This window comes from Panicum hallii, chromosome 4 (genome assembly GCF_002211085.1).
Source record: "Panicum hallii strain FIL2 chromosome 4, PHallii_v3.1, whole genome shotgun sequence".
Lineage (NCBI taxonomy): Eukaryota > Viridiplantae > Streptophyta > Magnoliopsida > Poales > Poaceae > Panicum > Panicum hallii.
Genome location: NC_038045.1, coordinates 12,866,132 through 13,010,310, shown reverse-complemented (window position 1 = coordinate 13,010,310; position 144,179 = coordinate 12,866,132). Strand labels below are relative to the sequence as shown.

Below are 144,179 nucleotides of genomic sequence, written 5' to 3'. Positions count from 1 at the left end.
GATTCGTTCCTAAATATGTCCGGTGATGGCTTTGGAGAAGAAGATGATGATGACTTTGCACTAAGGCATGAGCAGCCTGTTCCCAGCGAGAATCCTATCGGGGCACGTATCTTATGCATATATATACTTACGGAAACTTTATATAAATTTTATATTAGTATTATTTTTGTTATTAATATATCTTTTTTCAGTCCTCCGGACCGAAGAGTAGCAAGTCCAAATGGAAACGATCGGCAGACCAAGAAGATGGAGGGAAGACAGGTCGTCACACAAGTGGAACCAGAGGGCTGCCCATGTGCTCCTGAGGAGGCTGGTAAAAGGTTTACTAGCTAGTGTGGGGTTGTTGTTCGGGCACATATGCCAATCACCACAAGACTGTTAAACAAAGAATCCAGACAAAGAACGCTACGCCGTGCCTCCAAACCAAAACCAAAAGGAGATGCTATGCAGAGAACTCAAGGATATGTTTACTCTTCCAGAAGGAGTAGATGAAGAACTTGTGAAGAAATGTGCCCTGAAAAAGATGGCCGTTGCATTTTCAACATTTAAGAAGAAATTATTTGGAAACTACTTCAAGCAGGACATGGATACCGAACTAGGACAGTTTCCCCTAGGTCAAATCTTACTGGGAGGAGTTCAACAAATACAAGTTGTCCGAGGAAGCTTAGGAGTTATCTAAAAAGAACAAGATCAATGCGGCCGCCAAGAAATACAACCACCGCCTCAGGCCGGGTGGATATAAGGAGATTAAAAAATGGCAGAATATGGAGCAGGACCTCATGGATAGAGGTATCCAGCTGGTGACTTGGGACTGGCTAGAAGATCGAAGCAACGGTTGTTTGCTAATGGTGTCACACTTAACCAAGAGGATAGTACTTTGGTGGTGCCCCCGGCAATGGAAGAAGTGGCCCGAAATTTGGCAGAAGCAATACAAGAGGCCAAAGAAGGAACATTCGAGCCTCACAGGGAGAACGATGAGCTAACCAGAGCCTTACAGAACCCCGAACACCCTGGACGAGCTTGCGGCATCAGCGTGGTCCCATGGAAAGTTGCTTGGGCCGGAGATAGCACGTACAAGACTCATCGCAAAAGGAAGGCAGAATAGGAGGACAAACTTTGTGCCTTAAAAGATGACATGACCAGAAAAGTGCAACAGCTAGAAAATGAGATAGACGCAAGGGTCCAACAGGCAGTGGCGGTTGCTCTAAGTCAGCAACAGGGCACTGGGACGCAGCCGGATGTTGTGATTAGCCCGGCTTCTCAGCGATGTACTAGCTGCGCATCCATGGCTGCCCCTGGGGATGAGCCCCAAGAGAATGTGCCAGCGGTTGAGACCCAAAGATACCCAGTGGATGATATCACCATGCATACACCATGTGAGCTACATGTGAAAGCCAAAAATATCATTGCTCTGGTAGCCTACGGGTCAGCCTTAAGGGTGATTCCTGGTGGTACGATTCATGGTAGGTAGGTACCGACTGGTTACTCCGTTGTCACCGTGGAGCAGATCGTCAAAGCTGGCGGACAAAATGAAAAGCTCGAGCTTGATTTTATTGGAGGGGATGGAGAACAGATGTTGGGAGAGGCACTCCACGGTTGCATTCTATGGCGCAAGGTCCACATCAAACTTATTGGGAATATAGTGGCTCCCGTGGATCCTCCTACATCTCAAGGCCTGGATAATGATGATGATAGCGACTTTGGTGGTCTTTCGTCTCCGCCACCACGGGCTCCTTCACCATCATCTCTGCCAAGGGCTAGGTGTACTCCAACTCCTCCAACACCAGCCAAAGGAAAAAAATAGACATCATCCCTCCCACCGGCTGGAACCCCCAAGAAACGGAGGATTTTCGTAAAGAAAATAGGCTCTAAGAAAAAATTAGCTTACAAAATGACCCATGAGGAACTGGCGGAGCACACGTGCCCTGAGCTAACAGAACATTTCAAACCTAAAGTACCAGAGAAGAGGGTGCCATTTGATCCAGTCGAGGCAGAAAAGTTCTACACTTGTTTGAGCGACATCGCCAAGAGACTAGTAAAACTACCCTCGGACTACGACCGCACGCTGATAAAGGTCCACCAGAGAATGAGGCAAAGTGGCAAGGGCGTTCCTCAGCTAGGCACACAACAAAAAAAATTGAGCCCCTCTGGGTGACGACGTAGAAAGAGCAATACATGACGGAGTTTTTGGAAGAAACGGGTTTTACCATTGAGCAGGCAACCGGGCAAGATGATGAAATCCCAATTGCCTTCATTGCTGCTCATCCATATGAGCATGGAAGACCCTTTGTCACTGATGAGGAATTCATCAACCTACCCACGCAGATACACGCGTTCCATAAATTGTACATGGAATGTTTGAAGGCTGGCCAGTACAAGTTTGGAGTGAAGTATCGCCATCATGATTTCTTCCATGTGGACGATGACTTCTGGATTGACTTTGAAGATGTGCATGCAATATACTATCGAGACACCCTCCACATCTCTCTCGTGTCTTGCTGGATTCTGTAGTGTCGACCAATCTCTACATTGTTATGTTTTATTAATCAACACTCTATTCTTTGTGTACAATCTAATTTATATTGTATAATGTAGAATGGGGCTTCAAAAGTGCCGAAAAGAAGGATGGGAACATCGGGTGGGTTTCATGCTTCCCATGCTTATCAATCAAAAAAATTTACTGGATGACTATAAGCAAACGTGTACAAACATGTACCAAGCCCTAATGCAACAATATTACAAACCCTATATATTCATACCCTACAACTATGAGTAAGTTTTGATCGTCTAGTAATTCTTTTTTGTTCCTAAATAAATATTAACTTTAATGATGTGTGTATATATATATATAGATGCTTGTATATCTTTATGTGCAGCTTTCATTGGATTTTGCTCATATTTTGCATGGAGACTAGTAAAGTTATATTGTACGACTCCAAGCAGTAAAAAAAGGACAAAATCAAACACTTCTTAGACCTATTGAATAGGTAAATTTATTTTGCATAAAACACAACTATTTTGGGATCAATTAAGCTTTGAACGTTTACCTTTTATTCTTATGCACAGGGTGTGGAGAGCTTTTGTGAAAAAGCAAAATGGTAATTTTAACAAAGAATTGGATGTTATAATGTACTTCCCGGTATGTGGGTCCTCTACTCTTTGCATATCTCATTTACTATTCTGTATACGCATACAATTATAACTAATTTGTTTCTTTTTTAGTGTTCGAGACAAAAAGGAGGAAATAATTGGTGTAGGTACTACGTATGTGATTACATGCACACTCTAACCTATTTTGGGAGGGCTATGATGGAGGACCTAAGAGTACGTACAAACCATTCATAAATATGTTTCTAATTATACTGTCGTGAAGAATTGATATACCGAGCTTTATTTTTAAAAAATGATAGATGATGTGAATCAAGAATGAAGTTCTCCATGTGGATAGGATCATGGCTGTGTCGGAGCAGCTCATAGGATTCATTTTGAAGGAGATCATTGATCCTAAAGGTGAGTTCTACCACGATGGCCATCCGGTCCCTATATCATCCGCATCGACGCCATGAGGGGCTTAGAACTTGTCGTGAGGGGCTTAGAACTTGTAGTCGAGACAAAAATGATTGCTCATTACAATAATTTCTAGTGCTTGTAATCTTGACATTTTGTATATTTGTAAATATTATTATGTCTAGATAACTTAATTACATGATTGTCAACGACAGTTAGTTATTTTCATACATTATTTTCACACGAACATGACTAAAGGACGTATAGTATTGTATAGCTCGGGTACGCATAGCAATTCTTCAAGCATAAACAATAATAAATGTTGGGGTTTTACCGCCACGCCCACCGAGGGATACCCCCGAGGTGGTGAGTTTGTAGGTAGGGTGTCGCCGAGATTAAGAACACAAGGTTTAGACAGGTTCGGACCGCTGAGAGCGTAATACCCTACGTTCTGTATGGTTTGTATTGCCTTTGATGGTGATTGGGTGATTCCCTAGATGATCGTTGGGTTGTCCCCTAGAGGGGGTCCTTTCCGCCCTTATATAGACTGGGGGGATAGGTTTACATGGAAGTCCTAGGCGGATACATGCCCTAGAGTCCTACCCTGAGTGGTTTTCTGGTAGTTCCCTACTGTATTCGACTAGTTTGACTACCATAGGAGCAGTTCTACTAGGCTACGAGTAGTTACATAGATATAGAGCGTGGGCCATGTCCCAACCCTTATCCTAAGAAAAGTATACCACGTGTACAGTCCCGTGTACCTGGGTCTGACAAGCCCCCAAGCTCTTCGTAGCCAAGTACTGCAGGCATCTGAGTACTTCTGAAGGTGTCTTCGAGTTCTTCCGAACTTCATCTTGAAGATGTCCTCCGAGTACTTCCATGGCTGCGTCGAGGCTATGAGGTGCTCATGCCCCGAGTAGTTGTCTTCTTTTATGTGGGGTGCAATTAAACTCGCACTCCATATGGAGTAGCCCCTGAGCCTTAGGTTAACTCACAGAATCAGGCTGAGGGTCAATTCAATCTTGAGTCTTCTATCCATATCTTCGAGCAGATTTAAAAATAAGTTGCTGATGGCACGTGTTCCGCAACCCCCGAGCCTTGAATCCAAATCCCCAATTATTGGAATAAAGGGTCCAAAGAATCATGGCATGCAATCTTCATTGCTGAGATGAGTTGCATAGGATATGCCTAGTAATCGGTGGTGCCAACCCCTGAGCCTAGGTATTGGCCAAGTGGCTGCTGAATCTTGAACTGTTGAAGAAGCAGGCTAGTCAGAGTCAATTCCGACTAGTTTTGAAGCAGTCGCCTGCGTGTCACCGAGCAGAGTTGATTCCGACTAGTTTGTAGGCGAAACGAATAGTCGAAGTAGTCGCTAGTGGGTCACCGTGCATTCTTCACGAAGTCCAGTAGTCGCCGACGGTTGTTGATGAACCCAACTAGTCTGAGTCGAATCCGATGAGTAGTCGTTGTAACCAGCGACATGTAGTCGAGCGTTCTCGCGAAGTCGGAGTAGTCGTTGGCAAATGTTGATGAAGCCAACTAATCGAAGTTGGATCCGACTCACCCAGCAGCTCAGTACAAATCAGGTCCCCTGCAAGCCAATTGATAGACATGAAACCGTGTTGGGAGCGTTGCCCTTGCAATAAACTCCATGTATAACTAGTTGAAAACTAGTAAACGGAAAAATATTAAAAGTATGGGAGCGAGGCCCCGTCAATAACATAGAGCACTAGTCGGAGACTAGTAGTCTTAATGTTAGTGGAAGTATGGGAACAAAACCCCTTCAGTAACATAGAATACTAGTCGGTAGCTAGTAATCAAAGCAGACTGGAAGTATGGGAGCGAGGCCCTTCGGTACACTACGCGTAGTACTAGTCGAGAACTAGTAAAATGGAGCATTACTGGAAATATGGGAGCGAGACCCCTTCAGTACACTACACGTAGTACTAGTCGAGAACTAGTAAAATGGAACGTTACTGGAAATATGGGAGCGAGGCCTCTTCAGTATACTACGTATAGTACTAGTCGAGAACTAGTAAAATGGAGCGATACTAGAAATATGGGAGCGAGGCCCCTTCAGTACACTATATATAGTACTAGTCGAGAACTAGTAAAACGGAGCGTTACTGAAAATATGGGAGCGAGGCTCCTTCAGTACACTATGCGTAGTACTAGTCGAGAACTAGTAAAATGGAACGTTTCTGAAAATATGGGAGCGAGGCACCTTCAGTACACTATGCGTAGTACTAGTTGAGAACTAGTAAACGGAGCGTTACTGGAAATATGGGAGCGAGGCCTCTTCAGTAGACTATGCGTAGTACTAGTCGAGGACTAGTAAAATGGAGTATTACTGGAAGTATGTAAAGGTGACTGGAAGTCAATTAGCAAGGGAGAGAAGAATCTTGCCAGTAGCTTCAGTCATATCCTTGGGCGGACCATGAGAATTCACATGTTGACTTGCAAAAACGTCACGGTTGGCCCAAAGGGGTTGATGACGAGGTCCTGCACTTGATTTTGATCAATTAATTGGGCGGGCCAAGACAAGCCTTTTGTTGCTATGCAAAGATGTCTCGGTTGGCCCAAAGGAAGGGACAATGCGATCCTGTACGTGCGTTGTTACAGAAGTAGTCGTTGAGTAAGGATGTCTCGGCTAGCCCAAAGGGAGTCCTTGGGTGGGCCAAGACAAGTCGTTAGTTACCATGCGAAGATGTCTTGGTTAGCCTGAAGGAATGCCTTGGGCGGGCCAAAACAAATCGTACGGCGCTGAAGTAAGGATGAACGAACATTCCCTGTTTTGGATAAACTCCTTGATCCCCTAACCGAGTGATTGAATGAATCCTTTGGGAAAAAACCCCTTGTGTCGAGATAAAACTTGAGACAATGGTTAATCAAATTCCCTAAAGATCTTCATAAAACCTCCTTGAATCAGGTCTCAGTCTTCTCATGTGTGATTGGCGATCTTGATTCGTTGGTGATTGCCGATGAAGTCATGTCGCTTGTTGATGAAGCTGTGCTGGTTTGTTGATGATCCCGACTAGTCGGAATCAATTCCAACTAGTCATTGGTGGTGTGAGTCCCGCTCCGGCTAGTTGTGTAGTCGAAGTGGGTCACCGAGTGCCCTGGTGATGGTGAAGTAATTGTCGAGAAGTTGAGGGTCGTGCCTGCTTGGAGCGGTGCTAGGCCCGACAAGTTGTCGGGGTTGGTGGCGCAAAAAGGTGGGCTAAGCCGGGTAGCTTGGAGGGCTCCATGCCCTTCCGATACCCTGGCCTGCCCTACCAAGATTGTGGCGAAAAAAGTGGGCTGAGCCGGTACCTTGGAGGACTCGTGCCCATCTAATGCCTTGGCCTGCCCAACCAAGTTGTAGTCGAAAAAAGGTGCGCTGAGCTCGGTAGCTTGGAGGACTCGTGCCCTTCCGATACCCAGGCCCACCCAACCAAGTTGTAGGTGAACAAAGGTGGGCTGAGCCGGGTAGCTTGGAGGACTCGTGCCCTTCCTATGCCCAGTACCGCCCTACCAAGATGGAGGTGCAAAAGGGTTGGGCTGAGCTGGGTAGCTTGGAGGACTCGTGCCCTTCCAATACCCAGTCCCGCCCAACCAAGTCTTAGGTGAAGAAAGGTGGGCTGAACCAGGTAGCTTGGAGGACTCGTGCCTTTCCAATGCCCTGGCCCACCCTACCAAGTTGGAGGCGCAAAAGGGTTGGGCTGAGCTGGGTAGCTTGGAGGACTCGTGCCCTTCCGATACCCAGGCCCGCCCAACCAAGTCGTAGGTGAAGAAAGGTGGGCTGAGCTGGCTAGCTTGGAGGACTCTTGCCCTTCCAATGCCCTGGCCCGCCCTACCAAGGTGGAGGCGCAAAGGGGGTGGGCTCTGCCAGGTAGCTTGGAGGACACGTGCCCTTTCGATGCCCTGGCCCGCCCTACCAAGATTGAAACGCAAAAAGGTGGGCTGAGCCGGTAGTTTGGAGGACTCATGCCCTTCCAATGCCCTGGCTAGCCCTACAAGGATGGAGGCAAAAAAAGGGTGGGCTGAGCCGGGTAGCTTGGAGGACTCATGCCATTCCGATGCCCTAGCCCGCCCTACCAAGATTGAGGCGCCATCAGGCTGTGATGGCCGTTTGGTAAAGGTATGGCGTTGTTGATGAAGGCCAAGTAGTCGGCAGGGACGGGAGCCATTCGATAGATGCTGGCTGGTCCTTCTCTGACTTGAAGTAGACGACCCAAATCCTCCTCCGACTTATAGTAGGCGATCCAAATTCTCCTCCGACTTGTAGTAGACGATAACATCCTGCTCTGGCTTGTCGTGGAGGAGCTCCGACCCAGGGGGATTCGGTTCAAGGGGTTCCGAGTCGTCGATTGCACGGTTGATTTCCATGCTGGTGGTACGGTTGCTTCATGCTGCTTCTAGTCAGGAAAAATAGAGTTCCATTGAAACCGTTGGCAAAGTTGTGCGGGAGCAAGACCCCTTCAGTAAACTACGTGTAATACTAGTCGGGAACTAGTAAACGGAGTGTTACCGGAAGTTTGGGTGCAGGGCCCCTTCAGTAACATAGAAAACTAGTTGGGGACTAGTAATCTGGGGGTTACTGGTAGTTTTTGATAGGCAATAGCGTAGGTATTTTGTTTGACTAATTAACGGGTTCCACTAGTCATTGCCAAACAAGGCAACCACTCTTGGCAGTCGCATGGTTCGGTTGTGACAGGGTTCCCTAAGTTTAGTGAGGGACTCATGATTAACCCGAGTAAATAAACATAAATAGAGACCTGACTAAGTGGTAAAAAGGGGTGCTTTTAGGTGTACGTAACCTCTTGTTTCGAGATAAGGTCCCAAAACAATGGTTTAAACAAACGAAACACCAAAAAGACCCTCAGGAAACCTTCTTGAATTGGGTATGAAGTTTATGAGTAAATCACTGGTTGGGTAGTCCCGTCACCTTTCTTCGTAGACTTGGCAGAGCTCCAAGGGCCCTCCGAAGGGCTTGACATTCAAAAGTAGAATACTTGCTCTTCGGGTGGTATAGGCATTGCCCGTGGAGCACTTGAGTCATTTCTTTGAACTGGGAGTCTTTTTTTTTGCGGGTGGATTGTTCCATGGCTTCAGGCTTGCGCTTCGGAGTAGTCTTCAAGTACTCAAGAGGGTGTTGGTAGTGGGTGGTGCTATGGGCTTCCACTTCTTTGCGCTCCTGCTGCCTGGCAATGATGATATCGCGGGTGTCTCGACCAGCGTTGATGATGGCTCAAAGGTCACCCATGGAGAAGTTGTGGAGGTTACAGCTTCCCTGCTGGTTCATCTTGACGGCACGGTGCCTTCATTGGGCGCGCTTCGCATTGATGAGCCTGCGGCGTTCCGTCTGGGTGTCATCTGCGTCGTCCACCTTGATGTTGGATGAGGATTCCCTATCCATTGTCACGTCCACATCTTTGTCGAGCGCATCAAGGAGGTAGTCATCGTAGTCATCTAGCTGGACCCGCTCTAGGCCTTCACAGTCCTTGTCAGCGTGAATCATGAGTACTTCTCAATTGGGGGTGAAGCGTTTGGCACTCCGCACTGCCTGGCCCTCGTCTTTGTCATCAGATGGGGGGAGGGATCTGCCTTCTTGAAAAGGGAGTTCCCTGGGTGTGGCAATGAATCATGGGGGACTTGATTTGAGGAACCTGGAGGGTTTCATGCCCTTCTGATGCCCAAACCTGCCCAACCAATCTAATCCCCTTACCAGACCACGAGTCACATGAGTAGCTGAATCTGAGTAGTTGTCGGAAATGGTAGCCTCCCAACAGGAGGTGGCTTCCCCTTCTCGAGTGGTGGAGGATGATCAAGATCCTCTTCCAATGTGGAGAGGGTCCTGGGTTGAACCGTCTCAAACCAATCTTGATCTGTGAGCAATTTGTAGATGGAGTCAACTAGTTGGAGTTGATTCTGACTAGTTGTTGACCGAGCGGAGCTAGTCGCCGAGTAGTTTGCGGCTCGGTCCCGACTAGTTTCTAATCGAGACGAGCTGTCGAAGATGTCGTTGGCGCTGCCGATTTGTCGAGGCAGTCGTGACTGCGGCGCGAGTTGAGTAGTCGAGGTTGTCGTGGCAGCGCGTCGATGTTGAGCAGAGTAGTAAAAAATTTCCAGCTCCCTGGAATCAATTCACCGAAGGGTGTATTGTGCCACAAGGTGGGAGTTGGATTTGAGTACCTCAGAGGGCTCTAGACCCTTCTAATACAGGAAATAGCCTTACGGTGTGGATGTTATAGTTAAACCCGGATGATTACCCGAGAACAACTCGGAGTAATCATCGGATTGTGTGTGGATAACGAGAACTGGGGCCTCCCGACAAGCAGTGGCTCCCCCGTCCTTGAGCCCTCCTCGGTCTGGAATTATAGTTGACGGGTACTCTTTGTTTGAGTCAGAGTCGTAGTAGAGAACGGGGGGCCCCTGACGCACGGTGGCTCCCTTGTCTCGAATCTTGAAGAGGCGATCCAAGTCCTTCTCCGAGTCGGGGAGGGACTTGGATCACGAAGCTTCCTCAGATCAGTTTGAATCCAATCCGAGTCCTGGTGCAGCACGACTTGAAGTCGCGTTGAAAACGGACGTGATTTTGATCTGCTTGGGCAGATCGGGGAGCAGCAACTCGTCGAGATCGTCGATGAAGGAGTCGAGGTTGCTGCAGAGGCCTCCGGCTTCCTAGAGTCGATTAGGTGGCTGTTGAAGCCACCCAAATTTTTGGCAGATCTAGGAGCCGAAGATGAAGGTTGTGCTCTCGTCGAGCACGTTGCTGGTGCAACTGAGAGATGCCATCGAGTTCTACAGTGGATGCTCAATGAACCCCCCTACCTGGCGCGCCAGCAGTTGGTGTTTTACCGCCACGCCCACTGAGGGATACCACTGAGGTGGTGAGTTTGTAGGTAGGGTGTCACCGAGATCAGGAACTCGAAGGTTCAAAGAACACAAGGTTTAGACAAGTTCGGGCCGCCGAGAGCGTATTACCCTACGTCCTGTGTGGTTTGTATTGCCTTTGATGGTGATTGGGTGATCTCCTGGGTGATTCCCTGGATGATCGTTGGGTTGTCCCCTGGAGGGGGTCCTGTCTGCCCTTATATAGTCTGGAGGGACATGTTTATATGGAAGTTCTAGTCGGATACATGCCCTAGAGTCCTACCCCGAGTGGTTTTCTGATAGTTCCCTACTGTATCCGACTAGTTTGACTACTGTAGGACTAGTTTGACTACTGTAGGAGCAGTTCTATTAGGCTACGACTAGTTACACAGATGTAGGGCATGGGCCATGTCCAAACCCTTATCCCAGGAAAAATATGCCACGTGTACAGTTTCGAGTACCCAGAACTGATTATAAATAATTGAAATAAAATAGGATTCGGAAAAAAGAGGAAAAACCATTTGGTACCGGTTGGATTCCAAAGGGGTCGCCAGCTTGCGTCAGCATGGTGGTCACCAGCTTGCGTTAGCGTGGTGGTGTGTTTGGTACCGATTGGTCTTTCCAACCGGTACCAAAGGTGACCTTAGGCACTGGGTACAATACCCAGTTTCGTTCTTTAGTACCACCGGTTGATGAACTGGGATCAAATCCAGTTTCAACCGGTACTAAGCGCCTATTTTCTAGTAGTGAAAGCATCCGCTAGAGACAAAATATGACGAAGATGCACAAATGAAGCACCAATAGGAATAGTTGACGATTGTGGCGACCTCCCATAGTCAAATCCGCCAAACAAGAAGCCTTGACGGCCGGCACCGAAAGTCAGCTGCCCCTACCGGAGGTGGCGGCTGGAGCTGCACACCAGCCGGGAGAAGGCAGCCGGAGTAGCTGCAGCCCGCGCGGCGAGTACCGTCGAGGATGAGGCCGCCGCGGCACCGGCTGGTGTGTGGCTCATCTCGATACAGTAAAACAGCTACGTCTTCAACAATGGAGTATCATCAGTCAAGAGACTATTGCAGGGTTAATGAGGAGGAAGGGAAGCGACTACGGTGCCTTGCTGGATCTGAGGACTTTGGAGCTTTAGTAGCTGCTATAGGATAGCTCAGGTAGCCTGATTGTATATCCTAATTATAAAAGGGATGAATGTAACTCAACCTGCAAAGGGTGCGGTTCGGAGCGCTCCTGAACGTGACCCGCCGCTCCTACTACGTGCTAGTACTATGCTTGCGTAGTTGCGTCGCTGGTGAAATGCTACATAATGATCTGATGCGTGAGAGGGTCTACTGCGCGCTGCACTGCATGTACATTGCAGGCTGGCTGCTGGCCTGCTGCCCACGACGGGAAGTCAGCTGGGAGCCAGATCTGCCAGGCGGTGGCGAGTTGGATTTGCAGGTGGAGGCAGCGATGATGGGAAGCACAAAGAGGATCGGGTTGAACCTGGGGTCGATGGCGTCACGGTCTGTATCGCACCTGTTTTATTCCGGGTTGGTCCGCTTCGATCCATTGCTCAAATTGAGGGGCGGGGCGAATTCACAAAGGGGTCGACTCGAACCCCTTGCAGGCCGAAATGTAACCATTGAAAATGTTTGCGATAACATGACAAATAGTTTTCCTGCATGCTCAAGGAAAAAAAAAGACACCAACACCCACCCACCCACCCACCACAACCACCACCAAACTTAGCAGGATAGTTGAAGAGATTAATGTTGATGGAGCTTTCAGTACAAAAACATCAGGAGCTGGGGTGTGTGTGTGTGGGTGGGGGGGGCATTATGTGTTTAGAAGTTAAGTAGCCGCGGTACAATTTACAAGTTATAGGCTTATAACATGATGTACGTTAGACATGTGTCACTATACATTTACATGGCACACGCTCTATGGGTATGAGCAGCCGTACGGAGGCAGCTGATGAAGATGATAAGCCACCTCCATCATCATGCAGTTTTCTAGTATATATGCTAATATGTCAACTCTTGTACGGAAGCCATCTCCCATCACCATGCTGCTCAAGCAATTTTTTCTTCTTCTATTCTATCTGGTTTTATCTAAGTAAGTTGAACCTTTCATCAAAAATAAGTTGATTAATTAGAACAGACGACGTTACCACACATGCATTATTCTCATTGACAGAAACCATTCGATGGTTTAGCTATGACATATATGAATATATATAGTAGCAGCAATAAGGCCAGAGGCCTCAAGACATTAGTAAAGAATAGGTCTTTCATTTTTGACAATAGTTCCGGCCGTTTTTGGACCCGAGAGTAATGTGAGCATTAGTCCCAGATTAAATGGCTAGGAGGCAACAAAGGTCTTGTCCCGGGTGGTGGCTCCATTTGGAACTAAAGGTCCCCCGTTAATTCCAGATGGTGGCTCCACCCGGAACTAAAGGTCCCCATTAATCCCAGGTGGAGCCAGCATCCGGGAGTAAAAGGCAGGTTCCCTTTTAGTCTCGGGTGGTAGCTCCATCTGGAACTAATAGGAAAGCTTTAGTCCGGGTGGAAACCATGCACCGGGCTCAAATGTTCCCTTGGCTCGGATGATTTTTCGAAGTCTTGAGAAGTTCTCCCTCTCTTATATCCTCAGGTCAGCACTCACCACCGGTGCCTTATCCAATCACTCACCACCGGTGCCTTATCCAATCCTTTTCTCTGAGCCCTCTCTTATCTCTCCCTCAACTTCTCTCTCTCATCTCATGCCGGGAGCACGAGAAGCACTCAGGGGACCGGTGCTGGCGGGAGGAGGCCAGGGGCCGCCGCCGGCCGCCGCACGTCCATGCTGGCGCGCGCGGGCGGGAGCTGCTCGGCCAGGCCTCGGCGGGCGGTGGCGCGGCCTACCCCGACATGCGGCGGGTGGCTCGGCCAGGCCTCGACGGGCGGCGGCGCAGCCAACCCCAAAGCCCAGCTCGGACAGCTCGGCCAGACCCGGCGCGGGTTGCGGCGCATGGGGCCGGCGTGGCGGCTCAGCCGGTGAGCGGGCAGCCTGACGTGGGACTAGGGATGGCAACGGGTACGAACCTATCGGGTTTTACCATCCCAAATCCAAACCCATGTAAAATATCTAAACCTATTAAGAAACCCATAACTGTGACGGGTTTAAAATTTTGCCCAAACCCGTACCCATCGGGTTAACGGGTACCCACGGATCACCCATGGGTCTACATTGTACTATACTAGTTTTTATCACAATCATCAAGTTTAATATAATAAGCATCAAATTTATAGCGTATAAAAATTCGTTATGAGCAAGAAGTTCATTGTTCACTAAAAATTACTATAGAAAATAAAAATATAAATATAAATAAAAGTTATATATTAAATGATCATAATGTCATAAAAAATCACCAATCCATCATATGCATATACAAACACTAAAACTTTAAAGCAACAACAACTTTACATGCCACCAAAAGATTAAGGATTCACCATATAAGAGGTGAAGGAGAAGGGATGTTAAGTTTGTTATAAATTCTTAAAATAAAAATAATAATTGCACTAGGTTGGATCGGGTTTAAAAAATCCATAGGTTTACGGGTTCGGGTATTGTAGAAATAAACCCGTGCCCATAAACCCAACAGGTAGGACTTTGTGATACAAACACACGGGTCTAAAAGGTTGACCCAAACCCGTGCCCTAATGGAGTAAAAACCCATTGAATTTCGGGTACCCATTGCCATCCCTAGGCGGGTCTGGTGTGCGGCGGCTCGACCGCGAGCGCATGGGGCCGGCCTTTGATTTTTTTTTTATGATTGGAGGTGGAGATCCATAGTTTTTTTGTTGATTTTTCTGTTGATAGAATTGTTCTGAGTTGCCGTTGTTTGGAGGAATTCGGGGAAGATTGAATACGGTAAATTTGAGAATTGATGCTAGCTTAATTGTTGTAATTGAATGGGGAATTTGCTGGTGTTGTGATTGATTTGGGAATTTGAGAAAGGAGACTCCTTGTGTAGGATGAGGACGAGATAGAAGGAGAGCACGCAAGCCAGCGGCGGCCGCCGGCCGACCAAGCCGGCGAGTAGTCGGGGTCCCATGCTATTTTATATTTGTTAAAATTTTATTGGTCCCGTTCGGTACCTAGACTCGGGACTAAAAGTACTCTTTAATTCTGGTTGCATGACCCATGACTAAAAACACTCTTTAGTCCCAGTTATCTGATCCGAGACTAAATTCGGATTGGTGGTCCTGATTGGAAAACCGGGACAACAGAGGTTTCGCAACCGAGACTACTGAGCCGTTCTGTACTAGTTAGAATTAGCTAGTGCTAATTAAATATACAGCATAAACCTGCTGGTTGTATAATAAAATGTAGCTGCTTATCTGTATATGTATGCAGGACGCACATACATATTTGTTCTTTGATACTTTTAATTTGCATGTCTTCGCCAATTAGTTTTCCTTATGCTCATCAGTGTTTTCCCAGCCTTTGTACGTGCATTGAGTTATATATATATATACTTGATAGAGGTAGTGCTGCCAGTGTTCAATATGGACTAACTAATAAGATGAAACTCAATTTGTCTGGATCTTTTGATTATTTTCGTTTTCTTATATTATGATGGATTAGCCAGAGATCGAATTGGTTATAAAAGGTGCATAGGTTCTGTCTATTTAATAAATTTATCCAAGTATGAGAGCAGTTGTTGACTACTATACTTCTTAAAAGCAAATTAGCTGGATCCTTGTGGAAGTACAGCGGCTAATAGGAGTACGGTTTCTTATAATTTAAGAACCATTTTCAAAAGAAGATCGAGGAATATTTTAAGATGCATGTCTACTTAGTTCTTGCTTGATTGTGAGGTCGCATGCATGTAACCGTTTCAAATGAATAGAGGGTGCTGAGCTTCCCATTGCCTCCATCATTATCACACACACACACACATATATATACACTAGCTTAGCTGATGCCGTCCATGATGACCGTGCAGATGTTGTTGATCAGTTAATTATTATTATTATTAAACGGTGGCTCTAGCTGTCAAGGTACAGGCGTGTGCCGTACATTATGGTCCACTGGATCAATTTATAGAGTCGATTCCATCGGCTGGTGAGGTCGTACGTACACTTAGTACGGCGAGCTAGTGACCTAGGCAAGATAGTTTTCAAAGGAGCTCACACTTCATTTTTACTAAGATGTCGACATTGAATTTAATTTCTTAATCCAAGTGTCGGTCAGTTCAACGTAACTACCGCCGCGATGGATGTAGCTTCGCACTACACCAAAGCAGCTTAATTTCGTGGGCCACGTCTAATTTCATCGGCCAAACACAAGCTGATGAAAATAACAAGCTAATTTCATCGGCCTACATAAGCTGACAAAATTTAATCTTGTTTTCGTTGGACTGGCGCCGGCTGACGAAACAAAGGACAGATATGGGTACCCTAATTACCGGCCTTGTCTTCTACGCCCGCAGCAGATCGAGCCAGTCTCTAGATCGAGCCCGCCCCCGCGCCCCGCCGCCACCGCCCCCGACCTAGCGCCCCGCCGCCACCGCCGCCGCCGCGGCCCCTGCCGCCCCCTTGCCGCCGCCCCGTGCGGGCCCCCCGCCGCCGGCCCCACGGCCCCCGCCGCCACCGGCTCGTGGCCCCGCGGCCGCCCCTTTGCCCCCGCCACTCGCGCGGCTCCCCGCCGCCCCGCGCGGCTGTGCCCCTCTGCCCCGCGGCCCTCCGCCACGCCGCAGCCCATCGGCGCCGGCCCCGCGGGCCCCCGCCGCTGAGAAGAAACTGCCATCTATTTCAGTGGATGAAACATCTGTATGTGTAACATCATCGTTATCTATGACGTCCTCTGAGTCAAATAGCATCATTTGTTCTTCTGGCACGAGCACTAATAAAATACCAAATGTAAACTTGTAGGTGCAAAAGATTCAAGCGTTGACTCCAAATATTGGAGTTGTTTACAGGTACTTTCCTATGCTATTTGTACCTTTTGGTTGCTTTACTGCTCACATCATTTATGGATGCTGAAAGTCTTGCTCTATATGTTTACCTCACATTTCTGAACTTAACAATGTACGAGTTCACATACCATAATATGTTGACATGGCTGATCTAGGGTTTTAGTGTTAAGCTTCTTAGCTGTCACATCCACTTTGCACTTTTCTTACTAATGAGATGGTGTAAGATAAACTAGAAAGGAAAAGGACTATAATTCAAGAAGTGAATTACATGTTGAAAGGACCCTTCCTGTATGCATATGGGGCATTTATTTCTCTTCAAGTTGCCATACTTTATTTCTCTTCAAGTTAAACCAAGCTAAGCCATAGTTTACGTCTCTTCAAGTTGCCTCTTCTTTCAGCTTGCCACCATCAATATAAGGTGTAACAGTTCAACCAAATGTTATGTACATTACTGACTACTTACAACCCATGATCACAAGCTCTCACCGTTTTTTGTTGCATTTCCATGCACTTACCTTGTATTTTTTTTCAGTGGGATGGGTCCATATTTCTGCGTTCTTGTGAGGAAAAGCCGGAAGCAAGCCCAGCAGTATTACCGATTGTATAAGGTATTTGTGACAGTTCATTTGGTGTACATTATCTTTCTATTTAAATATCTTGACGCAAAAATGTCCTTATGAAAGTGATATGCAGTATATCTACTCGGTGATTCTTTTAAAACGACCTATCACTATACTTAAGTATTGTACCTCATGTCCGTTTTTTCTGTCCATATGGCAAGTAAATATCTTTGAATCTGTAGGAGGTCAAGACAACTGAGGTTAATGTAAATATAGAAGGCTCATATGGTATATCAAGTTTGTAAAAGTTAAAAATCATCGTTGTTGTTTTTTCTAGTTGGTGAGGCCCACTAATATGAGCAAATTACCCATCAAACAACACTTAAGGTTGACACAATTCATATACATGGATCAATGTCACACAGAAGACCGCAAGTAACTGTGTTGTCCTATCGCGGCACCATGTTCTTACTTTGAATGTGTTATGTAATTACCTTTTCTTTTGCAAATGATTTTTGGTACACAATAGCTTGCTGCTAATTTTCTTGGAGTTGTTCTTACTTTGTCTGTGCTTAAAGTAACTGTGTTTGATTTAAAAAACATTTAATAAATGTACTTTTTGTTATTGCTATAACTATATTTTGCTACTTTGAGTTTCTACTAGGGCAATGATTGAATTGAGAACACTGAAGATAATTTAACTATCACGCGTATTATTTTCTTTGAACATCGGATTTAAAAGACAAATTTTTAGCATAAATTAGCTCTTCTAATAATTTGTTTTTGTTACTTTCCTGTTGCAAGAAGATTTTAATAATCTTAATTATGTATGTATCTTCTACTCATTCTTAATAAAATATACTACTTTGCAATTAACACATGGTTTTGTGCCAGCTGAGAGTTTACTCTATTATTTGGTTCTTCCATGCATGTGCATATTCTTGGTTCTGAAACTTCCTTGCTTTGTTTTTTGTTGCATCTTCTAGGAGCAACACCAAAGTCAGCATTGGAACTGATGAACGTGAAGGATCTTACACTAGCCCATGTCAAGAGCCACCTGCAGGCAAGGCTTTTCTCCTCTTTTACCAGCATGCATGTGTAACATGTCTATCCACGCAAACACTTTCACTGACAGTAATCTGATCACCCAACTAACTAAAAATAGAAAGGAAAAAAATACGTGTTGACATACATACCCTGTTTCGTACCTTAGATTCTTGTTGCTAGCTGATACAAAGTACCTGTTGTCCTTCTTGTCCTCCAACTCATTTAAATATACACGCATCACACGGCTAACTACCTTTATTACACATGCTCCAAGACTAAACCATATGGCACACAAGGAATAAGTATGACAGTCTTGACTCTTGACACATATATCTTTCTTTTCCTGCAGATGTACAGAACAGTGAAGGGCACAGACAGATCATGCGTTGCAGGTAAAAAATAACACATACACATATTGCCTAGATCCTAATGTCCTGGCACTGCCCATGGCCGAGTAGTTGTTGATCGATTCATGGTCATGTCACAAACAGTGCTGAATTATTGGCATGCATGGGATGTTCAACTATAGATCTCAGCTTGTACCATAGCACTGTATGTGATCCATATGTGTGTTTGTTTGTAGTTTGCAATGTGATGAGACATATGCATGTATCATGTGTTGCAGGCCTTGGGCAGCAGGCCAGAGGCATGGCCTTTCTGAGAAGAGGTGCTGGTGAAGTGGATGGCTTTGATGTTTTCAACAGCAGCAGCTCGGTCAACACCACCACTACGTGTGTTCATTTTCATTCCTTTGTTGAGATTTCTGGATATTCTGGATTATTTGATGATCATGTTCATGTATTTCATAATTCTGCTTATGGATATGTTAAGTAACTGCTTATGGATGCTTATGGATGATTGCGTTTCATAATTGCTATTATATGCAGTTTTTTTTAGCAGGAATCTAGTATTTTCGTCGGCCATCTGGCCGATGAAAATACTGCATCCAGGTCATTTTTGTCGGCCTGGCAAGCCGACGAAAATATTACCATCATTTTCATCGGCTGGACTGGCCGACGAAAATAGGTTCACATTTTCGTCGGCCGTCGAAAATAGTTTTATTTTCGTCGGTTGCCGACGAAAAAACGCTTATTTTCGTCGATTTTATTCCGTCGGTCTAATTTCGTCGGCCGACCGACGAAAATAGCTATTTTTGATGGCTTTCGGACTATTTTCGTCGGTTTCTTGTCAATGAAATTACACTATTTTCTTGTAGTGTCGGTGGCGGAGCCAGGATTTGAAAGTTGGGTATTCCCATTTCTTAGGCTAACTTTTTTCACCCAAAACATGAAAAAAAACCATTATACCATAAATTAAAGTACAAGTTGTTCAAACTAAACACATCTCAATAGAAAAACTGCAATTTTCTTAAAGAAAAATACATTCTCTCTTTGTATTCCTTCATCGCTCGGAAGCATGCAGTTGATGGTATTGTTGTCCTTTGAAAGAAAAAAAAATTCACGCTCAAAACAAATATAGTTAAGGTTAACTGGATGTGGAAAACTAGTATACGTGCTTCACTTTCTTCATCTTTCTTCTTGAATTAGCCGCTGCACACAAAATCGCCGGAGCCTGGGTGGAACCACCCCGCCAGCGGTGGTGGCGCCTAGCAGACGTGCTGGGTTGAGTTGTAGGGCAGAAAATAGACAATAGCTCTACATAGCATATACATAATTAATGTACGAAATAGCGGGCTGTAGCGCCGATTTAGCGGGGCTATAGCGTTTTTGACAGGCTAACACTAGGATATTGCATATTTTACCGCTATTTACGCTACCAGCGCTATTGCAGGCAATATCCATGCTAAATGCTTTAGCGCAAGCAGTGTTTTGGCGCGCTAAATAACCAACAGGCCGACTGATCATAAGAGCCCTATTATATTCCTGCCCAATCCAATCCGTTTACACGTGTATGTGAAGTCTTCAACGTTCCTCGGTCCCCACGGTCTCATCTCACCTCACCTCTGCACGCAGCGGTGCACCGGTTGTGTGCGGCAACGCGGCGACTACGTGCCCCCTGTCGCAGCAAATGCACTGCGACGACTAACTGCGGCGGCGCGGCAACTGCATGCAATGGCTGGCGGCTGGTACGCTGTACGCCCCTTCGCTTGTGGTACCTGTGTGCACGTGCGACGACGGCAACGGCAGCACTGCACCATCAGACAGTCAAGCCAGGAAGTATGTAGTGGTCGCCAACAGACAAATACAGATCAGACAGTCGCATATGCTACTCCTCTGTTGCATCCTCCCCACAGCCGTTCATGTCAAATTTCTTAATTTGTAAGTAAACTTAAGTGAGTACAAGTGCCGGATGTTTGGATGTCAAATTCCTTCCCTCTCACTACACCAAAGCCACTTAATTTCGTCGGCCAAATCTAATTTCGTCGGCCAAAAAGAAGCCGATGAAAATAACTAGCTTATTTCGTCGACCAACATAAGCCGACAAAATTAGAACTTGTTTTCGTCGGCCCAGCGCAGGCCGACGAAAAAATATTCATATTTTCGTCGGCTAGGCTCTGGCTGTGACATCCAAGTAATTAGTATTGTCATACCTTCAATTTTAGTATGATGTCGTGTGCAAAAAGTGGTGAAAGTATGATTAAAAATTTAAATGCTAAGAAAAAGGGATGATTTTATAAAATTATAAGTTAATAAAGGTCCTTCAGTGTGAAATAGATGAGAAAGAGAAGTGGAATTTAAATACATAAAGGTTATTTTGGCAAAAGTCAAAAACTTGTGTTTAAATCGCAAATATAGGTGAAACTACACATAGGATGTATTTGTAGTGTAGTTTTTAAATAGGATTTGTATAAAGTTTAGAAACTTTGTTAAGTTTTATATTAACTCCAAATACTTAGCTCTTCTATAGATGAACCTTAAAGCAAAGTTGTACATTTTGAAAAACCATACATTTTTGCTTTTGGGTCCATCTTCATTTGAGCTCTGATTTGAAAGTTATCTAAGCATTACGGTAGGGTCCCTGTCCTTTCTGGAAATTGCAATCTAGTCCCCCTTTGTCTACCTCTCTCCCTCCTCCTCTGTTTCTCTGCGTGCCGCCGCCGCCGCTCTGCCGGCCATGTGCCGTGCATCTCCCCGCTCCAGAGCCGCCCTGAGGCAGTCCACATGCCGCCCCAGTGCCTACCCTGCCGCTTCCCGGCCTCGCTCTGGCTCCTCCTCGCCTCGCCACGCCGCCTGCTGTCTGCCCGAGCCGCGCTTCACCGCCGCTCGCCGTCGCTGCACCCAGCACCACCTCCTGCTTCCTGGCGACCCCACGTGTTGCTCCCCGACCGGCTGCCGCCGCAGCTCTCCCCGCTGTCCTCTTCTTTGCGTGCCGCGCCACCCCCGCCTCTGCCCGAACCACGCCGTGGCCGCCATGCACGCCGCCGGCTGCCAGCTCTGGCTCCCACGCGACCCATCTTAATCTAGACTCCGAACACCTCCTGGAGCTTCTTGCATGCCTGCTCTTGCATTTGCACACCCTATTCCCATTCAATTTCTCCTGCTCCGACCCCCACACTTCACCGGACATCGTCCGCGGCTCTGTCTCACCGTCGGCAGCCCCCACCGCCGCTTCCCATCCCCGATCCAAAGCACCAACAGCACTACTGTGACCCACCGCAGCTCACCGAGCGAACCAATCTCAGTTCCCTCCACCAGAACTGCTGGACCACATCGCTGACGAGCCCCTTCCTCCGCCGCCGCTCGGCCTCCCGTCGACCCGCCGGTACAGGACCTCTCCACCTCGACCAAAGGCACCAACAGCACCACATCATCCCCCTGAAGCGATCCCGCTCCTCCTTCACCGCCCTCCATCACCCTAGCCCACAGAACGCCGGCTGCCATCGCCGCCGGTAAGAGCCCGAGGTTCACCCCGCCGTCGATCACCACTCTCCCACTCTCTGACCCGTTTCCGACCAAATTGAGCACGGGGAAAGCATCCCCGTACTCTCACGGTGCTCATGTGCGCCTTGTCCCTCCATGTTCGCCGGCCCCTCGCCGGGATCACGAGCACCCCGACACGGCCGCTGCCATTCTTCGTCGCCGGCCATGCTCCGCCACGACTTCTCGAGCACATCACCCACCACTGTGACCAGTAGCCTTTGTAGGCCACGTTGCACCGGTTCTTCCCCGGCCAAACCTTCACCGCCGGCGAGAACACCGTGGACAGAGACGCCGGACGCCGTCGAGAGCCGGCGAGGGCGTATTTGTGATTTCTTTTTCTGTTCTAGGGTTCTCTGTGCAAGTAACCGAGGACCCCAGTGTAAAACCCTTTGTTATTTCATGTGTGCAAAGCAGCCGGTTTGTAAAATTCATAGAAAATTGTAGAAAAATCCAAAAATTGCCAAACCAGTTTTATTGGAAACTAGATTTTAAAATCTACAACTTTTATTAATGAAGTTTGGTTTGAAACTAAATACTTTTGAATATATTGTAAACTTAAGGTAAAAGGGTATAGTATGCATAACTTCTTGTGATTTTTGGTATGTAGCTTCTTCAGGTCATGTATGAGCTAGTGTAAAAATTTCATACTCAGTACTATTTTGTAGTTTAAGTTCTTTTGAACTTGTGCAAATCAAATTTAAAAAGGGTTTGAATTTAGTTAAGAATATTCCTAAAGCTTATTTATTTAGATCTTTTACCATAATCTAATATATTGATAATTAGTTCATAATTAGATTTTCAAGACTTTATAACTCTATTTACCTAAGATTTGAATTTAAACTTGAAGTTTGAATTCAAATTCAAATGTTTTAGTTTCTATTTTCAGTAATTCCAGTATTATAACCATAACTTAAGTGTAAACGGTAACTTAAGATTAAAACCCCCCCTGTTTCATGAGTTCATGTGTGTTAATTATTGGATTGCAACTTTATCATGAAATAAAACCTTTAACTCAAGCACCATCTCACTTAAATCATTGCATACCATATAGAATCGATGACGCTCGACAACGGGGACTACGAGCTAGTCCTGGAGCAAGACAAGGGTTTTTGGAAGACTCGACAAACGTCGCCAAGACCAAGGGTTTTTGGAAGACTCGACAAACGTCGCCAAGAATCTAACTGAAGCCCCGAACCAAAGTTCGGAATTCTCTAACACTCCTGCCCCCAACCCCACTCAAGAAGGCAAGCCCCGATTCATACCCCAATATTTCAATTTATTACCATTTTACTTATATATTATATATATCTTGCATTACGTCTAGGAGTTGAAATGAAACCCTAGATGCATAAATCTTAGGAATCCAATGTATTGTACCCGAGTCCTTTTCGCTTAGACGCTCTGCTAAATAGGACCGGTAAAAGTTGAGTGATTTCCTGTCACTTGCGCGATATAGGAGTTGCATGTTTACTATTCTGCAATCACTATAAGGATAATGGACAGGGTCATGTGCAGTATCATGACCTGAAGGTTTACCCTGTCTATTTTGATAAAAGTGTTAAGGTTGCAGTATGTGGTAGTGGTGGCTAAGCGTTTGAAAGTACTAGCCACATGCCGCGAAATATGGTAAAGTGGCAAGCCTAGTAACCAGTCGGCCCGGCAAGTGGACATACCTTCCACTACTCATAATTTGGTTTTTCTCACGCACTGACGTGCGGGAGTACGTTCCGCACAGCGGACAGGAGTACGGTCATGTAGTCGCGCTACAGACGTATGTCCTGCATAATTGGTGTGCGTACGGTCCTACAGTCGCTTGTGGTGGCCCTGTTCCACAACCCGGAATGAAAGGCAAATGGTTGCTTTGGAATGACATTTTGGTGTTCCAAGCGTGTGAGTTAGGTTTGCCTTGCAAGGTTTGAAATTCGATTCAGAATCTTGAGTAAGAGGTGTAATTATTAATGGAATTATCTTGATGAAAGTTAATCTCAACCTTACTTGCTTAGTGCAGGTGCTTACCTAGAATGGATAATCAACTAGAATTTGAAAGCTAAAATTTAAAAATAGATCATACTCTTTGTTGCTTTTCAGCTGAAAATAAACCCAGAACCTTTGCAATGCCTTCATGAGTCTAGTTATCTAGCTAAGTATACCACGAAGCGGGTAAGTCTTGCTGAGTATTAGTATACTCAGTCTTGCTAGTAAACTTTTCAGGTATGACTTTCGAGAACCCCACGGACAACCCTACATGGCCAATTTCTGTTCCTTTTGGCTGGTCCGTGGAGTGGGATCCGTCCCCGGCTGGCAGTGACCCTCCTGAGTGACACCAAGCTTTGGGCTAAGTATAGTGTCAACCTTCGCGACGTGCGTAGTCGCGTGTTTATTTTTCTTCCGCTGTGAACTTGGACAAGCTATGTAGCTTTGTCGTGTTAAACACTGTTTGTATAAATTTACATTAAACTTGAACAGGGTTTGTAATAATATTTGCGTTTTTGTAAATTAAAAGTTGATGAGCTGTACTGTGATTGTAAACTCGCCTTCGTGCGAGGTAAAACTGCTTCGATCCTGTTGAACCGTGGTTGTATCGGGCGGTAACCCGACAGACCAATGGATTGTTCCGTTTGAAGTGCGTTGAGTTAGTATCGGTTGGACAGCGATGACTAGCGCACTTGAGCCGGAATTAGGCGGTTCTGCCACACTGGCCGACGAAACAAAGATCATATTTTCGTCGGCCTGCCCTAGGCCGACGAAAATATAGGTACCTTAATAGCACGATTTGGATGTCATTCTAGGCCCGCACGCACACTTCGTTCTCCGCCCCACGTCTGCCCCGCGGCCTCGCGGCCCCTAAGTCGCGCCGCGCTGAGATCCCACGCCGCGGCACCGTGGCCCGCCGACGCCGCGCCGCCCGCGGCCGCCCCACGGGTCCCCGCAGCCGCCCCGAGGCCCACCGCCACCCCCGAGCGAGGTCCCACGCCGCGGCAACCGACGAAAAAGCGCTTATTTTCATCTATTTTATTTTGTCGGTCTAATTTCGTCGGTCGGCCCACGAAAATAGCTATTTTCGACGGCTTTAGGCCTATTTTCATCGGTTTCTGGTCGACGAAATTACACTATTTTTCTGTAGTGTCTACTTATCATTTATTACTATATCAATTACCATAAATATGTTAATATCTGCTGAAATATATTGAAAGTTTTTTGAAAACGCTAAATGTAGCAGCCGCTATAACTTGTTTAGCTTTTTGATGAGATCTCCGCTAAATGCTTTAACCCGCGATTTCGTACATTGATGCATATATACTTCATATATATTTGATTTGTTGCCTCAAAAGTTGGGTATTCCTGGAATACCGATGCATCACTGTAGCTCCGCCCCTATGTCAGCTTGTCTCACGCCCACCTCTTCAGCCATATTATTTCACCTAAAATATGTGTGCTTGCCTGTTACCTGCTAATAGTTAACACTGTATTCACCGCAGCAATGTATTTAAAAATATTCAATGCAAACCACCTTCTTATTGGAAACGTGAAAACCTCTCAAAAAACTATACTTGCAAGTATTAAAAAATTAAAATGATGCATGTTCATAGTGCATCTATAGATGTAATGTTGGAATGCAATTTTCATTGTGTAAAAATTAGTACGAAAATGGCAAATTTCAAGTGCATCTACACTAGAAGACCAATTTCCAGGAATTTTTTCACCTAGTGCAAATGCACATGAAATTTGTCATTTTCATTGGATTTTTTCTAGTTTGAGTTTGCATCCAAATTTTTATCCCAAAGTACATATATTTATGCACTATGGAAGTGCATCATTTCAAATTTTTTGAATAATTGCAAGTATGTTTTCTTGAGAAGTTTTCAACAAGTTTCCATGGAGAGAAGGCTTGGTTTGCACCGAATATTTCCCCTATATTCATATAGCCTAACTTTATTACTTGGATATCTTAGACTCCTAGTATAAAAAGTTGTAGAGCCCCCGTCTCGATTTGTTTAATCTAGAGAAAAAAATTGTTGTTTTTAGATCCAACAGTGCCCTTTCGGCAAGACAAAAGTTATATAGGAGGAGATGGCTTCCTCGATCATAAGCCAAATTTGAGACGAGACCAATGTTAGAGAAACACAACAGTTTAAATATTGAAACGACCTTGGGTGTTGGCCAAGCTTTTTTAAACTAAATTTTTCTGCTAAACTCTAATATGTGTCGCTCTCGGTTTTTCGTTTGACTAATATGAGCCCAGTGTTATCGGTTTGAGAGAGCCCGGAGGTAGGAACGAAGCTTCGTTGTTTGGTGTTTTGTGTGACACCAAGCTGCTGACGCTAGGGAAATTATTCATTATGGTGAACACTATATCTAAGTCAAGATCTACTAACTTCTTTTTGGGAGGATTAGTTAAAATATTTTTATAGTTATCTGCTGGGTGCTTCGTCTCATCAGGGCCGAGCTGCTAGCAGTTCGCTATTGACGTACGGTGAGAAGTACGGTCCCTTATCTTGTCAGAGTGGTACTGCTCTGTAGTTAGACCGCAACTCATTTTGAAAGATAAAGGTGGTCGTGACTCGTAATCTTTAGAGGAGAAACTAGGCAATGTAGGCATAATGTTAGTAACGAATAGGTAGCGTTATTTGCTATACCGAATAGTACGTCTCTTTCTTTTTAGACCGCAACTCATTTTGAAAAATAAAGGTGGTCGTGCCACGTAATCTTTAGAGGAGAAACTAGGCAATGTAGGCATAATATTAGTAACGAATAGGTAGCGTTATTTGCTATACCGAATAGTACGTCTCTTTCTTTTTATTTCACACACACATTTTTCTTGTAAATATAACCACTAACCAGTAGCATAGAAATCCTTTTTAACACATCTATAACACTCTACCTCGACTAATGCAAGTACACTTTTGTGTGTGCGCGCGCGCGTGTTCCTGAGGAAAATGTGGAGAGGGAAAACTAGGCGTGTGTAATAAGAAAGAAACCTCTATTTGTTACTCCCTTCAAAAAGAATGCAATTCTCATTTTCTAAGAATCAAATAATTTTAAATTTATACAAAATAGTACTAATACTTATGTTGCAAAATCATGTAATATATTTTCATACTAAATCTATTTAGAGATATAAATGTTAGTATTTTTTTGTATGAATTTGATTAAACTTAAAATTATTTGACTTCTGAGAAAACGAGAGCATTCTTTTTGGAAGGGAGGAAGTACCAAGACTTCTCACCCCTTGGACATTTTCAGCAAAAGTTAAGTGACCATGCTACCCCCACCCTTAAGTCACCGAGAGGCTGTCAACCAAACCAAAAGCAGGCAAGCCGCCACCGTGTTGATCCTTTTTAATAATTTTCTTCCGCCGGTTCTCATCCCGTCCTAACCAGCAGGCTACCATTCTTAGGGGTGGGCACAATTTTCTGAACACAAACCCCGAACCCAAATTATCCAAACCCAATCCCAAATTACCCGAACCCAATATACCCGATCACTATCTCGGGTAGGAAGTTGAGAAACCCGAATTTAATTCGGAAAATTCGGATATTCACTGCCGGTACCTGAATTACCCGAACTTTATTGAAATCTTATTAGATCATGGCTCAATCCACTCACCTGACCCCAAAACCCAATAAGAAATTCATTAGGTTAACTTGTTGATTGCTTGTTTGTTTGATTTGTTCAATAATAGTGATATGTTGATCTTACTTTTTTATTTATTTGATCCCCTTTTCTACTTGTTGCCTGATGGGAGGGATAAAGGCTTAGCAGTTGATCGGGTATTTTAGGAAAACCCAAACCCGATATTTCAGGTACCGAAAATTCAGATTTTCCTTTCTTTTTGGCAGTTTTGAAAACCTGAATTATACAAACTACTACAAAAAGCATTTTTAGGGGCGGGTAAAAACGCATTTTGAGAGGCGGTAGCGCACCCGTTGCTAGTTTTTGCAGCTAAAAATAGCTGTTTGCAGGGGTGGGTGCGTTACCCGCCCCTGTAAATCCATTTCCAGGGGCAGGTCACCCCCTCGCCCGCCCTCAGGGGCGGGTGAGCACCCGGCCGCCCCTGCAAATAGGTACAATTTGCATTCCTGCCAATTTTGATTGCTCAATCTAGTTCGCGATCGTGATTGCGATTTCCATTCCCGCCAATTTTGATCTCTCAATCTAGTTCGTGATCGTGACGCGGAATATGTTCGGTAACTAAAAATACTTATGCATATAAAATTAAATTATATGAAAATTAAATATTATTAGAGTACATCATTAAAGTGCATATTGAATACATGTTTTTCCTCTATTCCTCCCTAGCAATGCTACTAGAGGCGGCACAGTGCCGTTGATTGTCCCTCTCATGAAGTCCAATGTATTTATCTTCCATTGCCAGATCTTGTGCTTCGTGAAAAAATTTGCCCCTCACGTTGACCACTTCATGCATAATGAAACGACGCAAATTGTCGACTACATCTAGAAGTTGTTTCTCGTGGAGCCGGACACGGTGTTGCTCCATGTGAATCTGCAATTATTGAATCCATGGTAAAATTAATTAACCGTGCTAGTACAGTAAAAAAATGTACACATATGCATCTTTCCCTAATAAAGAGTAGCGCCTTACACGTTCGGGATCAGTAGTATATCTCCCTTGCACCCTTAGATACTTGCACATGTAGTACCCACGGTATACGGAACCCGCGGGTTGCTTGTGGCATGGGAACCTTATGCATATAGTCATTTTCTCTGGTTTGCCAGCGGGATGAATTGATCCTTTATGAATGTAGAACTGGTAAGCTCTGTTTTAAAATGAAAGAAATGGAAAGTTAATTTATATATGTATACTTCTGTAGAGAAATAAGCATGATGTGCATAGGGAAGATAAGAAATTCACTCACAATTGTAGAATTTCTATGAATTCTTGGTATCTCTGGGTTGACCAATCCAAGGAGTCCAATACGAGTAATCTTCCAAGCTTTGGCTGTAATTCGAAAGCAATGCAGTGATTTCCGAAAAAATATTATATACGATTTGTTAGCAATCCACTGGTTTATTATATCAAATGGTTGATATTAGACTTACTGGATGTGGTATGGCACAAATATAACATCCATATCTTTCCATCGTGTCATCATATGCGATATGTAGGCCGCAACCCTCTTCACAGTCTCTCGGTGAAATTTATGTCATTCCTTTTGTTTTTCCTTCTTTGTTGCAAATGGCTTTAGGAAGTCATCGTCGTCCTTCATCCATTTTGGCCCGGCGTGCCTGGCCTCGCAAATCGCTACGGGGTCAAGGTATCGGACCTTTTTCTGTAAAATAATAGCATCCATTGTTTGATCCTGTAGAATATAATGTATGACAATTAAATATTTGTGCATATTCAGTACTTTAGGTCATAATATAAATCAAATTAGTATCAATGAGGCACTTAGATGCACCAGAGTCGAACCATTTAAATACCAAGTTGTTGGAGGAGGGACATGTGTTGGATGTCTTCAAAATCGAACATGATATCAAAGAAAATTGCCCCTTAAATCCGAATACATCCGGATGGTGTGGAGCATATATAGTTTTTAGCCCAAGTATACATGCCCTCTTATACCAATTATGAAACCTTCGCATTAAACTAGGACAATCCCTTAGTGCCCAGTCCGGTAGCAAGAATTTTCCGTACTAAAACTTTAAAGGAGCATCATCTAAGTCTGGAAGTTCATCAACCCCAATGTCCTTTTTGTGCTCCGTGTCAGTGCGGGTGTAGAAAAGCCCGACCGTGTGCTGGCACTACAGTCTGCTGGATTATCCTTTGACTTAGCCTTCTTAGCCTTTTCATTAGACTTCTTGTTTGTGGTGTTCCATCTATTCACAATTTCTGACCCTTCCTTGTCATTTTGGTAAGACTGCAACACTCGAGGCAACTGTGATCAGGCCGGTGGTGGAGCCAATGGTGATACCAAGGCCTGTGGGGATGGCTCTCATGGTGGTGGTGATACCTGGGCCTATGGGGATGGCTCTCGTGGTGGTGGTTGAAAGAGAATGAGGATGCATGGAAAATAGTGGATTAGATTGATTGAGACCCTGGGTTACATACATATAGGGATGAGGGGATCTTGGGTTTATAGAAACAGCACCAATCAAGATCTCCTCATATCTCTCTAACCATACAAGCCTGGCCGGCTGCTATACGCCTGGCACAAGGCCCACACATGTACAAGTCAATGTCTAACACCCCCCCGCAGTCAAATCATCGGTAGACCGAATGTTTAGACTGGATCTAAACTCCGTGAAGACTGACGAAGGAAGCCCCTTGGTGAAGATGTCGGCGAACTGGAATGTTGTGGGGACGTGAAGGACGCGCACATCACCAAGGGCGACACGCTCCCGAACAAAGTGAAGATTGATCTCCACATGCTTGGTGTGCTGATGCTGAATGGGGTTAGAAGACATGTAGATGGCGCTGATGTTATCGCAATACACCAATGTTGTCTTGCACAAAGGAGAGTGCAGCTCAGACAAAAGTTGGCGAAACCAGGAGGCCTCTGCAATGGCATTGGCAACAGCACGGTACTCGGCCTCAGCACTGGAACGAGAGACGGTGTTCTGACGCTTCAAAGACCAAGAGACCAGATTGTCACTAAGGAAGACCGCATAGCCCGAGGTGGACTTGCGAGTGTCAGGACAGCCAGCCCAGTCAGCATCAGAGTAAACCACCAAATCTAGAGCAGTAGAGGGGCACACCAGCAGGCCCATGTGAAGAGTGCCACGGACATAGCGCAGGATGCGCTTCAGAGCAGCAAGGTGAGGCTCACGGGGATCATGCATATGTAAACAGACTTGCTGAACTGCAAGACTCCGAAAATCAGTAGGATCTGACACAGGAGGACCATCTGCAGAGAGTTTCGGATTCACATCCACTGGAGTAGTGCAAGGTTTGCAGTCTGTCATCCCAGCACGATCAAGAATCTCAAGCATGTACTGTCTTTGTGAGAGAAAAAGACCAGAACCTGTGTGCTGCACCTGCATGCCAAGGAAATGGTGAAGAGGGCCAAGATCCTTCATGGAGAACTCCTGCTGAAGAGCATCAATGGTGCGCCTGAGCAGACCATCTGAGGAGGCAGTCAGAACAATGTCATCAACATAGAGCAGGAGGTAAATGGTGTCAGATTCGCGATGATAGACGAACAGGGATGTATCTGACTTGGCTTCAACAAACCCAAGGTGTAGGAGATGTGAGGCAAATCTGCTGTACCAACCTCGAGGCGCCTGCTTGAGGCCATAGAGAGAACGGTTGAGTTTGCACACGAAGTCTGGATGAGTGGAATCCTCAAAACCCGATGGCTGAGCGCAATAAACCATCTCTGAGAGAGTGCCATGAAGAAAGGCGTTGTTGACATCAAGCTGGTGAACAGGCCATGAGCGGGAGAGAGCCAAAGAAAGCACCATCCTAACCATGGCAGGCTTGATGACAGGGCTGAATGTCTCTGAATAATCCATGCCTGGCCGATGTGTGAAGCCGCGAAGAACCCAGCGAGCCTTGTAGCGCTCAAGGGACCCATCAGCCTTGAACTTGTGCTTGAATACCCATTTTCCGGTGACCACATTGGAGCTAGGGGGGCGAGGAAGAAGATCCCACGTGTGGTTGGAGAGCAAGGCGGAGTACTTAGCTTCCATGGCAGCACGCCAGTTCAGATCAGCAAGTGCGGCGCGGTAGGTCCGTGGCACCAGAGAGAGGGGCTCGGCCTGGTAGAGTGCCGGTTGCCGAAACCCGCGCTTCCCACGTGTGACCATGCTATGCTCATTGGTCACGGGAGGAATAGCAACAGCATGAGCAGGGAGCTGGGGAGCAGCAGGGACAGGCGCAGGCGCAGCTGACTCGGAGACGGGCGACGCCGAGGGCAGCGTGGGGAGCGCAGGTGCTTGCGCCAAGGCCTGCAGGCGCAACAAGGCCGGCGTAGGCGGCGTCGAGGCCTGCGTCGAGACCAGCACCGAAGCCAGCGGGGACACAGGGGCCGGGGCGGGCGTCGAGGAGGGCAGGCGACGTGGGCTGAACGCGCTGCTGAGGCGGGGTCCCAGCAGGAGACGTCGGCGTGCCGGAAGCCGCACATGGTTGTGCGGGCGATCGGCCAGTAGTACCTGCAGGCAACAGAGGTGATGATGGTGGAAAAGGCACCGGCACCGAGTTAGTCTGTTCTCCCAGGAAATCGAAGGCCGCTCGAGAGGGAGGTGCAGGGTCTTCAGAGAAGGGAAAAGAAGACTCCTCAAAAACCACATGGCGAGAGATGATCACACGATTAGTGTGTCGATCAAGGCAGATGTAACCCTTGTGGTGAAGGGAGTAGCCAAGGAAGACACACAGAGCGGAACGAGGGGCGAGTTTTGTGACAGTTCTTATAAGCTAGACATATAATTTGTTAGTGTGAAGTATGTGTTTGTTAGTGTAAAGCTTGTGTATGTTTATGTGAAGCTTTTGAAAATTTAAAGTGCAAGTAAAAAGGGTATTTTTGTAATTATAGAAAAACCTAGGGTTGTTTTTGCAAAATATATTTGGATAAGGGGTAACTTCAAAATAAGTGAAGGGTGATTTTGCAGACATGTTCTTCTTACTTTATCCTCTATAAAAAAATGTATATATATTTATCCAAAAGTTTTATTTGGAATATATGTGTTGAATTGTATAAAAATTTAGGTAAAGTTGTGAAAATAAGGGTGTTTATGTAATTTTATAAAAGTACAAGTCCTTTTGTGCAAGTAGTTGAATTACAAAAGTAATTCTCAAAGTTACTCAGGGCTAAAGTGTAAAAGGTGCAAGTCATCATGACGTGTCTATCCAATCATTATGACGTGTCTATCCCGTCATCATGACATGTCATAAATGCTTGCATTTAGGTCCTGAATTTTATGAAGTTACACTCTTTAGGACAAAAGTAATTCAAAACCAACCTTTGTTCAAAATTTCACGTGTAAAGATATAAGTTTTGAGTTTTTGAACTTGAGCCCTAAAGCAATGTTGTAGAGTTTGAAAAACTCTCCAACTTTCATTTTGGGCATTTCTTCATTAGGGTTTTAGATTAATGAGAAATTTGACATTACAAAAGGTCCCTGCAATTTTTTGAATTTATGCATGAGTCCTTGGGAAGTCTCTTTTCTCTTTCTCCTCTGTTTCTCTTCTCCCTGGCACCCTTTCTTTTTCTCCCCACCGGCGGCATCTCTCTCTGGCTCCATCCTTATCCTCACCCCAGCCGCTCCTCTCTTTCTCTCTCTCTCTCTCTCTCTCTCTCTTCTCCACGTGGCTCGGGTGGAGCGGAGGCTGAGCAGGCGCTGGTGCGGGCGCACGCGGCTCGGGGTGGCCCCGAGCGAGTGGTGGCACGGCAGGCGCTGGGTCCGGCGCGGGAGCGAGCGGCGCACAGCACACTGGAGCAGGCGCGGTGCTGGCGCGGCGGCAGAGCCGAGCGGCTCGCGGGCGCAGGCGCGAGCAGGCGCGCGGGCGGCGCAGACGCGGGAGGCTCGTGGCGCAGGCGCACGAGCGGTGGCGGCACACAGGAGGCGCTGGCGGCGTGTGCGGGCGCTCGGGCGGTGCAGGAGCGGAGCACGGGCGCGCAGGCGACGCAGGCAGCGGGGCGCGCGGGCGGCTGTGGCTCGGGCCGCAGGAGCTGGAGCACGCAGGCGCGCGCGCAGGAAGAGTTGCGGTGGAGGGCTTCTACGCGAGATGCGAGAACACGGTGGCATCGACCCTGACAAGTACACCTACGCCACGGTGATCTCTGGGTTGTGCAAGATTGGCCGTATCGAGGACGCAGCTAAGGTGTTCGACGAAATGCTGGCCGCAGGAGAAGTGAAGCCAATTGCAGTGATGTACAATGCATTGATCGGAGGCCATCGAGGAGAAGGCAGTGGAAAGCACAGCCCTGATGCAGACAGACCACGGCCCTCGTGGAGGCAGAGGGGCGGTTATGGTGCGGCAAGCCGGAAGGAGAGGCGGCAAAGCGAAGGCGGCGACCGGGTGCGACGAGCTCGGAGGAGCTAGGTGCAGCCAGGCACGGCGAGCTCCCCTCATCCATGCGAAGGTCGAGGCAAGAGTAGCGCGGCACGGGTTCGACACGCAGCGCAAGACCGGTGGCGGTGGTAAGCCGGCCCTAATGGCGTCGCAACAGGTGGAGAGGACGGCGGAGTTGCAGGACCCAGAGGTCCGGGCAGAATTGGATTGGCGCGTCCGCGGGTGCAAGCGGGAGTGTTCTACCGGTGGCCAGCTCGGCTCGATTCCGCAGGCATGTGCGCGTGCAAGGCAACAGGCCACGCACGAGCAGGTTGAGGGCCAGGGATGCGGGAGCAAAACAGGAGTGGCGCGCAGAAGATGCGACCAGGCACGGCGGTCCTGCAGGAGGCTACGCGGGTGTGCCGACCGTGTTTCTGCCGCACACGTGCGTGAGCAAAGGAGGCTTAGCCCGTGAGTAGGAAAACCCTGAGGTTCGCGGAGAAGTTGGCATAGCGAACCAATCCGGCCCTATCGGTTCTCCCATGGTCCACGACATCCAGCAGCTCCTATTCCTCGCCGATCGCCCGAGCAAGAGCACAACACCTCAAGAAAGCTCCTGGACCCTCTTATCGAGCCTCTTCGGATCCCTTCGCTGAAACATCGTCGCCGTGGCAAAGCCGACTATCGTCGCCATGGATCATCATGAGAAATACCTCTCCGGTTATCCTCCACCCATTACAATCCCTTGGCAAGCTTCTTCGTCTTTCCCGTACCGGAACCTCATCACTGTCGAGCACTTCTCATCGCCGATCCTGTTCATCGCGGGAATTCACTTTCACCCGTGCTCCTCCACAACCAAGGCTACCCCAAGGTTTGCCCTGACCCACTGAATCTTCCTAATGCCGGCAACCCCTTTGCCAGAACATCGTCGTTATCTTCCTATTCTCTGTTTTCCCCGACTAGGGACTTAATTGCTTTGATTTAGAAAGTTCTAGGGTGTTCTCTGTAAAATTTCCAGGACCTTCTTTATTTCAAATCAGTGAATTTTTACATTCCATAGAAATTTGTAAGAAATTCATAAAAATACAAAACCAGTTTTGTATGAATCCTTAGGTCAAAATCTACAGTTTTGTGTTGTGATCTTGAACTGAAAGTCTTTGATTTGTGGTCTAGGTTAAATATTAGGAAATGAATGCTTTATTTGTACCTTATGTGATATGCATGTGTTGTAGCTGAAAGGTAAATCATAGGATGTATGTCTCAAGTAGAGATGTGTGATATTTAGTTAATCCTTTCACACGAGTGCTCATATCCCTGCCATCAAGACTTTGTCCTTGTTTTACTTGCCATTTCCTTAGGGTCCTTTTCATATAAGGATCCTTATTAGTTCTTGTGTATCTGTTGCTTAGCTAATACATCTCTGTAGCTATGCTTCAGCATCGGCTATCAGCTCAGCCGCTAAGCATCCGTTTCAATTGAGTCTATGATGTTTCTGTGTAACAGCTGTCAGCCGATACATTTCTCTTGATATGCTTCTACCATCGGCTGATTAACCAATACGGTTGTTACCTTTCTAATATCGGTTACTGCCGATACAATTCTTTTGTTCCGTCCTACATCGGCTGCACATAGTCAATGTATCAGAGATGCACACACGATCTTAAGATTCTTGCTATCGGCCGATCCAAGCCGATTCTAGTTGTTTTCCATATCGGTCAAATATGGCCGATCAATTCTTAGTTTTTCCCATCCTTATCCACACACTTCTATCAGCCGATTTATCGGCTGAGAGATCGGCTATATATCTATTGTCACATACCCTTAATCCCACTCCAATCGGCTGCACATCTGTAGAACATATTCCCATCGGCACAAACCCATCAGCCACATCCTCTTCAATCTAGTTCCGCACTTGTGGTCTCATCAACCCAATCCGATATTAGTGTTCTGTTCCACCTAGTTTTTGTAACAAGTCTGGCTTAGGTAACCCCATCGGCTGTACGTCACTCAATTGTTGTGCTGATGTAAACAAGTCGATGCAACCACACCTAGTTACCTAGGATAGCACTTAAGCACATCTCAATTAAGATATAGCTGCTTTAGTTGTCACCCCTCTGCTAAAGTAATTGATGCTTTCATCGATCAATTAGGGAACCCTATCAATCGGCTATGCAGGCCAAAGTATATATCCCTAGATCAGTAAGATAGCACAGTAGACATGCCTCTGTTAGGCACGACCAAAGCACATCAATCAGCTAAACCTGATGCATCCTCATCGGTTAAGGCCAAGACCAATGCACCAACCAATTAGATAGACAAAAACATGCTGATAATCCCACCGGCAAGATCCTTCCTTTTTCTATCCTTGAAGCACTGTACCTTTAACATTCCTAGCCATATCAGCCGATTTGACCCCAGGTGAACTCAAATCGGCTAATCTCTTCTGCTTATGTACAGAGACCGTTTCTACCGTTTTCTTTTCCAAATAGAAATCAGAAGATTTCCTAATACTGTGTAGATGGTTCCCTCTTTTGCCAATTCTATCAGCTAAAACCCTGTTGTTTTCCATCGGCTCTGTTGGAACCTTCAACCAATAGCCGATTTTAACTAGTTAACCACCTAAAGCTCTACCCAAGTTAGTTTCAGATCTTTTTGGGTTGTTATATGAGTAATATGTTAAATGAGTGTTGAATTGCAACTTTATCATGAATTAAGATAGTTTTATATGCACACTTTGAATATAATATTGCATTGCATGTAGATACGACTACTTCCGTAGACGGTACCTACGAGATCTCCCAGAAGTCTGCAGAAGATATTTCTGAAAACCAAGTGAACATCACCAAGGGATTATTAGAAGCTCTGAACCAAAGTTTGGAAGATAATAATACTAACATCCTTGACTTCAGCCCCACCAGTAAAGGCAAGCCCCAGACATAACCCACTATTTTAATTACACTGCAATCTATATCTATTTATGTAATTCTATGCATTAAGTTCTTAGGAATTGCTTGGAACCCTAGTTGCATAATTTCAGGAACCGATATACTGAACACTAGAACTTGAGTCCGACTAGCTGCTATGCTAATAGGACCGGTAGAAGTCGGGTGATTTTCTGTCACTCGCACGATATAGGAGTTGTAATGGTTACATTCCTGTTATCACTATAAGGATGACGGACGGGAGTTTGTGAGGTATCATGGTTGAGATGATACCTCGTCTGTGTTGTTGAATTTGATAAGGTCGCAGTGTGTGGTGATCGGGGTTAAGCGTTTGAAAGTACTAACCACGTGTTGTCGGTCAAAACCCACCGGCGGGCAGCGACAGGCAACACGAGGAGCCGGGAGGCTTCCGGGACGGCTGGTGGGCCCCGGTCCCTCGGTCAACGGCCCAGTGATCTGGCGCGCGCCCTGGCTGAGAGTCGCTAGGCGTGCCACCTGATCCTACACCCGATCAGGAAGGTGTGACGTGTCGAACTCCTGCATACACAGACATGTGTAAAAGTTAATCCGAGCCGTGATCGGCTCATTACCTCCTCCCCGGTATCGGCTATGAAGAGCCGATTGCGTCAATACCGGATCGGATCTTTGGAATAGGCAATATAGAAACTGGAACGTACATATATATTTAAATAAAACTTGCCTCATAAATAACAATCTAATCCAATCCACAACAACTAAGCCCTCACTACACGATCGGAACATCCTACACGTAATTGAGCCTAATAGACACACAAAAGCATCGACAAGATGATCTAAACAGAGAGCAAGAGAACAACTAAAAGCCGATTCCCGAACAACCTCTATTCAGGCAAAAAGCCGATACAGAGCATTCTATCGGATCATTCAACTCGTTTGCAAGGCCTAATCGTGCACATATTGAACCAAGCTTCTAAATACATAGAAACCAGCCATAACAGATTGGATCTACTGACAACTACAAAACGAGATAAAACCATCATACCCACGAACGGGTACGATGATCAAACATGCGAGAGCAACGCATAAAGCACAATGAAAGCACCAAAAGAAAAGATTACTCAACGCATGCCAGGATAAATAACGCTACTCGCCATCTACAAGGCTTCAGCACGAGCAACGTATAAGCGAACGAGCAAGGGTGACGCTACCCCCGATCACGCAAGACATGATCGGGGTCGCGTGGCACTTACCCGATGAAAAACCCTAAAACAGAGGAGGCGATACGCCGAGAGTTGATGATGATTGATTCTGTTTCTTGTTTATTCATGGTACATATTTATAGTCCGTAGACTTGTTCTCTTTAACTAACCCTAACCTAACACGACACGAATCTTAACTGTTTATTCCTAATTTACACGGCCTTATGGCCTCCATCTTCCACACGGGCCCGATTTGCAAGCTTTGTCACGACCGCCTTCCAAGCCCATCTTGCTCCATGGCCCACTTCTGACCTGGTCAAAATACGGTGATAACACATGCCCCCCTGGTTTCGGTAATGGAAATTCCGAAATCATCACTACCTTGACCCTTCGTCTTCCGATCCGTACGACCGTGCCCTTTCGGCTCCCGATGGACGTGACTGCTCTGCATCGGCCTCCTGGGGAACCGTTACGGTGCCGATTCATTTCATCCACTCGTTGGCTTTATAAACTTGTTTCCAGCACCTTTTTTACCCACTTTCTCTCACAACCATCGCCGACTCCCTTTCTTCCTTCGCCATGGCCTCTTCTTCCTCTGCTTCCTCTGTTATCTCTTACGAGTCCGGAACAACACGAGAACCTACTCCAGAATATGACCCAATCGCTGCTTATGAGGTCCGTGCCCCCCTGCATTGGGACGCAGTGGGGTGGGACTTCGACTACCAGTCTGAAGACGACGACTCTCTGACTGACGGCGAGGATCTCACTCTCCTCCTCGGAGCCGAGCTGGAGGAAGAGGAAGATGATGTCCTTTGGGGAGAAGACCTTTCTTTCTCAGAGGAAGAATCCAACTCCTTCTCCTCCGAAGAAGATCCGATGGCAGGTAACTTTCTCTTTGACAGGTCATCGGACGACACTTCCGATAGCCGCGGAGGAACCGACGATGATGACGGCTTCACTAGTGGCAGCGATGGGAACGATGCTGACGATGATGGCCGCGACGGTAGCAGCAGCAGCGGCGCCAGCATTGCTCCACCGTCCAAGCGCCGCAAAGCCTCTGATGTGCACTGGTGGTAGATTGTAGTCCCCCCGTTAGGTTATCTCCAGGAGTAGTTAGCTCCTCTTTTGTTCTTACTGCCTTGCTATGAATACACTCTGCTTTGTATTAATCCCTCTTATTATGCACAACAATTTATTCAAGAGCCGATGGCATCGCATCGGCTTTAGAGTATACCACCCCGGATCTGAAACCGCTCTTCAATTTACTTTACCTTCTGCCAATCAATCCAGCGCAAACCTCTATAGGTCGATTCCGATCCCCTTTTCGCTCGCAAACCCTAGCCGCAAGATCTCCCCTAGTCCTTGAGACACACACCGATCTTGCGCCACCAACCCTAGATTCATTCTCCAAGGTTTTGATCCAAATTTTCCGATGGCAGGATCTTCGCGTACCGCCGCCGCCGCCTTTGGTCTGAGGTAAACTCCGACCCCCATTAATCTAACACTGCATCCGCACATTTCTTACTGCGCAGTTAAATGACTTTTCCCCCGGCGATCTTGATTTTTTTTTCTTTTTGGGTTTTTTTTCAGGCTTCCGATATCTTCCTGCCACATCCTTCTTCCCCCGATTCCTTTTGCCTTGGACCTCGCTCCTATGAGAAACCCGTAGATCTGATCTCGTGTGAGGCCAACCGGATCCCCTTTGTGAGCCAGGATGTAGACCTAGAATCTTGGTCGGATAGCCTCCGCGCCTGGCCAAACCCTCCTGAAGGCTGGATGGCTTGGTATAATAGGGGTAGCGAACACCTATCAGCCCTTATGGGAATCAATTGGAATAGCCGATGCCTTGTCTTTGTCACTCTCCCCTCTTGAGAAAGATGAAACCTTCTGAAGACCATCGCTATTTCTGGTCTGATGCCTTGAATTGTTTCCTCTTTGGGCATAGCCCATTAGCACCAACACTGTTAGATGTTGTGATGATTACTGGCCTGAACATATCTTCAGCCTGTCCTTCTGCTTACAGTCTCCATGTGGTCCCTTACAAATTGTCTTCAAAAACTGAATGCACTAACTGGAGCACATACCTGAGCCAACACCAGAAAAGCAAAGGCCCTGTGTCGGAAAAGGAGCATACGGCCTTCCTGAACTTATGGCTTGAACACTTCCTCTTCTGTGGCCCTTCCCTTGCCCCGACCAAAAACTATCTTTCCTTGGCTTATGAATTGGTCAAGGGTCAACCCATTGGCCTCGGCAGACTATTTCTGGGGGAACTCTACCGTTATCTTCATCTGATGACTTCCAGCCTCCTTACCCAGAAGAAGATTAGAACTGGTGGCCCATGGTGGTTCATTCAGTTGTGGGCTCGTCTTTACTTCCACAATTCTGATCCTGATTTCCCTTCTTTGGTCGGTAATTCCTTCCCTGATCTGAGCGGGAGACAAATTAGATGTACTAACTTTGGGCAGGCCCTATACAGTCTCCCTGGCGGGAAACTGAATCCCCCGGATGCTTCCCGTTGGTTCAAGATTTTTTACAAAGGCCTCGATAACCCAGACTTCCTTCCTTATTGCCGACTCTGAGCTCTTTGAGAACCCAGCTACCTTCCGTTTGGCTGATATTGCCGATGATGCTGACACCAGGCATCTTTATTCCATCATGGTTCGGCCTTGCCTTCTCCCAGTCGGCATGAGCACCTCTAACCGGATTCTTAAACCCGGTTATGAGTTTTACCAGCCGGTCGTAGCAGCCCGGCAATTTGGCCTTGCGCAGGTGCCTCCCCACTTCCTTCTCCATCTGCTAACATCCAGCAGGGTGGACCTCCCCGATGCTCTGACCGCCCAGAGGTGCTACAGTCTGTTCGCAGACCTTCCCCTGTCTGTTCCTGCCAACTTCACCTTCACCTCCTCGGCTGTTGACTTCGATGAATGGTGGACGATGTGGAAAACTCATGTTTTCCGAGGAGCCCTGGGTCCGATGCTTCAACAGATCGACCCTAAATATGACATCCCCAATGGAGAGGTACCCCCTTTCTGGACTAGCATTCTTTCTTTAAATTGTATTGGATCCCTCCTGAGTCCACCTTACGGCTGCAGCAAGAAGATGGCCCAGAGCCAATAAACGAGGATGGATCCCCTTTTTGCTTCCGGGCGGTCGCTCCCGTGGTTCTTTTTGGCAGGAACGCACCCCCTCCCTCGAAGAGTGTAATGCAGATCCAGCCGAGTACCGCCAAGTTGACCCCCAAGCGGAAACGGCTTTCTGAGGCTGCTGCCCCCCGTGTCTGTGCTAAGACGAGGAAGACCCTTGTCAGAAAGGTCCGGAAGGAAACTGCGCCGTCTTCTCCTAATCCACCACCTCCAGTCGCCGACCAGGTTTGGCCCCTCTTCCCGCTTCGCAATCGGGTTTTGTTCATCCCCCTTCTAGTGACACTCTCTTTTCCTGCAGCCTGCTGTTGTAGAAGTCTCCAGCGGGGAGGAGCCCCCATGTCAGAAAGGTTCGTCTGTGGAGACGCCGGAGGGCGTGGACGTACCCATCAGGGCCCTGATCACCCTTTGCAATCCTGGTGTGACAGACTCGGGGAGCCCTTCTGCATCGGCTGCTGCCTCAACTGCTCCGCTAGGTCTGCAGGTCATTGACTCCTGTCTGGAAGGGCCCTTCCCCGCCTTGGCTATTGCTGATTCCCCTGTACGAGAGGTACGCCCAACGGAGCCGATCGCCGTTTCATCGGCTGTTGCTGATTCCCCTGTACGAGAAGTACACCCAACGGAGCCGCTCGCCGTTTCATCGGCTGTTGCTGATTCCCCTGTACGAGAAGTACGCCCAACGGAGCCGATCGCCGTTTCATCGGCTGCTGCTTCTGTAAAGCCGACTGCTGCTCCATCGGCTGCCGCTCCTCCCTCTGGAGGTGCAATCCATGCGGCCTCTACCGCCACCGCTCATTCCTCGGGAGAGACACCTTCCCGGAAGCCGATCACCCCTTCATTGGCCATCGCTGCTTCCTCCTCGAGACAGGTATATCTTCTCTTTGTAACTATTTTGGTCTTTTTCGTAATGCCTGTCTCACTCTCTTCTCCTTCAGAACCTGGATCTTTCAGAGCTCCTTGCGTTTGACCCTGCCACGATCGGGTCAACCATACTGGAGGCCGATGATTCTTCCTCAGGCCCAACCAGCGCTGCTGATCAACTTCTCCGTGTGAAGGATCTTCTGTCGGGCCCTATCTCTGCTTTGATCCAGGATTCTAGTGCGATCAAGCAGATCCTCGACGAGGTTAGCTCCCAGCTCCCTGTCAGCCTCCAGGTCAAGCTTTTGCCAGCAGGGTACCTTTCTTCCTTTCAAGCGAAAGTAGCAGAGGCTCGCCGCAGGATCGAGACCCGGCGTTCCCAATCGCTCTTGAGGACCATTATCGCCGAAATGTGTCAGTCGATCAACAAGAAGAAAGCCGCACTCGATGCCAAGATCGATACATCTGCTTCCGCCCATCGGCTCTACCTCTTGGAGAAAGAATTGGAAGACCTTGAAGCTAGGGTCCAGGCCACCAAATAGCGCATCCAAGAGGAGAAGAATCTCATCGCGGGTTCCAAGCAGGAGGCAGAAATCCTAACCACTGAACTGAAGACGGACTTGGCCCAGCTGAACAGCTTGAACAAACAGGTGGTGCCGGGGGCAGACGAAGAGGACGAAGCAGTGCTTGATGAGGTTGACCGCATCCGTCTTGATGCTATCGCCGCTATCGACGCCTTCCTTCTGCAGCCCTGTCCGAGATAAACTTTGTGTTTATGTGGTAAACCTATGGTGTTTTTATGTAGCGAATCTAAAGTCGATGGTGGCACATCGGCTGTTTGGTAACCTGTGACGCCTGATTACCATAAGCACAATTCTAGAGCCGGTGGCACCGCATCGGCTGTTCTAATCTGATCGGGTCGATCAATACTTGTTGTTCTTTCTTCGTCTCCTATACTTGGCTTACTGGTCGCATCGGCTTGTGGCCTGATGGGTATCATCGGCTTCATTGTTCATTAGCCCACATACTTGGGAAGTACCTCTTAAGGTGTTGGCCATTGACTGCTACTGGGAACTTAACGCCGTCCAATTCTTCAAGCATGTACGCATTCCCTGGTAGGACCTGGTCGACCTTGTACGGCCCATGCCAATTTGGAGACCATTTGCCATAAGCCGCGTCTTTAGTTCCCAATGGCAATACTGCTTCCCAAACCAAATCTCCCACCTGAAACTCCTTCGGCTTAACCTTTTTATTATATGCACGGGCCACTTTAGTCTTATTTTCCTTGATTTTCTCTAGGGACCATAGTATGAGTTCCGTGAGATCTTCCACATTGTCGCTCATCAGGGTAGCATACTCTTCAGCGGACAAATCATTCTGGAATTCTACACGCCTTGATCCGGCCGTAACCTCCCACGGCAACACGGCCTCCTGCCCGTAGACCAAGTGGTAAGGAGAAGTTTTTATCGCTCCGTGACATGATATGCGGTACGCCCAAAGTGCTTCTGATAGGACCTCGTGCCAATGTCTAGGGTACTCATCAATCTTCCTTTTGATCAACTTGATAAGACTCTGGTTAGACGCTTCGGCCTGTCCATTTGCCTGAGCATAATATGGAGATGATCTAATCAGCTTGATTCCCATATCAGCAGCAAACTTCTTGAATTCTTCTGAAATGAAAACCGAGCCACCATCCGTTGTAATAGTCTGTGGAATTCCGAATCTGTGAATGACGTGCTCCTTGACAAACTGAATAATGTCCCTGGACGTCACTGACTTCATCGGAACCGCTTCCACCCATTTGGTAAAATAATCTGTGATAGCTAGGATGAACTGATGACCCTTGCTAGATGGGGGATTAATTTTGCCGATCATGTCCATACCCCAGCCTCTGAACGGCCATGGTTTAATGATGGGGTTCATAACGGACGCTGGTACCATCTGGATTTTTCCAAACCTCTGACATGCCTGACACCCTTTATAGTATTTAAAACAATCTTCAAGCATGGTGGGCCAGTAATATCCTGATCGCCTAATTAGCCATTTCATTTTGTGTGCCGATTGATGGGTCCCACACGTTCCTTCATGAACTTCATGCAGGAGCCGATTGGACTCCACTGGCCCCAAACACTTAAGCAGTAACCCCTCTAAGGTCCTGTAGAACACATCATCCCCTATGAGAACATACTTCATAGCTTTGTATCGTATCCTCTTGGGTGCCCCCCGAGCCGAATCCTTCAAGTAATTGAAGATATCGGCTCTCCAATCTCCCTGGTCCAGAAAGTATACCTGATGAACTGACCCATCGGCTTTGTACCCTGAAGCCAACTGTGCTAGATCATTGGCTTCGGCATTCCGAGCCCTGGGTATCCAATAAAAATTAATGTACCTGAACTGGGCTAGCAGCTCCTGGCATTGGACCCACATTGGGAACAGCAGCTCGCTTTCGCACCTGTATTCTTCTGTAAGCTGGGAAACTACCAATTTTGAATCCCCAAAAACTTCCACTGCTTCAGCTCCGGCCTCTAAAAGCAATTCCATACCTTTTCGTACCGCCTCATATTCTGCAAGATTGTTGGTACAGGCGACAGGTAATCTGATCGAAAAAGAATACGTTGCCCCCCGAGGCGATACCAGTAAGACGCCGATGCTGCATCCATCCCCACAAACTGATCCGTCGAAGTACATGGCCCAGGCTCGTATAGACAGTGCTGCGATATTGGTGTTAACCCTCTCGGCGATAAGATCCGCTAACGCCTGCCCTTTAACTGCTTTTGCAGGTTGATATCGGATATCAAATTCTGATAACGCGAACATCCACTTCCCCAATCGGCCTTTCAAAACAGGAGCCGATAACATATGTTTTATGACATCCGATTTGCAGATGACGACCACTTCAGCCGATAGCAGGATATGGCGAAGCTTGGTGCATGTAAAGAATAAACATAAACAAAGTTTTTCCATGTCGGGGTACCTTGTTTCCGCATCCAACAATCTTCTGCTGAGATAAAAGACCACCTTTTCTTTGCCATCATACAATTGTACCACCACTGAAGCAATAGAAGTGTTGCCCATTGATAGATATATATAAAACGGTCTATCCTGTTGTGGTGGCACCAGCACAGACGGATTCGACAAATATTCTTTGATTTCTTCAAATGCCCGCTGTTGGTCTGCCCCCCAGCGGAACTCGTCAGTCGTTCTAGTCTTGACTAACTCCATAAAAGGCTCGATCCGTCCAGACAAATTAGAAATAAATCTCCTGACAAAGTTAATCTTACCAATGAGCTGCTGGAGCTCTTTCTTGGTGGTGGGTGGCACCATGGTGCGTACGGCTTCCTGACTTTTTAGGCCAATCTCTATCCCTCTTTCATGAACTAGAAATCCCAGGAACTGCCCAGCCGACACACCAAAAGCACACTTCTTTGGGTTCATCCGGAGCCCGAACTTTCTAGTTCGTTCCAGAACCCGCCGCAGGTCGTCTAAATGTCCCTCGACCGATGCTGACTTTACCACAACGTCGTCGATATAAATTTCTACTAGATTACCGATCAGATCATGGAAAATATGGTTCATAGCCCGCTGATATGTAGCACCAGCATTCTTCAAGCCGAAAGTCATAACCACGTACTCGAACAAGCCCACTGCTCCAGGCACTCTGAACACAGTTTTGTGTATATCTTCAGAGGCCATGAAGATTTGATTATATCCTGCATTACCATCCATAAAACTCAAAATCTTGTGGCCGGCGGCAGCGTTGATTAGTGTCTCTGCAATGGGCATCGGGTATTCGTCTTTTGGAGTGGCCCTATTAAGATCCCTGAAGTCCACGCACACCCTCCATCGGCCATCTTTCTTCTGTACGGGCACGACGCTCGAAATCCATTCGGCGTACCTGCAAGTCCTGATAAATCCGGCTTCCAGCATCTTTTCTATTTCTTTCTTCACCTCGACCAGAACTTCGGCTTTCATCTGTCGTGCTCGTTGCTGGAACGGTCGAAACCCACTCTTGAGGGGAAGCCGATGCTCTACTATTTTCCTATCTAGTCCAGGCATCTCTGTGTAATCCCATGCGAAGCAATCGGCATATCCCTTTAGCAATGCTATCATCGGCTCTCGTAGTGCTGGGTGTAACTTCCTACTTATGAATGTTGGTCGTGGCTTATCCCCCGGACCGATGTCTATCTCCTCAAGTTCATCAGCCGATGTGAAACCATATCCTAACTTCCCTTCTTCTTCCATTAGATCAACATTGCAAATGGAGAAAGGACACAGCATAAAAAAACTCGGCCGATCGTTAAGATCGGCCGTTCCACACATCCCCTTACTTTCCAAGTTTTTATAAGAAGAACAGGGCCGGCTGTTAATGCTGGCCATTTTATAACGCCTACGAAACACATTTATATTTACAACTTCGTTCCTTCGGGGCCGATTGCAAGAACCGGCCTTTATGACTCCGCTACCACATGTTGCCTCCTGTTCCTCTACTCTGTGAGGCCGGTGGATAAGACCAGCCTTACTCCGTTTTTTGTAGCTTCGATGCGATCACACCCTTCCAGGCTCATTCCTGAAATCGGCTCTTGATCTTCCGCATCCCAAATGCTCATGGCCGCATGTGAAATTTCGATCGAGTCGTCTACCTGGACTACTTCCACCTCGTCTCCGTCCCATTGGATCAAACATTGATGCATCGTGGAAGGGATGCAACAGTTGGTGTGGATCCAATCCCTGCCAAGTAAAACATTGTAGGTGCTCTTGCTGTTGACGACGAAGAACGAGGTCGGGACAGTTTTGTTTCCGACGGTGAGATCCACACTAAGGACACCTTGGGCTTCTGAAGTCTGGCCGTTAAAATCACTTAGGGTGACATTGGTCTTGATCAAATCTGCGGTGGATCGCCCCAAACGGCGCAGGACTGAGTATGGCATAATGTTGACCGCCGCTCCCGTATCCACCAACATCTTATTTACAGGCTGACCGTTAATAAACCCCTTAAGATATAAAGCTTTCAGGTGTTTGTAATTCTTAGCTTGCGGCTTCTCGAATATCACTGGCCGAGGTCCCAAATCAAGTTGGGCCACCGACGGCTCCTCCTGGGGCCTCGCATGGAACTCTGCAGGAAGCACAAAAACCATGTGTGCATCAGCCGATACCTTCTTATCGGCTTTCATTGACTTGGGTCGCCATTCCTTCCTGGGCGGGCGCGACTCCTTTTCCTGCACATAGTGAACTTGTTCTGCCAAATCTGGTCGTGCCTTCCTTAAAGTCTCGATGTACTTAGCTTCGGCCTCCTCCAAGCTACGCAGCCGTTGAACCCTGCGCTTCTGGGAACGACTAAGTCCATCGGGACACCAACGAGGACAATGATACCTGTCCTCTTCTTCATCTTCCTTTTGTGATGACCGAACCCGCGCTTGCCGGAGTGGGGCAGGTCCTATCCGCTGAAAAACCGAATCCCTTGCTTCTGGTCTCCTTGGTCCACACTCTGGGCAATCCTTGATTGTAGGCAATCGGCTCATACCTGAATCCCAATAGTACCTGAAGAACGGGCAATGCCAATGATCGCGGGCTTCTTCGTGCTTCCTCAAACGCTTCCCGGTCCGGCGCTCATACTCCTCTTCCTCAGATTCCCGATGGAGGCGCTGCTGGTACTGGTACTCGTACTTCCTGAGAAGATCAGAAGAAGTTGGCCGTTGGTTCCTTACGTACCTTACTTGCCTTTCTGTAATATATTCACCCTTTTCATTTTGGGGCCGATCGCTCGAATCAGCCTCTCCATCTTCGATCTGGCGGCGTGATGCCACCCCCGCCATGTTGATGCCCAGTGCGAAATTGAGTTGTCGCCTTGCCGTCCGATCGTTGCTTTCCACCATATTGACACCAGGGAACGGCTGAGTGTCGACTTTCATAGCGGTCTGTCCCAAGATCAATCGGCCCTGCTCAATAGCCGATTGGATCTGCCGACGAAGCTCCTTACAATCGCTTGTGCTGTGGGTGAAGGAATCATGCCATTTGCAATATGATCTTCCTTTCAAATCTTGCGCCGTAGGGGGTTTGTAACCTTCTGGGAATTTCAACTGTTTTTCTTTCAGCAATAAATCAAAAATTTGTTCCACTTTACTTACATCGAAATCAAACCCCTTTGCCGGTCCTGTTTGCTTTACCCACTTGCACGATACGGGATTCGCACCACGAGCCCATTCCGCAACCGATACTTCCGCTTCTTCCTTGGAGTCATCGGCTTCTTCAGTGTCAGCTAGCGCTACTTGGCACTTGAACTTTTCCTGGTACAGCTCAGGGTGACGCTGCTCGTACATCGTCAACTTCTGGACCAGATGTGCCAGCGAAGTAAATTCCAATTGAAAAGCCAGATCTCAAATCGGCTTCAACAACCCTAGAGATGCCAATTCCACAGCTTCCTTTTCTGGGATCCGTGTTGAATAACACCTATTTTTCATCTCCCTGAAGCGTCGAACGAATTCCGCCACAGTTTCTCCACGCTTCTGTCGCATTTGGGCCAGATCGGCAATCCCTGCGTCTGCGGCTTCTGAGTGATACTGAATATGAAATTGTTCTTCCAATTGTTTCCACGTACGGATGGAGTCAGGACCCAATGACGTGTACCACCCGAAGGCCGATCCCGTAAGCGATTGTGAGAAGAACCTTACTCGTAGCGGATCCGACACAGAAATCATTCCTAACTGTGCCAAATATCGGCTCACGTGTTCGATGGAACTAGCACCTTCTGCCCCACTGAATTTGGTAAACTCGGGGAGCCGATATTTGGGTGGCAATGGAATTAGGTCATAATCACTCGGATACGGCTTTGTATAGCCGATCGCTCTCCTTTTCGGCAAAATGCCAAACTGATCCCTTAGGATGGCACCAATCTGCTCCGCTGTTTGTAATCCGGGGGCCGAGTGCACACTATCATGACTCGGCCCTGTGGCATAAGTTGGTAACCAAGCTTGCTTATCCGCGTCAGCTCCAAGAACCCCTCCAGCTACTTTCTGTGAGAGATGTATTGGGTTACTGCTATCCGGGATGTATGCGCACATGTAACCATGTGGGATTTCCTTGGGCGGCTCACTGAAGAACTGGTGGTCTGTAGGATCACCTCCCACTTTGTAAACCACGTAAGCTGGAGCACCATGTGATTCCGCTGCTGCAAGCGCATAAGGCAAAGGAGGTCTAGTCTGGAACGGCAATTCTCCCTTATGGCTCCCCAGAGCAGGCCCAGTCGGAGAATGTTGATGCTTCATTATTTCCTGGACCACCCGTAAAGCCACACGCTCAAAAGCATTAACCAGACTTTCAGAATGCCGGTGCAACGAATGAGCCACCGCATAATTCACCTCCTGCCGCAAAGCTCTGGTACGATCCTCGGACGGGGTAGACAGATCCACTCCATCAAGAGCACCTTCAGGTGAAAAACCTCTCCACCTGATACCATGGTTGCGAGTTCTTTCGAAAGAGCCGATGAGATCGGCTTCAAACTGAGCCTTGATTTCGTCGTACCGCTGCTTGTGCTCAGCAGAGAGCTCCTCATAAGAGATCGGATCCTCCCTTGCCATCTTGTTGACCACCAGTGACGGAGTCGACGAAGATGACGGAGTCGATGAAGAAGATGCCGAAGATGATGACGAAGTCGATGAAGAAGGTCCCACTGGGCGTGCCAGAATGTGTTGTCGGTCAAAACCCACCGGCGGGCAGCGACAGGCAACACGAGGAGCCGGGAGGCTTCCGGGACGGCTGGTGGGCCCCGGTCCCTCGGTCAACGGCCCAGTGATCTGGCGCGCGCCCTGGCTGAGAGTCGCTAGGCGTGCCACCTGATCCTACACCCGATCAGGAAGGTGTGACGTGTCGAACTCCTGCATACACAGACATGTGTAAAAGTTAATCCGAGCCGTGATCGGCTCATTACCTCCTCCCCGGTATCGGCTATGAAGAGCCGATTGCGTCAATACCGGATCGGATCTTTGGAATAGGCAATATAGAAACTGGAACGTACATATATATTTAAATAAAACTTGCCTCATAAATAACAATCTAATCCAATCCACAACAACTAAGCCCTCACTACACGATCGGAACATCCTACATGTAATTGAGCCTAATAGACACACAAAAGCATCGACAAGACGATCTAAACAGAGAGCAAGAGAACAACTAAAAGCCGATTCCCGAACAACCTCTATTCAGGCAAAAAGCCGATACAGAGCATTCTATCGGATCATTCAACTCGTTTGCAAGGCCTAATCGTGCACATATTGAACCAAGCTTCTAAATACATAGAAACCAGCCATAACAGATTGGATCTACTGACAACTACAAAACGAGATAAAACCATCATACCCACGAACGGGTACGATGATCAAACATGCGAGAGCAACGCATAAAGCACAATGAAAGCACCAAAAGAAAAGATTACTCAACGCATGCCAGGATAAATAACGCTACTCGCCATCTACAAGGCTTCAGCACGAGCAACGTATAAGCGAACGAGCAAGGGTGACGCTACCCCGATCACGCAAGACGTGATCGGGGTCGCGTGGCACTTACCCGATGAAAAACCCTAAAACAGGGGAGGCGATACGCCGAGAGTTGATGATGATTGATTCTGTTTCTTGTTTATTCATGGTACATATTTATAGTCCGTAGACTTGTTCTCTTTAACTAACCCTAACCTAACACGACACGAATCTTAACTGTTTATTCCTAATTTACACGGCCTTATGGCCTCCATCTTCCACACGGGCCCGATTTGCAAGCTTTGTCACGACCGCCTTCCAAGCCCATCTTGCTCCGTGGCCCACTTCTGACCTGGTCAAAATACGGTGATAACACCACGTACCGTGAATTTTGGGTAAGCGGCAAGCCTAGTAACCAATCGGCCCGAGGAGTGGACATACCTCCCACCACTCGTATTTGCTTCTCCTGGTTACTTGATTCGACGTGTAGAAATACGTGTTGCTTGGCAACCAGGAGTACGGACATGTAGTCGCGCTATAGGCGTACGTCCTGCACTTTGGAAGTGTGTATGGTCCTGCAGTCGCTTGTGGTGGATCTGATCCACGAGTCAGAATGAAAGGCAAACGGTTGCTTCGGAACGACCCTTTGGTGTTCCAAGCGTGTGAGTTAGGTTTATCCTTGCAAGGTTGGAAATTCGATTCAGAATCGTCTGTTTCTCGCGGAGATTGAGACTGCTTGATCCCTTTGTCACATAGAGTAACAAGAGTAATTATATGGTTATCAAAGATGACGTTTGACCAAAGATGTATACCATGTTTGTTTAGTTATAGGTGCTTACCTAGAATGGATAATCAACTAGAACCTGAAAGCTAAAAATTGAAATTAAGGATCTACTCTTTATTACTTTTTAGCTAAAATTAAACCCAGAACCATTATAAGCTTTCATAAGTCTAGTTACATGGCTAAGTATACCATAAAACGGGTAAGCCTTGCTAAGTATTAGTATACTCAGTCTTGCTAGTTACATGTTTTTCAGGTAAAGTCTTTGAAGACACTTCTCTTCCCCTGTCTTGGCCCTATGCTCTTCCAGATGGTTGATCCTTGGAATAGAATCCGTTCCCGGCCAACATTGGTGATATCAAGTGATGTCGTGCCCGGGCTTAGCATGGCATCAGTCTTGACGACGTGTTGTAAGTTGTCACATTTGTTTTCCGCTGCCAAAAACCATAACTTTAACAGTTTGTAATGTTTTCTCTAAAGTTGAAACTTCATACTACTTTTGGAAACTCTTGTAATGTAATTTCCTGTGATGTAAAATATGATGGTGACTGTATCTCTGGACTCAGCTTTGTGTGAGGTAACCTTATTCATCCTGTATTCGGTGGTTTATCAGGACGTTACCCGACAGGCCAACGGATTATACCATTTGAAGCACGTTGGAGCCCTCAGGAATGGACTCACGTACTTGAACCGGTATAATTCAGGTTGGTTCTGCCACAAGTTTATGGGCTGCGGTGGCGGAAAGGTTAGGGTAGCACTTGCAGCCGAAAACACGTAAATGCTCATACGATGGGTGCGTCCCATGAAGGGAGAAGTACGGCGTAGAGAAATTAAGCGTTTTGGTGGGTAGGATGTTGAGTAGGTAGGTAGCGGTGCTAAGAGCGGCAGCCTAGAAAGTGGGGGGGGGGACACTTGCTTGAAACAGTAGAGAGCGAATGACATTATTAGTGGTGCGGATAATGCGTTCGGCTTTACCGTTTTGCGGCGAGGTGTAGGGGCAAGACATGCGCAGGTGGACACTGTGGGCCAGGAAGAAGGTACGGGCGCTAGAGTTATCGAACTCACGGCCGTTGTCGCACTGGATGCCTTGGACGGTGACGCCAAACTGTGTGCGCACATAGGAGAAAAAGTTAGAAAGGGTGGTAAACATGTCAGATTTAAGGCATAAAGGAAAAGTCCAAAGAAAATGCGGGCAGTCGTCAAGAATAACCAGATAATATTTGTGGCCTGAGACACTAGTAATAGGTGAAGTCCAGAGGTCACAATGAATTAACTGGAAAATACGAGTACCACAAGACGATGAAGCATGAAAAGGAAGACGAGTATGACGCCCTAACTGACACGCATGACAAAGAGTATGACTAGCAGGTTTATTACAATGAATGACTGATTCTAGTTTGGAAAGAACTTTGGGACCAGGGTGCCCAAGCCGCTGGTGCCAAAGAGAGGAACTGCTGGACGCAAGGAGGGCAATAGCCGGGAGCCGCAGCGGGTAGAGAGGCCCAGAGCTGTCACATCTGACGATCTCGGTCCGACTGGGTAGAGCCTTCACAGAACAACCAAGAGGGTCAAACTCAATGGAACAATTGTTGTCGGTAGTGAACTGACGAACGGAAATAAGATTCTTAATAAGGTTAGGGGAAACCAAAACATTATTAAGAGCAAGTTGATGAGGGAGCAAGGTAGAGCCAATGGAGGTAACAGGGAGCAAGTTCTCGTTGCCGACAACAATGGATGAAAGAGCTGAACTGGAAAAGGAGGAAGGTGAAAGAATACCAGCGTCGGAGGTCATGTGGTTGGTGGCACCAGAATCGAAGTACCACTCATGTTGTGGAGGTTGCTGGAGCGACATGGTCTGGAAATTCGCCACGAGAGCTTGCTGGTCCCACCCGCCAGCAAGGGAGGGAGTCGGAGGGGTGTATGCCGCTGGAGGTGGAACACCCCACTGACCGGCCCACTGTCCTGGGCCAGCGAAGAAGGCCTGTGGCTGCTGGATTGGGCTAGCAGACCGAGGCAGCGCCGGAGCCTGTTGGCCCAGCCACATGTAGATGGAGCCGGCCCAGGGGTTGTGGTAGGAGGGCCAGCCTAGGCCTGGTCCGCCTGTGCCACCGGAAGTAGGGGTGCCACTTGAGGAAGAGCTCCCGTTGCCGCCGGAGTTGCCGCCGCCCTTCTTGTGGCGCTTGCCACCGCGCTTGCCGCGCTGGGAACCGCCGCCCCCGGAGTCAGACATCGCTTGCTGTGGCGACTTCGGGGCAGAGGGCTGTTGCGGCGAAGGACGCGAAGGCGTGGAGGCTGGTGGCCTGGGGCCACCGGAGCTGCCAGTAGTAGGGCTGGAGAGGGCAGCGAGCACCATGGCCGGAGGAGCTTTGGCCATGGTGAGTTCCTCAAGGCGCAGATCATCTCTGACCTGCAGAAAAGTGGGCAGAGGGTTGCTGTGGTGGAGATGAAGGCCGAGAGCACTAAAGCGCTCGTTCAGCCCACGGATGATGTTGAGAATGAGCGTTGCCTCGGTGACAGGTTGGCCGAGGTCCCAGAGGTCTTCGGCCATACGCTTGAAGCGGCGGCAATATTCGACGACGGACAGATCGCCTTGGGTGAAGGCGCGAAACTCCTGGTCGGCATAGAGGGCGCGCGTGATGCGATTCCCAAAGAACTGGGAGTCGATGGCGAGCCAGATGGTGCGAGCAAAAGCCCCACACTGACTGACGATGTCGGCGAGGTCGTCGGAGATGGCGCCGATCAGCCAGGTGCGAACGACGCACTTCATCCGCACCCAGGATGGAGAGGCAGGCGAGACGGTGTCGGAGAGGATGTGAGACTGCAGGGAGTACTTGCCGAGGATGTTGAGGAAGGACTCCTTCCAGCGAGCGTAGAAGGAGGAGTTGACGTCGAGGAGCAGGGGAACCATTGTACGGATGTTCTGGACCCACACCGCCTGCGCATGTAAGTCGAGGAGGACGGTGGCTTCCTATTGAAGAAGAGCATCCTGGAGATTGCCGATGTAGTCATCACCGTCACCGTGATGGGAGCCGTTGTCGTCATCACCCGCAGGAGGAAGGACAGTGGCGCGCTCGGCGGCAGCGCGCTCCTAGGCGGCGCGCAGGCGGGCGGCTGCCGCATCCAGATTGTCCTGGGCGGTGGCGGCCTCTCGATCGGCCTCGGTGGCGCGAGCCAGGGCGGCCTCATGAGCCATCTGTGCTGCACGGGCTTGCTCCTCTGCAACGCGAGCGGCCGTGAGGGCTTGCTCCTCGGCGGCACGAGTGGCCGCGCGGGCTTCCTCGGCAGCGCGAGCGGCGGCGGGGTCGCCGTCGAGAGGAGATGAGGCGGCGGCCAGGATGGTGTCTTCAACGCCGGAAGAAGGCATGGCGCAGGGCCAGGCAGGCGCGCAGGGTGCAGCACCAGCCGACAGCGCGATGGCGCGCGAGATGCGGCGCTGGGAGGGTGGTGAGGCGCGCGGGACGCAGCGCCAAGGGAGGAGGCGCGCGCAGAGGGTGCAGCGCTGGCAGTGGAAGGGAAGAGAAAAACCTAGACTCGTGATACCATGAAAGAGAATGAGGATGCGTGGAAAATAGTGGATTAGATTAATTGAGACCCTGGGTTACATACATATAGGGATGAGGAGATCTTGGGTTTATAGAAACAGCACCAATCAAGATCTCCTCATATCTCTCTAACCATACAAGCCTGGCACAAGGCCCACACATGTACAAGTCAATGTCTAACAGTGGTGATGTTCGAGCTGGTGGTGATCGCGAGGCTGTTGGTGATGGCTCTCGTGATACTGGAGCCGCTGGTGATGGCGGAGCCTGAGGTGATGGCTCTTGTGATACTAGAGCCACTAGTGATGCAACTCGTGGTTGTGGTGAAGGCAGGGCCGGTAGTGAATGCTCTGGTGCTTCCCCCTGCTCTTGTTGTTGTGGTGCTGGCGAGATATGGTCTAGAGCGGCCAATGGTACGTGAACAACTAGTAACATATCTCGTTTATGCCATAGAATGGTGCTGCTGACACATTCTCCAAGGCAACTCTTTCCATCTGTAGTGGGGATGTCTATCTCCTTATCCTCATAGCTTGATTTCAAGAGTTGCTCCACTTGTACACATGCATATAGGGCTGGGATCGGTTTTCCCTCAAATAAACCCCTAGCTGGATGCACCTGTGCCTTGGCAACTTCCTTTGTCTTTCCAGCTCTGCCAACCGGATAGAGAAACAAGCAGGGAGTAATACTCGTTATGGTATCCACCGGGTATTGTTGAGCTGTGGTCGAGGCAGCACTGCTCTGTGCACATGCCGGACTCGCTTGGCCAAGTACCAGAGGTTGCATGCCCACCATCTGTTGATGCCCCACCTCTTGCGATGGGTTGAACATAAGTAGGCCCGACTGCTGCTGCTCCGCAAGTGTTGCCATGAACAAATCATTGAACTTTGCTTGCATTGTATTCTCTGCTGCTGCCATGATTTCTTCTTGATAGTGGTCATGGCTCCTGTACCTAGCCCGGTCCTTCTCGAACCCATCCTTGATGCTCAACTTAGAGGACAGGCCTCTGACACGGCCTGCATGCTCTTTGGCCCCAATGGCTGTACTGAGCAAATCCTTCTCCCTATGGGGTTTGAAATGACCTTTTTTCTGAAGCTCGACAAGTTGTAACATTTTTTTCTACCACCGCTTCGGTCTCGGGTCGATCAAATTTTGGTTTCCCCTCAACTATCTTTGGCTTCTTTGCTTCAAGCCACCGCCATCCATGTTCGTCCAAGCCTTCATAAGGGCCGGGCTGCCCCGTAGCTATTGCCGCATCCCTTTCACGCCGCCACTTCTCGACCTTCCTTTGGTACCCACCTGGTCCAAGGTAGACTCTATGTATGTTGCTCTTTGCTAGTTCACTTTGCTTCTAGCTTAGAGCTAGAGCTTCTTCAGTGGTCTTCTGTCGAACAAACTCTTCCCATTGTGCTGGTGTAATGTCTCCGTAATCTGCAAATGGCGTTCGACCCTTCTGGACATACCGGGTATTCAGTTCGCTCTTCCACCAGCGGAAAGTTTCACCCAACATCTTCAGAGCATAATGCTTTACTTATTCTCTACTTCCTCTGGGCAGAATAAAAGTTTTGCTCAACAATTACCACATCGCTTCTTTCCTCCCCTCAGAAACTAGGGGCCAATTGGGGGATCGTTGGATCCAAAACCATCTTTGTTCTGATTATAGCACTGATAGCATTCCGAAACTTTGCTACAACTTGCGGAGGATCTATGGGCTCTCCTACCGTGCTAATTGCATTGACAGTCCACCCCTTCAAGGTATTAGTTTCCTCCTCGCTGCCTGTTTCCTTTTGTTTTGGCTGTCAGAGGTTGTACTTGCAGGATAGGGACCCAAGCTTTCATTGCCTTCCTTTGTGGGGCTAGGGGGTCCGCGTCGGCGCTTACTCCTTCCTATCGGAGCCGCCTACACAGATAATACACGTCATACAGGTCATTACTCGTATAGTCTGCTTCGTTGTAATTAATCGTGTATTCATTACCTGACGTGCTTCCGGTTCGTAATCCGGATCGAACACCTCCCCTGACCGTCTTTCTCTTGCCGGAACAGGGAGTGGATCAATCAAATCATGCCAGTTGTTTCCTACCCAAGCGCCTTGTCCAATCCTAGGGCCCTGCTCGTCCCCAGATTCGACACCGACATCGTCGCACTCCTTGTCTCCAGATTGGTCACCGACGTCGTGCTCGTTGTCCCACTCCATCTGGGATGCAATTTGTTCAAGCTCATCTTGCGGTGTGGCATCATCCCTTCATGGGAAAGATGATGACGGAGGATCCATCTACGAGTTTTGCGCTACATAGCCATCGAAGATATATTTTAATAAATATTTCAATTCACAACAAAATGAGAGAGAGAAATTTCTTACAAATAAGAAATTCCTGAACATTTCACATTTAATATCATGAACATTTCACATTTAAATTACAATTACTTTGAATAGAAATGCTGCAAATATATACATCATTAGAGGTCAACATTTGCTCAGCACTGATTAGAGGTCAACACTTGCTCCGGAATGTCAACATTATCACTTTCTCTATATGTCTCCACAATTTTCTCAGCACTAATTATCACCAATTTAAATAGGTAAACTCATAACATATACCACCAGAACCTTCCATCAAAGAACTCATAACATAAACAGTACTGCATCAAGCGCCCTAGTCCTTAGTAGCATGCATGTATAACTATCAAGCAGTGTGGTACTACCTGGATGCTTTTACTCGTACTGCTACGACGATATAAGTAAACAGTAAATCCATTTAATCTTTCTGCTACGGCAGTCAAGGATCTAACAATAAATTTCTCTAGCTCCCAAGCAACTAAATAATTGAGGTACAAAAATTTAATGATTTTATGATTTCATGTGTTCACCTGAATATGAAAGTTAATAGACCAGCCTCATACTTTCTTATAAAAAGGACACTGCGATGTCAACATTATCACTCTGTCTATGTATTTGTCTCTCACTCTCTTTATATATTTGTCTCCCACTCTATGTATTTATCTCTCACTCACTCTATGTATTTGTCTCTTAGGAAAGAGAGAGAGAGAGAGAAAGAATGATGACAAAGAAGAGTCCTTCCTATAATCGAATTTGACATGAAATCATAAAATCACTCACTAATCAGATGAATTCACATTCTCAGTCAAATTTGACTTTCACATTCATATTTTTTGCTAATTCACATTCTCAATAATTCAATGTATTTCACATGAAGCAAATGATGTAGAAGCTCATAATTTGGATAGTTGGTTTAACTGTACATTTGCCAATTCTCAGTGAGCAGACGTGACTACTGAATTTGAGTAACGGTGTTCTTGTACTGTGGATATAGAAACTCAGCAAGATCACTCTGCAAACTAAACAAAGAAAACATGAGTTAGAAAGCAAAAATTACATGCCATCTTTTAACTCTAACTAAATTTATGCAACAAATTACTCAAATACAACAAATTACTCATCTACATAGAAAACTAGATCTATTTTAACTCTTCCAATATGGAAAATCACTCTACAATTTAAAATACTTTCTAGATGATTTTGCATTTATATTGTATTAATATTAATTTTTATTCCTTATTCCAACAAATTTTCTCATTGATCTACAAAACAATTACTCATTGACCTATAAAACTACCCCTTGATACCATATATAAATTTTGAACCCTTGATCTACAAAATTTCTTCTTTACAAGGGAAAACTACTCCTTGATATAACCGAACACAGAGGTAAGATTCTGGAACCATATATATATATATATATATATATATACATATATATATATATATATATAAGATTATGGATACACACACACACACACACACACACATATATATATATATATATATATATATATATATATATATATTAGCACCCTGGATATGGAATAAGCTGTTCGTTACCGAGCCAAAAGATATCATATATTATTTGGTTAACACTTAACAGTACATAAAAAACCAAACACTGGATTAGCACATGAATACTCAAAGATCTGTGTCAGTTAAAATTAAATACTATGTATGGCTAATGACAGCAGTAGATCGGCCATGTAATTTAGAGAGTCCAAAAAAAAGAATGTGCTTACATAGGAATATGACTGAAAATGTTGCAGCCATTCAGAGAAAGAATGCGCGCTAATCCAATCTGATCACAATGCCTCGTAGTACAGGGCACACATCTCAAATTTGATCAAACATAATTAACCTTATGTAATCAGATCATGTGGTATTTGTTAAACTGTAAGACCCATCATCCTCAATTACCGAAAGAACTTGACACCCAAGCTTAACTATATTCATTTAGAACAGGAACTTTTATGTGTAATGCATCCATAAATTATATATCCATAAAAACGAGATCACTAAACTAATATAATTGATTGAGCATCCACGAATTATGCATCCACGTGCTAACAAGTCTGTGTTCCCTAGCTATATCAGTAGTGATCTAGGGCTCCAGGCAGGTGTGCCGGCTGACTTCGACTATGAAAGGCCACATAGCAGCTTTAGATTGGAAAATTTGAAGGGGCAGTTCTTGGTTTACCAATCTAAGATTGACATATTTCTACGCGAATAGGCAAAACGGAAAGAGTAGATGCCGAAAGAACTCACTTGTGATCCTGGAATCATGGAAGGATGAGTCGCCGTGCTTGAGTGATGGCGGCCATGCCTCGACCTAGGGCTCCTGCATGACGGCGGCAGTGCACGGTCAGCGTTGTGGTGGCGGCAGCGCACGGTCCGCGTTGCGGTGGTGGCAGCCTGGGCGCCCACGGTTTGATGCTAGCACGCTGCGGGAACGAAGATTCTCCGAGGGAGACGAGGCGGCGGCGCGGCGGAGGAGGCGCGGGGAGGGAAGGCGCCGTGCGGAGGGAGTGGTTGGCTATGGAGCGGGGGCGTACCTGCGGCGGGCGGGAGGGCGCGGGAACGAGGAGTCTCCGAGGGAGACGACACGGCGGCGCGGCAGAGGAGGCGCGGGGAGGATTTGTAGGGGCGGGTGACGCCCCCACCCGCCCCTACAAATTTTTTTCCAATTTTCACTGAAAATTCATTTAATACACAAATCATAGCAAAACACATAAAAAACTTAAAATTTTTACCATAAGCATTATGTGACATGTAGACTTAATAAAAATATCAAATAACTATTTTATTGTATATAATGGTTCAAAGTGTCGAGACCACAATATGCACCTCCACAACGTACTATCTCATAGCACTCAAGACTCTCTTTGTGTTTTGAACACTCTCAATCATTACATGTACTAAAACATGTTTGTCGTATTTTTTACTTGTTCTATACTACACAATATGTTTCTAGTGCAAATTTGAGTTTTTTTCATATGTTTTGCCCCCACCGGCCCCTAAAAATAGTTTTCCAATTTATACCGAAAATCCATTTATTTCAAAAAAATAGCTAAACACTTTTTAAAATTTTACCATAAGCATATTTTGATATGTAGAACATAAGAAAAATATCAAAATCCAATTGCAGTCTATGTAATACATAAAAGTGTTGAAACACCAATGTTCAAGCGGTAATAATTCTCGATTCGCCATCTTTGCGTGCCCATGGCTTGTCGTCTTTTCTTATACATGCTTCTATAATCCTCATCTTTTGTGGTACGTCTGTGAAGAGGTTCATCTCATCATACTGATTATATTCTTCCACATTGTTGATATCATCAACTCCTATGCTATCTTGTTTTCCAGGTACAACGACGACATGTTTTGTCTTCTTTGCAGGATCAGCTACATAGAGTACTTGTGCGACCTGTGAGGCAAGTACCCATGGGTCATCTTTTTAACCAACATTGTTGAGGTCGACAATCGTGAGCCCATAGCCATCCACCTCAACACCTTTTGGGTGTTTGACCCAACGACACCGAAAGACCAGGATTTGTATATTGGAACCATACTGCACTTCCCATATATCATCTATGACACCGAAATATGTTTACCTTGCCCTGTTCTCTTGTCTAAGGCCTCAATATGAACACCACTGTTCTAAGACACGGCCTTCTTGTCCATGGCAGCAGTATAGAATAGATATCCATTAATATTATACCCTTGCCATGATGTGACCTGGCTAGATGGACCAGCTAGCAATCTTTTGATCGTTTGCTCCTCCACGGTCTCCCCATGTGGTAGATCCAGGTCCTTCAACCATGCAGTCAGCCGACATTTGTGCTCTCTCATGATCCAATCATCCGAGCAGCCATTACTTTCTGCATGAATCATGCTCAAGTGTTCATTGACTAAAAGGAGTCATTATCGTGAGGTGCTACAAGATACTATGATGGGCTTGTTGCACACCTTTGAAATCTTTGTCGATGAAGATTTTCCTCCCAGCTGTGCCCACACCTTCCAACCTCGCCAAAAATCATGGAATAGGCAAACCAAGGGACACGTTATCCTTTAGGTAACCTAGGCAAGACTTGATGACTTCCTCAGTACTGTATCCCTCTATCATGGACCCCTCAGGATGAGCATGATTTAGTATGTACCGATTGAGGATGGACATAAAATGCTCATACATCCACATTTTGTGTAGGTAAAGTGGACCAAGTGCCCGTATCTGATCAACCATGTGAATCATTAGGTGTTCAATTATATCAAAAACCCTAGAGGGAAGCACATCTCAAGCTGCACTATAGTCTCCCCAATGAATTCTTGGAGATCCTGCAACTCATCTTCGTCGATCACCTTTTGTGAAATCCTATTGAAGAAGTAACACAACCGAGTGATTACCATCTTTACATATACTGGCTTGATCGCTCTGATTGCAATCGGGAGGAACACCGTCAGCAACACATGAGAATCATGACAGTTATAGCCGCATTGTGACAGATCTTTCATCGAGACTAGTTTCCTTATGTTGGACGTGAAACGACTCGGGACTCTGATCCCTCTTAAGCTCTCGCACATTGCCTTCTTCTTATCACGTGTCAAGTTGTAGCTAGCTGGGGGAAGTTCATATCGGCCATTCCCTTTATCCACAGGGTGAAGATTTTGTCTTATCTTCATGGCTACCAAGTCCTGATGCGACTTCAAGTTATCATTTGTTTTGGCTAATGTCTCCAGGAGGAGCCCAATTGTGTTACCAAACACATTCTTCTTTAGGTACATACCATCGATTGCATGGCGGACCTCAAGATTCACCCAATACGGCAAGTACTTGTAGAAGATAGACTGCTTCTTGAATGATACGCCATCGATGGGTGCCTTATCTCTCTTTGTCTTCTTCTCATCTTCCTTTTTCTTCCCATAAATGACCTGGATGGTCCAAACTGTGACACCCTAGGTGTTAAGTATAGCAAGTCAATAGGAAAAATGTGGTGTATGGTTTGAATTGTGTGACATTTGAGTGAAGTTATGAAAATAAGGGTATTTATGTAATTTCACAAAAATACAAGTCCCTTTTATGTAAGTAGTGGAATGGTAAAAGTAACTTTCAAAGTTGCTAAGGGCTAAAATGTAAAAATGAAAGTAATCATGACCAGCCATAAATGCTTGCAGATAAGCCCAAGATTACATAAAATTTACACTACTAAGGACAAAAACTTTATTAAGTTTGAGTTGAGTGCAAAAGTGTAAAATAAAGCAGTATACTTTAGGTTTCTAAACTTGAGCCTTAAGCAAAGTTGTAGGATTTGAAAAGTTCTACAACTTCTATTTTGACCATCTCCTCATTAGAGCTTTGGATTAGTGGAAAATTCTATTTACTGTGAAGTCCCTGAGGTTTTGCAATTTCCAACAAGGTCCCTCGGACCTCCTCCCCTCGTCTTCCTCCTCTGGCACATGCTCTGCTCTGCCTCTGCTCCTCTGCAGCACCACTGCCCCCCGTTCCCGGCCGTTCCTCGCCACCTCCTGCCATGCTCCACCTCCACGCGTCGATCCCCAGCCCGAGCGCCGCTCTAGCTCCCCTCTTCTGGCCTCCCGCGCGCTTGCCACGCCTCTCTTCTCTCCTGCCCGAGCTCCCGCCGAGCGACAGCTCGCCGTCGCCGTGGCAAATGCCGGCGTCTCCTCCTTTCCCTCGCCCACTTATAGTTACTGCGAGCTCCTCTGGTTCAAGCCCTTCCCATTCCTCTCGCTTTCTGCTACCGCGCCCACACAGAGTACCAAACACCACCGCCGCCACCTTCTTCAACTCCGGCGACCTCCTGCTCGTCGTGGGCAGCCCATCCCCGTACACCCCACACCACTACGACCCCCTAGGAAGCTTCCCCTCATCTCACTGACGCTCCCAAGCCACTCCCCGTGGCCGGACCTCCACCGGAGCTACCTCGCCGTCGATCCCCTCCTCGCCAGTAAGCTCCTGTCGCCGTCGAGCCCTTACCTCCGCCCCTCCTCCGTCTAATTCGACCACCCCAGTAGCTTCCCCTTATCCTGCTGCAGCTATTAGGCCCAAGCTTGGCCAACTTCCTCACCGGGAACCTCCTCGCCGACGAGCTCCCCTCCGTCGCCGCCTCGGCCGCCGTGGGAACCTCACCTCCAGCCATCCCCTCTTCCTCTCAAGCCCACCCATGGATGCGCCGTGAGCTCCTGGTGCTCGTAGACCAGTCCTTCTCCACCCCCCTACCACCCCCTCGCCGGAATTTGGCCGGCGACAGCCCTGCTCTTCTTCCCCGACGAGCCAAGGGTATTTCTATGATGATTTCAAAAGTTCTAAGGGTGTCCCTGTAAAATTCCAGAACCCCCCCCCCATTCAAAAGCTGTGAATTTCAAAAATGAGTAGAAAATATTAGAAAATTCAAAAAAGTGCCAAACCAGTTTTCTTTGAATCCTTAAGTTAAACTCAACTACTTTTATATAGCAAGTTTGAACTGTATGTGTGTAGTTTTTGATCTAAATGAAATACTAGGAAATGAGTGTTTTATTTGTATCTCATGTTATATGCATGTGTTGTAGCTGAATTTTGGAAACTAGGTTGTATGTGCAGTGTATAGCTCTGTGTAAAAATTTCGAGTTCTTTACTGCTCATTTGCTTAGAAATTCGAGTACCTTTGTTGTATGTTGATAGAAATTTCATAATTTAATTCTAGATGCATTCCTTCATGTTTAAACCTGAAAATTTTACCTTAGCTTTACTTCAGCATGCTTAATCCAAGATAAAAGTTTGAGGATCAGCAACCTAATGTAGCCTCAGCCATGAATTTAAGTTTAGATTCAAAGAAAAATTCATGAACCATAGCTCTAGATCATGACAAATTATAAATATATTTTGAGATATTGCTCTTGAGTAATGTAGCATGATCAAGTATAGAACAACTAAAAATAAATAAAACTTAATAAGTAGATCCATATTAAATAATAACCCAGGATTATTAAAGGTAATTAGCTAGTCAATTAAATAAAAGTGTTAAATGTAATTTAATTATCTAAGATAATCAAACATGCTACTTCATGTAGTTAATTAAAATGTTTAGGGTTACCACCCATGTTGCTTAATGTAACTAAGTAAATAGGTTAATACCCGATAAATGATTGCCCAGTAAAGGGTAACTGTGTTTTTTGTTAGTTTGTAATGTTAGGTTCATTGGATTGCAACTTTATCGTGAAGTAGAATAACAATCTATGCATTTCCTAAACTGCATCATTTTCATCACATGTAGACTCGACGCTTCTTGCCGACGGAGACTATCAGATTCTCCCGGAACCCGAAGTGGAGACCTCTGAAGACTCCGGGAACATCGTCGGAGAATTAACTGAAGCCCCGAACCCGAGTTCAGAAGAATTTGTTAATGTCTCTGACCCCAGCCCCGCCAGTGAAGGCAAGCCCCGGACATAAAACTCACTACTTTAATTACACTGCAATCTACCTTTATATATATATATATATATATATATATATATATATATATATATATATATATATATATTTGTGCATTAAGTTCTTAGGAGTTGTTCGAAAACCCTAGATGCATATTCCTAGAAACCGATGTACTGAATATTAGAACCTGAGTCCGACTAGTGCTATGCTAATAGGATCGGTAGAAGTCGAGTGATTTCCTTTCACTCGCGCGATATAGGAATTGGTTGTTTACGATCCTGCAATCACTATAAGGATGACGGATGGGTTATGTACAGTATCATCGAAAAGAAGGATACCCCATCTGTGTTGATGAATTTGATTAAGGTCTCAGTGTGTGGTAGTGGTAGTTAAGCGTTTGAAAGTACTAGCCACATGCCGTGAAATATGGTAAGCGGTCAGCCTAGTAACCAATCGGCCCGGCAAGTGAACTCATCCCCCACCACTTGACTTTTAATTTATATTTACACGCACCGACGTGTGGGAATACGTGTTGCAGAGCAACCAGGAGTATGGTCATGTAGTCGCGCTACAGACATACGTCCTGCATATTGGATGTGCGTATGGTCCTGCAGTCGCTTGTGGTGGCATTGTTCCACGACCCGGAATGAAAGGCAAACGGTTGCTTCGGAACGACCTGTTGGTGTTCCAAGCATGTGAGTTAGGTTTACTTTGCAAGGGTTGAAATTCGATTCAAAATCGTCCGTTTCTCGCGAAGATTGAGACTGCTTAATTCTTTTGCCACATAGAGTAACAAAAGAAACCTTATGATGAGTAATACTGAGGTATGCTTTAAAGAGGCTCTACCTTGTTTTAATAGTTATAGGTGCTTATCTAGAATGGTTAAAGGAACTAGAAATTGAAAGCTAAAATATGAAAATAAGGATCTATTCTTTGTTGCTTTTCAGCTGAGATAAGACCCAAAAATCTCATTAAAGCCTTCATGGTCTAGTTATGGGCTAAGTATACCCTAATTCCGGGTAAGCCTTACTGAGTATTAGAGTGCTCAGCCTTGCAATATGATTTTATTTCAGGTAATATCTCAGAAGACCCTACTCTCCCCATGCCTTGGCCCTATGTTTTGCCTGATGGTTGGTCCGTGGAGTGGGACCCGTCCCCGGCCAACACCGACCCTAACGAGTGATGTCATGCCGTGGCTTAGCATGATGTCCATACTAGCGACGTGTATAGTTATCGTACTTTGAATTCCGCTGCTGTGAACTTGAATTTTTAAACTGGTTTGTAATAACTTCTATCAGTCTAGTACTTATGCTATCCTAAAAACTCTTGTAATATAAATGCCTGTGATGTAAAATACGATGGTGATTGTATCTCTGGACTTGCCTTCGTGCGAGGTACCTTGTTTTATCCTGCATTCGGTGGTTTATCGGGACGTTACCTGACAGGCCAAGGGCTTACATCGTTTGAAGTACGTTGGAGCCCTTGCGAGAGGACTTGCGTACTTGAGCCGGTGTAATTCAGGTTGGTTCTGCCACAAGAACCATATTGAAAACATAGTTCCCATCTCGTTGTACTGGAGCAGAATGTAATTCAGACCTGCCATCAAAAAGATTATAGAACTTCTTACTTTGGTACCTATGTCCTTCCACCAAGAAGCATCGGTACCCAAGGTAAACTACCTTTCGAGAACCTTCAAGGAAAGATGATACGGTGTCATCCATACATACCGTGCATCCCGTCCTACCTTTGATCTGTCCTGACAGGACAAACAATGCCTGGTAATCATGGATGGTGACGAATATAATGGCTCTAAGATTAAAGGGTTGCCGTGCAAAACTATCAAAGATATTGGTACCCTCTTTCGATAAAGTTTCCATCTCTTGCATCAGAGGCTCAAGAAAATATTTATATCGATGCCAGGATGCCTGGGGCCCTGTATAAGGACGGATAGCAAAAGATACTTCCTCTTCTAGCACAACCATGTAGGCAGGTTGTACATCGTCAGTATCACTGGCCATGTGTTGTGGGTGCTACTTCTTTCACCAAACAGATTCATTCCATCCATACTCAACGGGAACCGAACATTTTTCAGGTCATTCCCAAATTCCAAATAGTACTTCTCATCGAATTCCTTCCACTGCTGAGCATCAGCTGGATGTCGGAGTTTTCCGTCACCCTTCTTACGCTTATCTGAATCCCACCATCGCTTCAGTTCAGCATCCTTTAGGTTTGAGAAGAAACGCCTCAGGCGATTGGAAATTGGAAGGTACCACATAACCATGGCCGGAATTCTGCTCTGCTTCTCAGGAATGCCTAAAGTAGCGTCATCTGGCTCAACAGAGGCAACAATATTCTTCGCCACATTCCTTTTATTTACATTAGTTGGACCCTGATTGTCGTCACCATAGTAACCAACATTGTTTTTGTACCGACTTCCAGAAAATACAAGGTATTTCTTCAAGTTTTTGAAAGTATCCCCATGATACAAAATACAATGATTTGCACATGCATGAATTCTTTCCATACCTATTGTGAACGGGCTCACAAGCTTCTTTGCTCGGTATGTGTTGGCTGGCACTTTATTTGGCTTTGGAAGTAACCAAGCCAAGATACGCAGCAGATCATTGAAACTACCATCTGACCAACCATACTTAGCCTTCAAAGTCAAGAGCTCAAGTATGAAATGAAGCACAGTCTAGTGTTTCGGGCATCCCTTCGATCGCTCATATATATTTTTCTCTGCTGATTTTCTCACCGTCTCGAAGTTTGCTAACCCCCTAGCATAAGCAACCAATACCTCCGCTTCGGTGTGCCGCAACAACTGGCTGAGAAAATCACCATCAAGTTCATCGCTACTACTATCACCATCCATGGGACCGTCGACATCATCATCTTGGAATCCACCAACCCCATCATCATCAGCAACCCCATCATCATCATCAGCAACATCATCATCTCCACCACCATCAAAATAAGAATAAAACATTCTATCAAACTCCTCATCTTGTATGAATTCATCCAATGGATTATTCGTCGGAGGGGAGCATCCGTCTCGCCATGATACTTCCAGATCTTATAGTTCTTAACAAAACCACTCACCATCACATGCGATCTGATTGTAGTTGGATCACTGAATACTCTCAAATTCTTGCAGGCATTGGGCAATGCATCAATCGTGTCTTCTCATTTCTTGTGTGGTTCTTCGCAACTTGAATGAATTTGTTAAGCTCTCCACGGAAATAGGCGTCCATCTTTTTTGCATTGTACATTCATATGCTATCCATATCTGAAAAGATAGAAAAAATTTAAATCAAATTATTTTCTCGCAAGAAATAGAGTCCTAAATTCACATAAATATATACTTCTATATATGTATAGGTGTTGGAAAAAGTCAATTTAACTAATACTAAATAAAAAATCGATTTCTAACCTATTATTGTACCACTAAATATTAGGAAAAAATATAACATGCATGCATGTAAATATAGAAAAAAATCAAATCTTTTCTCAAAAGAAATGGAGCCCTAAATTGATATAAATATATACTTCTATATATGCATAGGTGTGGGAAAAATCAATTTAACTTGTACTAAATAAAAATAATAAAAAACTCAACGTATTATTTTACCACTAAATGTTGGAAAAAATCTAACATGCATCTTTGAAAAATAGGAAAAAACAAATCTTCTTCTCTCTCCTCCATAGATCTAGATCATTATTTACTTAAGAATGATGCTAAAAACTTAGATCGAGTCAAAATGATTACATGTTCTCCTACTAACATAGCACAACTTCATTCAAAAGTTTGAGGCAAATAATGTCTCAAATGGCTAATCCACACCATGGAGATCTAGAGCTAGTTAGAGGCAAAGAGAGCTCCATTTGAGCCATAAATCTAACAAAAGAGCTTAAAAATGACAAGGAATTAGTGTCAACTTACTTCTAGAGCTCCCAACTCGAAGGAAATCAAGTTGAAAAGCTCCGCCCCCCTTTCTTTTTTTTGCTCTTGGGGAAGCTCCACTCCAGATAGGGGGTCGGGAGGAGGAAGAAGGTGCCCAAATTTTTTATAAATATTTTTAGGGACGGGTTGGGGGGTGAGCCGCCCCTATAAATCCATTTGTAGGGGTGGCTTACCCCCAGCCGTCCCTAAAACTAGACGCTATTTGTAGGGGCGGCTCACCTGAGCCGCCCCTACAAATGGTATTTTTAGGGTTGGCTCACCCTCTAGCCGCCTCTAAAAATGGCGCCCATTTGTAGGGGTTGCTGAGGGGTGAGCCGCCCCTACAGATGGATAGGGGCGGCTCGGTTGGTACAGTGTCGTGCTCTATTTGTAAGCACGAGTGACATTTTAGCCCATTCTAAAAAAAAATTTAAGATATTACTATACAAATCGTTTTTTATAGCAGTGACAATATCCAAATTACCCGACCCGATTTTCCTGACCAACCCGAATGCCCACCATTCTACGTACCACCACAGCGCGCTCGCTCTCCGACTCTCCCTCTCTATCTCCCAGTAAAAGTCAACGCCCGCTCGATCTCTCCTCCTCCGTACGCCAAGAACTCAAGAAGCTTCTTGGGATATGGAGGGCGATCTGCGGTGGTGCTGTGGTAGCAGGCTAGCAGCAGCAACAACTGGGACCAGCACGCAGCGGTGCGTTTCGCCTGTGGCGGCGGCGGCCGAGTCACCCCGCCGCCGGCCTCAGACGAATCCTTCTTCTCGTGGCTGTGCCGCCCCTGCCACAGCCGCAGAAGGACGAGCAGATCGACGCCGTGGCGTGGCAGCCGCTCCCGGCTGCCCCCGCCGTGGAAGACCCCTGCCTGCAGGCCTTCCTCGCCGCCCCAAAGCCTGACACGCCGCAGCTAGCGTCGCCAAGAAACGAAGCGCCGCCCCAGCAGCCGCCGGCCAAACCACGAGCTTCCTACCGCAACGGCGACGGCGGCGGACCCACACGATCGAAGAGGAAGTACGTATCCGCCGTCCAAAAGCGCGATTATTGATTAGTTATTATTTTCTTGCGAAATAATCCGGGGCCTATGGGCTCATCGCGCATGTATCCGTAAGAAGAAGAACCAGGTGAGCAAGGAGGTGACGCGGGTGCCCGCCGGCGCACCGTCACCGGACCCCTGGGCGTGGCTCAAGTACGGGCAGAAGCCGATCAAGGGGTCGCTGTACCCGCGCGGCTACTACCGGTGCAGCAACGACAAGGACTGCAAGGCGCGGAAGCAGGGGGAGCGGTGCCGCGCCGACCACACCACCCTCATCGTCAGCTGCACCGGCGAGCACAGCCATCCGTCCCGCTCCACCGCAACTCCCTCGCCGGCACTACTCGCAACAAGCCGCAGCCGCCATCGTCCACCTCCGCCGGAGAGGAACCTCCGCAGCCGCGGGTTGAGTCGTCGACCGGCGGTAAACAGCAGGGCTCGCCGTCCGCTTCCGCCGGGCTGTCCCCCACGACTCCGCTGCATTATTGTCCGCCCGCGGGGGTGGAGCACGAGGAAGAGGTCGAGGAGGAGGCCGTCGCTGCCATTCTTCTGCTCGAAGATGCGGAGATGGAGGTAGGGGGGGCTCACCCCCCTGGATCAGCCCCAGTTTAGAACCTCTTCTAAATTTCCCCTTGTGTTATATTTGTTCATATCCGTATCATAGGCAGTGGAGTACTTATATAGCAGCAATAAGAAACAGACATAGCAGAATATTTTCAAATTCTCATTTGTTGTGTTTATCTTTAATCATAGCTAGTGCGGTACAAACAAATGAATTGTATGTATAACAGTGCACTACTCTCTATTTGGTTTATCATTTGTTTCTCATTGGTGCTTAATACGGCACTGTTATACAATTCAGCAGCTCATTACAACTAGCAAATCAAATGCTTCAAATCTCACTTGGGTAATTTTTTCTTATAAATTAAGAAACTCAAAACAGCTGTTCGTAGCGGGCTCGGATGAATGGCTTATTTGTGAATCATATTTCCCAAATGGCTCGGCACTTAACTGGGAATTGGGCATTTCGGTCCTCTTGTCTCTCTTCTCTTTCCTTGTGTATATATTGTTTCAGATGATACGCGAATAGTATTCCTAATCTAATTAAGGGACCAAAATGGTGAAAGAAATAAGATAGTTTCAAAAGCTTAAAGAATAGTCAACCCATTGTTAATGCATGTTTCTCTTGCTAAAGATCATGCAAGTACGGGCATTACTTTGCACTTAAAAAATTGATGATTTTGTCCTATTTTTTCAGGATGAAAAGCTGAAAAATCTAGCTTAAAAATATATATTGGTGTTGATTAGTAGGAATAGCAAGCAACATTAAAAGTGCATCAAGGTCTCTAGTGGGTTTGGGTGATCATAACACCATGATTAATTAAAGATCTAATGTTTTTATTAAGTATATGAGCAAGTACAAGTACTTTGAATAAAAGAACAAGTACAATTATCATTGATGAACCTTAACTATATCCAGTATCTAAGAAAGCATAGTGTGATAATTAATTAGTGTATGAACATTAAATATTAGGATATCTGCACTTGAAAATATTTGGATTTGGATTCATTTGAATATTTGGATATAAGTCTACTTTGTGTTCGGTATCGATAAACTATCTAAATAGGATATATGCACTTGAATGTTTTAGCATATGAAAATATTAAAAATTGATTTGTGTTGACGCTCGCTTATGAGCCCCACCATCATTACAAATGGTAGTTGTATTAGCGGCTGGGCACCCGCCATCACAAATTGCTATTTGTGGTGGCACATGGTTGCTGGTGCTTTTCAAAACCACCCATATAAACATCATTTGACTGCCAGCACAAACTTTTAATTTTTTTAAAAAATATAGTACAAATAGAGAGGCTCATCACATACATGGACGCACACTCACCTATATAAATACATGTGCGCAACGCTACATGCATACATACTCACCCTTATAAATACATGCATGCAACCCTATCTCTATAAGCATCTACGAGAGACTAAGTTGGCAGATTCCCGTTCTCGTCATAGATAACTCAATGGCGACGGGCACTGTTGACGGGCACGTCGTTGTAACACTCTAGGTGTTTAAAATGCAAACACGAGACCTTAAACATGGCATCATGCATAATGATCAAGAATAATTAAAACAATATATTTTATTTATGTATGTATGCATGTGTATGTCTGTGTGAATATCAGGCTTTCCTAGTACGTTGCAATCTTGTACTTGCTCAACTTGTCATGACAAATGTAATATATCAACACACTCATGCTTTATAAGTTTGCTTAAAGGTCCATTTGCAAATTCAAAGTTATTAAACACATGAAATGATGAGTTTTTCAAATCCTAGGAAGTTTGAATTTAAATTATCTTTCGAACCGTTATTCAAATGAACTTTTACCCAAAACCAAAGTTGTAGATAATTGAATTCTCAACAACTTTTATTTTGAAGATTCTTCAAGTTTCTGTGGCAAAATTTTGAGAAATTTCATAGTCAAACTAAGTTGACCTCGATCTTCTCTCTTCTCTCTCTTCTCCCTCCCCCGACCGGAGCAGCACACCGGCGCCACGCGGCCACAGATGCCTGCCGCTGCGTCCAGACAAGCCAATCGCCAGCCATGCTTGCCGACCAGCCGCCGACCACGAGCCCCAGCACTAAAGATGGCAATGGATATCCATTATCTGCATACCCGCGGATACCCGACCCGACGGGTGCGGATATGGATATCAGTCTTCACCCGCGGGTGCGGGTACGGATTTGATTACATATCCGCGGGTAAAATCAAAACGGGCACGAAAAATCATATCCATACCCAAAACCCGCGGGTATATAAGCAATGGTCCAAGGCCCAATTCAGAGCTAACCCTAAAGCTCACTCCCTGCCGCCTCCCACTCCCTCTGCCGCCTCCCAATACAGCCGTGGGCGCGTGGCCTTCGCCCAACCGAGAGTCACCGCCTCCCGATCCACGCGCCTCCGCTGCCTCCCGGTCCAAGCGCCTCCGCTGCCTCCCGCTCCCGCAAGGGCCACCCCTCCTCCAGGCGCCGGCCGTCACCCCTCCACCAGGCACCGACCGCCGCCCCTCCTCCAGGCACCGGCACGGACCTCCACTCCTCCAGGCGCCGGCCGCCGCCCTCACCGGCTTCACCGCCCCTCCTCCATGCGCCGGCACGGGCCACCCCTCCTCCAGATCCGCCATCCCCATGCCCATCGGCGCGGAACGGATTTACCCGCGGGTATCCGTTACCCGCGGGTAACGGATATGGGCACGGTTCTGTACCCGTGGCGGATATCGGGTATGGTTTCGGGTACCGGTTATAGCTCGCGGGTACGGGTGTCCAGATATGGTATCCACGGATAGTTTACCCGTTGCTATCTTTACCCAGCACGCCATCGGGCTGCGGCGCCCTGTCGCTGGCCGCCACGCGGCATAGGATGGCCGACGCCGCTCGTCGACGAGGCCCCTCGCCGCGGGCCTGTCCCCGCCCGATCGTCCCAGTGCAGCGTGTCCCCGGCCGTTCTCTCCCCTCTATCCGCACCCAGCCCCCTCCCCTCTCCCTGCTCGCCTACAAAAGCACTAGCGACCTTCCCCTCATGCGCGAGCACCCCGGCGGCCACCATTGCCGTCCGCTCCGACGTCCATGCCGACCCGCTACCTGAGCCCATCCCGACCCAAACCTGCCCCCACACCACCCTCCCCTCACCCCCTGTTGCTTCCCAGCCCAAGCCTGGCCACCTACCTCGCTGGAGACCGAGCTCCACGGCCGCCCGAGGCCCTGCTCGCCGACAGACCCCTCCCAACCACCTCGGGTCTCAACTCCCGCACCAAACCGGTCGCAGGGGATCCCCTCGTACTCCTCCACCCCTCCCTCGCCGCTGGCGAGCCCTCCCCATGCCGGATTTTGGCCCCCACCATGGCAGCAGCGCCCAAGGGCCACATTGCAAGCCTCGAGCTCTTTTTAGGGTCATATGTGCAAGAATCCAGGGACCTGTTTGTAAGGCACAAATCTGTTTAAATGTGTTTTGAATCTGCAACTTGTAAAATCAATATCAGAATTGGGTCCCTTGTTCGAGTATCTACAACTTTCGTTGCATACGCATCTTTAGTTTCTAAATAGTTTTTGCTCTAGTTTAAATATTAGTTTTATTAGCTTTTATTTGTATCATGACCACAACAGACCTCTAGCTATAGTTTTTGTTAGATCTTGATTTATGCATTAGTTTGATAGATGTATCTGTGTACAATATTCTACAGTTATGCTGAGGTTGCAGCTTTTATAATAGTGTTTCCTTGATGTATAGATGCTTTGGTAAAATTGTGAGATATTTTACTTTTGTCTAACTTGCTCATACAAGTTTAGCTAGGAGTAAATGCATTAAATCAGTTTAAATAGTTTTTATGCTTAGAAAAATATGAAACTTTCACCAGAGACTAAGTGTGATAAGTTAGCTATGCTATAAAAATTTGGAGACCAGATTCACAGTAGAACTTCAACTAAAAATTAATTTTGGTAGATGTAGAATTATTTTGTTATTTACCATGCTTTGTTAGTTGCACAATAAAATCTGAAAAATTCACAATAGGATCTTTGTAGGTTTATAAGTGTTGTGTAAAGTATTAAGAATCAATACATGCTTTGGTTGTTCTGAATAAATAGATTTATATTCTAGCAGTAGATTGTTGCTTTATTTTTTATGATTGATCTGCTGCATAAAAGAGCTGAAATTTTTACAGTAAAGTTGCCCTTGGAGATGTGCTCTGCATAAAAAGTTTAACAACAGAACCTATACCTAGAATTAGTTATGAGTACCACATGTTTGCCTTGTGATGGTTTTTGAAAATAGAAATTGCTGCATGTTAATGAAGTTATGAAAACACCACCCTTACCTAATGAAGTAAGTAAAACTAGTTAATACTCTATAAATGATTGCCCAATGAAATGTTGATGAGAAGTTCTATAGAATGACTTGGAGTTTTGTTGGATAACAACCTTACAGTAAAATAATTACTGTGATCTTCCATCAATACAACTCATACATGTGCATCTCATATAGACATGACTACTCTCACAGACGGAACGTTCGAACTGATTCCCGAGTCCTAGAGTGAGCAGCGTGAAGCTAATATAAATCTAATTGAAGTTGTTGAAGATCCAAACCAAAGTTCGAAAGAGCCCAAGGCTAACACTGCCCAAGAAGGCAAGCCCCAGAGTATGAACCGTATTTTCGAACTATGCAATGTTTATACTTCTATGTACTTGTGCATTTATGTTTATAGGAGTTCATTGAAACCATAGTTTGCATGATCCTAGTACCTATGTTTGAACACTAGTATGTGTAGATCGCTAGATTGCCTTGCTAATAGGATTCCGGTAAAAGTCGAGTGATTGCTTGTCACTCGCGACATATAGGAGTTTCTTGTTTACTTATGTTGGAATCATAAGGTCGCGGGCGGGGCTGGTTACGATATTCATGTTGATGATTGAGGCCCCATTTGTGTAGCATAAATGGCTAAGGTCGAAGTATGTGGTAGCGATGGTTAAGTTTTTAAACGTACTAACCACATGCTGAGAATATGGTAATCGGTAAGCCTAGTACCTAATTGAACTGGGGCGTGGAATTTTTACCCCACCGTCTTGACATCGTTCCCATGTAGCTAATGTGAGTGCAACGCAACCACAGCCCGACGTCATTCCGAGGACCGTGGGCCGTGTACTCAAGGGGGGTGGGCTTGTTCCGCGAAACGGGAATTGAGGAGAAAATTTGCACGTGTGACTCATCCAAGTTACCATGCGTATGTTTAGGTTTGCCTTGCAAGGTTAAGAAATTTGATTCGAATTGTCTGTTTCTCACAGCCATTAAGATTGCTTGATCCTTTTACCACATAGAGTAAGAAGTGAAACAAGGATGATGGTTATTGATCCTGATATTGTTTGTTCAAATTAATTCCTTCCATCATGTATGATGTTGGATAGTTGCGAACATAGAATGGTTAATCAGCTAAAACTTGAAAGTAAGGGCTTATTTTTTATTGCTTTTCGGTAAAACAAATCCTCAAGCCAAAAGCCTTGCATGATTAGGAGTCGGCTAAGTATATGCCACTAGTTGGGCAAACCTTGCTGAGTATTATTATATTCAGCCTTTCTTGTTGCATTGTTTTCATGAAACTTTTGAGGACATGATTGCTAGTATGACTTGGTCGTGTACTCTTCCTCCTGGTTGGTCGGTGGAGTGGGATCCACCCCTGGCCAATGATGACTGCACTGATTGATGTCGTGTCAGTGTTTCGAATTGCCGACTAGTGAATTTGTGCTTGCGCGTCTGACCTGGATGGTGTACAAAGTAGACACAAGGATGTATACTGGTTCGGGGCAGAATATCCCTACATTCAGTTCGTGGCTGCTCTTGTAACTCGCACTGTTTGCAGTAGCGATTACAAACAGTCGAGAGAGGGAGAAGGATCCCAAGTCTCTTGATGGCTCAGTGTTGGATGGAGAGAGCCCCTCTCCGGAGAGTCCCCCGTTCCTTTTTATAGGCCAAGGGAACAGGGCAGATTACATGAGAGAGAGTGAGAGAGAAAGGGAGAGAGAGTGTCTTCGCAACCCTGCCCTCCTCTTCCCCATGCGTGAGCCCCGCCGGTCCTATAGATGATGGCGGATGTGACCGTGTGGCGCGCCCCGGCGCGGAGGGCCGCATGAGCACATCATTACCTATTTTCTCCCGTTGCCTACACAGGTCATGTCAACTATTGAGGCACATCTATCCCCATTCTCACGCCGGAGATTTGACTCGCCACGATCCGTCACCTCCACGGGTCGTGTCATCTCGTCGAGGCGCATCAATCCCCGTTCCAGCGCTGGGGTCTGACCTCAAGTACGACCCCTTAAATGCGCAGTAGTTGAGGGAGACGCGGGACCTCGGGGTCCCACATGTTTGAGCCACCTCTCCCTCTAGGGGTCGGGCGAGACCGAGTCCGCGTCCTCGGGGTCAAGCAAGGCGGAGCCTTCCCTCCGGGGTTCGGGTGAGGCGGAGCCTTCCCCTTGGGGGTCGGCTCGGCTCCGGATCCCCTATGCGGCGTTGTGGGTCGGGAAGGCGCCCCATGTCCCGCGTCAGGACTGCTGCCGGGTTGTCGAGGCTTGTTTTGCTAGTGGGCTGGCCACGGCCACGGGTCTGCCTGACCGGGCTCGGCCATCCGATTGGAGTGGGCTAATCACGTGGTGATCCCCCTAAGGCCTGCACTTTGAGGTATCCACAATATTTATCTCCATCATATCGTGTACGGGCATCATCATGATATCATGTATCATCGTTAGAATTTTCGCTTTATTTCTATTGCACTGTTGAATTTTGAGTACTTGTTGCATAATTTTGAACTCAGTTTGTAATAATAATTCGTGTTAAACTCTGTGATGTAAAAGTTATGGATTGTTATAATCTCTGGGCTCATCTTCGTGTGGGTAGTATGTATGCTTTGTTTCGATCTTAAAAACTAGTGGTTGCATCGGGATGTTACCGATAGACTGTCGTTTTACTCCGTTTTAAGTGCCGGTTAGCCCGGATTGCATCTATGGCGAACTTAAGCCGGATTAATTCAGGCGGTTCTACCACAGCCACCTACCACTGAAAGATAGCGCCGATTAAATTCTAGAGTAAATCTAGAAAAAATGCGAACACTTGTGCAGGGTTGAGGAATGAGAACCTGGATGGATAGGTTCCATTGTAAAACTTTACTAGTTGAGCTATGTGTTGGTGTTTTTCCAGCTGCCCAATGAGAGGTATACCCAAGGTGGTAAATTTAGGTGAGGAGACGCCGAGATCAGGAACTCGAAGGTGCAAGGAACACAAGATTTAGACAGGTTCGGACCGCGAGGTGCGTAATACCCTACATGGGTCCCTGCCCCCCTTATATATCTGGGAGGTCAGGATTACATGAATCCTAGCCCAATACTAGTTTCCTTCTGTACCGACTAGCTTTATCTCCTACTCATACGAGTAGAGAACAACATAAATAAGAGATAAGACAGGCTTTATCTCCTAATCCTGTTCAAACTACGTTATGTACATAGTCCCGTAGCCTCGGGTCTGACAAGCCCCCGAGCTCTTCGTAGCTGAGTACTGCAGGGTTCTCGAGTACTTTCAAAGTAATCTTCGGCTTCTTTTGAAGCTCCGTCCTGAAGTTCTTCTTTGAGTATCTTCTTGGCTGCATCGAAGCTATTAGATGCTCATGCCTCGAATTACTTCTCTAGTATGGTGTGCGATTGAAAAATCGCACTCCATATGGAGTAGCCCCCGAGCCTTAGGTTGAATCGGAGAATCAGGCTGAGAGTCACATTAGTCTTGAATCTTCCTTACTTACTTTTCAAATAAATTTGAAAAAATAAGTACCCGATGCCACGTATCCCGCAGCCCCCGAGCCTTGAATCCAAATCTCTCAAGTTTGGAAATAAGGATCCAAAAGTCGTGGCATGCAGTGAGAAAATGTTCCCATGGTAAATAACTGGTGTGATGGTACGAATGATGAAAGTTAGATCCGGAATTCGAAAAACCCCTTTTTTCTGGACAATTAACCCTGAAAAAATGATTAATCGAATATTTTATCTAAACAATCCACCACAGGATGAAAACTATATGTATAGCCGCGTCCTCGGTCATGGATAACCCTACTCTCCTGTTACTCTTATTAGATAGTGCTACTCATGTTTTCTACCTCCCTCTAGTGATGACTTCCTGCCTGGGGCAGTTGAGGTGCGAGTAGAGGGAGTCCTCGCACCGACTTGGTGGTTTTGGAAGGTGTGTGTTGGACCGGGAGTCTGGGATGCCGGGATGGCCCGAGTTAGGAGTTTGGAAGATGATATACTTGATGATCCGCATGCATAGGAAACTCTAGCTTTTCCTTCAACTTTTGTTATACCCTTACTATAGTCCACTTTAAAGCTTGCATACGGATGGTGATGTGGACCTATCTCATTCCTTGGGGATAGTCTGGTATGATGCAGGATCCGACCTGGAGTTTGATCCCAACGATGACGATTGGTACGATTGAAGCCCGTGCTACGCTCAAGTTTGCCTGTGGTAGAGATTCCAGAAAATGAAGGATGGGCCAGAAGCCTAGCTACCGTTTCTCGTTTTCTATCTGTTCGCTTTAGCCCGAGAGGCTTGTAATGAACCTCGTAATACAGATCCTATGGATTTATGTAATAAATTAAATCCATACTTGATGTTATACAAAGTATGACTATGATATTATGCCTAAAATAAGTTCCACATGTGATAGTGCTTGATCCAGGGACTATCACGATAATACAGGGAGTCAGATTCTCGATTCGGGAATCCAGTTCGATTCAGTTGGTATCAGAGCCATACTTGACCGTAGCTCGAGCCATAGAAATGGTCGATAGACATAGGACTATATGAACGATTCTGTCTGCTTATTATACTACCTTGAACTATATTTTCCCTATACTCTAACTCTTCCCCCCCCCCACTTTCGTTCATTCTCTCGCCTATGCTAACACCGCTCTTACGTGTATGCACAGAGTGGACGTCGCTATGGAAGTCGCCATGGTGAACGTGACCCACGAGCTAGAGACATACGCCCGCCATCGCCAGGGGCTAGTCGTCTGGTTGGAGCATGTCTTGTGGATCACCGATTTCAGCCAGGACTGCATCAAGCTTTCCACTTGGGGGATGGAGTTTCCCCCGCACTACTGCTGCAGCACGGTCAAGCTAGTCGTCATGCTCGATCCAGTAGTACCTGATTTCCCAGGGGAGATGGTCTTTAGTTCAGGCATTCTACTCACCATAGCCATTCAGTCAGCGGCCAGGAAGATGGTCAAGAGGATCATCGCCAGGTACCGGAACACCATGTTCAAGGAGACCCACTTCAGACTGATCCCCAGAGCCATATTAGCAGCCAAAGACAGATACACCGCCCATGGCCATGGCTCCACACCGTGAACGTGAGGGAGACACCCTGCTCCACACCACTAGAACCTACTTGCTTAGCATTGATAGCTTGCTGAGGGATATGGAAAAGGAGTGCTGCCTCATGCACAAGGGCATTGCTTCAAGTGCACAGCGCATCTAGATGCTGGAGAATGACGTCTAGAGGTGGACCTTGTTCTACGCCAGAGTAACCGCAACAGCACATCGCACAAGCATAGCCAAGGACACACTGGAGCTGAAGCTTAGAGAGGAGACTGCCCTGAGGGCAGCTGCTGAAAACAAGCTTATCCAGGCAGAAGCAAGGATTGCCGAACTTGAGGCATGTCAGGCTGAGATGGAACGCAAGGAGAGAGCATATCTTGCCACCATGGGACTGATGAAGAACAAGGCTGACCACACCGTGAAGACCTAGAGAGAGGCGGACTCAATCCGAGTGGATGAGATCTAGGAGCTACTAAACCAGCTACCTGAGGAGTGCCTGCGTGCCATCAGGAAAGAGGACTTCTCACTGATACCCTTAGAGCTCTACATGGAGGAGTGCCCATTCATGAACCTACCACCTTCGGATGACACTGAAGAAGAACTGAAGACAGCCACCACCCTTGACGAGAGCCAACCAAAGAAGTGCCAGATGGTGCGGGCACGCAAGAAGTCTTGCCGCTCTAGGGGCTAGAGCATGTGATGGAGATCCATGAATAAAAGTATGTTGTAAAATGGTAAGCCGAAGACTCATCCCGGCTGAGTTGTCTTGAGTCAAGTCTGCTTGCCGATGTCCCATGCCGGCAGTAGTGCTAGGTGCTGAGTTCTCGATGTCTTGGTAGAGTCACCCCTCCTTTTATAACCTTCACGATGTATCCTTAGATGCGTGAGTACTGTGTTATCTGCAAGGTTTGGTCGTAACCTCGAGATAACAAGGGAGTATGACTTGTGCTGCTGAATGAGTGAATGTTGGATCTTATGCTTTTTATGATTTTACTTCCTTTTCCTATTGAGTGAATTTGTATTGTGTGTATTTGAGTTTTACCTCCCTTGTGGTGAGCGACGTTGCTAACTAGTTGACCGCCACTTGCGACTATACAGGAGAATGCCGATCCGAAGGTCCAACCGTTTTATCGAATGCTTTGAGCAAGCTACTCTAGAGGAAGCTGCCGTCAATGCACACGGACACGGCCGTCCTGCTGGCCATGGATGCGGACATGCACGTCAAGCACCGGTCCCAACCGTGGGTCCCGAAAGGGGTAGAACTCCCACTGCTGAAGCCGCACCGCACCCCGTTGGACAAGCACCCGTGGAGGATGAAGACGAGGAGGAAGTCGATGAGGAGATCGAAGCTGTACCCGCGCCACAGCAGAGGCGTGGAGGCTAGAACAACCGCCCACAGCAAGCACCACCACCGCCGCCACCAAACATTGCTTAGGTCATGGCCAAGCAAACCTAGCTGCTGCAGCGCTTGGCCGATGTGGCCGAGCATTGCAACAATGGAGGCAATCGCCATGGCCCACCAGAAGAACACCTCCAACGCAAGATCGAGAGGTTCATCCGCCTGAAGGCACCGACCTTCAGCTACTCAGAGGATCCAATGGATGCCGACGATTGGCTAAGGGTAATCAAGACCGAGCTGGACCTTACCAACTATACCGATGAGGAGTTTGTTGCACTCGCCGTTCACCAGCTTGAGGGACCTGCTAAGTCATGGTACGACAGCTACTGTGACTCCCACCAGGACCCTGCACACATCACTTGGGATGAGTTCTCCATAGCCTTTCATGAGCGGCATGTGCCCCAGGAGGTGCTCATCCAGAATGCCCAAGAATTCTATACTATGACTCAGGGTACGATGAGGGTGGAGGAGTACGAATGCCACTTCACCAAGATGATGAGGTACGCTGCAGCAGTTTTGGTTCCTCCATGGACTACACCATGGCATCCGATAGATCGTGACAGAATGCGACTACCCATCACTTCGTAGCTTGGTCAACCGCGCCATAGCGGTGGAGAGAGAGAGAGAGAGAATGGGTTGGGAGGATCGCCAGCGCGACAAGAAGAGGAGGACCGGGTACCAGGCTTATGACAGGACCTCCCAGAAGCCTTGGAATGCACCATCCCTTCCACCCAGGAACAGCTTCCATTTTGGCTTCAGCCACCCGAACAGGGACTTCGGTGGCGGAAATGGCCAGTACTCAGGCAACAGTACCTTTGGAGGACACACCCAGGGAGGAGGAAGATTCAACCGCTAGCAGCCAGCTCCAAGGGCCCAAACACCTGCCACCCCGTTTGTTTGCTTCACTTACAACAAGCCAGGCCACAAGTCCTACGAGTGCCCCGACCGAAGGACCCCCACTCCAACCCGGGCTCCTGGTTCAGCAAGCAAGCCAGCTCAGACACCATGCACCACCGACCGCGGCTGACTCACCCACCTAACTGGGAAGGATACCAAGGCTGCACCCAACGTTGCGACTAGTGAGTACCTTTCGAAATCTCCAAGCTTTGGTTTTGGTTGACTCCGGAGCTACATGTCCTTTCAAGCCCTAAGTTTACCTTTAATCTCGGGGACGAGCTTCTTGTGAGGGGGGGAGTCTGTAATATCCCGGGTTTTCCCGGAATGTTATAATTGTGCAAAGATGTGAGTTTTCAAAAAAATTTCGTGTATGTGCTATTAGCTAGATCCAAATATAAGCATGGATTCTCTTTATCTCGAATTCTTAGGAATTCAACTCAAAATTTTAACTAAGGACCATTAAAATGTTAGTGTGAAATAATTTGGAGTTATTTTGTTTTCATGCAAACTTGTTTACTCGAATTTAATTTGGTTTTGATTGAAATTGTTTGTTCCAAACTGTGTGAAATTTAAATTGATTGGGCCAATCAATTTAAATTCAGAAGCTAATCCCTTACATAACCCACTAGCAGCCCAGCTCGCCAGTAGGCTGAGCCACCCAGCCTGCCACACACTCCCGTTGGCCGGCCCAGCCCAGCATCGTCCCCTGCCCTCACCCACCGACTGCACCGCTACCCTCTAACCTACCCGATCCGTCGAGCCAAGGAAGAAAACATTTTTTATACGATTTTGCTTGAAATTTCGTATTTCAATACGACAAAAAGTTGAACTAAACCTTGTAGCCAGATGTTAGGGCTACAAGATTGGTATTCAAGGTTGGGTGATTGGATGCAAGGATTTGTTGATTGAGGCAGTCAAAGTCGAGAAAAACTTGTGTTCCTGGTCAAACTTGGGCTACCTTTTTAATTGTCTTAGGGTTTGAATTGCATGTGCTTAACACAACTACGGTGTAGAGAAAGGATAGGGCTACCACATTTTTTTTAGATTTTGATCAGGTGTTTAGCAAAAGTAAAAGATTACAACATTTGAAAATTAGGGTTCATACATGAAATCAATTTATTCTAATTTTTGGATCAAGGTTCAAAACATGTGTTTGACTGCACGTTTGAACAATGAAACTCAGTTTTGACACAACCATAAGATAACCAGATGAAAGTTCATAGATTGCAATACAACTTTTATATTGGGAACAACGGTGTGTTTAGTCAAAAATTAATTTAATTAAGCCCCTAAATATAGCTACTATGCAGATTTTCAACAAACTGACTTGGGTTTTAACTCGGAATTTGATCATGTTGTGTTATGAAAAGTTGTTTAGCCACACAAGTTGAGTTGTTTGACATCACTGGTATAATTCCATCATTTTCAACTATTTTTCTTATTTTGGTATCTTTTTTTAGCTTTTAGTTCCCAATATTAGCTAAAGTACTTCATAAAATGCAATTAAATAGCAAGGTCATTATAACATGTGGCAAAAGATTTGAAATGCAATTATGCATGCTTGATGAATGCTAATAACCTAGCTAAGCATGTTATTAAGACCAAAGGGGTTACAAGCCCCCCTCCCCAAATCCTCCCCCAACCCCAAAGAATGTCAACCCAAGATTCACGTGCGGATAGAACTAAGGTAGAGAGCACTAATTGTGGAGGTACCTTGGTTGGTGTAAAGGAATTCGGGATATTTAGACTTGAAAAATTCTTCTTGTTCCTTACTAGCTTCTTCTTTGGAGTGATTACTCAACTAAATTTTATAGAATTTTATTACCCGACTTCAAGTGACTCTGTTCTTTTGGTCAAGGATCTTGATTGGATGTTCAAAATAAGTGAGATCAGGCTCGATTAGGATCAAGTTAGACTCAACTGCTTCAGTTGGCACTCTAAGGAACTTGTTGAGTTGGGAACTATAGAAGGTGTTATGAAATGAAGATAGGTTGCGTGGAAGTTCCATCGATAAGTCATTAGACCACATCTTTTGATAACTAGAAAAGGCTTGATGTAGCGGGATGGTAGCTTTCCTTTTATCCTAAATCGCTGAATACCCTTCATGGGTGATGCTCGAAGGTGGACATTATAATCCACTTCAAAGGCTACAAAGCAATGCCTTTTATCTGCATTCTGATGAGATTTTTTAGGCCTCAAGGTTTTCCTACATAAAATGAATTTTTCTTTTGCCTAATGAACCATAAAAGGTCTAAAATGATCCTTTATCTAGGCTCAGACTTATTGAGAGGAGTCCCACAACTCCGACCATATAATGCTTCAAAAGGTGTCATCTTATCCTTTCTTGGTAGCTATTGTTGTGCAAAAACTCTACGAGTGAAAAGCACTTATCCCATTCCATGTTGTATGTCATGATATACACTCTCAGCTTCTCCTCAACAATCCAATTTATCCTCTATCCACCTATTTGTGGGTGACAAGTTGATGGGGTCAGTTACCTGGGGTACCCCTAAGGAAAGGCCTTACTGGCCAGGCCAGCAAGTAGGTCATCCCTGGAAGACGAGCCTAACAAACGTGTGGATCTGACAAATGGGACCCACACCGCAGGCAGCAACGTGAAGCCAGGTCCGTCAGGCTCCAACACACGTGGCAACCTGCACCCGCGCCCCTGACAGACAGGTCAGGGGTGCCGCTCATGGACCAGAGGTCCATCACCCGCGCCCCTAGTCAGTCGGACCATCATGACATTGCGGACCGGCACCCACGCTGTCTGCCCCCGCCCCTTTAGAGCGACGGGACAGGCTGCAACACGTTGCCCTCCGCCATCAGGCCTAGGATGAGAGAGGGCATGCCAGGCTAGCGGGCCCGCCACGCACTACTAAGACCTAGAAGGGGCTTTCTGACCTCCACCACCCCCCCCCCCGGCCGACCCCTGCGGCGAGCGTTGACCTCGCCTAATGGAACAGCGTGGATGGCCCTGACCGGCCAAGGCCACCGTACGACCACCACGCCCAGCCATGTCCTGCCAAGGGGATATCGGACAGGACCAAGGCCATGCCAGGCGGCACCGCTGGCTTGATAGATGAGACTTGGCATGATACTCGACCGAGCGCAACCACCAGGAAGCTTTAGACATGACACGTGTAGAGCACCCGACCTTCTCTCCGGGATGTCAACCCCGGGGCATGAGGCACCCCTTCCTCTCACATGTAGCCTAGCCCACCAAACTATATAAGGCAGAGCTGGGCCTCTTTCTCTCTCTCGACTCTCATTCACACACACGTATGACACCCTCTTGCAAGCACCCCGTTGTAAGCACCCAGCACTCGATCGCAAGGAACACGAACAAGACCACCCACATTGAATGTAGGGCAGTTGCCTGAACCAGTATAATCCGTTATCTTTGAGCGTTAGTCATCGAGCTACAGAAAAGCGCAACATATTTTACTAGCCAGTGTACGAAACACCAACACAAGCTAAACTACAAATGTGTTTAGTTCCCTAGGAAGGACACAACTGCACCCAGAAGTGGACAACAAACTAAGATCCTCTATGCAAGATGATGATTTTGGGCCCACTATGTAGGCACACGATGCGAGAAATATATAGCAGGGCCATCCACACTAACCCATATCGAGTCATACTTCTAAAAAGTCTTAGGGCCTACTTTGTTGGATACCAAAATTTGCCATGCCAAAATATGGCCATGATAAAATGTGTGCATACCAATCTTTTTTGCCAAAACCTTGGCAAGTTTAGAATAACACTTGGTTAGGTGGGCTATTTTTTTCATTCCAACCAAACGAGTGCCAAATTATAGGCTTGCCCAAATTTTGGTTAGGCAGATTTTGGTACCCAACCAATCAGGCTCTTAGACAGCTACACAATGAAATCCATGCTAATATCTTTCCAGTTTCAACTTGGAATGCTTAACAGCTAAAGGTTTGTTGTAGGTCCGAGGTGACTAGCTTTCACTCTCCAACAATTGTTGCATTCACTCACACATCGAGATCTTTCTCTCTTCATTCTGGTCCACAAGAACAATTGATAGAGATCATGGTACATTTTAGTACTACCTAGGTAGATTGAGAATCAAGATAGATGTGTTTCATCAAGAATTTGTTTGCGAAGTCTGAAATCCTTGGGTACTACTAAGTGCTTTTCAAACTACAGAACACCTTAGTATCTTGATGAAAGCAACTGGCCCCCATGTCATTCTCTACAAATTTTAGCCAAATTTTATTCATGTCCTCATAACTTTTTTGAATGGAGACGATCTGATCTTAAAGAATAGGTGTGCGAGTTATATTGGCTCGAGTGTCTTGAGGTACTATTTCCAAATTCAACTTTTTGATTTCATGACAATGTGTGAAAGTGCATCTAGACCATATTAGTGGGTTTCGGTTGATTAATGACATATGCACTTCGGGGACTAACGATGTTGTTAAGGATCATCAACAAGTGTTGAGGACAACATGCAGGTGATATGCAAAGAATGGATGACTACCAAAATGGAAATAAAATGGGAAATACAGCGCAACTCGAAGATTAAATTATTTTATGTTTGAATTTGAGTATAGTAATGCCGTAATATTAAGAGGGACATGAAGTTTACTTGCTTAAAGATAGAAAAGATGCTCAAGGTTATCTAACAAACCTACGAGAGACACCAATGGACTTGCAAAATATCTGAAATCACTGCAAAAAGTTGCAGGGTCTTTGAAGAATGGAAAATTTTGAAGGTTCCAAAGTTTCTGGAGATTTTTTCAGAAACTTCGGATATTAGTGTTGTAACGGCTAGTTTTTGGCGAAGGGATATTTATACCCTCTCACCCCTCCACAGTAACTCTCTCCGACCTAACTGGACCTGAGTTTCTCAAGTCACATCAAAAGCTCCTCTTTACTCCCCTCCCCCCCTGGAGGACTCTTGGTGAGATTTGGTGGAGGGGGTTGAAGAGGGATTGAAGAGAGAGCAAGTGAAAGTGCTAGTGAGCTGATTTCTCATCTCTTAAACACTCTTTTCTTCATCAAGCCAATGGATTTAATGTTTGATAGTCTTGGAGCTTCAAGCGCCTAGCCAGCTATGCGTCATCCGTTGAGCACCCAAGCTTGTGGTGTGTGCTATGATGTTTGTACAACCCCAATATTTGAGTAAGCGACCTTAGCTAGACCTTGGGGTCACTAAGTGTAGGAAAAGGGTTGAAAGAGATCTGGCCTTTCATAGGCCCCTCACAGGTTTCACGTTTAGTAAACAAATCTTGGTGTCTTGTGTGCTTGATTTACTTGAGTTTATCTTTTGCCTTTTGCCCTAGTTACTGTTCTAGGGTTTGCTTCTAAGAAGAACTTTGATTGCAGATGATAGGTGAAATACATTGAAAACATCCTTCTAAAGATTGGAAATTTGGTCGGACTACTGGTTGATGTTTGATTGGTCGATTTGATTTGATGTTTGATTGGTCGATTTGATTTCAGTACATTTCTTCGGATCCTCGTAGCTTCCTGTGGAGTTTCCACAAGTTGTGTAGACTCCATACAAATCTCCGAACATTCCATAAATTGCTGATAGTTTGGTTCTAAGTTGGGATAATTTTCAGTTTTGACAATTCACCCCCTCCCCCTAGCTCCTCTAGTCGACATCCTAGATTCTTTTAGTGCCACTTAGCATTTCAGCAGAGAAGAACCATTAGTTAGCCTTGTGACTCAGTGCATCTGCAACCATATTGGTCTTTCCAGGATGATAATAAAACTCAAGCTCATAATCTTTGATTAATTCCATCCATCTCCTTTGGCACATGTTTAGATCAGCCTGGGTGTGCAAATACTTGAGACTCTTGTGATCCGTTTATGTGTTCTAGGGAATTCATATATATAAGAGATAGTGTAAGAGATTTTGATAGCTTGGACCACAATTGATAATTTCATGTCATGGGTAGAATAATTTTTCTCAGGACCCTTGAGTGATCAAGAGGCATAAGCAATCACTCAATTCTCTTGCATCAGAGTACACCACGTCATGTGCCTAAAGTAGCATAGTATACATAAAATGGTTTGGTTGTGTAGCGTTTGGGCAAGAATCCATGACGAGCTTAAGAGATTTTCTAAAGTTTAGTAGGCGGTCTCACATTTTTCTGTTTGATTAAACTTGACATCTTTCTTAACAAGCTCGATCATGGGTTTAGCAAGTTTAGAAAATTCTGGAATAAAGTGATGATAATATATAGCTATCCTAAGAAAACTACGGATATCTGAGGCTGCTAGAGCCTTTAAATCCAACAGATCGTGCACTTTACTAGGATCGAACTGAAATACCATCCACAGATGACATGTCCTAAGAAGGGAAATTCCTTAGCATATTCCTTAGACTAGAATTCGCACATGCTGAATTTGGCAAATAAATTGTGGTCTCGGAGACATTGAATGATAATGTGAAGGTGTTTAGCATGTTCTTTCTCATTCTTGGAGTAGACTAGACTATCATGGATGAATATGACAATAAACTTATCAAGCTCTGCCTAGAATACAGAATTTATAAGGTACATGAAATAGGCTGGAGGGTTGGTCAATCCAAAGGGCATGACTACCTACTCATAAATACCATAGCAGACTAGAGAAAGTCTTTGGAACATCCTCGGATCTGATTTTTTTTTTCTCGAACACACAGGATAGCTGCGTATCTTTATATTAAGGAGAGGAAAATGGTCCAATTACAAAAGCCAGACCCCCACCTTGGACCAGAATGGGGGATGGTGCTGAAAAAACCCCAAAAGGATTCGTACAAAACACAGTAAAAGCTAGGACCTGACCACTAGCCTGCACTCCCCCTGTGCAACTAAACCACCTGGCCTAACCAGAGAGCACTAAGCCCCTTGGCACCTGCAGCCTGCCAGAGATGAAGTTCGTCCTTAAAGGCTTGCAGGGCAGCTTGGAGGTTAGGAGAGATCCATCAAACACACAAGCATTTTGATGCTTCCATAGGATCCATGCGCCGAGAATGACCAGTGGATTGAATCCTTTTTTATGCTGTTTCGGTATTCTCCTCCACGACCTCTTCCACCACCAATCTGCAAAAGAGATAGTTCGTTTTCTAGGCACCAACATGACCAGGTTCAGAGGTTGCAGGACAGCCAAACAAAACCGTTTGGCAAACACACATGAGGTGAGAATGTGCTGAACCGTTTCTTCAGCTTGGACTGCTTGGTCACAGAGCGGGCAGCGGTCTGGGTGGGGGAGACCTCTTCTCTGCAATCGGTCAGCCGTCCAACAACGATTCCGGATTGCTAACCATATGAATGTTTTGCATTTTCCCGGCACCCAAGACTTCCACAATCACTTCCATGGTTCAAAAGATATGGATCCAGTGAAGAAGGCTCGATAGGCAGATCTAGTGGAGAAGATATCTGAAGATTCGAAGTTCCAATGGTGGACATCTGCCGAAATATTAAGTGCAATGCCTGATATGACATCCCAAGTATTCAGCAAGTCCATGCAAGCCGAGCGCCCCCTTAATGTTAGCTACCCAATAAGTTCGCTCATGAAGAGCCTCAGCCACGGTTCTTGTTCTTCGCACCTTTGAAGGAACACACTTATGAACATTTGGTGCCAACTCTTCCAGACGTTGTCCATGTTACCAGCGATCAGACCAAAATAAGGTATTCTCCCTGTTTCCAACAGCGGTATGATATTGCAAACATAGCAGAAGTGTGTGTGTGAATAGGGATTTCTAGACCAGCCCAAGGTCGATCTGATTTGGTTTTTCTCTATCCAAAGCCATCTCATCTGCAGTGCCCATCCCATGACCTCGAGGTTATGGATGCCCAACCCTCCTAGCTCAAGTGGTCTCATGACCTTTTCCCAAGCCATAAAGCAACATCCACCATTATCTCTTTTCTCCCCTTCCAAAGGAAACTCCTCCTAATTTTGTCGATTGCGCAGATGAACCATTTAGGGACTTTAAGAGCAACCAGTAGGTAAACTGGAATTGCTGTGAGAATGAAGCGTACCATAACAGCACGACCAGATAGGCTCAAGAGGGAAGCCTTCCAACCTGGCAGCTTATTAGCAATTTTCTCAATCCAAGCCATCAGGTCACTTCTCATTTTTTTATCAAAAATGGGTAGTCCTAGATAAGTGGTAGGGAAAGCTGCCGCAGTGCAATGCAGGGAGTCATTTACCACATACACAATGCCCGTATCACACTGAATAGGGATCACACAACTCTTGTGAAGGTTCGTTTGCAGGCCCGAAACTTCACCAAAAAAAATATGCAGCAGTGACTTTGTAAGCTGGAGATCTTCTTCCGGGCGGATAAAAAGGGCTACATCATATGCATATAGGGAGAGACGCTGTCCCGTAGGGTGAAGTGGTCGCAACAGACCTTCCGACTCCGCTTTGAAAAAAAGACTGTTTAGCACGTCCATGACCAAAATAGCATAGGGGATAATGGATCCCCCTGACAAAGCCACGCTAATGGTAGATGAAATCCTATGGCTCACCATTTAAGATAACTTGGGTGGATGCAGACTTGAGAAAGTTGGCAATGAGTGTGCACCAAGGAGCCCCGAAACCCAAGTGCGAGAGATTTGACGAAAACTAGATTTTGATTTGATGAAAACTATCAGAGATCTATTTTAGAGAATACTTATGCTCCGGCTACTTGATCAAAGAGAAGGTCAACGCGAGGAAGAGGTTGTTTATTTTTTATGGTGACAACATTTAGAGGACGACAATTAGCACATAACCTCAACCCTTGATTCTTTTTCTTCACAAATAATGCCGGGCATCCCCAAAGTGAGGGTGGCATGCGATATGACCTTCTAGAGATGGAAGTTGTTACCAGCTTGAACCATAGAACACCCTCACTATCTTGATGAAACCAAACATTGAACTATTAACGAAGGCTAAAACATAACGATGCTCTTCTATTTACAGGGAGACGAACAGTAAGGATGTTTAATTACAATCCGGGATGATTCAACTAACCTAATCCAGGAATATTCAAGGGCACCCTGTTATTGCACAGGTGGGCCCATCCCGCTTTTCAAGCACTCCCTCTTCATCCTTGCGGACCTTCTCCGCTCGGACCCTTCTTCGGGGCACTTTAGGACTTCGATCCGAGCAGCGATCCTCGGCCACTCAAGCCTTCGGCCGGCCGTCCTTGTTCCAACTTCATCAACTGATCTGGACCTACAAAATTCACCCACGAAGGTTTCGACAATGCCAGAAAAATGCCCTTCATGTTCCTCGAGCGGATTCTGAGGGTCACCTCTCCAAAACAGCCCCATCGTTGGGTGCTGCATGTGAATTGTGTCCTGTACACGAAAGCAAAAATTGCATTTAGTATTTTTTTTACTATTTACATTGGGAATCCAATTAATGCATTGTCTGCACAAGAAAATGCTATTTAATAATCAGGAAACAGTAAGGTACCTTACAGGACACATGAATCAACACGATGATGGCTCTGGTTACTTGCCAGCCATGCAGAACTCCAAAACAACTCAAGATTCATTAATCATCGGTAAGCCATGATCACAACTGAAATGTACCCAACTCCTGGCCGTGCCTTGTAAGTTTGATAGCCTTACCACCAACCCATTGAAGGCGGTATGAAAGGTCAAGATTATGAAGCAATAGCTTCAGATTATCAGCCTCATCTAATTCCTTTGTCTTCTTCTGTGGAGCCCAGAAGGCCAGAGCCGAATAAATTATTCATGGTATAGCAACAGTAGTAGGGGTGTTATTTAAAAGGCGGGTGAGAACTACATATAAATATGTAACTGTACTTTCAGCTATCAGTATCAAGAACTTATCAAAGCAGTAGAGTATAAATAATTGAAGATGAAATGTGAGCTTCTAAACTCGACCAGCGGGGGAACGGAATTGCACTAAGAAGAAACCTCAGCCAAGCCAGCCGAGAAAACCCCCGAACCCTAGGTTCACCTTATAGGGCCACACCGTAACCTGGGCAGCTGGGCCGACAACGACCCACTGGGTTAGCGACCACTGCAACTACCCCTGGTAGGAGGGCCCAAACCAACCACAGGTGCGACAGGCTAGTGCCCTGCCACTATTTTTCGGGTTGCCAGCGACGGGGTTTTTTTGCTGCCACTAGGATTTGAACCCTAGTTGGTGTCTTCCTCAACTGGGAAGCTTACCACTACACTAAAGGAGTGTTGGCAAATGTGAGCTTCTAAACACCAGAGATGGGAGAAATTACATAAAGAAAATAATAATTTATCTTTCCATATTTGCATCATCATATCCAATCTAATAAATTTCTGAAGTCAAAACAAACTGTTTTGGTCAATATGGATTCATGGTATTGCCACTTTCTTCCCACAATAATTTCATTTTTCGCAACTAAACAAGTACACAAACCGAACCAGTCTTAAGATAAATTTTATGTTATATCCAGTCGGTTCGATTTTCATTTTGGACAACTTTACAATTCATACTGATTCTATGTTAGCATTTTAGCAAATAGATCATATTAAGATCTAGCAAGATGATAGTGAAATAAGAAGAAGCACGCTAAGTTTTCCCTGCAACTCAATGAACAAATCTAACAGCACTAGTGAGACTGAAAATAATACAATAAAATTGTCTTAAATAACATAATAGTAGAGAAGCAAAGAACAATAAATATACCTCTGAACTTCCATGTTTATCATGTCCTAAAATACTAGAAATTATACTTAGGCGAGAAGAGTTAGGTGAAAATCCTTCCCATGGAGGAACATAGATAAGCTTTGTGCATTGGATAGGAGTAAGGCTTCTGCTGAGCCTCTCCCACCAGCCAGTACCCAATGACCACCATCTTATCATCAATCCATTCTCAGAGAAGGCAACCAGACCCTAGAAAAAAGAAAAATTTTAAAAAAACTACTAAGGTCAAGTTACAAGCAATTTAGGGATAGAAACTTATAGTGAGGAACCTCATACAGCTTAATAAATGCAATTGTGTTTTGTAACCACAATTGTGGATGAATAGAATGAGCAACAGGATAGACTTGAAATGCACAAATATTAACTGTTGCATATCTTTCTGGCAGTTGGTTAGCTTAAGTGATAAGCTGCATTCAAGACATCCTTTAGCTTATTTTGCCAGGGATAACCTACATACAAAGGTAAGGCCAGCATCCATTTGATGGAAGCAAGAAAGAAAGACAACTGTCTGCGGTTCCCTCTCTCAGTAAGGCTTCAGGGCAATGACCAACACCACGGGATGACCAGCTACTGATTGGCTGGCCTAGAGCAACTATCCTACCTTCAGTCCACAGGCCGCACCCAACCAGTCAGGGGCACATGCCCACATCACAAAAAATGCACTGTAGTGTGAGATTGAATTTACAAGAAGGACAAATTGGAAATGCAACAAACCAGTACGGTATGTCAGGTTGCTAGATGCTTGGTTTTGACTTTGTAGGGTCTCAAACATCAGTTGGTGATCACACCTTATGAAGGTTGACTCAATGAAAACCACAGCAAAATCAAAGTTTTGCCATAGTTACATGAGATGGTATTAGGGACCATTCAAATATAAGTGCCCACAAATGATATCAGAAGTAAATACTTACTCTAGCATCCATGATATGGACTGAATAAATTTGTCAAATAACATTAACGGAAACATTAAATCAGCAGGAGGTGAAAGAATTGTATAGTTTTAGTTTAAAGCATTCTATAGTACTTCCTCCATTCCAAATTATAGGTCGTTTTAACTTTTCTAGATACATAGTATTTGCTATGCACCTAGATGTAAACCATGTCTAGATACATAGAAAAAACTATGTATCTAGAAAAACCAAAACAACCTATAATTTGGAACTGAGGGAATATATTAATTGTAATGTCAAACCTCTCCATCGGGTGAGAAACTCAAAGCTGATATTAGTATGGTTGCCATTGTATTTGATGATCCTGTGAGTAAGCTTGGAAGACCTGGTGGTCCACTTGCATCAAGAATTCTTATCTTTGTGACACTGCAAAGAAAAAAATAAAGGAAAAATAAAGAACAAAAAGGTAAAAAAATTGTGTTCCAGTTAAAGATTATGCAAGGAAACAGACCACGAGAGTAGCATTAATTCCATACTATAAGAAAACATCAATATCAAAATATGAAATCCTTTAGAGAAAAATAATAAAAAGTAAAGACTAAGCCTTTTCTTCCCAAGCAATTAGACTAGAGATGAAACCTAACAAGAGCCACCAAGAAGAAGGCATGTCGCCTAGAGGGTTACACTTTTGGGTTACATCTCCTAAAGGGTAGCTGGGTGTCTATGTTGGCTCAAGAAGCCTATCACAACCCTCTTTGCCCAGGCTTGAAATAACAAAGGTCGAGTTTAAATGAAGAATCATTAAATATTTCCAATGTCTTCTCCAAGCAGTATGTAAAGACATCAGCTAATTTATTCTCCTAGTATTCTTGATAAACCAATGAACTGAAGGCTACCAATGAATTCCAAAAAAACTATGCCATAAGTCATACAAATATGAAAGAAAATATGGGGCACAAAAGTTAAAGGAACATTGTGTAGGTAGACATAAGCCTCTTAAAGGACAAATTTTGACTGAATCATTAAGTGGCAGATCATGACATTATAAAAGCAGCCATAACAGTTGAGGATCTTGGGAATCCCAGAAAATTTTTATGGGTCAAACGAATGTGTCTTCGACAGCACTCATCCAAATGTGAGTTCAATGATCCAGGCAGTTTTAGGAGGGAAATTTTTGGACTGCGGCCTGGGCTAAAGATCTCCAAGGTTTGTTAGCAGGGCCATCAAGGTTCTCTTGGTTCTAGCCCTTGCGGTTTCTGATAATCTTTCTGTCCTTAGTTGCTCGCAGTTTCTAATGTAAAGTGTTTGTGTAAGATTGGGTATAATGCATGGGATATATTGCATTGAGCCTCTAGGGCGAATATATAGGAGTACATGGCTTGGAAGGCAGGTAGCCTCTCCTAGAGATAAGGAAGGTTATCCCCTAATATACTCTAACATCCCCCCGCAGTCGTAGCGGTAGCAACACGAACGGATAGACTGGAGAACAATGGAGATATCCCCCCACAGTTGGAACGCCAGTGCGAATGCTTCGACTGGAGTGGCTCATGCAGATGATAGCCCTTTAGTGCCAAAGTAGCGGAGGTCGAGGTGGATGTGGTCTAAGCCATGGAGGGCGCAGGTCTGAAGCATCAACAAAGGCATGCGAGTGCACAAAATCAGCAGCTTCTTGCCGATGACAGCAGCAGGACGGTGACCGGCGGATGGCGATGGTAGACGAGGCTGCTGAAAAGCGCTTGGGCGTCTTCCTTCAGCAACATCGGCGGCGGTGTCCGCACGAGAACGGCGGTAGGCGCGGACTCGGATCGAGTGCCAGCTTGACGAGGACTGGCGATGATGGCTTGACCACGAGCGTCGGCGCTGCAGCCCAGGAAGGCGCAGCGACAACCTCATCCTCGGGAGTGTCGACGATGGAGCGGCGATGATCGGCAGGGCGACGCAAACCAATCTCTGATCGAAAGAAAAAAAAAAGAAAACAGTAGCAGCAAGACGAACCTCGGGGTACTTCCTCCACGACCATTCACTCGCGCTCAAGGCAGCGGTGCGGCGGCGCAGGTAGGAGGGGGTTGCGGGGAAGGAGCGGAGCCCCACAGTGCGGCGGCGCAGGTAGGAGGGGGAGCGGGGAAGGGGGCGGAGCCCCACGGCGCAGCGGTCCGGCGACGTTGTCGATTGGCGATGCGGTGGCCTGACGGCCCCAACGGCGCGGCCTAGCGACCCCACGATCTACCTCCGCAGCCAAGCACTCGCGCTCAAGGCAGCTGTGCGGTGGTGCAGGTAGGAGGGGGGAGCGGGGAAGGGGCTTAGCCCCACGGCGCGGCGGCCCGGCGACAGTGTCGATTGGTGGTGCGGTGGCCTGACAGCCCCAACGGCGCGGTAGCCTGGTGACCCCACGATCTGTCTCCGCAGCCACGCACCCACGCTCAAGGGACGATATGTAATCCCAGACTGCCATATGTATCAGGGGTGCCTTACCCCCCCAAGTCTCTGTACTTTATATATATACCGCCCAAGGGGCTCTGATACCATGTAAGATTGGGTATAATGCATGGAATATATTGCATTGAACCTCTAGGGCGAATATATAGGAGTACATGGCTTGGAGGGCAACTAGTCTCTCCTAGAGATAAGGAAGGTTATCCCGGGATTACAATCAATCCTAAGCTAACCATATCCGGAGTTGCCTAATATACTCTAACAGTTTGAGTGTGTTTTGTATGTGTCCTCTTTACCCTTTAACTTATGCCTGACGGTGGGCCATGAAAATCCGAGGGCCTCGCGGCCGCCAAACTCGTGGGCTGAAAATTTAGGGCTCGTAACAGGCTTTCTAGTTAAAATTTAAGATCGGATCGGGCTTTACTTCAACAGGATTGGCATAGGCCGGATTTTGGATTCAGCCCATGTCAGTCCGTGGATAGGAATTAAGGCTTAGCCCCTGGACAGGAAGAAGAGCTTCATTGGTGTGTCGAGTCGGGGGCCTCAAGTAGTCAGGGGTTAGGGGCGACCGGCGATTCGGCAAGACGCCGGCGAAAGCGCCCCGCGCAACGCCGGCAAAGGCGCCCCTACGACAATGCCGACACTAGCCTCCTTGAGACACCTGCCGCCCACTGGCTGCGACGCCGCCGCTTCCCCACCTACGGCACATCTCTAAGATCCGCTGCTGCGGCCGCTGGAGCTCACCTCCAAGATCTGCCGCCGCTACGAGGGGCCGGCGTGGCGCTCATCTCCAAGATCCGCCGTCGTTCATCTCATCCTCGAGCTCTCTCCCTCCCTCCATCCCTTCCGCATCCAGGTAATGCCGTCGTCCTCGGGATCTCTCTCTCCCTCCCTTCCGCATACAAGTTGCCGACACCGTGCGCTGCTCGACCAAACAGCGGATAGGTTCCCAGGCTTGCTTTAGCGTGCTTGCTAGCTAGCTTCTTTAATGAATTGTATTAATATCTAGTTTAGTCTAAATTTAAAATAAAAGGAGACACACCAACACTCTCTGTGTACACCAAGCTTAGCTCCACAAATTCTTGCCAAATAGGCCCTTTGTTATATGTTGTATCTTTTTTGGATTTTATCGTATCAAATGTGATTGCATTGAAATAAGTGTGTCACTGACACCGCTTTACAATAGTCTCTGAATACCTCAAGTAAAATGTTTATGTTGTCCTGTCACAACGCCAGTCTAGTTATAGAGTTCTATGCTGGTCTGGTATAAGCAATAAAACTGGTAAACACTGATTGGGAACTCTATAACTTATGAAATTTGCTTTGTGCTACTTTCTGAAGATATCACATTTTATTTTGCTTTGTAAAGCGATTTGACTTTGACACGCAGCTTAAATATACTTTCTATTCTTTGCCTACATGCTATCATGTGTTGATAGTTATTACAATATATAGTAGCCTATCTTGTTGAAAAACTGCATTGGGATCCTTGTTCAAGCATTGAGCTTTTTAATTGCCAGTCCACATCTGAAATATGTGAGGTCCCTTCTCTGTGATCTAGCTGTTTGTTATATGATTTGTCTCTGAATGGCACACTACCTTTTTGTCTGCAGTTGCTGCTTTATGGTGTCCAAAAGCATATGGGTTGTAGGATTAGTGTGCATGATTTTACTGCAGCAGCTTTTACTGCTATACAGTAGCTTATTTTTTTTCTGATTTGAATATATATTAGTAGAGTTGTATGTGCTACAGCCTTTATTTTTTGAGTCTGCTAAAGATTGGTTGATCGGATTCAATGATGATGATGAAGGTGAGCCAATGAGTGGACAGAGGATGTTTGCTTCAGATGATGAGGAGGGTTATGACACTTGATCCAGGTGAGCATTTATTTGTTGATCGGATTCAATGATGATGATGAAGGTGAGCCAATGAGTGGACAGAGGATGTTTGCTTCAGATGATGAGGAGGGTTATGACACTTGATCCAGGTGAGCATTTATTTTGAGTCTGCATATAACTCTCTTGTAATTGTTTTTTTAAGTGTTGACATGAAGAGAGGTTAAAGAGTTTTGCCTCAGTTGATGGGTTCCTGAAGCTCTGTGTCAATTTAGTTGTTTCTCTGAACTTGTTAAGTGTATTTTCCTGAACATGTTAACATATTAGCTGTCAATTGTATTTCTCTGAACTTGGTAACAAGTCATCTCCCTTTATTATTGCCTTAACTGAAATTTTATTGGTTTCAGGCTTGAAGACTTGACATGTCTGTCGAGGAGGCTTTCATGACTTGATATCCCTTTGTCATTTTTCTCTATTTTCTACACTATGATATATTTTCAGCCATGGATGTAAGATCGTAAGAAGAGACAGATAGATAGCCAGATCTGCAGCTAGCTTACTTATCAAATGTTGTTCAAATTGGTGAAAGAATTGTTGCAGTAATAACTTATCAACAATATTTGGGTTGGCCCGTGCTGCTGTATCAATGTATCAATGTGCGCTTGTCTTCTTTTCTGCTGCCCCATGCTGCCATGAATGTATACGTATGGCCCTTGCGTTGCTTGCCTGTTGGAGAAACAGGCCCAAGGGCTGAGATGCTTCAGTTACAGAAGGGCCAGCTTGAGGGCTTAATATGGATTAGGACAGGGTAAGGATTGATTATTTGAATGGGTAGGGCTGGATTGGAGCAAAGTCTTTGAAAGAGGGCTGGATAAAATCAGGCCATTCAAAATTAAAAAAGGGCTCAAGCAGGATTAGGGTCGGGCCTCAGCCCATTGTCAGGCATACTTTTAATGAAATGATATGCAGCTATATTGCATGTTCAAGGAAAAAAAACAAACGTTCAAAGCCTGTCGCCAGGTACAAACTATATATGTACTTAGTCAATTCAACACCAAAAGAGAGAACACAAATGCTATCAAACATTGACCAAATTCACAACCTATCAGTGACAACTCCATTAGGTACCAATGCCACTAGCACACCCAAAGAACACTGAGATTTTCCTATAATGGCCTAACTTAAATTCATGAAAGAAACCAAAGGTGGTCTAGCCAAATTTGACCCTCTTTCTTGCAAAGTTACTGGCCAAAAGGGCAATCTCATATTTCAATGGCCCATTTGGACAGCACAATAACAGGAGAGAGATGTGTTGTACTATTTCTGGAGACCTATCAGGACACAGTAATCATCTAGTAGCATTGAGACATATTCGATGGAGAGAGAAAAGATGCATAAGAAAATAATTTTTAGTAACTTCAAAGCCTACGTACCTTTCTATGTCATACACTCGAATTGTGGCATTATGAATCTCTCCAATAGCATCACCAACGGCTAATCGTGTCATTGACTCATTGAGAGCAACCATCGGAAATACACGTGCCATTTCTCTTAGAGCCATCATTGAACTAATAATGCAAGCTTTACGCATTATTAAATTGCTTGGATCCATAGTGTGTAGGATGTAGCTGATTGCCTGCACAATTATTCAACTATAAGAACTACAGAGCATAATGTTTTAGTAAATTAACACACTCTTAAGGAATTACAATGAAAACAAGTGTTACAGCACCAAAGGACATGATTACCAATTTATGAAAGGTAGATGCCTGCAAAACATATGTACTTAAACGGCCTCTTAACTTTACAATAGTTACTCAATTTTGGATGGAATATAACCTTGTTCAAACATAAGAATTTGGTCAAGAACACCCCACACCCCCACACCCATCAAAAAGAAAATAAAAAAAAGATATATTCTAAGAACCGAGCGTAAATCCTAATTGTTTTCCCTAAAACTTAACTAGGATCCCAAAATTCATCTTGCACCTAAAACATTCTATATCTACTGAATCAGATGTTAAACAAACTACAAAGGAACATATACAGGTAAATACATATACTCAAAAGTATATTAAAAGGTTCAAACATACACAGGTAATAATAGTAGTTAGAATCTTCGCAGTGGTAACATATTTAACAAGACAAACAGCAGACATCAGAATGAATTTTAGTAACTATGCACAGTGACAACAATAATTCTTTTAATGATTATAACAATCAAAAGAAGTTGAAACACTTCTAACCTTTTCGAGGTAAGGTGCCAAGGCCTTTGGAGCGCCTCGAACCACACGGGTAAGAGTTTTGAGTGATGCAACATGAACAGGTGAATCAGACGAAGTAGCCCAAATTTGGCTTTCTATCACACTAAAAAACCCTGTTACATCAGCCATTGCTAAGCTTGGTAAAAGGGTGCCAACCAATGCTTCCTGCATTGTAACAGCAACTGCAGTTTTATGGATGACACTGCTTGATGGTGCAGTACTTAGGCACTCAATTTGGAAAAGGATATCACTCATAAAATGAGTGATCTCAGCACCCAAGCATGCTTTCCAAGTGCTTTCCATTCCCTCTGCTAGAAGTTCAGCTGCAGTTGAACTGTACCGATCATTCATTGACATAACTAGCTTGATTAGTTGACTAACAACTAAACATGCAAGCTTAGCTTTTACAATACTTGGATACCAAACAACCAAAGCAGCTGCAACTATGATATTTGATGCCATAGCATCCTGACTTGTGCCTCCTATCCAAGATAGCCATTCCTGATTTTCAAATGATTCCAACCATAAGATCATATTAGCAGTGTCACTATCATCTTTGTCAACATTTCCACTATCTGCCTTCAACTCCCCATAACTAGATATAGAAGCACTCTGTACAGCAGAGATAAAATCATTCATATTATCTGATGAAGACAAGAGGGCATCAGGAGCTTTGTTTTTATGCATCCGTAGTGGTGGTGGAACAGAACGGGGAGCTGCACAGTGGAACAAGGAACGTGCAGCCATTCGCACATGTTCCGAAGGGTGTTGCCAAAAGCTCACCAGAAGCTGTAAGACATTTACCAATTAGTTGGATTCCCCTCCTAAAGCCTTCTATTTGCAAGCACGCAGATGTGCTATCATATAATCATGAAACATATAGATACACATACAAATATGATCGTACATACTGAACCAAATAAATTCATCTCCTATAATAAAGAAGTAAATTTGTAAGTGTAACACATGACACAAAACAAGTACTGAGTCAAAATGATAATACCATTTAATTTAAAATTATAAGTTTATCATATTTACAAGTTATCCTTTTAAAATAAAAAAATACATATTTTATATTAAATGTACCATCAAAGCATTATGAATATTTGGATATTAAATAGGAGGTAGGAACTGACTGCAGTAAGGTACCAAGAACTTTTACACCCCTAAATGTGTTCCATAATCACTTCATGCAAAAAAGTTAACCCAGTGGGTATTGTTTAGTCCCAGAGGTCATAACTTAGAAATCAACTCAGCTAAGCATACCAAACCAACCAGGTCACATTATCAGACTTAGAAAATCAACTGAGCCAGTTACATCCTAAAATCAACAAATTGTTACTGTATTTCATAAAAGCCAATATGACAGTAGGTTGGTCTCCAGTTTACTTTTTTTTCCATATGATAAAGATATGTAGCAGAATTGTGCTGTAGTAAAAGGTTGTAAGATTGCAACAAAATAGCGAAGCAAACATAAGTAAATAACTAAACCTGAAGGGATGGAGGTTTTATATCCGGAACCTTTTCAGCAAAATGCCTTGTATAAAATGCTGCCAAGGCACTGAAACAAGACAAAGGCAAAGATAAGTGTAATACAGTCATGAATTCAAGTTATTATACTAAGAGCTACCAAGCATTCAAGAAATTGGACTATTTCACCCCCCCGAATGATATTAGTCATTTTTATTGTTTGTCATAAAGGTAACGATTTAAATTAAAATTTTGTGAGATGACAAATGGCATCATACCCTATGTCAAGATCATTGTTTTAAAGGCGAGCTAGGTACGCCTGGATGCCTAGGCGACAAGGCATGGCTGCTGCCCAAGGCGAGCTGGGTACACCTGGACGCCAAGGCATCGCCTAGGCAACTACCTAGGCGACGCCTTTAAAACACTAGTCAAGATATATTTTTCATAATTACTTATCCCACGTCATACCGACGTATGCGAACATTCATGAAAAATTCTTAAAACAAGATGACTACCTAAATACAAGCAGGCGAATGTCAAATCATCTACTTTCATTGTACAAAACAGCATATGTAACCTTAAAATGATACTGGCTACCTTCTACTATAGACAAAACCAGGGGTTTGGCAGATTCGAAGGACATCCACCAGAGTAATCTATCAGCTGAAATATAATGTAGTTCCCCTCAGGGGTGAAGCTACGTTGGCTTACCCTGGTGCACAGGCACAAGGATGAAGCAAAATTTTCCATGTACTTGATCTATTTTCACCATAAATACTTTAAACTTGTATGTGTTCCCTTATATTCAAATGACGTGTGCACCAGGGTCACTTTGAGTCTAGCTTTGCCCCTGGTTCCCAACCATAAAACAGACGCAATGTTACAGAAACTTAAAATATGATGCAACACAACCATTCACTATTATTTGCATCCATCTGCTTTTTATTAATAATATTACTAATTTAATAAGACACCATAGTTCCACCAGTTTACCCAAAGTTACCTAAAGGAGAACAATCTCGTGACAACTTCAATACAGTTTCCATGGAAAGTTAACTCTTGGCACATAATGCAACTTAAATAGATAAACATGAAACTTTTGCAACAACTTGACTGCCCTTATAAATGAATTCAGACATTGCGGCAAAGTCCATATTACACCCCTAATCTGTTGTGGAAGTCAGATTTTCAACCTCCAACTTCAATACCAGATATCTTATGCCCTTCAAGTATTGAAACTAACATGGTGTTGGTAAAAGGAAGTGTGCTTGGGAAGAAGACTTTATCTAAGTTCTTTTAATATAAATTTTACTGAATTTGGATGTTGGTTTGGCAATAAATCAAGAAATGGTGAATAAAACCCACACGAAGGGGATCAACAGTCTCATCATTTTGGGTGCCCACACCCTTCGGAGCATCGTAATAGATGTGTCTTTGATGGCACTTCCCCTTGTATCTGAGAGGTCAAGCCAAATCTCGAACATGAGGCTCACCTCCGGGGCTTGGCTGGTGCTAAAGGTCTTGGGGGTCTAGGTCTAGGCTTATTCGATGACCCAGGTTGTTCATCAGGTCAGGTAAACAGATAGATCTTAGGAATTCCAGACTAAACTAGAACGCAGCACTGGTTACTGAAAGATTTACCCAAACTTGTTCCAAACATGGCACATTTTAGCATGTGTCCAAAGCATTTGAGGTCGTTATGTTAAGCTTTTCCTGCAATGCTCCGGCACACCAAACAAATATGGCAATCTAGAATTGTGAGAAAACGTGAAGATCAATGGAAGAGAAGAGACAAATGACCCAATACCTGCTAGCATTTGTACAAGAACGAGATAATGTAATCATGCGTTGAGCAAGAGAAACTATAGACAGTGACCTCATGGCACAAAATTCAGCTGAAGACTTCCAAAGCTGAAACAGGCAAAAACAACATGATCAGACTTCAGGCGTGCTTTGACATGCAAATGGGTTATGTCCTCAAAAAATTACCTCAAGAGTGGCTTCTTTGCCAGGGAACATCAATGTAAATGAGCCTCTATCCCCTACCACCCCTGTTGCTATATGGCAGCCTTCTGGCTTGCAAACTTGCATCTCATCCACAAGTAATTTGTCTAGATCACAATCAACATCCCATAAATGCAGAAAACAGAGGCTAAATCGTAGTAAACGCCCTTCCAGTGACTCTCTAGAGGGGCTATCCATTTCATGAACCCCAGAAGGACAATCTAGCATTCCAGGCTGCAAAGTTTCTTTAGCATTCTCACTATGGAGATGACCTCTCGACTGCTTATCAGTATTGCTGTTTGTAATGCCTTGAGTGGACATTATTGCTGTAAGGTCAAATCTCACACTAGCAATGCCAGGATAGGGGCAATAGCACTTTATTGGGCACTTTATTCTTTTGTGGACGCTGTGAGAAGAAACAGCCTTTTCTGAACTGTATACAGAATTACCTCCATGGAATACACAAGCTTCATCTGGAGCTGGTGTCTTTCCCTTAAAATCATATGTTGTAGAGGCACTTACAGTCACAGAAACAATACTTCCATTGTTATGGTTGGTTGACACAGATGAAATATCATGACCCTTTTTACCAGCATGAGACCAAAGGTGGCTCGTGTCTTTAAAAATTGGAACAAGTAAAGAAGATGCTGAAGTTGTTCCACCTAAGATGCTGCCAGTAACTGCATTTTTCGATATGCCCCTGCAGAAGTGTTCGAACGCTGACTGAGAGGCAGTACCACTGATAATTCGCTCTCGAGCACCAGTTTTCAGATCCCAAATATATAATCCACTACCTGCATCATTACAAGTGTGGAGATTCCGGCATAAACAAGCTATGTACCCTTTTACTCCCTCCCAAGCTACCATCGATGCATAACCAGGATGACCAGGAAACATCCTCTCAACACGCATGGTTTCAAGTGAAACAAGCGCCACAAGGCCATCTTCTCCAACAGAAAGGAAGCAGTCATCCCAAGGGTGGTAAGTCCATGCCGGCGGTAGTATGATTTGCTTAACTGAGGCAACATGATGATGCATCACAGAAAGAAGGGTGCCAGCATCTAGATCCCAGACATGAATCGTACAATCTGAACTCCCTGAAATGAGTGCTCGGTGAAAGTTTCTAGAATCAGAGCGGGCATGCATGTAATGTGCAGCTAAGCACAGAATTGCTCCCTTGTGCCCCAAAAAGAACCTCTCAGAAATATGTGGGTAAATCCCTCCACCACCAAATTTTGCAGTAGCAGGTGACACGTTTAGAAATCGGATAACTTCGATGTCACCATTGTGGAAACCATAAACTACAGCATATGGAGCATAAGAATCCTCAGAAAGTACCATTGAGGAAGACACAGTCCTTCGGTACCTTTCCAAATTATTGCTGTCTGATGAGCACACCTGTGAGTACCTTCCGTACCTTTCCACTCCATTGTTGATATCATAGCGAGAATGAGAGGGTTCTGGCCTAAATTCTTCTCCCTGAAGACCACCTTCTCCAAGCAATTTGCTTGAAGGTAGTTTATTCTCTGCTATACCCAGCTCTAACTGATCTAGAGACCATATGGAGATTTTTGGTTTCCACAACAGTGACCCAGCAACCTTATAGGAGAAAGATTCCACCCTAACAAGACGCTGGTCCAACTGGCAAAATTTAATTTCCGATCCCTCTCCTTGCATAGACAAGATGTCGGGAATTTCACACACTGCCTCAGACTCAAAGGATGAGGTACCAACCACAACTCTGTACACTGCAGCAGCGCCACTGCTACTCCACAACACCAAGCTCCTGACCACAATGCCATCGTCTGGAGCACAAGCATTCCACCCCTCACCATGGAGGAAAAAAACTCCAACAGAGCATCCATTCTCCTCTTCCTTATCACCCTTGCAAAGAGGAGTACCCAGCAGAGACATCTCACCCAGCACAACCCCTTCGGCCACGCATTTCAACAAGCATCTCGCCTTCAGAACCAACGCCACGACCTTCCCATCATGAGACAACGCCACAGCCTCCACCCTCCCGTCCGCCATCTCTGCGGACGTGGCACTGGACATCGAGCTCACACTGAGCCGCCTTGGCGATTCGCCCTCGACGGCCACACCCTTGGCCACGGGCACCACCTGCGCCCGCCCCTCCGCGTCAGCAAGCACGACACTGACCGCTTCATCGCCGCAGCCACAGACAGCAATCGCCCTCGGCGTCACGACCGAGAGGGTTCCCTGGAAGGCGGTGTGGAGGACGATGAGGGTACGCGCGTCGACGACCACGAGCGCCGACACGTGGCGCTGGCCGACGCCGTCGTCGGGGGCGTGGCAGAGGATCGCGACGCGGGGGTTGGAGGAGGTGGAAGTGGGCGGGAGCGGGGCGATGAGGGAGGGCGAGCCGGCCCAGGGCGGGAGTGAGCGGCGGCGGAGGCAGCGGAGGGGCGCGGAGGCGGAGAAGAGGGAGAGCACGCCCGCGGCGCAGGCGGCGAGGAGGGAGGCCGGGGACGGGAGCGGGCAGATGGCGGCGATGGCCGCGGCGTGGGCGCAGAGGAGGGAGTACGGACGCGGGGACGCGGAAGCTGAGGCGGGAGCGAGAGGCCAGTGGAGGACGGTGCCGTCGGCGGCGCCGGTGAAGAGCGCGGCCGGGGAGGCGGCGGCGGCGGTGACGTGGTGGGACGGAGGCGACGGCGACCAGAGCGCGGCCACCGAGTGGCACTTCATCGCATGGGGGGTGGGATGGCGATCGGCCATCCGGCGATGTCTAGAATGGAGGGGGAAGAGATCTCATCTGGGTGCCCGAAGGAAGAAGACGGTGTTGGTTGTCGAGTCGCTGGAGTCGGCTAGGTCGTCGTTTCGTCGCACGGACGGCTGTGGATGAACTTGTTTCTCCCGGTACGAGGGGCTGCTTGAATTCCACGGGTTTATAATAAACTCTATCCTATCGAATATTTCGATACCGATTAAATATAAATTAATTATAAAACTAACTGCATAAGTCTAAAATTTATTCGTGAGACAAATCTACTAAACCTACTGAATGTATGATGAGTGCAGTATTACTGTAGCATCACCTGAGCTAATATGGACTAATTAGGCTTAATGATTGGTCTCACAAAAAATTTAGAGATTATAAAATTTATTTTATCATTAATCTATATTTAATATTTTTAATTAGCATCAAATATCTGATGTGACTGTGCTTATAATAAATTGTGTAGTAACCAAATCTAGCCTAAGCAGTGCAAAATGTGAACCGTTGACTCTCCAGGATGCGAAGTTCACAATAGCATCGATGTTGGAGGTAGAGCATCTCCAAGAATATTAAAAGAATATGTAAAAATAGAGTTTAAAAAATTAGCTTTGGGAACTTGTCAAAAGTTATTGGGAGGAAAAAGAATTCCTCACCAACAGTTCTGAAAAATGTGGTTCTCAAAATAGTTATTACTGCCAAGCCATATTTCCGAGGTCCGACACTTCTCTTCTTCGCATGATTTGTTTCTCTGTTCCTGCGGATGCAAGGCATAAGAGGACGAGGACGCCACCGATGGACAGACCACCAAGAGCTCCGCCGTCCTTTTCAAAAAAAAAACAAGAGCTCCGCCACCAATGTCATCTCCATGGACGTCAACGATGCCAGGGGCCTCAAGCTCCCACTCTTCCAGCTTAACGGGCGCCACTCCGAGTCTGCGACCAGCAGCAGCAGGAAGGAAGGGGTCACCTGAGGATGGTCATCAGCGCCTGCCGCGCAGCACCCAGCACCTAGCAGCCCTTCATAGCAGCGCAGCTGTGGGTCAAGGTCTCAAGTCTCAAAGACCAGTCATACGAACGGGACTTTTCGTATCTCAGTGTTGCCGTGATATGGTGATTAGCCTGCTGGCGCCTGACGCTTAGGAAGTAGGACAACAACAGACGAGGGCACGCGCACACACACATACACCAAGAGGGCAGCAGCACGATCCCAATCGACAAGATAATGACTCATCGATCTCTTTTGCCTCTTGAGCGAGGGCCGGCGATAGATGATATGATGATTGATGGATGATGATCCACATACGGTGTAGGTTTTGCCTGTGCTTTACGCCTGGATCTCGATCACAGCCTCCCCCTGATGCTTTGTGTGCCTGCGCATGGTTGCTGCGGCTGGAGGAGTCTTAAGACCTAGAGCATGAGGTACATGGACATATTAGCTCTTGGGCCCCTCTCCGGCTTGGCCCCCCGGCGGTCACCTCTGTTGCATAGGCCTAAAGCCGGGCCTGGTTACAGATGTCAAGCTGACAACGACAAGTTGCTACAAAATCAATGAAAAACTACTGTTCTACACTATTCAGCTAAGGAGCTGACACTGGTGTCCAGTAGAATTGACACCGGCGGCTCCGGCGGCTAGCTCCGCCCCTTTGGAGCGGGAATTTTTTGTTTGAGCCTAAAAGAATGGTTTTGGAAATATGTTTTGAGTATTGTTGGAGATGCTCTTAGGAATTTTTTTAAAAGGGTAAAAAAATTAAATTCGAAAAAGGGGTGCCGATTTGGAAAATTTCAAAAAATGGGTACCTCCCGCCCGATCAATGGGCGGGAGGCGTGGGGCCAGACACCTCCCGCCCATCCAACGGGCGGGAGGTGCCAAATCTTTTCCCAAGCCCCTCCCGAGGGCCTCTTCGCGAATAAGAATTCACGAATAAAAAACTTTTTTTTATTCGCGAAGAGGCCCCTAACGCAGGCGCGGGGGCATTCCGCCCGCCCAACGGGCGGGAGGTCCGGGGCCCGTACAGTGCGGAGGGGCATCCCGCCCGTTGGGCGGGCGGGAGGTTCCCCAGCCCCTATATAAGCCCCCACCTGCTCCCAAATTCCCATTTTATTCAGCAAAAGTCAGGAAAAAAAAGAAAGTGAGGAGAGGAAGAGAGGAGAGGAAGCAGCGAAGCCCTGTTCACACGTCGGTTTGGAGGTATATTCTCGTTCTAGTCGTATAATTACTTGAAAATAACTATAATCTAGGAAATATTTCTTAGAGTAGTTATATTTTGAATAGTTTTTAGTATTTTTAATTGTTTTTAAAAATATTTCTTAGGGTAGTTATATTTTGAATAGTTTTTAGTATTTTCAATTATTTTTAGAAATATTTCTTAGGGTAGTTATATTTTGAATAGTTTTTAGTATTTTCAATTATTTTTAGTATAATTTATATTCTGAATAGTTTAGAATCTGGAAAATATAATCTGGGAATCGCTGAAACTTAGGGTCGTTGTGTATTAATATGTAGTATAACTAGTTTATTAATAATTAATAGATATGTCTTCCGAAAAGGGTACTTTTAGTATATATTATGGAGAAGGAAATGTGATTTATGGGCCGAATGGGGTAGATTTAAGTGAATTCAACTGTGCGGTCGGAGGAATTACTAGACTGCACGAGTAGACCGCACGAGAGGGCATTTAAATCCCTATGCAACTGGTTAATGAGCAGATTAAGTATTAATTAGGAGACACACACTGTGAGCGTTCAGTGCGTCATAAATCGTACCACTCACGCTTTGATCTGGGAGCTGATGCCACTTGCAAGCAACGATGATTGGTTAAGTTATCTGCAAAATGCAAATCATTGGCAATAGCCACTGGTACTCTATCGGTGTTTAACCAGCTGCCCACCGAGGGATATACCCAAGGTGGTAAGTTTTGGGTGAGGAGACGCCGAGATCAGGAACTCGAATGTGCAAGGAACGCAAGACTTTAGACAGGTTCGGGCCGCACGGAGCGTAACACCCTACGTCCTGTATGGTGGTTTGTATTCTCTTTGGTGTAGAATGACCTAATGATCTTCTGTCTTGAGGGGTCCCTGACCTCCCTTATATATCCGAGAGGCCAGAGTTACAAAGATGCTAACCAACCCCCATCGAGGGATCATACCAGAACATATCTCGAGTAGATTCTCTCCGTGTTGGTTAACTCTATCTCCTATTTAAACGGGATAAACAAGAGATAACAAAATGAATAAGAGATAAGACGGGCTTAATCTCTTAGACTACGTAACGTGCTCAGCCCAATGGCCCAGGGTCTGACAAGCCCCCGAGCTCTTCGTAGCTGAGTTCTGCAGGCTTTTCGAGTACTTTCGAAGCAGTCTTCGACTTCTTCTGATGATTCGTCTTGAAGTCCTTCTTCGAGTACTTATTTGGCTGCATCGAAGCTATGAGGTGCTCATGCCCCGAATTTTCGTTATGGCGTGCGATTTAAAAATCGCACTCCATATGGAGTAGCTCCCGAGCCTTAGGTTGAATCGGAGAATCAGGCTGAGGGTCCCAGTTGTCTGTAACCCTACTTATCCTTCAAAAGATTTGAAAAAATAAGTAGTCGATGCCACGCACCCCGCAGCCCCCGAGCCTTGAATCCAAAGCCCACAAAATTTGGAGATAAGGATCCAACGACCGTGGCATGCAGGCGAAAAAATGATACCTTGCAAAATTACCAAAACGATGGTACAAATGATGGGTATGAGATGAGTAATTCGAAAAAACGCTTTTTTTCAGGCGGACAAACCCTGAAAAAAATGATTAATTGAATATCCAATCCAAATAATCCATCAAACGACCCCTCGGATTCGGAATATTCTCGGAAGTGACTCTTGAACTTCAGAACAGTAAGTTTTCCCCACCCCGCTGGTTATTTAACCCCGCGATAACTGTAGGAAAAAACCACGCTTTTCAATCTGCATCCCATCAAAAGCCACTGAATTCCCCAATCCGAGCCAAGCACCGCCGCCTTCCCCCCAAGAAAAATCTCCCGCTCCGACCTCCCTGCCCCTCTCCCTGCAGCCCCCGAGCATCTCGTGGCCAGTGCATCAGAGATGGCATCTAAGAAGTCAGAGATCGAGGAAATGAAGAAGGATGCGGAGCCATCGACGACGGAGTGGACACACAGTAAGTGCTCCCTCAACAATCTGAAAGAACTGGTTTCCGAGGGGTTGCTGCAAGAGAAGAACTTTGTCAACTGGCGCCCCTCGTTCCGTGAACCTTTCCCCATGGAGAATGTCGACGAAATCGTCACATTCTTCCATTTTGCCGAACGGGGATTGGCCCTCCCCACTTGTTCCTTCTTTCGTGGCCTCCTTTATTATTACGGGATTGAGCTCCATCACCTCAACCCTAATTCCATTTGCCACATTTCCATCTTCATCCACTTCTGCGAAGCATTTCTCGGAATCGAACCCCACTGGGATCTGTTCCGTTTCCTCTTCCGCGTCAAACCCCAGCCAACCACGAAAAAACTTGCTGTAGTGGGGGGCGCCGGCATCCAACTGCGTCAGCAGGCCGGCGAAAAATACCTTTCATACAAATTCCCCTCAAACCTTCCTGGGTGGAAAAACCAGTGGTTTTACATCGAAAACCATGCTCCCCAACTTCCGACGAAGTCGAGCAAACTGCCAGTGGTGAGGGGGGAATGGAACCTTGAACCCTCCGGCATGGAAATGATTCAAGTCAGAGAGCTGCTGGAGGCCATCGAGGCACAGAAGAAGAAAGGAGTGACCGGCGCCTCCGTCATGTTTTCATTTTACAAGCGCCGCATCCAACCCATCCAACAGCGCTGTTGCCTAGGCTTCGAGTACACCGGCCCCGCTGACCCTTCTCGCATGTGCACAAAGGAGGTGCCAGATGAAGTCGCGCTCCAGCGAGTTTAGCGGGTGCTGCTGGACGTGGACGCCGTGCCGTACGTGCCCACCTTGTTCTCCGCGTGAAATCCGCCCAAGCCGGTAAGTATTCGACTTCTTTCGCTGAGGAAATCTGCTACTGCACCGGTACTTAACTGAAGAACTTGCTACAGGGGCACACGGAGCTGTACTGCAGCTACCCGCCGCAACCTGACCTCCCTCGAGCGTATCATCTCCTCCCTTCTGCCGCCACTACAGCCAAGAAGGCTCGCCTTGCTGCGACTCAAAGCCGCAACGAGTCCGCCGACTGCGTGGACTCGCAGGCGGAAGAAGGAGTCGAAAGAGGACCAGGCCCATCTGCTGCCATTGCAACCGGGAAGGCTCGCCTTGCTGCGGCTCAAGGCAGCAGCGAGTCCACCGACTGCGTGGGCTCGCAGGTGGGCGAAGGAACCGAAGGGGAACCCCGCCGGGACAACTCCTCCAACCAGAGCGTGGAGTTGGCCGGCGCTCTACCGCCGGTGCCGAAGGGCCAACGACAAGTGCGCAAACGCAAGGCGCAAGAGGTCGAGTCCTCCAGGTACTGAGTTGCTTTTTTGGCCAGTTGCGAAGTGTCAATGATGCTGTATACTGACAGTATCCTCTTGTAGTCTCCCTGCTCTGCCACCCGGGACTGAAACCAAAGGGGTGGAAACAGGCCCCTCCGCCGCCACTGCGGTGACAATTGCCGTGGCGGGGACCCCTCCATCGGCCGACCAGGCCTCGCCGTCAGCAACGGGCATTCCTCAACGGGCCTGGCGGGTGAAGAAGGCCGCCAAGAAGAAGTCGACACTGTGAGTTTTCCCCCTGTCGCTTGAAGATCTTGCTCTCGCCCACTTGGATAACAATGTCTTTGATGTCATCAGGGCGGCGAGCACCGTACAACTGCAGCTGGAGCCAGGCACAGCTGCAGCGGCCCCAGAGCCATCAACCCGCGCTGATCCCTCCGGTGCGGAGCCTGCCTCGACTGCTGCAGCCTCCGAGCCCTCGGCGCCTGGGGGCCAGTACCCACGGAGGTGGCCCCTGAGGCAGATGCGGCGCTCCCCGACTTGCCGCCCCCCAAGCCCCGACAAGAGGGAGCCGGACCCGGTGCGGAGAACAAGTCGTGGTCCCTAATGCCGCTCATACCGATGACACAGGTACGCGCTTACCCGCCCGCGACTGGCTGCCGAGGTCTGGGCATAATGTGTTGACCACGTTGTATGCTTGCAGGTGTTCAGCCGCCGCCGTCCGGGGATGCCGCCGGGTCCTTGGGGAATCCCCGTGAAGTGCTGAGGGCCGGGCCGGGGCACCAGAACGTCATCACCACCGACCTGGTGGACGACCTCCTGCTGTCGGCCGAAAATCTGAAGACCTTCAAGAGCACCTTCAAGGAGTTATACGACTTCTCCATGGTAGTGCTCGGGTAATGTTCCAGATGTGCACATTGGTGAGTTGTTTGTGACTCAATCTCCACCTTTTGCGCAGCATGTAATCACCAAATCCCAGAAGAAGTTGGAGAAACTCCACGCGGTCGTGAGTGACGCGCGAGAGTTAGCTGCCCTGGACAAGCGCATCTCCGAGGAAATCACAAAGAACTGCTATCTGCAGCGAGAGCTGGATATACTGAAGCAAGAAAGGACTCGAGAGACCTGGTTGCTCAAGAATGACCTGAAGAACCTTGAAGAGGCCAACTCCGAGCTCCAACAACGGCTCAAGGAGCAACAAGCAGAGTACCAGGAGCAACTCAAGGCAGAGAAGAAGGCGCACCAAGGTAGGCCCGCGCTTCCCTCGAGTACTTTTCCTCAGTAACTCCCCTTAGATGCTGAAGTGCCCTTACCACAGAGCTTAGGAAAATAACGAAACACAAAGAGAAGCTGCTTACTGACGTGAAGAATATGCTGTATCGTCGTACAGATGATGTCGAAAGGCTGCAGAAGGTGATCGGCGACACTGAACGTCAGTTCGCCGACTGCCTTCAGCAAGTCAAAACGCTGGGCGAGAAGGACGCGCAGCTGCGCAAGGAGCTGGAGGACCTCCGGGGGGCCGCCCAGGAGCTGGTGGACATGGTGGATCTGCCAGAAGAAGGCGAAGCAGGCCCGCGGCCCCTGCTGGAGCGACTCCGCGAAGCCCGAAGAAAATGCTCAAGTTCCTATCTAAAGCTCCAGTCGCGTGCGTGAGTAATGCCCTTGCATATGTAAAGTCCTTCGTGCCAAACGCGCAGCTAGGCATTTTTGCACAAGGGATGGCGGCGGACTGCACGGATGAGTGGTTTGAAGAGTACTTGCAAGAGGCCCAACCTGTAGCAGAGCAAATTGTACACAGTGTACTGCAGGATTAGAGTATGAAAAACAAGTGATCATTCTCTTATGTAAATAGTTCACTCAATATCTCTACTTGTTTGCGTGCCTGAGCTGAATCGAGATCCAAGCGTACAAGGCTCAAGTAGTAGACGCTTCCCTGGGTGCAACGACCCGAAGGGTAGCTAATAATTGTCTGACCGGTTAGCCACAACTCGATCGACCGGGTCTAAACTCGGTAGGAAAGGACGCGAGCATCGTCGCAGGGTTGCCGTGCGTAGGGCAGAAAAAAGGGACTACCCCGAGTGCGGCGGCTCGAAGTGTAGTCGAAGGTCGCTCATACTGTGAGCGTGCTCCGTAAGCTAGGTAAGACCCGGACGGATGGATCAAGCTTGCAAGGAGCAGGTGCGGGCAGCGCCGCGAGCTTGCCATTTTTTTTTGGCAGAAGCAAGACTGTGCTGAGTGCAGCCACTCAGGATGTAGTCGAGGTAGCTCTTTACGCGAGCCTTTCCAACGTACTATGTGTACGCCAATCAAACGGATCGACTGAATTAGAGAAAATGCGACTGCTGTCGCGTGCGACCATCCAAGATCGCGGTGGAACTCGAGATGTAGAGGAGCTAGACGGAGCCGAGGGTTCCGTCAGAAACTGAAGTCGAAAGGAATTGAGCGTGGCCGTAGCCCCCGCATTGTTCACGACAAGAAGTCGATTTGTATATAAGTGTTTGCACATGACTATGGCCGTCGTGCAAATAAGAAGGAATGTACAACCCGAGTCATGTGGCTCATAGCCTCCAAATTGATTCGGGGAAAAAGGATCTCCTAAGCCCCCGGGGACTCAGCTATCACCGGGCCTCGTCTTAAGGGTAGAACTTGCGCAGATTCTGAATGTTCCAGGAGTTCGGGACATCCTGGCCCTCAGGGTATTGTAGTCGATAAGACCCGGGCCTTGTAACCTGCTTGACGACGAACGGGCCCTCCCACCTTGAATTGAGCTTGTGTAGGCCAGACTCGTCCTGAATACGACGCAAGACCAAATCACCAACACTGAAAGACCGCTCCCTGACATTGCGATCATGGTATCGCCGGATCCCCTGTAGGTACCGAGCGGACTGAACAAGAGCGGTGCAGTGAGCTTCTTCCACAGAATCGAGCTCTAACTGCCGCGCCTCGTCCGCCTCGCCTTCATCGTACATTTCAACCCTTGGAGATTTCCACATAATATCGGCTGGCAGAATAGCTTCAGATCCATATACGAGGAAGAAAGGTGTTTGTCCTGTGGCTTTGGACGGCTGAGTCCGAAGCCCCCAGACGACATGTGACAGCTCATGCACCCATTTGCCTCCCTTCTTGCTATTTGCATCATAAAGTCTCTTCTTGAGGCCGTCGATGATCAAGCCGTTCGCCCTTTCGACTTGTCCGTTGGCCCTTGGGTGCGCAACCGAGACATATTTAACTTCAATGCAAGCATTCTCGCAGAACTCCTAGAACTGGTTCGCCATGAAGTTTGATCCCAGGTCTGTGATGATGGAGTTGGGGAAGCCGAAACGATGCAGGATATCGGAGATGAAGTCGACGACCCGATCTGGCGTGAGCTTGGCTATCGGCTTGTACTCGATCCACTTAGTGAACTTGTCGATAGCCACCAGAACATGGGTAAAACCGCCTGGCGCCATCGTGAAGGGCCCAATCATGTCAAGACTCCAACAGGCAAAAGGCCATGATGGCGGTATGGTGATGAGGCTGTGAGCTGGAACATGCGTCTGTTTGCCGAAGAATTGACAATTTTGGCACCTGCGCACGAGATCCTCCGCGTCGGTCACTGCGGTGGGCCACCAGAAACCGGCCCTGTACGCTTTGCCCACCAGCGTTCTCGAAGCCGCATGGTTGCCGCAGACGCCATCGTGGATCTCCCGCAGTATGTCGTAGCCATCTTCCTTCATGACGCACTTCATGAGGACCCCTGACTGAGCGCCTCGCCGATAGAGCTTGCCGTCGACCAGGACGAAACCCTTGCTTCTTCGTAAGATGCGAGCTGCTTCGACGCTCCTGGCGTCGATTCCTACTGGTAATCGTTGATCTCGAATGAAGTCGATAAAAGCCCTCGCCAGTCCTCCTCCAGCACCATAACCTCTCGATCGGGTTGTTGGGGACCCGCGTCGATGGCTACCTGCGGAGAAGACTTGATGGATGGCTGTTTGAGCTCCTGGATGAAGACTCCCGGCGGGACCTGGGCACGTGTGGACCCCAGTTTGGACAGGGTGTCCGCGCCAACGTTGTGCTCCCGTAATACATGATGAACCTCCAGGCCGGAGAATTTGCTTTCCAACTTGCGCACTTCATGCACATAAGCATCCATCGTCTCCTTGTTGCAGTCCCATTCCTTGTTGACCTACTGAACGACAAGAAGAGAGTCGCCATATACAAGTAGTCGCTTGATCCCTAGTGATATCGCCAAACGAAGCCCGTGAAGCAAAGCTTCATACTCGGCTTCATTGTTGGATACCGCCCACAGGATCTGAAGGACGTATTTCAACTGCTCACCTCGTGGAGAAATAAGCAGAACCCCAGCACCGCCGCCGTCGAGCTTGAGGGACCCATCAAAATACATGGTCCAGTGCTCTGGCTTGTGCACTGGAGTTGGGACTTGATTCTCCCTCCATTCAGCCATGAAGTCGACTAGAGCCTGTGACTTGATTGCAGTGCGTGGCTTAAAGTCTATTGACAAAGCCCCCAGTTCCACTACCCACCTGGATATGCGCCCCGTGGCATCTTGATTATGAAGAATATCCGCCAGCGGGAAGTCCATGATCACAGTGATCTTGTACTCATCGAAGTAATGGCGTAGCTTTCTTGATGTGACTAAGATTGCATATAAAAGCTTTTGAACAGCAGGATACCATACCTTGGATTCGGAGAGGACCTCACTGACGAAGTAGACAGGCCTCTGCACTCCGAACACATGGCCTTCTTCGCCTCGTTCGACTACAATAGCAATGCTGACAACATGAGTTGTTGTCGCGATGTAAAGTAGTAGATCCTCCCCTGGCAATGGTGCTGTGAGGATTGGAGGTGACTGCAGATGATGCTTCAGATCCTGCAGGGCCCGCTCAGCCTCCTCCATCCATTGGAACTTATCCTGGTGTTTCAGGAGCTTGAAGAAGGGTAGTCCTCTCTCCCCGAGCCGGGAGATGAACCTGTTCAGAGCCGCCATACAACCTGTTAGCTTTTGCACATCCTTGATTGTGGCCGGAGCCTCCATGTCAGTGATGGCCGTGATCTTTACAGGGTTGGCTTCAATGCCCCGATTGCTGGCGATGAACCCGAGCAATTTCCCCGAAGGTACTCCAAAGACGCACTTGGTGGGATTGAGTTTCCAACGAAATCTACGCAGACTGCTGAATGTTTCCTCCAAATCTGCGATCAAGTTATCGGAATCCCTGGTCTTGATGACCACGTCATCCACATAGGCCTCAACATTCCGGTGCAGCTGATCCGCGAAACACATCTGAATCGCACGCTGGTATGTTGCTCTTGCGTTCTTCAACCTGAAGGACATTGTTTTGTAGGCGTAAGTCCCGTACGGGGTGATGAATGCAGTCTTGATTTGATCCTCCTCCTTGAGCGTGATCTGATGATATCCCTAGTAACAATCAAGAAAACAAAGAAGTACACAACCGGCCGTTGAATCGACAACTTGGTCAATGCGCGGCAGCCCAAAATGATCTTTTGGGCAATGCTTGTTGAGATCAGTGTAGTCGACACACATTCTCCATTCATTATTCTTTTTCTTTACAAGAACAGGATTTGCTACCCAGTCTGGATGGATTACTTCTTTAATGAATCCAGCCGCGAGAAGTTTAGCGATCTCCCGTTTAATGGCCTCACGCTTGTCGTGGGCAAACCTCCGCAGGCGTTGTTTCTTAGGCGTAGCCTTCGGGTTTACATTCAAAGCATGCTCGATCAACTCCCTGGGCACCCCTGGCATATCCGTAGGTTTCCATGCGAATATGTCTCGGTTAGCCCGAAGAAAGCTGATGAGCGTGAGTTCCTATTTGTCACCCAAGCCCGCACCGATGACGGCGGTCTTGGATGAATCTCCCTCCTGGAGCTGGATCGTCTTGAGGGCCACATCATCAGTCGACTGGATGCTCGACTTGTTGGCCTTCTTGGAAGGAATCTCCAGCCCGGTCTGGGAGAGCTGCTGCGCGGCCGTGAGTACTTCTCCCGAAGCATCTGGCACGCGAATAGTCGAAGCGTATTGGATCGCCTCCTGATTGCAGTCGTACGACTTCTTCAAGTCGCCGCGGAGGGTGAGCACTCCACCGAGTCCTGGCATCTTAAGAAGCAGATAGACATAATGCAGCACTGCCATGAACTTGGCAAGTGCCGGACGACCCAGTATTGCATGGTAAGAAGAGTCAAAAGTAGCCACTTCGAACTTGATAAATTCGGTACGATAATTCTCCCGCGTGCCGAAGGTGACTGGGAGGACCACCGTACCAAGCGGGTGCGCCGCACTACCTGGAACGATGCCGTAAAAGGGGGATTTGCTGGGAACCAGCATATCCTTGAAATCCAGGCCCATCTTCTTCAAAGTGCTGACGAAGATGAGATTGAGTCCGCTCCCGCCATCGATGAGGACCTTGGTAAGCTTGACCTCCGCCACCACAGGATCCAGGACCAACGGAAACTTACCGGGCTCGGAAAAGCTCGTCCACTGGTCATCACGAGAGAATGAGATGGGGACCTCTGACCAACGGAGTGGTCGTGGTACCGCCAGCTCGATGGACAAAATCTCTCGGAGGAGCAGCTTCTGATCCCGCCTGGAACAGAAATCTTCGTCCCCCCCGAAGATGACGTTGACCACCTTTGACGCATCCTGAAACTTCGGGTTGCGCCCGTGATCCTCCTGATCGTCATCCTCGGGTTCTTTGTCAGCAGGCTTCTTGTTCTTCTTTCCGCCCCCGGAGTTGCTGAACGTCCTCCGAAGGTGGTAGCAGTCGATGGCGGCGTGGTTGGCGCCCGGGTGCCACGGGCACTTCTTCTGTAGGAGCTTCTCGAACTCCTCCTGAGTTGTTGACTTCTTGCCCCGCGAAGGACGATCGATAGCCGCGGTGACATCATCTGGCTTTCATTTTCGGGGTGGCCCCGAAAAGTCCCGCTGGCTCTTGTCGCTGCGGTTGTCATTTGGACGCCGCAGATTGCCGTCTTGACGCCGCGGGAACCGCTCCCGCATCTTCTCCTCCTGCTCGGACCAATCGTGCATCATATCACGAAGGCCCGCAACAGTTTTCGGCCTGTTCCGCCCAAAGTCCCTGTATATGCCCGGGTCGGTGATGCCGTTGTAGAAGCAGTCGATGATGTCCTCCTCCGAGATGTTCGCGATGGTGGCGCGAACATCGAAGATGCGACGCGTGTAGGACCGCAGGAGCTCGTTACGTTCTTGCTTGGACTGGGCAAGATCGTGTCGAGTACCTGCACGGGTAATCGCTCCCTGGAAATTGTTGATGAAGACCTTCTTAAGTCGTTCCCAGGAGTCGATGGAGTTGCTGCCGAGGCTCTCCTGCCAAGTGAGCGGTGCAAGATCCAAAGCCATCAGGAAGTAGACGACTTTGGTGATATTCGAGCCCCCTGCGACCTCAATGGCCGTGGAGTAACAACGGAGCCACTGCTGGGGAGCCTGCTTGCCGTCGTACTTGGTGATGCCGATCGGCTTGAAGCCCTCTGGGTACTTGTAGCTGCTGAAACGAGCAGAGAAAGCAGGAAATCGATCGCTACAGTCAGTACCTTCAGCTTCGACCTCTTCGCGGGTCTTGCGCCTGGAGGAGATCACGGTGCGCGCGTCGCGGCCTTCATTGATGTGCTGGCGCAGATCCTCCGGAGGAGGTTGTCGACTGGCCTGTCGCAGATGACCCCCTTGCGGTGGCTGTTGCCTCCCGCCAGGGGCCTGGCTCCCACGTGCATTGTCATTTCTGATCTGGTGTTGAGGGCGACCACTAGCCGTTCGACTGCGAGCCTGGCTTCGACTCTCGTCCACGCGCTCTTCCCGGATGATGGACGCCGGATTATGTTGATCCAGCTGGATCCAAGCCCTCTGCGCGTAGAGGAGTGCTTGACGTACCTCTGGATCGTGGCTGCGCTCGAGGATGGCCGTGACCCTAGCGATGTTGGCCACCGGAGTCCTGAAACTCCGCTCGCTTGCGGCAGCAAACTCAGGGTCGAGCTCGCGATGCATAGATCGCCTTCGCTCGTTAGCTCTCCTCCGCCGGATTGTGCGGGCCCTGTTCCTGGCCCTCCGCGCCTCACGATCAGCATCGTTCTCGTTACCGGCGTTGGCCGTGATCTCATCTTCAGAGATCGCTTCAAAGTTGTTGATGAGGAAGTCCCCACCATCCTCATCTTCTTCGGCCATTAGCACCTGGCAGGAGGAAAGCTCATGAGAACTTTCATCGACTAGCTCTGTCGACCCCTCCGCCGCGGTGGCCAATGGCCTGCCCTCTTGGAAGGGCAATGGCACGAGGTGAGCCACAAGCCGGCTCTCTGCCTCGAGTAGATTGGAGAGCATCATGCCCCTCCAATGCACAATGTGCCCCTTCGGCAAGGAGGTGATCACCAAATCACCGGGACCAGAACAACCCGAAGCCCCCCGACACGCGGTGGCTTCAGGATTTCCGTCCCGGAGCAGCAGGTCCAGATCCTTCTCTAACATGGAGAGGGATCCAGATGCGTTGGCCTCCTGAAGATCAGTGGCCGATTCGCACAAGCCGGGTTGAGTCCGTCCATGCGAATCTCTAGATTGGAACAAGTCCGAACCAGGGGAAGTTGTCGCGACACCAGAAGAAGTCGAGCTTGGAACAGATTCCATCCGATCTATGCCACAGAAGCATGGAGCGACAAGTTGTCGAGCTTGTCGACGAACTTGTCGAGGCCGCTGCGAGGATCCGCAGCGACGGTTTTTGGCGTCATGTCGACGAGGAATCGCCGAAAGTTGCCCGCACCATCTGCGATGCAAACCCACGAGCCAAAAACGAACGTCGTACCCTTAGAGGGAACTGATCTGGCGAAATTGAAAGACGCCATCGAGCTCGCCGGTGGATCTTCGACGCGCTCCCCTACCTGGCGCGCCAGCTGTCGGTGTTTAACCGGCTGCCCACCGAGGGATATACCCAAGGTGGTAAGTTTTGGGTGAGGGGACGCCGAGATCAGGAACTCGAAGGTTCAAGGAACATAAGACTTTAGACAGGTTCGGGCTGCACGGAGCGTAACACCCTACGTCCTGTATGGTGGTTTGTATTCTCTTTGGTGTAGACTGACCTAATGATCTTCTGTCTTGAGGGGGGGTCCCTGACCTCCCTTATATATCCGAGAGGCCAGAGTTACAAAGATGTTAACCAACCCCCATCGAGGGATCATACCAGAACATATCTCGAGTAGATCCTCTCCGTGTTGGTTAACTCTATCTCCTATTTAAACAGGATAAACAAGAGATAACAAAATGAATAAGAGATAAGACGGGCTTAATCTCTTAGACTACGTAACGTGCCCAGCCCGGTGGCCCCGGGTCTGACATACTCCTTGTCAGTTTGTACCAGATGTCTTTGATAAACATCGAAGCTACTGCAGGGGATGAAGATGTTGATGAAAAAGTTGAGGAGCCAAACATTGAGGCAGGTGGCATCGCAGCACCTCAATGTGTGGCTGATGAGGGGGAGAACATACCCCGTATTGTTGAACAGCTGTGAGACGAAGATCGTGAATTGGATGAAGCAATGAATGCCCAATTCGTCTGATGATGACGTGGATGTGCCTGAAGAATGGGTGAGCAGCGACTTCAGTCATCTTGTCATAGATAAGGGACACAGAGTGCCTTGGGATTGCAGGGAGAACGAAGTTGTCCAGAGTGCGAGGTACCAGTCAATTGATGAGGTGAAGGAAGCTGTTAAGTGTTGGTCTCTCTCTTATGCGAGAGTTCAAAACAGTCGAGTGCAAGTCTCGTAAGTACAATGTGGTATGTGTGAAGGAGGGCTGTCCGTGGCGGGTGCATGCCTATAAGGGCAAATGGAAAGATTATTGGGAATGCTTAATTGTCACTCAGCACACTTGTCATTTGCCGGGCGTGCAGAAGTCCCATCGCAACCTTACATCGCAATTCATTACAAACAAGATGTATGGGATGATAGTAGCCAACCTGTCATTTGAACCAAAGTCTATTATCAGGCATGTTCAGGAGAAGTACAAGTATACCATCTCGTACGGGAAGGCGTGGAGTGCAAAACAGATCATTATGTGTGTTTGTAATTGTAACTGTGACTTAGCATTTATATACTCTCTGTTGTATTCGTTACGTATGTTTCTAATATATGTATCATACTTAATTTTTCATGCAGATATGGCGCAGACACCGGAGCTCCTTGACGCAAACACCGACGTACGGCACAGGTCGTACCTGGCAGCGCTGGAGGGCAGCAGCTTCACGAGTTGCGCCCTCGTGTAGCAAAAGAGTTGTTGCACCTGGACGACCGCTGGCTTGACAGGTGATACTTTGTATTTTTTTTACGGAATGAATGTATTGCTTGTACGACAATTGTAACCATAATGCAAAATATACAGGTTATGTGAGGCTGGTTTGCTGCCACTCGCACATATGGTTCAGCGCGGCGACGGCAAAGACGGTGGCGCCAAGAAGCGGATGCAGCTCGACCGCTCTCTACTTGCGGCGTTGGCCGACAGGTGGCGTCCGGAGACGCACACTTTCCACTTGCCGTGCGGGGAGATGGCCCCCACGTTGCAGGACGTGTCGTACCTACTTGGGCTTCCCATTGCGGGTGAAGCCGTTGGCCCGGTTGCCGTGCCACCTACCTGGAGGGCGGAGCTTCAGGAGCGGTTTGCTCCAGTGAACTCGCCACATTTTTTGGACGTACCTAACGCGCCTGGCCCGCCAAACGTTGGGTAATACAATATAGGTTATGTACAATTATTTTTAATTAATTTAATTAAATCATATATGACTACCTCTAAGCATTGAACAAATATATTTCAGGCTCAGCATCTCCACCCTCTGGCTGGGCAGTATGAGGTGTCGCGCTGCCTGGAGGCATATCTGTTGTAGTTGTTTGGCTGGGCTCTTTTCTGCAACTCTAGCGGCAACTGTGCGGATGCGGAGTCGGGCCAGGTACCTGGGTGGAGCTGGGGATCGGAAGTGCTTGCTGCCATGTACCGAGGCCTTTGCCAGGCCTGTTTCAAGACGGAGAGGACAGCCATCATCACACGACTAACTTCGTTTGTTTTTATAGTCATGCACTTGACGGCAATGGGGCCTCCTCCTGAAAGAATGGAGCCTCAGACGTTTGGCGCCTATGCTCCAGGAACGTATCTCCCATCAGGTTCGACGCTAGTTGTGTCGGTGTTTAACCGGCTGCCCACCGAGGGATATACCCAAGGTGGTAAGTTTTGGGTGAGGGGACGCCGAGATCAGGAACTCGAAGGTGCAAGGAACACAAGACTTTAGACAGGTTCGGGCCGCATGGAGCGTAACACCCTACGTCCTGTATGGTGGTTTGTATTCTCTTTGGTGTAGACTGACCTAATGATCTTCTGTTTTGAGGGGGGTCCCTGACCTCCCTTATATATCCGAGAGGTCAGAGTTACAAAGATGCTAACCAACTCCCGTCGAGGGATCACACCAGAGCACATCTCGAGTAGATCCTCTCCGTATTGGTTAGCTCTATCTCCTATTTAAACGGGATAAACAAGAGATAAACAAAATGAATAAGAGATAAGACGGGCTTAATCTCTTAAACTTCGTAACGTGCCCAGCCCGGTGGCCCCGGGTCTGACAAGCCCCCGAGCTCTTCGTAGCTGAGTACTGCAGGCTTATCGAGTACTTTCGAAGCAGTCTTCGACTTCTTCTGAAGCTTCGTCTTGAAGTCCTTCTTTGAATACTTGTTTGGCTGCATCGAAGCTATGAGGTGCTCATACCCCGAATTTTTGTTATGGCGTGCGATTTAAAAATCGCACTCCATATGGAGTAGCCCCCGAGCCTTAGGTTGAATCAGAGAATCAGGCTGAGGGTCCCACTCGTCTGTAATCCTCTTCATCCTTCAAAGAAATCTGAAAAATAAGTAGTCGATGCCACATACCCCGCAGCCCCCGAGCCTGGAGTCCAAATCCACAAAATTTGGAAATAAGGATCTAACAACCGCGACATGCAGGCTAAAAATGGCAACTTGCCAAATTACCAAAACGATGGTACGGATGATGGGTATTAGATTGTTAATTCGAAAAAAACGCTTTTTTCGGGCAAACAAACCCTGAAAAAATGATTAATCGAATATCCATTCCAAATAACCCATCAAACGACCCCTCAGATTCAGAATATTCTCGGAAGCGACTCTTGAACTTCAGAACAGTAACTTTTCCCCACCCCGCTGGTTATTAAACCCCGCGATAACTGTAGGAAAAAACCATGCTTTCAATCTGCATTCCATCAAAAGCCACCGAATTCCCCAATCCGAGCCAAACACCGCCGCCTTCCCCCAAGAAGACCTCCCACTCCGACCTCCCCGCCCCTCTCCCCGCAGCCCCCGAGCATCTCGTGGCCGGCGCATCGGAGATGGCGTCCAAGAAATCGGAGATCGAGAAAATGAAGAAGGATGCGGAGCCATCGACCGCGGAGTGGACACACAGTAAGTGCTCCCTCAACAATCTGAAAAAACTGGTTTCTGAGGGGTTGCTGCAAGAGAAGAACCTTGTCAACTGGCGCCCCTCGTTCCGTGAGCCCTTCCCATGGAGAATGTCGACGAAATCATCACATTCTTCCATTTTGCCGAACGGGGATTGGCCCTCCCCACTTGTTCCTTCTTTCGTGGCCTTCTTTACAACTACGGGCTTGAGCTCCATCACCTCAACCCGAATTCCATTTGCCATATTTCCATTTTCATCCACTTCTGCGAAGCATTTCTCAGAATCAAACCCCACTGGGATCTGTTCCGCTTCCTCTTCCGCGTCAAACCCCAGCCAACCACAAAGAAACTTGCGGTGGTGGGGGGCGCCGGCATCCAACTGCGACAGCAGGCCGGCGAAAAATACCTTTCATATAAATTCCCCTCAAACCTTTCCGGATGGAAAAACCTATGGTTTTACATCGAAAACCATGCTCCCCACCTGCCGACGAAGTCGAGCAGACCGCCAGTGGTGAGGAGGGAATGGAACCTTGAACCCTCCGGCATGGAGATGATACAGGTCAGAGAACTGCTGGAGGCCATCGAGGCACAGAAGAAGGAGGGAGTGACCGGCGTCTCCGTCATGTTCTCATTTTACAAGCGCCGCGTCCAACCCATCCAACAGCGCTGTTGGCTTGGCTTCGAGTACATCGGCCCCGCTGACCCTTCTCGCATGTGCACAGAGGAGGTGCCAGACGAAGTCGCGCTCCAGCGAGTTCAGCGGGTGCTACTGGACGTGAACGCCATGCCGTACGTGCCCACCTTGTTCTCCGCGCGAAATCCGCCCCCACCGATAAGTATTCGACTTCTTTCACTGAAGAAATCTGCTACTGCATCGGTACTGAACTGAAGAACTTTCTGCAGGGACACTCGGAGCTGTACTGCAGCTACCCGCCGCAGCCGGACCTCCCCCGAGCGTATCACCTCCTCCCTTCTGCAGCCACGGCAGCCAAGAAGGCTCGCCTTGCTGCGGCTCAAAGCCGCAAGGAGTCCGCCGAATGCGTGGACTCGCAGGCGGGGGAAGAAACCGAAGGAGGACCATGCCCTGCTGCCGTCGTTGCCACCAAGACGGCTCGCCTTGCTGCGGTTCAAGGCAGCAGCGAGTCCACCGAGTGCGTGGACTCGCAGGCGAGTGAAGGAACCGAAGGGGAACCGCGCCGGGAGAACTCCTCCGACCAGAGCTTGGAGTTGGCCGGCGCTCTACCCCCGGTGCCGAAGGGCCAGCGACAGATGCGCAAACGCAAGGCCCAAGAAATCGAGTCCTCCAGGTACGGAGTTGCTGTTTTGGCCAGTTGCAAAGTATCAATGATGCTGAATACTGACAGCGTCCCCTTGCAGTCTCCCTGCTCTGCCACCCGGGACTGAACCCGAAGGGGTGGAGACAAGCCCCTCCGCCGCCGCGGCGGTGACAATTGCCGTGGCGGGGACCCCTCCATCGGCCGACCAGGCCTCGCCATCAGCAACGAGCATTCCTCGACGGGCCTGGCGGGTGAAGAAGGCCACCAAGAAGAAGTCGACACTATAAGTTTTCCTTCAATCACTTGAAGATCTTGCTCGTGCCCACTTGGATAACAATGTTGTCGATATCACCAGGGCTGCAAGCGCAGTGCACTCCAGCTGGAACCAGGCACGGCTGCGGCGCCTGCCTCGGCTGCTGCAGCCCCCGAGCCCTCGGCGCCTGGGGGGCCAGTACCCGCAGAGGTGGCCCTTGAAGCAGATGCGGCGCTCCCCGACTTATCGCCTCCCGAGCCCCGACAAGAGGGAGCCGGACCTGGTGGCGAGGAACAAGTCGTGGCCCCTGGTGCCGCTCCTACCAATGGCACAGGTACGTGCTTACCCGCCCGCGACTGGCTGCCGGGGTCTGGGCATAATGTGTTGACCACTTCGTATGCTTGCAGGTGTCCAGCCGCCGCCATCCGGGGATGCCGCCGGGCCCTCGGGGAGTCCCCGTGAGGTGTTGAGGGCCGGGCCAGGGCACCAGAACGTCATCACCACCGACCTGGTGGATGACCTCCTGCTGTCGGCAGAGAACCTGAAGACTTTCAAGAGCACCTTCAAGGAGCTATACGACTTCTCCATGGTAATACTCGGGTAATGTTCCAGATGTGCGCATTGGGAGTTGTTTAGGACTCATTCTCCCCCTTTTGCGCAGCATGTAATCACCAAATCCCAGAAGAAGTTGGAGAAACTCCGCGCGGTCGTGAGTGACGCGCGGGAATTAGCTGCCCTGGACAAGCGCATCTCCGAGGAAATCACAAAGAACTACTATCTGCAGCGAGAGCTGGATATACTGAAGCAAGAAAGAACTCGAGAGACCTGGCTGCTCAAGAATGACCTGAAGAACCTCGAAGAGGCCAACTCCGAGCTTCAACAACGGCTCAAGGAGCAACAAGCAGAGCACCAGGAGCAGCTCAAGGCAGAGAAGAAGGCGCACCAAGGTAGGCCCGCGCTTCCCTCGAGTACTTTTCCTCAGTAACTCCCTTTAGATGCTGAAGTGCCCTTACCACAGAGCTTAGGAAAATAACGAAATACAAAGAGGAGCTACTTACTGACGTGAAGAATATGCTGTATCGACGTACAGATGATGTCGAAAGGCTGCACAAGGTGATCGGCGACACTGAACGTCAGTTCGTCGACTGCCTTCAGCAAGTCAAAGCGCTGGGCAAGAAGACGAGCAGCTGCGCAAGGAGCTGGAGGACCTCCGGGGAGCCGCCCAGGAGCTGGTGGACATGGTGGATCCGCCAGAAGAAGGCGACGCAGGGCCGCGGCCCCTGCTGGAGCGACTCCGCAAGCCCCGAAGAAATGCTCAAGTTCCTATCCGAAGCTCCAGTTGCGTGTGTGAGTAATGCCCTCGCCTATGTAAAGTCCTTCGTGCCGAACGCGCAGCTGAGCATCTTTGCGCAAGGGATGGCGGCGGACTGCACAGACGAGCGGTTCGAAGAGTACTTGCAAGAGGCCTAACCTGTAGCAGAACAAATTATACACAATGTACTGCAGGATTAGGGTATATGAAACAATTAATCATTCTCTTATGTAAATGCTTCCCTCGACATCTCTACTTGTTTGCGTGTCTTAGCTGAATTGGGATCCAGGCTTACGAGACTCAAGTAGTAGCCGCGTCCCTGGGTGCAACGACCCGAAGGGCAGCTAGAACTCGTCTGACAGAGTAGCCACAACTCGATCGAGCGGGTCTAGACTTGTTAGGAAAGAACGCGAGCATCGTCGCGGGGTTGCCGTGCATAGGGCAAAAAAGGACTACCCCGAGTACAATGCCTCGGAGTGTAGTCGAAGAGCGCTCCTTCCGTGAGCGTGCTCCGTAAGCTAGGTAAGACCGGACGGACGGATCAAGCTTGCAGGGAGCAGGTGCGGGCAGCGCCGCGAGCTTGCCATTCTTTTTGGCAAAAAAAAACTGTTCTTAGTGCAGCCACTCAGGATGTAGTCGATGTGCTCTTTATGCGAGCCGTTCCAACATACTAGGTCTAAGCCAGTCGAGCGGATCGACTGTGTTGGAAAAAGTGGACTGCTGTCGGTGCGACCATCGAAGGTCGCGAGGAACTCGATATGCCGAGGGTTAGCCGGAGCCGAGGGCTCCGTCAGAAACGAAGTCGAAGGGGATGACCGTGGCCGCAGCCCCCGCGTCATGCGCGACAAGAAGTCGATATATATATATATGTTTGCACATGACACTGGCCATCGTGGAAATAAGAAGGCATGTACAACCCGAGTCGTGTGGCTCATGGCCTCCGAAATGATTCGGGGAAAAGGAGATCTTCTGAGCCCCCGGGGAATTAGCGATCACCGGGCCTCGACTTAAGGGTAGAACTTGCGCAGGTTCTGAACATTCCAGGAGTTCGGGACTCGCGACCCTCGGGGAATTGTAGTCGATAAGACCCTGGCCTTGTGACCTGCTTGACGACGAACGGGCCTCCCACCTTGAATTGAGCTTGTGGAGGCCGGACTCGTCCTGAATACGCGCAAGACCAAATCACCGATGCTGAATGACCGCTCCCTGATGTTGCGATCATGGTATCGCCGGATCCCTTGCAGGTACCGGGCTGACTGAACAAGGGCGGTACAGCGAGCTTCTTCCACAGAATCGAGCTCTAGCTGCCGCCTCGTCCGCCTCCCTTCATGTACATTTCGACCCTTGGAGACTTCCACATGATATCGGCTGGTAGAATAGCTTGGATCCATACACGAGGAAAAAGGTGTTTGTCCTGTGGCTTTGGACGGCTGAGTCCAAAGCCCCCAGACGACATGTGGCAACTCATGCACCCATTTGCCTCCCTTCTTGCTGTTCTCATCATAAAGTCTCTTCTTGAGGCCGTCAATGATCAAGCCGTTCGCCCTTCGACTTGTCCGTTGCCCTGGGTGTGCACGAGACATATTTAACTTCGATGCAAGCATTCTCGCAGAACTCCCAGAACTGGTTCGCCGTGAAGTTGATCCCAAGTCCGTGATGATGGAGTTGGGGAAGCCGAAGCGATGCATAATATCTGAGATGAAGTCGACGACCCGGTCTGGCGTGAGCTTGGCTATCGGCTTGTACTCGATCCACTTAGTAAACTTGTCGATAGCCACTAGAACATGGGTGAAGCCGCCTGGTGCCGTCGTGAAGGGCCCGATCATGTCAAGGCTCCAACAGGCAAAAGGCCAGGATGGCGGTATGGTGATGAGGCTATGAGCTGGGACATGCGTTTGTTTGCCGAAGAATTGATAATTTTAGCACCTGCGCATGAGATCCTCCGCGTCGGTCATTACGGTGGGCCACCAGAAACCGGCTCTGTACGCTTTTCCCACCAGTGTTCTTGAAGCCGCATGGTTGCCGCAGACGCCATCGTGGATCTCCCGCAGTATGCCGTAGCCATCTTCCTTCGTGACGCACTTCATGAGAACCCCTGACCGAGCGCCTCGCCGATAGAGCTTGCCGTCGACCAGGACGAAACCCTTGCTTCTTCGCAAGATGCGAGCCGCGTCAGCGCTCCTGGCGTCGATTCCCGCTGGTAACCGTTGATCGCGTATAAAGTCGATAAAAGCCCCTCGCCAGTCCTCTTCCAGCACCATAACCTCTCGATCGGGTTGTTGGGGACCCGCGTCGATGGCTACCTGCGGAGAAGACTTGATGGATGGCTGTTTGAGCTCCTGGACGAAGACTCCCGGCGGGACCTGGGCACGCGTGGACCCCAGTTTGGATAGGGTGTCCGCGCCAACATTGTGCTCCCGCAATACATGATGAACCTCCAGGCCAGAGAATTTGCTTTCCAACTTGCGCACTTCCTGCACATAAGCATCCATTGTCTCCTTGTTGCAATCCCATTCCTTGTTGACCTGCTGAACAACAAGGAGAGAGTCGCCATATACAAGTAGTCGCTTGATCCCTAGTGATATCGCCAAACGAAGCCCGTGAAGCAAGGCTTCATACTCGGCTTCATTGTTGGATACCGCCCACAGGATCTGAAGGACGTATTTCAACTGCTCACCTCGTGGAGAAATAAGCAGAACCCCAGCACCGCCACCGTCGAGCTTGAGGGACCCATCAAAATACATGGTCCAGTGCTCTGGCATGTCCACTGGAGTTGGGACTTGGTTCTCCCTCCATTCAGCCATGAAGTCGACTAGAGCCTGTGACTTGATTGCAGTGCGTGGCTTGAAGTCTATTGACAAAGCCCCCAGTTCAACTGCCCACTTGGATATGCGCCCCGTGGCATCTTGATTATGAAGAATATCCACCAGCGGGAAGTCCGTGATCACAGTGATCATGTACTCGTCGAAGTAATGGCGCAGCTTTCTTGATGTGATTAAGATTGCATACAAAAGCTTTTGAACAGCAGGATACCGTACCTTGGATTCGGAGAGGACCTCGCTGACGAAGTAGACAGGCCTCTGCACTCCGAACGCATGGCCTTCTTCGCCTCGCTCGACTACAATAGCACTGCTGACAGCATGAGTTGTTGCCGCGATGTAAAGTAGTAGATCCTCCCCTGGCAATGGTGCTGTGAGGATTGGAGGTGACTGCAGATGATGTTTCAGGTCCTGCAAGGCCCGCTCAGCTTCCTCCGTCCATTGGAACTTATCCTGGCGTTTCAGGAGCTTGAAGAAGGGTAGTCCCCTCTCCCCGAGCCGGGAGATGAACCTGTTCAGAGCCGCCATACAACCTGTTAAATTTTGCACATCCTTGATTGTGGCCGGAGCCTCCATATCAGTGATGGCCGTGATCTTCACAAGGTTGGCTTCAATGCCCCGATTGCTGACGATGAACCCGAGCAATTTCCCTGAAGGTACTCCAAAGACGGACTTGGTGGGATTGAGTTTCCAATGAAATCTGCGCAGACTACTGAATGTTTCCTCCAAATCTACGATCAAGTTATCGGAATCCCTGGTTTTGATGACCACGTCATCCACATAGGCCTCGACATTCCGATGCAGCTGATCCGCGAAACACATCTGGATCGCACGCTGATATGTTGCTCCTGCGTTCTTCAACCCGAAGGACATTGTTTTGTAGGCGTAAGTCCCGTACGGGGTGATGAATGCAGTCTTGATTTGGTCCTCCTCCTTGAGCGCAATCTGATGATACCCTGAGTAACAATCAAGAAAACAAAGAAGGACACATCCAGCCGTCGAATCGACGACTTGGTCAATGCACGGCAGCCCAAAATGATCTTTTGGGCAATGCTTGTTGAGATCGGTGTAGTCGACACACATTCTCCATTCATTGTTCTTTTTCTTTACAAGGACGGGATTCGCTACCCACTCTGGATGGATTACTTCTTTAATGAATCCAGCCGCGAGAAGTTTAGCGATCTCCCGTTTAATGGCCTCACGCTTGTCGTGGGCAAACCTCTGCAGGCGTTTCTTCTTAGGCGTAGCCTTCGGGTGTACATTCAAAGCATGCTCGATCAACTCCCTGGGCACCCCTGGCATATCCGCTGGTTTCCATGCGAATATGTCTCGGTTAGCCCGAAGAAAGCTGATGAGCGCGAGTTCTTATTTGTCACCCAAGCCCGCACCGATGATGGCGGTCTTGGATGAATCTCTCTCCTGGAGCTGGATCGTCTTGAGGGCCACATCATCAGTCGACTGGATGCTCGACTTGTTGGCCTTCTTGGAAGGAATCTCCAGCCCAGTCTGGGAGAGCTGCTGCGCGGCCGCGAATACTTCTCCCGAAGCATCTGGCACGCGAGTAGTCGAAGCGTACTGGATCGCCTCCTAATTGCAGTCGTACGACTTCTTCAAGTCACCGCGGAGGGTGAGCACTCCACCGAGTCCTGGCATCTTAAGAAGCAGATAGACATAATGCGGCACTGCCATGAACTTGGCAAGTGCCGGTCGACCCAGTATTGCATGGTAAGAAGAGTCAAAAGTAGCCACTTCGAACTTGATGAATTCAGTACGATAATTCTCCCGCGTGCCGAAGGTGACTGGGAGGACCACCGTACCAAGCGGGTGCGCCGCATTACCTGGGACAATGCCGTAGAAGGGGGACTTACTGGGAACCAGCATATCCTTGAAATCCAGACCCATCTTCTTCAAAGTGCTGACGAAGATGAGATTGAGCCCACTCCCGCCATCGATCAGGACCTTGGTAAGCTTGACCTCCGCCACCACAGGATCCAGGACCAAGGGAAACTTACTAGGCTCGGAAAAGCTCGTCCACTGGTCATCACGAGAGAACGAGATGGGGACATCCGACCAACGGAGTGGCCGTGGTACTGCCGGCTCGATGGACAAAATCTCTCGGAGGAGCAGCTTCTGATCCCGCCTGGAACAGAAATCCTCGCCCCCCCCCCGAAGATGACGTTGACCACCTTCGACGCATCCTGAAACTTCGGGTTGCGCCCGTGATCCTCCTGATCATCATCCTCGGTTTCTTTGTCAGCAGGCTTCTTGTTCTTCTTGCCGCCACCAGAGTTGCTGAACGTCCTCCAAAGGTGGTAGCAGTCGATGGCGGCGTGGTTGGCGCCCGGGTGCCACGGGCACTTCTTCTGCAGGAGCTTCTCGAACTCCTCCTGAGTTGTTGACTTCTTGCCCCGTGAAGGACGATCAATAGCCGCGATGACATCATTTGGCTTTCGTTTCCGGGGTGGCCCGGAAAAGTCCCGCTGGCCTTTATCGCTGCGGTTGTCGTTTAGGCGCCGCAGATTGTTATCGTGGCGCCGCGGGAACCGCTCCCGCATCTTCTCCTCCTGCTCGGACCAATCGTGCATCATATCACGAAGGCCCGCAACAGTTTTTGGCCTGTTCCGCCCGAAGTCTCTGTATATGCTCGGGTCGGTGATGCCGTTATAGAAACAGTCGATGATGTCCTCCTCCGAGATGTTCGCGATGGTAGCGCGGACGTCGAAGAAGCGACGCGTGTAGGACCGCAGAAGCTCATTACGTTCTTGCTTGCACTGGGCAAGATCGTGTCGAGTACCTGCACGGGTAATCGCTCCCTGGAAATTGTCGATGAAGACCTTCTTAAGTCGTTCCCAGGAATCGATGGAGTTGCTGCCGAGGCTCTCCAGCCAAGTGAGCGGCGCCAGGTCCAAAGCCATCGGGAAGTAGATGACTTTGGTGATATTTGAGCCCCCCGCGACCTCAATGGCCGTGGAGTAGCAGCGAAGCCACTGCTGGGGAGCCTGCTTGCCGTCGTACTTGGTGATGCCGATCGGCTTGAAGCCCTCCGGGTACTTGTAGTTGCTGAAACGAGCAGAGAAAGTAGGAAATCGATCGCTATAGTCAGTACCTTCAGCTTTGACTTCTTCGTGGGTCTTGCGCCTGGAGGAGATCACGGTGCGCGCGTCGCGACCTTCATTGATGTGCTGGCGCAGGTCCTCCGGAGGAGGTCGTCGACCGTCCTGTCGTAGATGACCCCCTTGCGGTGGCTGTTGCCTCCCGCCAGGGGCCTGGCTCCCACGAGCGTTGTCATTGCTGCTCTGGTGTTGAGGATGACCGCCAGCCGTTCGACTGCGAGCCTGGCTTCGACTCTCATCCACGCGCTCTTCCCGGATGATGGACGCCGGACTGTGTTGATCCAGCTGGATCCAGGCCCTCTGCGCGTAGAGGAGTGCTTGACGTACCTCCAGGTCATGGCTGCGCTCGAGGATGGCCGTGACCCTGGCGATGTTGGCCACCGGAGTCCTGAAACCCCGCTCGCTTGCGGCAGCAAACTCAGGGTCGAGCTCGCGATGCATAGATCGCCTTCGCTCGTTGGCTCTCCTCCGCCGGATTGCGCGGGCCCTGTTCCTAGCCCTCCGTGCCTCACGATCAGCATCGTTCTCATTACCGGCATTGGCCGTGATCTCATCTTCAAAGATCGCTTCAAAGTTGTCGGTGGGAAAGTTCCCACCGCCCTCGCCTCCTTCGGCCATTAGCACCTGGCGGGAGGAAAGCTCATGAGAACTTTCGTCGACTAGCTCTGTCGACCCCTCCGCCGCGGTGGCCAATGGCCTGCCCTCTTGAAAAGGCAATGGCTCGAGGTGAGCCACAAGCCGGCTCTCTGCCTCGAGTAGATTGGAGAGCATCATGCCCCTCCAATGCACAACGCGCCCCTTCGGCAAGGAGGTGATCACCAAATCACCGGGACCAGAACAACCCGAAGCCTCCCGACACGCAGTGGCTTCGGGACTTCCGTCCCGGAGCAGCAGGTCCAGACCCTTCTCTAACATGGAGAGGGATCCAAATGCGTTGGCCTCCCAAAGATCAGTGGCCGGTTTGCACAAGCCGGGTTGAATTCGACCAAGCGAATCCCTAGATTGGAACAAGTCCAAACCAGGGGAAGTTGTCGCGACACCAGAAGAAGTCGAGCTTGGAACAGATTCCATCTCGATCTGTGCCGCGGAAGCATAGAGCGACAAGTTGTCGAGCTTGTCAACGAACTTGTCGAGGCCGCTGCGAGGATTCGCAGCGACGGTTTTCGGCGTCATGTCGACGAGGAATCGCCGAAAGTTGCCCGCACCATCTGCGATGCAAACCCATGAGCCAAAAACGAACGTCGTGCCCTGAGAGGGATCTGACCTAGCAAAATTGAAAAATGCCATCGAGCTCGCCGGTGGATCTTTGACGCGCTCCCCTACCTGGCGCACCAGCTGTCGGTGTTTAACCGGCTGCCCACCGAGGGATATACCCAAGGTGGTAAGTTTTGGGTGAGGGGACGCCGAGATCAGGAACTCGAAGGTGCAAGGAACACAAGACTTTAGACAGGTTCGGGCCGCACGGAGCGTAACACCCTACGTCCTGTATGGTGGTTTGTATTCTCTTTGGTGTAGACTGACCTAATGATCCTCTATTTTGAGGGGGGTCCCTGACCTCCCTTATATATCCGAGAGGTCAGAGTTACAAAGATGCTAACCAACTCCCGTCGAGGGATCACACCAGAACACATCTCGAATAGATCCTCTCCGTGTTGGTTAACTCTATCTCCTATTTAAACGGGATAAACAAGAGATAAACAAAATGAATAAGAGATAAGACGGGCTCAATCTCTTAAACTTCATAACGTGCCCAGCCCGGTGGCACCGGGTCTGACAGTGGCTAAGCGTTTGAAAGTACTAGCCACATGCCGCGAAATATGGTAAAGCGGTAAGCCTAGTACCTGAATGACCCGGCAAATGGACATGTCTCCACCACTCGACTTTTATTTTATGTTTACACGCACCGATGTGTGGGAGTGCGTTCTGCAAGGGAGACAGGAGTACGGTCATGTAGTCACGCTACAGACATATGTCCAGCACAATTGGTGTGCGTACAGTCCTGCAGTCGCTTGTGGTGGCCCTGATCCATAACCCGGAATATGAGGGAAACGGTTGCTTCGGAACGATCTTTGGATGTTCGAAGCGTGTGAGTTAGGTTTACCTTGCAATGTTGAAACTCGATTCAGAATCGTCCGTCTCTCGCGGAAATTGAGACTGCTTATTCCTTCTGCCACATAGAGTAAGAAGTGTAACTAATGATGGAACAATCTTGATGGATGATAATCTCTACCTTACTTTCTTAGTGTAGGTGCTAACCTAGAATGGATAATCAACTAGAATTTGAAAGCTAAAATTTGAAAATAGATCATACTCTTTGTCACTTTTCAGCTGAAAATAAAACCCAGGTCCTTTATAATGCCTTCATGAGTCTAGTTACGGGCTAAAGTATACCCAATCCCGGGTAAGCCTTGCTGAGTATTAGAATACTCAGTCTTGCTAGTCTCATTTTCAGGTATAACTTCCGAGAGCCCCACGGATAATTCTGCATGGCCAACTTCTGTTCCTTATGGCTGGTCCATGGAGTGGGATCCGTCCCCGGCTGGCAGTGACCCTCCTGAGTGACACCAGGCCTTGGGCTGAGCATGGTGTCAACCATTGCGACGTATGTAGTCGCGTGTTTATTTCCCTTCCGCTGTGAGCATGGACAAGCTGTTTAGCTTGTCGGTTTAAACACTGTTTGTATAAGTTTTACTTTAAGTTGTGAACAAGGTGTGTAATAATATTTGCATATCTGTAAATTAAAAGTTGAAGAGCTGTACTGTGATTGTAAACTCACCTTCATGTGAGGTAAACCTGCTTCGATCCTGATGAACCGTGGTTGTATCGGGCGGAGACCCGACAGACCAATGGGTTGTTCCGTTTGAAGTGCGTTGAATTGTTATCGGCTGTATAGCGATGACTAGCACATTTGAACCGGAATAATTCAGGCAGTTCTGCCACATTCCTTCTGTTTAGCTATTTCTTTGATTTAATACTTTTTAAGTGAGCTTTAATCATGTTAAATAGTTTTCCTACTTAGGAAATCCTGGTAATTTTTGTAGAGCCTTGTTTTAGTCATATGTTACTGTCTGTAAAATTTGAGCACCAGTTCATGACTAGAACAGAAGCTAAAAATAAATCTTGTTAGTTTGCTGTCAATTTTGTGTATTTTCTCAGAATCAATTCTGTGTAGAATAAATCTTGAAAAATTTATAGTAGCGTAGACATAGCTTTATCTGTAATTAATAAAAGTTTCAACCCCATATAGTAGTTTGTTCTGTAAAAATGAAACATGTTGTCTAGTGTAGCTAACTAGGTTAGTTTATACTCGATAAATGACTGCCCAGTAAAAGAGTAAATGATATGTTTGATGAGTGAACTATGTTTTCATTAGATTGCAACTTTATCGTGAAGTGAAATGAAAGTGTATGCGTCCATTAAACCACATCTTTGCATATCATTTAGACTCAACCACCCTCGCCGATGGAGACTACGAACTGATCCCGGAACCAGAAGTGGAAATTTCTGAAGACCCCGCGAACATCGTCGGAAATTTAACTGAAACTCCGAACCAAAGTTCGGAAAACTTTGATACTCCTGCCCCCAGCCCCACTCAAGAAGGCAAGCCCCAGACATAAATCCGCTACTTCATTTACACTGCAACCTACCTTTATATATATACTTGTGCATTACATTCTTAGGAGTTGTCTGGAAACTCTAGTTGCATATTCCTAGGAACCGATATACTGAATGCTAGAATTTGAGTCCGAATAGCTGCTATGCTAATAGGACCGGTAGAAGTCGAGTGATTGCCTGTCACTCGCGAGCTTTATAGGAATTGTAGTGTTTACATTTCTGAAATCACTATAAGAATGACGGACGGGATTGATGTGAAGTATCATGGTTGAGATGATACCCCATCTGTGTTGATGAATTTGGCTAAGGTCATAGTGTGTGGTAGCGGTGGTTAAGTGTTTGAAAGTACTAGCCACATGCCGTGAAATATGGTAAGCGGTAAGCCTAGTAACCAATCGGCCCGGCAAGTGGACATACCTCCCACCACTCGTATTTGGTTTTTCCAGTTACTCGCTTCGACATGTGGGAATACGTGTTGCAAGGCAACCAGGAGTACGGTCATGTAGTCGCGCTACAGACGTACGTCCTGCATATTGGATGTGCGTATGGTCCTACAGTCGCTTGTGGTGGATCTGATCCACGAGTCGGAATGAAAGGCAAACGGTTGCTTCGGAATGATCATTGGATATTCCAAGCGTGTGAGTTAGGTTTGCCCTTGCAAGGTTGAAATTCGATTCAAAATCGTACGTTTCTCACGGAGATTGAGACTGCTTGATCCCTTTGCCACATAGAGTAACAAGAGCAACTTTATAGTTATCAAAGATGATGTTTGTTTAAAGATCCTACCATGCTTGAGTAGTTATAGTTGCTTACCTAGAATGGATATTCAACTAGAACCTGAAGGCTAAAATTTGAAATTAAGGATCTACTCTTTGTTGCTTTTCAGCTGAAAACTATACCCAAAACCACTAAAGGCCTTCATAAGTCTAGCTACATGGCTAGGTATACCATGAAACGGGTAAGTCTTGCTGAGTATTAGAGTACTCAGCCTTGTGATATGACTTTATTTCAGGTAATGTCTCTGAAGAACCTACTCTTCCCATGCCTTGGCCCTATGCACTTTCCGATGGGCTATCTTCTGCAACCAGCATCCCATGGAAGTTGCCGGGCATCTCATCGGTCTATTCCCTGCCATAGATTCCAATGATCCTAAGTGGAATTTCAGGATAGCCCATTATGGCCATATGTTGGGAGATTCAGCCGAAGAAACACTTCGTGGCACTATCAGGTTCATGAATGTCCAGCATCACTATCAGATCCTGTTACGCCGCGGTATGGGTTAGTTGATTAGTATAGCTCAAGGTCACTACCGAAATGCTGATCGGCAAGTCACTCAGATAGTGGAGCTTCAAGCCCTGGTCACTGAGAAAGAGGAAATTATCGCAGCACGGGACGAGACCATTCTTCACCGGGAGGATCAGATCAATAAGAGTGATGCAATAATCACTCAACGTGATAAGATCATCGAGTTCCTCCAGGAGCAAATCCACGACCTTATCCTTGAGGTTAATGATGCCCATGCTCACATCGATTAACTTCAGCAGCAGCCAATACCTCCTGCTGTACCTGTAGTACCTGAAGGTGGAGAAGAAGAGCCGGAGGAAATCGAGGGAGTTTCTAATCTTGATTCCGAGCATGGAGACCCAGAACCCAACCCTCAGCCAGATTACTCCTCTTCCGGCAGCCAGTCCTCTATAGGCGACCTCGATGATTTCTAGTTTGTCCAAATCGTCGATTCTCTAGATGTAATCAGTGTAAAGTGTAGTGACATAGGTAGTAAGTAGTCTACCTAGACTCTGTGCCATTTGTTGTAATATAGATGGCCTGTGTACGGACCACCTTGATGTACAATGTTAAGGACGACTGGTATCTGTGTTGTAATCTATGTCTTGTGTTCTACCATCTTATTCAATATCTTTGCATCTGAAGAGAGTTGGTTGAATGGAACATGGTAATTACATATCTGTTAATTGTGGTATGCCTTCTGAAAATGGGGGGAAGGATATGTGATTAATAATGGACATCTCCTTTGTTTCAGATGGTTGGAGCCACCCGTGGAACCCCGGAAGGTTTTCGGGCAGACTAGACCAGCTGTTCCCAACAACCGCCACCACCACCCCCAAATCTCGCCGAAGTTATGGCTCGACAGACCGAGCTTCTTAATCTGCTAGTACAGGCACAACAAAACCAACATCGCCAGCCATCACGAGGAGGTCGTGATGATCCTCACCCTCAGGTGGCGAATTACCAAGATTTCTTCAGCACTCAGCCCTAATTATTCAGCAAAGTTGAAGAGCCCCTTGATGCCGATGCTTGGCTTCGCACCATTGAATCCAACTTTGCTCTTCTTACGATTCCATGTGCGGACTCCAGTAAGGCTCACTTTGCTGCCCAACAACTTTGTGGTGCTGCCCGTATCTGGTGGGATAACTATTGTGCCATGCAACCTGATGGCTATGTTATCTCCTGGGAAGAGTTTCGGAATGCTTTCAGGGCACACAATATACCCGAAGGACTGATGGAGCAAAAATTGAATGAGTTCTTGGCACTCACCCAAGGCACCTGCACCGTACTACAATATGCATAGGCTTTTAATCACCTATGCCAGTACGTGGGTTATCACGCTGATAGTGACACCAAGAAGCAAGATCGTTTTCGTCGGGGCTTAAGCACTAAGCTCAAGAAACACCTGAACCTTGTGAAGGCCAATACCTTTAGTGAGCTGGTTAATATGGCCCTGACCCAGGAGGATTGTATCACGGCACACCGTGCCGAAAAGAAACGAAGGATTTCCACTGGACCCGCGAGTGTTCAACCATCGCGGTATCGATTTGTTCGGAATGCACCGCCCAGAGCGCCACAGCGGAACGCTCCACCTGGTAGACTGGTTTTCAGGCCACCTCAGCAGTCAGGAGGATACAGACCTCCAGTGCCTCCGCAATAGCCGCAATAGTCTGGCCCACGGCCAAACGTGTGGCAGAACCAACCTGATTTACACCGGCTCAAGTACGCGAGTCCTCTCTGGAGGGCTACCTCGTGCTTCAAACGGTATAATCCTATTGGCCTGTCGGGTAACGTCCCGATAAACCACCGAACGCAGGATCCAACAAGGTACCTCACACGAAGGTGAGTCCAGAGATATAAACGCCAATACATTTTACACCACAGGCAGATATATTACAAAAATTTTACAAAGCATCCGTAACTCCCACTGAGGGAAGATTATTACAAAACAGGTTTAAGTTATAAGTCAAGCAGCGGAGTTTAAAAGCGTAAACATTGTACATGTCATTATTACAGATATTATGCTAGCCCTGGCATAATATCACTCAGCGGAATCTGTGTTGGCCGGGGACGGATCCCACTCCACGGACCAACCATCAGGTAGGGGGTAGGGCCACGGTGTAATGAAAGCTGGCTCATCAGGAAGATTACCTGAAGTAGATCAACAAAAGCAAGGCTGAGTATACTAATACACAGCAAGACTTAACCGGAATTGGGTATACCTTAGCCCATAGCTAGACTCATGAAGGCTTTTAGCTTTAGGTAGAATTTTTAGCTGAAAAGCAACAAAGAGTAGATCCTTATTTTCAACTTTTAGCTTTCAGGTTCTAGTGGATTAACCATTCTAGGTAAGCATCTATAACTATTCAAACATGGTAGAATCTTTAATCAAACACCATCTTTGATAATCACAAAGTTGCTCTTGTTACTCTATGTGGCAAAGGGGTAAGCAGTCTCAATCATCGTGAGAGGCGGACGATTCCTGAATCGAAATTCAAAACCTTGCAAGGGTAAACCTAACACACACGCTTGGAACACCAAAGGGTCGTTCCGAAGCAACCATTTGCCTTTCATTCCGACTCATGGATCAGATCCACCACAAGCGACTGCAGGACCATACGCACTTCCAAAGTGCAGGACGCACGTCTGTAGCGCGACTACAAAACCCGTACTCCTGGTTGCCCAGCAACACGTATTCCTACACGTCGAACAAAGTAACCAAAAGAAGCAAATACATGTGGTGGGGGTATGTCCACTCCTCGGGCCGATTGGTTACTAGGCTTACCGCTTACCATATTTCGCGGCATGTGGCTAGTACTTTCAAACGCTTAACCACCGCTACCACACACTGCGACCTTATCAAGTTCCACAACACAGACGGGTATCATCTCAATATGATACCTCACAAGATCCCGTCCGTCATCCTTATAATGATAACAGGAATGTAAACATCACAATTCCTATATCGCGCGAGTGACAGGAAATCACTCGACTTCTACCAGTCCTATAAGCATAGCAGCTAGTCGGACTCAAGTTCTAGTGTACAATACATTGGTTCCTGGAATTATGCAACTAAGGTTTCAAGCAATTCCTATGAACTTAATGCATAGAATACATAAATAAATATAGAGTGCAGTGTAATAAAGTAGAGGTTATGTCCGGGGCTTGCCTTCGCTGGTGGGGCTGGGGTTAGTCAAATTTTCTTCCGAACCTTGGTTCAGGGCTTCAGAGAATTCCGCGACGAGACTTCCGGGATCTTCAGAACAAACTCCTTCTGGTTCCGGAATTAGCTGATAATCCCCGTCAACGAGAGTGGTCGAGTCTATATGAGATGCAAAGTTACAAGTTATGGAATGCATGTACTTTTATGTTAATTCACAATAAAGTTGCAACTCAAACAAAAGAACATTACATTACAACAAATAACCGGACTATCCTGCACTGGGCAGTCATTTATTGAGTATTAACTAAACTAACTAGTCTCGTTAGGCAACCGGGGGGGGGGGGTTACCCTAAACATCCAATTAACTACATTAGGTGGCATATCTGGTTACCATAAGCAATTCTAAATACACTTAACAATCTCCATTTATTTTATTAGCTAAACATTGTAATTAACCTTAGGTTATTATTTAATTATGGTTAACTTTAGATTAGTTAAGCCAATCTTATATTAGGAAAAATAAATTAATATTTATGAAACTTATCCTAAGTGGGTTTAATTGAAATAATATTTCTCTAAATATTTTATATAATAGATAATTAGAACAATTCACTTAATCGAATAATATGTTTAACTTGAATAATTTTTACAGAGTAAGATATTTCAAAACAGTAGCTACAAACTTTACTGAACATAGATTGGTATTAGATCTAATTACTGTAGTTTTATTGGAATTTTATTCTAAAAAGAACTAAGCCACAAAATTAAACAAGATCAAGATTAAAATTTCAAGATGAAATTATATGTGGAGTTTTACACTAAAACTAGGGTTCAAAACTTAAGGACACCATAAACTACTCAAGACTAGCATTCCACAAAAGTTTCATAAGTTTTCATGCATAATAATTATTATTTAAGAAATACCTTTGAATTTAAGCTTGAAATTTATAACTCAAGTTATATTAGGTTTCTGATTCTCAAATTTTTATGATGGATTATACTTATAAAGATCAAGTTATGGTAGAAATTGCTTCCCTAAATATGCACAGGTGCTTTTGAAATTAATTTGTGAAGCTTTCACGAACATATAACAAAAGTAACAAAATACTCTAGCTAATGGGCTGATCTATGCCTCAAAAATTTACACAAGCCTACTCAAATCATATGCAACATATTCTCCAAAAATCAACAGCAGCAAAGCTATAGATCATAAGATTCAATTAAAATATCCCGTTACTTGTATTTAAATACAGAACAAACTATGCATTTTCATAACTTGACTGTGAAATAAAAGTTGTAGAACTCATCATAAGGATTCTAACCCAACAAGTTTAGTATTTTTCTGATTTTTCTATGAATTCCTACACATTTTTGAACTTCACTGATTTGAAATAGAGGAAGGGACTGAACTTTGCATAAAGGACCCTAGAAGAATTTGAATGCTTGCAATGTAGCCCTTGGCCGGAGTCAGAGCGGGGAGGACATCTTTGACCGTCGATTCTGGCGAGGCTCGTCGCCGCCGGCGGGGAAGAAGAGGGGGAACAGCATGAGGGAGTTGAGGGCAACCTTCTGAGAGTTTTGGATGGGGTCGGGGAGGACTGTACGGGCCTGCCCACGGCGAGGCCGAGGCGACGGCCGAGAAGAACGGCGCGGCGGCGCTCCGGTGCCTGAGCGGGGAAGGAGATTGGTCGGACAACTGCGCGGGGATGCGGTGGAGCTAAAGATGGGACCAGTGCAGGCGGAGCGGCCGTGGAGGGGTGGGGCGACGGTGAGCTCGAGCTCGCCGGTTTTCGGGCGGCGATGGCGACGGCGTTCCGAGGCGTGGGAGTGGAGAAAGAGGAGAAGAATGCGACCAACAGCTCGGCGGGGTAGCGGTTGTACTCAAGCACGCACAAACACAGGGGCTGGGCACTTGATTTGGGGCTCGCCACGGCGGCGGCTCGGTGGCGGCCGAGCGGCGGTGGTGCGTGCGTGTCGAGTGCAGGAGATGCCAGGGAGGGAGGGGAGCAGAAGTGGGGAAGGCAAGGGGCGACGCGTGGATGGAAAATCCAGCAGGAGGTGGCTCTCGGGGAACTGCGCCGGCGGTGAGCGGCGGTGGCAGAACGGCAGCAGAGGAGAAGCGAGGGTGACAGAGGAGGAAGAAGGCAGACAGGAGTCAGAAGGACCCCTTTGCAAAATGAAAAACTTCCAGGGACTCCTCTGTAAAGAAAGATTTCCCATTGATAGAAAACCCTAGTGAGAAAAATGTCTAAAGCAAAGTTGTGAAGAATTTCAAATGCTACAATAATGCTTTAGGGTTCCAGTTCAAAATCTCAAAGGATACAGTTTTATTTTAAACTTTTAAATAAAATTCAAATTATAAACTTTTATTATAATTCAAACACAATGCTTTAATGATTAGGGTCTTTTTGTAAGATTGCCTGCAGTAATCATGACTAGCTCTTTTTACACTTTAGCCCTTAAGTAAATCTGAGTTTTACTTTTATCTTTCAACCATTTCACATGTAAACCCTTATACCTTTGTGTTAATTACACCTAAGTCCTTAGTTTCCAATAAAAGTCTATTTTTTTTAGGTTTATTTAACTTTTGCACTTTTATTTTCTATAATCATTTAGGTTTACCACTTAAGAGTACATTTACACAATTACACTCAAGTACTTACATAATTCCTAAATTACAATTATACCCCTAGTGCTTTGTACAATGTATATACACCATATCATGCATACATATAATACATCCAAACTTAGTATCCCATTGTCTAACTACCTGGATATTACAGCCTTCCCCCCTTAAAAACAATCTCGTCCTGAGATTCCAAAGCTTGAACAGAATCGAATGATTAGATTTGGGGATTGGCTTAAGGAAGTCTGGGAAATTCCGTTGAAGATAAGACTCTGTTTCCCAAGTCGCTTCTTCCTCGGTGTGATGATCCCATAAGATTTTGTACATCTTAACTGCCCTTCTTCTGGTGAATCTTTCCTTGGTATCCAGGATTCGAAGAGGTTGTTCGATATACGATAGATCAGGTTCACAATGGCACATGTCTCAACAATTTCCGTGGGTACTTTGACACACATCTTAAGTTGGGAGACATGGAAGACATCGTGAATAGCAGCCAATTGAGACGGAAGGCGAAGCTTGTAAGCCACTGGGCCACAAACATTGAGAATTTCAAAGGGTCCGACATACCGGGGTGCTAATTTCCCTTTTATGCCGAAACGTTGGACACCTTTGGTAGGAGATACTCGAAGATAAACAAAATCTCCTATTTGAAATTGCAGAGGTTTCCTCCTCTTATCTGCGTAGCTTTTATGTCTGGACTGAGCGGCTTTAAGATTGAACTGAATAATCTTAACCTTATCTTCGGCTTCAACGACTAAGTCTGGTCCGAAGATTTTGCGTTCACCGGTCTCGGACCAACTCAAAGGAGTTCGACATCTGCGACCATATAACGCTTCAAAAGGAGCCATCTGAAGACTAGCTTGATAACTGTTGTTGTAAGAGAATTCAGCTAGAGCAAGGCAC

The 144,179-nt window shown here is 47.2% G+C and overlaps 2 protein-coding genes, 2 long non-coding RNA genes and 1 pseudogene across 5 annotated transcripts; 3 read left to right on the top strand and 2 right to left on the bottom strand.

Annotated features, from left to right (window-relative positions):
* The first annotated feature begins 15,994 nt into the window (after positions 1 to 15,994).
* LOC112890107 lies at positions 15,995 to 17,940 on the top strand. The gene is made up of 4 exons (XR_003228256.1): positions 15,995 to 16,169; positions 16,272 to 16,318; positions 16,848 to 16,923; positions 17,862 to 17,940. It is a non-coding gene; the product is annotated as an uncharacterized LOC112890107 (long non-coding RNA).
* A 325-nt stretch (positions 17,941 to 18,265) lies between these two features.
* On the top strand, positions 18,266 to 18,799 carry LOC112890108. Its single transcript, XR_003228257.1, has 2 exons — positions 18,266 to 18,314; positions 18,548 to 18,799. It is a non-coding gene; the product is annotated as an uncharacterized LOC112890108 (long non-coding RNA).
* Positions 18,800 to 52,637: 33,838 nt separating this feature from the next.
* Positions 52,638 to 54,034, bottom strand: LOC112890360. The gene is made up of 2 exons (XM_025957263.1): positions 52,903 to 54,034; positions 52,638 to 52,672 (listed from the first exon to the last, which is right to left on the bottom strand). The coding sequence occupies exons 1-2, from the start codon at positions 54,032 to 54,034 to the stop codon at positions 52,638 to 52,640; spliced, it is 1,167 nt and encodes a 388-aa protein (XP_025813048.1).
* Positions 54,035 to 54,856: 822 nt separating this feature from the next.
* On the top strand, positions 54,857 to 70,243 carry LOC112890359 (annotated as a pseudogene).
* Positions 70,244 to 90,473: 20,230 nt separating this feature from the next.
* Positions 90,474 to 106,049, bottom strand: LOC112891147 (WD repeat-containing protein 7). 2 transcript variants are annotated; one of them, XM_025958081.1, is made up of 9 exons: positions 103,183 to 106,049; positions 103,001 to 103,104; positions 101,215 to 101,284; positions 99,706 to 100,512; positions 98,893 to 99,095; positions 93,494 to 93,617; positions 92,284 to 92,490; positions 91,068 to 91,308; positions 90,474 to 90,944 (listed from the first exon to the last, which is right to left on the bottom strand). In XM_025958081.1, the coding sequence occupies exons 1-8, from the start codon at positions 105,931 to 105,933 to the stop codon at positions 91,165 to 91,167; spliced, it is 4,410 nt and encodes a 1,469-aa protein (XP_025813866.1). In that variant the 5' UTR covers positions 105,934 to 106,049; the 3' UTR covers positions 90,474 to 90,944; positions 91,068 to 91,164. The 2 variants fall into 2 exon arrangements, with proteins under 2 accessions (XP_025813866.1, XP_025813864.1); XM_025958079.1 differs by having other exon boundaries at positions 91,063 to 91,308; positions 103,183 to 106,048.
* Positions 106,050 to 144,179: the final 38,130 nt, after the last annotated feature.

What these genes read in the sequence shown, in the direction of transcription:
- LOC112890360 (XM_025957263.1), bottom strand. Translation starts at nt 54,034, where the DNA reads ATGGTTCCCCTGCTCCTCGACGTCAACTCCTCCTTCTACGCTCGCTGG. An exon ending in CCACATGACCTCCGACGCTG is followed by an intron (nt 52,673 to 52,902) that starts GTATTCTTTCAC and finishes TGTTCTGTGAAG; the next exon opens with GCTCTACCCAGTCGGACCGA.
- LOC112891147 (XM_025958081.1), bottom strand. Translation starts at nt 105,933, where the DNA reads ATGGCCGATCGCCATCCCACCCCCCATGCGATGAAGTGCCACTCGGTG. An exon ending in GCAAAGAAGCCACTCTTGAG is followed by an intron (nt 103,105 to 103,182) that starts GTAATTTTTTGA and finishes TGCCTGTTTCAG; the next exon opens with CTTTGGAAGTCTTCAGCTGA. An exon ending in TAAAACCTCCATCCCTTCAG is followed by an intron (nt 100,513 to 101,214) that starts GTTTAGTTATTT and finishes AATGTCTTACAG; the next exon opens with CTTCTGGTGAGCTTTTGGCA.